The sequence below is a fragment of the Sciurus vulgaris genome (genome assembly GCF_902686455.1).
Source record: "Sciurus vulgaris genome assembly, chromosome: X".
NCBI classification, from domain to species: Eukaryota; Metazoa; Chordata; class Mammalia; order Rodentia; family Sciuridae; genus Sciurus; species Sciurus vulgaris.
The window spans coordinates 22,944,297-23,087,181 of record NC_136471.1 but is presented as its reverse complement, the minus strand read 5'-3'; the positions used below and the strand labels follow the sequence as shown (position 1 = coordinate 23,087,181).

The 142,885-nt window shown below is 45.6% G+C and overlaps 2 protein-coding genes and 1 pseudogene across 13 annotated transcripts in view; all 3 read left to right on the top strand.

Moving 5' to 3' along the window:
- Positions 1 to 85, top strand: part of LOC306651349 (ras-related protein Rab-2B-like) — a 522-nt pseudogene extending 437 nt beyond the window's left edge. The window contains exon 1 of the transcript in view: positions 1 to 85. This exon is cut by the window's left edge and continues 437 nt beyond it. The product of the transcript in view is annotated as a ras-related protein Rab-2B-like (transcript).
- A 14,727-nt stretch (positions 86 to 14,812) lies between these two features.
- Positions 14,813 to 35,290, top strand: UTP14A (UTP14A small subunit processome component). 2 transcript variants are annotated; one of them, XM_079124642.1, is made up of 15 exons: positions 14,813 to 14,914; positions 16,123 to 16,195; positions 16,978 to 17,048; positions 17,611 to 17,675; positions 19,964 to 20,106; positions 20,580 to 20,735; positions 25,876 to 25,995; positions 26,093 to 26,187; positions 26,786 to 26,909; positions 26,996 to 27,073; positions 27,530 to 27,917; positions 30,182 to 30,582; positions 31,301 to 31,494; positions 31,719 to 31,818; positions 34,851 to 35,290. In XM_079124642.1, the coding sequence occupies exons 1-15, from the start codon at positions 14,889 to 14,891 to the stop codon at positions 35,121 to 35,123; spliced, it is 2,307 nt and encodes a 768-aa protein (XP_078980768.1). In that variant the 5' UTR covers positions 14,813 to 14,888; the 3' UTR covers positions 35,124 to 35,290. The 2 variants fall into 2 exon arrangements, with proteins under 2 accessions (XP_078980768.1, XP_078980769.1); XM_079124643.1 differs by lacking the exons at positions 14,813 to 14,914; positions 19,964 to 20,106 and having other exon boundaries at positions 16,142 to 16,195.
- Positions 35,291 to 75,034: 39,744 nt separating this feature from the next.
- Positions 75,035 to 142,429, top strand: BCORL1 (BCL6 corepressor like 1). Of its 10 annotated transcripts, none has more exons than XM_079123329.1 (16): positions 75,036 to 75,645; positions 76,930 to 77,009; positions 93,465 to 93,672; positions 96,941 to 97,070; positions 102,580 to 102,670; positions 102,955 to 106,218; positions 110,832 to 110,997; positions 112,087 to 112,167; positions 114,097 to 114,486; positions 118,475 to 118,698; positions 123,225 to 123,467; positions 126,051 to 126,217; positions 127,355 to 127,500; positions 134,918 to 134,995; positions 136,063 to 136,216; positions 140,353 to 142,429. In XM_079123329.1, exons 4-16 carry the CDS (start codon positions 96,985 to 96,987, stop codon positions 140,633 to 140,635), a joined length of 5,373 nt encoding a protein of 1,790 aa, XP_078979455.1. In that variant the 5' UTR covers positions 75,036 to 75,645; positions 76,930 to 77,009; positions 93,465 to 93,672; positions 96,941 to 96,984; the 3' UTR covers positions 140,636 to 142,429. The 10 variants fall into 10 exon arrangements, with proteins under 10 accessions (XP_078979458.1, XP_078979455.1, XP_078979454.1 ...); XM_079123327.1 differs by lacking the exon at positions 75,036 to 75,645 and adding an exon at positions 76,216 to 76,374; XM_079123328.1 differs by lacking the exon at positions 93,465 to 93,672.
- The last annotated feature ends 456 nt before the right edge of the window (positions 142,430 to 142,885 follow it).

Sequence of the window (142,885 nt, the reverse complement as noted above, 5' to 3'; positions counted from 1 at the left end):
CCTGAACTCTTTGTTTGTTTGTTTTTTCCTTTTCTTCCTGGAACAGCTTCAGATCAATAGGCTTAAAGAAAGAGATCTTACTTGCTTTGGCTGAGAGCAAGATGTGATATTTTGCTTTTCCACTTAAAGAGCAGGGGAGAATTTGGGACGTGAATATTCCCTATAGATTGGGGTTCTTTTCATCCTTGTTTTAATGTGTAAAATGTTAGGATCAAAGTTGATTGTCATCATAGTTCAAAAATAAAACAATTTTATAAGCATATATAATATGCTTCCCACAAAGAATTAGTAGCAAGGGCTACTTGAGATGACCAGGATCTAGCTGGCCTTAGGATATTAGATCTGCTGCATAGGAATTTCATTGAGTTTTTTAACTTCTTTGCTTTGGGGGGTTCACTTGCCACTTTGGACAAGTCCTTGCAGAAGGCAGTTCCTTCTACTTCTCAAAGGAAGCTGGGTGCTTTTCTACTCTTCCATTGCTGGTTTCTGTCTCTTACTTACCAAACTTGAGAGAAGTGGATTTGGTCCTGGACCCGTGGCCACTTATCCTTACCTAAAGAAAACGTTCATTCCCTATTCATTTTGTTTACGGACCAGATCTAACATTGCAGGGTCTTTCACTGAATTGAACCTCTACTGTTTCATCACACTCACTTCTTAACTAGATGTATTTGGACTCCAATCAAGCTTATTTGCTTACTGAACATGGTATATTTATTCCTATTTCTGTACCTTTGCACATGCCCTACTTTCTACTAACACTATACTTTTAAAAAGTCCACCATTTTTTCCTTTAGGAAGTCTTCAATGACTCTCCTAGGGACTTCTAAGCAATCATTAACATAGTACCCCTTAGCCTTCCTATGTTGGATATTCATATGTATATTTATACGTATGTATGTTACTTTGTAAATATATTTTATAGTAGTTTTATGTGTAGAATTTGTCTCCTCATATAGGTTGTAAACTCTGTAGAGCAGGATCTATGTCACCCCTTTACTTTTATAAACCACTCCCCTCACCATTTCTTCACAGGTGCCCAGTGCTACTCACGATGTGATTGTAGAATTTGACTGACATAGTTAAAAACGTAAGACTTATTTTAGACTTTAGAGGAAACAAAAGGGCTTAGAGTCATCTCTCTGTAATTCCTACTCTCTTCCATCTATTTACCCTGGGTTATATATTCTTTTCCTTTCCTGACTTTCTCTGGCTCATAGTCTCCATTCTGTGCAGCATACAGTAAGGCTGCTTGCTACCAAGCAATAAGATAACTGGTTGCTTCTCCAGCCCTTCTCCTTTTCAGATCATATAATACTATCCTAGTCATATTTGCCTTTACTTCTGCTCATCATATTACCTTCTGGTTCAGTTGCTTTTTTTCCTTGATATCTCACCTTCTTCCACAGCACTGAGGTCTCATGAATTTTTATGATTTTTTGTTGTTAATGAATTGTTTCATTATTAAATATATGCATGTATCCAAAAAAAGTAGTTCCACAAACAAAAGTTAAATGGCTTCTCTAGTGAATTCTACTAAACATTTAATGAAGAAATAACTCATTTCCACTGGAATCAAAATAACAGACAATAAGAAGTTTTGACAAGGATGTGGGAAAATTGGAAGCTTTAGGCTGGGGATGTAGCTCAGTAGTAAAGTACTTGCCTGGCATGCACAAGGTTCAATCTCCAGCACCAAAGATGGACAGAGAAATTGGAAGCCTCATACATTACTGGTGAGAATGAAAAATGGTACAGCTATATTGGAAAACAGTTTGGCAGTTCATTATTATTTGACCATTAGAATATACCATAATAGTCAAAAAGTGGAAACAATACAAATGTCCATTGACTGATGAACAAATAAATAAAATGTGTGTATGTATACAATAGAACATTACTCTGAAATAAAAAGATACGAAGTACTGATACATACTACAACATAGGTAAACCTTGAAAACATTATAGTAACTGAAAGAAGTCATTCCTAAAGTACCACTTATTGTAGTTCCACTCATGAAATGTCCACAGTAGGCAGATCCATAAAGATATAAAGTAGACAAGTGGTTGTTTATGGCTGGGGGCAAGAGAATAGGGAATGACAACTAAGGAGAGCTTCTTTAAGAAGGGACAAAATGTTTGAAGATTGATTGTGGTGATTACTGTACAACCATGTGAACATGAATATACAAAAACCATTGCATTATGCACTTGCAATTGGATGATTTGAGATTATCTCAGCAAAGTCGTTAAAAATTCTAAACTGGGCTGGAGTTATAGCTCAGTGGTAGAATGTTTGCTTGGTATGTGTGAGGGCCTGGGTTCGATCCTCAGCACCACATATAAAAAAATAAATAAACCAAATAAAAGATCCATTGACAACTAAAAAATATCATTAAAAATTATGGCATTTACAGGCAAATGGATGAAACTGGAGAATATCATGCTAAGTGAGATAAGCCAATCTCAAAAAACCAAAGGAAGAATGATCTAGCTGATAAGCGGATGATGACACATAATGCGGGGGGAGGGGGCAAGAATGGAGGAAGGAGGGACTGTATAGAGGGAAAAGAGGGGTGGAAGGGTAGGGAAAAAATAACAGAATGAATCAAACAACATTACCCTATGTAAATGTATGATTACACAAATGGTATGCCTTTACTCCATGTACAAACAGAGAATCAACATGTATCCCATTTGTTTACAATAAAAATAAATTTTAAAAAACCACCATTAGTAAACTCAGAAAGAAAAACTCAGGAAATACAAACATTATTTATTATATATATATATATGTATATATGTATGTGTTTTATACTAGGTATATGTGTTAGCATATATAATGCATAATATATATTGTTACTATGTATATGCACATATATAATATGTATAATTCCTGTTATATTACTATAATATAATACATGTAAATGTATATATAATACACATATATGTATGTACATATTAAAGAAATATTATTTGTATTATATATACATGTATATACACTCATATACATGTATACATGTGTATATATTATAAATATATTACATATATACATATAAACATAATAAAATACGTATCTATCACCAATAGTGTTTATTTCTAATAATTGTATTTTCTTCTTTTTCTCTTTAATTTTTCAATGAGAAAATTGTATTCATTTGAAAAGAAAGCATGTAAAATCATGTTGGCCCATAAATTAAAAAAAAATTTCTAAATAACAGTGAAATGCCACATCATATACAATTGCAAGAATGGGATCCTAACTGGAATAAATTATATTCCATTTATGCATAATATGTCCAAATACACTCTATTGTCATGTATATCTAAAAAGAACAAATTTAAAAATTCTAAACAAAAGTTGATCAAATCAAATTCAACAATGTGTGTGTGTGTGTGTGTGTGTCCACATGTAATGAAGGAAGCCTGGCTTGGTGGCACATACCTGTAATCCCAGAGACTCAAGAAGTTGAGGCAGGAGGATACCAAGTTGGAAGTAGCCAGCCCCAGCAACTTAGAGAGAGTCTGTCTCAAAACAAAAAAATAAAAAGTACTGGAGATGTAGGTTAATGGTAAAATGCCTGGGTTCAATCTCCAGTACCATAAGCAAATAAATAAATATTTTAAAAGGAGAATACATGATGACCAAGTGTAGGCTTTTCCCAGGAATGGAAACTTAGTATAACATTAGAAACCCAATCAATGTAATTTATCATATTACACTAAAAAAGAAAAACCATGTAACAATATCCATAGCTACAAAAAAATCATTTGACAATCCAAATTCATTCCTAATAATAACTATTAGTAAACTATAAACAGAAGAGAATGTTCCTCAGCATGATAAAGGAGATCTTTAGAAAAAAAAACTAGATTAAATCACATTTAATAATGAAAGAATGAATGCTCTCCCTAAGATCAGCAGCAAGACAAGGATGTCCACTGCTACTCCTTTATTCACCATTTATACTATACATCCTAGACAATACAATAAGATAAAGAAAAATAAATGAATGACATGGAGATTGAAAAGGAAGAAGTAAACCTATTATTTTTGCAGATGATACAATTATGCAGAAATGTGGATGGAATCTATAAACAAAAGGTACTATGACTAATAAGTGGCCTGGAAAAGATTACAGGTTAAGAGATCAATATACAAATATCAATATCAGCTTCATTGCTTTTTTAAATTAACTATTGATGCCCACAGATCAGAATTGTATTTTAGCATTTCTATTAACTGTTGATGGACCTTTATTTTATTTTATTTATTTATTTATTTATTTATTTATTTATTTATTTATGGTACTGAGGATCAAACCCAGTGCCTAACACATGCTAGGCAAGCACTCTACCACTGAACCACAACCCTAGCACTCAATTTCATTTCTATATACTAACTGAGAACAATTGGAAATTGAAATTTAAAAAGTAATACCACTTTAAGTAGCACAAAAGTAATAAATTTTTTACAAATATACCTTGCAAAATACATCCAAAACTTACATCCTGAACACTATGAAACAGTAATGAGTGAAATTTAAAAAGATCTAAATAAATGAAAAGACATGCCTGTTCATGGTTCAGGTGGTAATCTTGCCCAAATTGATCTACAGATTCACAGAATTCTAATCAAAATCACAACAGGCTTTTAAAGAAAAAAACTAATGACCTGATTCTAAAATTCATGGAAATTCAAAAGACCTAAATAACAACAAAATAATTTCAAAAGAACAAAAAAAGCAAAACATCTAGCTTGGTTTCTAATATCCTTCTCTAATAAAGAGTCTGTCTGCCTTAGAAAAATGGTTAATTCCAAGACTGGGGCAAAAAATACACAGGAAGAGCCTATAGCATTTGGTAGTGCCAGAAAGTAAGGAAGTCCTGAAACAAAACAAAGCAAAATTTCTTTGATTATGGTATGTTAAAGGTACATAGGAACCAACAGAAAACTTACCAGTGATAAAAGTTGTAGTAATTTCAGTAACAAAATAAAGTAGTATTGGATTATAAATCAAAATATAAAATAAATATCCACAAGTTCATACTGGTATTAATAAGTGACTGAATATTAACAGATGGGATAGAAGAAGCAAATCTCAAGTGCAGAAGAATCCCACATAATTTATGTAGACACTCAGTTCTCAAGGAGGGGAAGCAGACTTTCCACTTGTTGTGTGAGCTATACATACCAACTCCCTTCCAAAAAATACAGTATGCAAGACAAGGGGAAAAAAGAGTCACTTTCCAACAGAAATACCTGACAAACACTATATCAGCCAATGATCAAGGACCCCATCCATAGTGAAAAGGCACACTGATAACATGTACTCTTCATATTTCTGTGGTCTTCCTCCCTTAACCAGTTTGTCCATGAAGAAAACAACAGATAAATCCCAACAGGGGGTATCTTACAAAATATCTGACCAGTACTCCTCAAAATCGTCAAGGTTATTGATAACAAGGAAAGTCTGAGAACTCTCACACAACCAAGGGGAGCCTAAGGAGTCTTGATGACTAAATGTAATGTGATATCCTGGATGGGATTCATTCTAGAAAAAAGGTCATTAGTAAAAACTAAAAAAATCTAAATAAAGTATGGATTTTAGTTAATAATACTATATCAATGCATTATTATAATTTTAGGAAATCAATTCCATAAATATATGAAAAGGATGACCATGTAAGGTTTATCTCAAAACTGCAAAGTTAGTCAACATTAAAAAATCAATGAGCCATATGTGGTGATGCACGCTTGTAATCCCAGTGACTCCAGAGGCTGAGACAGGAGGATTGAAGCCTCAGCAACTTAGCAAGGCCCTAAGCAACTCAGTGAGACCCTGTCTTAAATAGGGACTGGGGATGTGACTCAGTGCCCCTAGTTTCAATCCTGGATACAAATAAATAAATAAATAAATGGCCAGGAGTGATGGTGCACCTGTGATTCCAGCGACTCAGGTGGTTGAAGCAGGAGGATTATAAGGTTGAAGCCAGTCTCTGCAGTTTAGTGAGATCTGCCCCAAAACAAAAAATAAAAAGGGCTGGCGACATAGCTCTGTAGTAGAGAGCCCCTGAGTTCAATCCCCAATACTGCAAAAAGAAAAAAAAAAAAAAAAAAACAATCAATGGTGCCAGGGGCCAGGGTTGTAGCTCAGTGGTAGAGTGCTTGCCTAGTGTGCATGATGTCTTAGGTTCCATACCCAGCACTGTGTTGCGCGTGTGGGCGTGCGAGCACATGCGCGGGTGCACGTGCACACACACACACACACATATCAATATCAATGTAATTGACCACTTTAACAGTAAAGTAAAAAATTATATATTCATTTTATTAAATGCAGAAAAACAGTTTAAAAATCCATGCCCAGTGATATTTTTCAAATTTGAAGAAGCTAGGAGTTTTTTTTTTAATTTCCTTAATCTGATAATAAAAATCTATAAAAATCTAACATTTAATGATGAAATATGAAAAAGCTTACATATTTAATGGTGAAATATTGAGGCTGTCCTCATGAGAATGGAAACAAGGCAAGGATGTCTGCTTCTACTATTTCAGTTGAACATTCACCTGGAACTCCAAACTAGTGAATAAGGCAAGGAAAAGAAATGAAAACCATCCAGATTGGAAAGGAGGAAATAAAATTGTCTTTACTTATACATGGCATGATTGTTTACAAGGAAAATCTTCAGTAGAGTTGAAAAACCAAACACCAGAACTAATTAGTGAATATAGTGATACCACAGGATACAAAGTCAATATGCAAAAATTAAGTGTATCTCTATACACAAGCAAAAAAGTGGAAATAAAATCTTATAAAATTCCATTTGCAACAACATCAAAAAACATAAAATCCTTAAGGATAAATATTCTATGCTTGTATAATTATGTCAAAATGAACCCCAATATTATGGGTAACTATAATGCACTAATAAAAATTGTAAATCCTTAAGGTTAAGTTAAATGAAACGTGCATTACATTGAATTCTACAAAACATTTTAGAGAGAAACTAAAGAAGATTTAAATAAGTGAAGAACTATACTGTGTTTATGGGTTGGAAGATGGTAATTCTCTTCAAATTTATTTATAGAGTTAATTAATTCCAATCAAAATCCCAGCAGGTTTTTTATAGAAATTGACAACCTGGTTCTAAAATGTATATGGAATGGAAAAATATCCACAGTAGCCAGAAAATTTTTTGAAAAATAAGAACAAAGCTGACAGGCATGGTGGTGTATGCCTATAATCCCAGCTACTCAGGAAATTGAGGCAGGAGGATCCCAAGTTCAGGGCCAGCCTGGGCAACTTAGTGAGACCCTGTCTCAAAATAAATGAGGAAAAAATGACTGGGAACATAGCTCAGTGGTAGAGCATCCCAGTACTACACACAGAGAAATGTATATATAGTACATATAGCAACAGTACAGCATAAAGACTTGATGAAGGAAGATACTTCTAAATTTACTGATGCTATTAAATCTTAGAATATGAAGACTTTTTCCCCTGAGTTTAGGAACTAAAACAACAAACCCGAATAGAATGTGAGTACTTTGATTAGAAACAATTGTGTGCAATGTTTTAGTCAGTTTTTTCACTGCTGTGACCAAAAGACCTGGCAAGAACAATTTTAGAGGAGGAAAAGTTTAGTTGGTGTTCATGATTTCAGAGGTCTGGGTCCGTAAAATGGCTAGCTCAATTGCACTGGGCATGAGGTGAGGAAGAGCATCATGGTGAAAGGGCATGGCAGAGTAAAGTAACTCAGCATGGCCGCCAGGAAGAAGAGAGACTAAGCTCAGCTCACAAAATATATACCCCAAAGGCATGCCCCCAATGACTCATTTCCTACAGTCACACCCTACCTGACTACAGTTACCACCCATTTAATCTGTATTAGAGGATTAATGCACTGATTATGTTAAGGCTCTCATAATCCAATCATTTCACCTCTAAACTTTCTTGCATTGTCTCACACGTGAGCTTTTGGGGGACCCCTCATATTAAACCATAACATAATCTTTTGATGATCTTTTGTGCCTAGGTAAGAATTGATGATAGTCAAATGTTTCCTTTTTATACCATAATGTTTATCATTATTGTGAGCAGAAGTTTTAGTTTTATAACTTAGGTTAAACTTGTATGTATGGTTATAATCATTCATTTTTTCCTATCTTTGACATCTTAACAATTGAATTATGTAAAAGTCAGCAACTATGAAGTCACTGTGGGGACTATGTGTCTACCTCATTCCCAAAAGCCCTCATTGGAAGTTGTTGATCAACACATTGACCCCCTGTATTTCTAAATACTGTTGTATGCTAATCATTATTACCTTCCATCACTCTCAGTGAACATAGGATGTATCTGTTTAGCCACCATTTTACAGCTCAAACAACATTGCAAATCATTTCTTCCAAGCAGTGATGTACTGACAAATGTTTACAGGCTGAGGGTAGATGCTATAGTTTGAATCTAGACTATCGCCCAAAGGCCCATGTGTTAAATAAACATTTGGTCCCCAGCTTGGCACTATTAGGAAGGAAGTAGTGGAATATTTAAGAGATTGGGTCTAATGGAAAGTCATAGGATATTGGGGGAATCTCCAAAAGCAGATAATAGGAATCTGGCTCCTTTCAATCTCTCTTTCACTTGTGAACCACAATGAAGTGAGCTGCTTACTCCACCACACATACTCCTGCCATGATGTACTTCCTCACCACAGGCCCAAACCAAAAGGGTCACCCAACAGGGTTAACTAACCATGTGCTATACCCTCCAAAACTATGAGCCAAAAATAAAACTTTGCCTCTTTTTAAGTTGATTACCTCAGGTATTTCATTACAATAATGAAGAGCTGACTAACACAGAAGGTAATGTTGATTTGCAGCATACTGGTTTCCATAGTGCAAACACTCCCACCAGGGCCAATTTCAAATTACCATCATGCAGTCAACCAGCTCATGAAGTTCCTGAAATTTTCATAATAAGCTTTTTCAAACTGATGTGAGCCAGCTCCAGCACCGTGCTGACTCTAACCCCTTTGCTTAACATTTTCTTAAGGTTTTGGGTGACAGAGGTATAAAAAAATTAAAATCATACAGATTATTTAGCTTGAATCAGCTATCATGTAAAAGAAAACACACTCTAGTCAGAATCAGAAGTTAAGCATTCAAGCTCTGTTTGGACATGCCACTTACTAGCTATGCTGCTTTGGACGAATCATTCCCTTTTGATCTCAGTTTCCTCATTTATAAAATAAGAATAATTATTCTTGTCATGCTCACTTTACAGTAAAAATTAAACATGAAAAGATATGTCTACATAACAACTTGTACATGAATATTCATAGCAGTATTGTTTATAGCAGCTAAAATGTGGAAATAACCCAATATCTATCAACTAATGAAGGAATAAATAAAATGTGGTCTATTCATACATTTGAAGATCATTCAGTACTAAGTAATGAAGTGCTAAAGCATGTTATAGGGCTGGGGAGATAGCTCAGTCGGTAGAGTGCTTGCCTTGCATGCACAAGGCCCTGGGTTCGATCCCCAGCACCGCAAAAAAAAAAAAAAAAAAAAAAGCATGTTATAACATAGACTAACCTTGAAAATTATATGAAGTAGTCTCAAAATACTACAGTGTATGATTCCATTCATATGAAATGCCCAGAGTAGAAATCTACAAAGATAGAAAATAGATGAGTGGTTGCCAAAGAGCTAGCAGAGAGTGGGATGATGGCTAAAGGGTAAGGTTTCTTTCTTTATTGGTGCTTAGTAATTATCCAGGGTGGTAAGTTTTATTATGGCATATTCATACATGCACATAACATAATTTCATCAGTTTGACCCCATGACCTCCCCTTGACCTCCCTTCTTCCCTCCTATTTATCTTTCTCTACCCCAATAGTCTCCCTTCTGCTTTTATGACATCTCTATTTTTTTCCTTTCTCTCTAGCTTATACACGTTTTAGTCAGATTTCCATTGCTCTGACCAAAAGACCTTACAAGAACAACTTATAGTAAGAAAAGTTTATTTTGGCTTACAGTTTTAGAGGTTTAGTCTTTGGTCAGACAACTCCATAGCTCTGGGTCCCAGGTGAGGCAGCACATCATGGCAGAAGGGTGTGGCAGAGGGAGCTGGTTAGTTCAAGATAACCATGAAGAAGAGAGAGAGAGGGCACATGAAGTGTCAAGGACAAAATATAAACCCAATAGCACAACCCCAGTGACCCACTTCCTCCAGTCACAATTTGCTTGCTTGCAGAGTACAGTTCTCATAAATCTAGTCATTTCATCTCTGAGCATTTTTGCGTGGTCTCCCACATGGGTTTGGGGGGAATGCCTCCTATCCAAACACTAAGACCACATATGAGAGAAAACATGACACTTGTCTTTCTGACACTGGCTTATTTCACTTAACACAGTGCTGTCTTGATTCATCCATTTTCCTGCAAATGGCATAACTTCGTTACTCTTTACGATTCAATAAAACTTCATTGTGCATCTATATCACATTTTATCCATTAATTTGTTGATGGACATCTTGGCTGATTCCATAACTTGGCTATTATGAATTGTGCTGCAATAAACATGAGTATGCACATACCTCTAAAGTATGCTGACTTTAATTCTTTTGACTAAATACAGAGGAGTGGTATAGTTGGGTCATATGGTACCTTCAATTTTAGCCTTTTGTGGAGCCTTCACACTGATTTCCATAGTGGCTGTACTAATTTATATTCCCACCAACAGTGTATAAGGGTTCACAAGGTTTCTTTTTAGAATGGTGAAAATATTCTATAATTCGCCATACTGGTGTAGTACAACTCTGTGAATATACAAAAAATGAGTTTTAAGCTTAAAACAAAAAAAAAAAAACCCACAATGAACCATTGACATACAAAATAATCTGAATAAATTGCCAGGGGAAAAAAATTCAATCAATTTCAACATTCTTGAAATGACAAAATTGTAGAAATGGAGAACAGATTATTGGTTGCCAAGAATTAAGAAGGAAGCAGTGGTGGTAGGGATAAAGGTATGCTACAAAAGAGCAACATGAGTGATCTTTGTAGTGAGGAAAGTTTTCTGTATCTTGACTGTATTAGAATTAATATTCTTCTTGTAATATTGTATTAGAATTTTGCTATGATTAGCAGAAACTGGGTAAAGGATACATAATATCTCTTAATTATTGCTTATAGTTGTACATGAATCTACAAATATCTCAAAATTAAAATGTTAACAAAAAGGAATTAAATACTATAATGAGAGCCTGGCAGGGTGATACACCCCTGCAATACCAGTGCCTCAGAATGTTGAGGCAGAAGGATCATAAGTTCCAGGCAAGCCTGAGTAATTTAGCAAGACTCCATCTCAAAATAAAAATTTTAAAAAGGGCTTGGGGTATATCTCAGTGGTAGAGTGCCCCTGGGTTTAACCCTCAGTACCACAAAAATGGCATAATGAATGTAAAAACACTAAATTAGAAAATTGTGTACAAATAATTATTGTTATGAGAATGAATGACATGGAACTATTGTGAATTTATTAAGGACTAAGTTAGAGGTTGAGGGGCATACAAAGTTATGAATTTATGTTTTCATCACAGCTATTATGTTGCAAATTTTGGCTAATCATGGGTTCTTTATGTGAAACATAAATCAGGTGAAAGAGACATACTTGTAGGTGGGGATATATATGTCTTTATTTTCTGATAATCATAATAGTTCTAATCAAGATCAAGAGTTCTTAACTAATTATGTATCTTTCACAATTCCTATACTCAACTATATACTTGATCACTCCAACTGAGTATTTCACTCTCAAACCTCAAAAGTACAAAACCGAACTTGTGGGTCTTATTCCCAAAATCTGCCCTCCTCCACTAGAGTTTTCTCCATCTCAGTAAACAGTCTACCACTCACTCATTTGTTCAAGCCAGCAATTTAGGAATAATCGTTCTCTTTTCCCTATCTTCCACATTCCTCTGATGGGCATACCAATGACTCTCTCTATGAATGGCCACCATCTTATTCCAAGCCATCACCATCTCTTAATGAACGACAGAAAAGCTTCCTGACTGGGCTGGGGAGGTAGCTCAGCTGGTAGAGTGCTTGCCTCGCAAGCACAAGGCCCTGAGTTCAATCCCCAGTACCGTAAAACAAAACAAAACAAAACAAAAACTTCTTGACTGGTCTCCCCACTTCCATTCTTGCCCAACTTGAATCAATTATCCACATGACAGCCAAAGTTATGTTCATGTAACTTAGATTGTCATTCCCCTACATAACTCCTTACTTGTGGCCCATTTTACTTACAGTAAAATTCAAATTCTGCCACGGCCTTTTAGACCTTACATGATCTGAACCCTACTATCTCTTCATCCTTATCTGTTATTTTCCTTCTTATTCACCATAGGCCGCACTATCCTTTCCATTTCTAAAATAGCACAAGCTCTTCCCAACCAGGAGGGTCTATGCCCTGAACCCTCTTCCCCAGTTCTTTGCAAGACTGACTCCTTCTCATCCTTTACATCTCAGCTGAAATATTACATTGACTATCCCATAATTCTATGTAAGAGAGAAATGGGGTAGCAATCTGGTTAAAGCTGTGGAGTTCCTCGAAAATCTGTCTCAGAGCTGCATCTGTATAGCAAACACACTGCCTTTACTTAGATTAAATATAGATCAATAAAAATGTCAATGTTTTCTAAAATGCATTTATTCATATTTTATATAATAAAACATCATCTGTCTATAAAAATATAATTTGGAGTGTCTTGAAGGAAATAACCAAAGTGATTCAAAGAGGATGGAAGGTGGACTAAAGAGTTTTTCATTTTATCTTAGTGGTAAGAGTCTATTTAGATCTTTTAAGTAAGGGCATAATGTGGTCCAATTACATGATTGGATAAAGACATACTGAAGACCAAAGACCAGTTTTAAATTATTTTTTGCTAACATTTATTGAGCACTTGACATATTGTATTCTAAGGGTTTTCCACTTGAATGTGTGTATAAACATACATATATATATATATATTCATTTAGTCCTCACAACTCTGCATTGTATTATTATCATCCCCAACTTAAAGATGAGGAAACAAAGAAAGAAAGGGAAGTTAAGTAATTTACTCAAAAATTACAAATCCAGTAAGTGAGAGAGCTAAGATTCAAACCCAGAGATTCTAGCCTCAAAACCTATGCCATTCCTCAACATGTATAATGTTACCCTTTACATTAAGATTACTGTAATATCACAGGCTTGAAATTGCAAGGGTCTGAACTAATACAATGGCAACAATGATGGAAATATGAGAGATACTTGAGAGAAATCTAGGAAGAAAAAGTGATGCTGTGGGGGAACAACCAGAGAACACAAGGGAGAGGAGAACTAGATGTCTCTCAGACTTCTGACTTGACTGGATAGCTGATGAGCCAAACATTGAAATGGGAAATGTGGGAGAATTGTGTTGGAAAAGATAGAAATTACTGGTTACTTAATGTTTGATATGCCTGTGGGACAAAAAGAACAGTCTGGAGGCAATCAGAGATACCAGGGGCTCAAGTAATCTTGGCTAAAAGTGTAGATTTTGGAGTTCCCATACAGGCGTTAAAGGCAATTTCATTTAGGAAGAGAATGTGGAATAAACAGAGGACTGGGGACAGAATTCTAGGAAACATCATAATGTAGGTAGTAAGTATATTAAAGTATTCAGCAGAAAAGATTGAGGAAAATGGTTATAAAACTAAGAAACCAGGAGAGAGTGGTCATGGAACCTCAGCGTGGAGTTTTCACTGCCAAAATTGTCTTTAGTTCCACTAGAAAGTAGCTCTCCGAAAAGGCCGTGGGACCTATCTGCTTTGTTCACCTGTGCATCCCCAATGGTTAGAGGATTGGTCCATGGTAAACAGTCAAAAACATTTCCTGAACAAATAATAAAACGAACTATCAAATACCACACAAAAGACTGAGAAGTATCCATCTTATTCAACAACCTTGTATGTCACTGATGATCCTGTCCAGAGCAATTTCAGTGGAATGGTGGGGTGAAACGAAATGCGAATGACTTAAGGAATAAATGAGAAGAATGTTTTCATGCGTTATTTTCTGCCTTTTTTAATTAAAAAAAATCTTGGACTGGGGGTGTAGCTCAGGGGTATCTTTGCCCAGCAAGTGTCAGGCCCTGGGTTTGATCTCCAGCACTAAAAAAAAAAAAAAAAATCTTAAAAAGTTTATGGGAGGTGCAGAAGTATATCCATTGACACAGCCCGTTTTGGGATGAAACTGTTTCATAGGAAGAGGAACACGTAGCTTCAATCACAAGGGGCCCGGGATCAAAAGGAGTTTTCCCTCAAGATGGGAGGAAATTTGCTTTGTTCACCGTCCAGTCGCCTGGGCCCGTCCGGCACGATGCTGTTGATTTCGCCGGTATTCACTAAAGCCTCTGGCTGGCCAGTGATGGGCTTTGGGTTTGTGTGACGCTGTCGAACTAGGATGGGCACCGGAGTCTGCTTTTAGATTTGGCAGAGACAACGAAGGCTCAGGCTCCATCCCTGACAGAGGAGCAGTGTCGCCCTCAGAGGGCTCACCTTGCACCGCCTAGAAATTCTGGCGTGGGAAGGACCCATGCCTGAGCGCAGCAGATCTATGGGATGGGTGGGGAAAGCAAAGCCCCGTCCCCTGACAGGCCTTTCATCCCCGAGTCACCCCGTTTTCCGCAGGCCCCTCCCATAGCGACTCGTTTCTCACACGCCTAGCGGGGAGCGGAAGTGACGTATCTTGTCGCGCGATCGGCGGAAACAGAAATTGCTTTGCGGCCGGCACGGAAATTGCTGTCCTTTCGGCTTCCGCTCTTGGTCCATGTGAGAAGCAGGCTGCTGAGATGAAAGCGATCCGGGCTGCGGAGGGGTAAGGGGTGAAGAAGAGGAGGGTTTGGCGTCCCGTGGGGAGCCGAGTTCCCCGGCTTTTAGGAAGTGGACCGACCTTTTAACAAACAGCAGTTGTTCTCCTCCTAAGACCCCGCCACCAGTTGCAGTTCTGCGATCCATCCTTTAAAGTCCTTTAAATTCGATTTAGTTTGCTTCTTCCACCCTTCGGCTCTTTAACAGCCTCCCCGTTGGTCCTGATGCAGGCTCTTCCTTTGCAACTAAGTTAATGTGTTTTACTTTCCTCGTCACGTGACCCCCTTTTCTGCTGCTGCGGCCCGCTTTAGCCTTTGGAACTGGCGGTGTAGCACTTACATTGAAGTTACATGTGTTCTCCACACACACATATAGAAAGACCAAATGACAGTTTGGTAATGTTGGCCTTGCAAATACCGATGTATAGTTAGATATTGGTAGACTAATTTGTTTCTGGGTACCCATCTCCTTAGTTAAGAACTTACTTGACTGAGCAAGCCCCAAGGAAAAAGGCTTACTCTGCTGATTTCAGTCCCCTGTTTTTCCATTCCTGGGGACAAATGATCAAAATGACACTTCTGGCTAGGTTACACCTATCAAGATGTCTAATGTGTGGGCTGATGCATATAAATATTGTGAAACTGCCTTCTCTCCAGGGCTCGGACCAGTGTCTTGTACCAATTTACACAGGATCATTACAGCTTCCCAGAGGTCAGTGAGAAATGCAATCCTAAGCACAGAAGATCGTTAGACATTTTCATGCAGTTTTGTATGACTATCACCAAGCACTGCTTAAATGGAGATGATGCCTGACTTCCATCTACATTGACTTTCTTGAAAATTTCCAAAAGCATTCACACTGCTTTGTTTGTACCTCTTCCAAGGAAACAAATACAGGACCTCCTGCACACTGGGCAAATGTTCTACCACTGAGCTACATCCCCAGCCCAAGAGACTGTTTTAATAGAAATAAAAGTTATTTCAAGCCCGGTGCAGTGGTGTGGTCCTGTAATCTCAGAGACATAGAAGGCTGGAGCAGAAGGATCACAAGTTCAAGGCCAGCCTGGGCAAGTTAACTAGACCCTGACTCAAAATTTAAAAGACTGGGGATGGGACTATGGCTCAATGGTAGAGTATCCCTACGTTCAGTCCCCACTACTGCAAAAAAAATGTTATTTCAAATGTCAATATTTCTCTATTGCTTCTTTTTAACAGTCTACTGACTTTGAGCCAGCAGGATGAACTAGTGGATTTACCAAACTACCCCTTGAGTGCCAGTGAAGATGAGGTGAGTGACAGTTGCTGAACTGCCCTCAGAATCATGTTATGCAACACCACTTCTGGAAAGGAAAGCATTGGCAACATTATATACATTCTGGTTCTCTCAAAATATATTACAGTTACTTCGTATTTCATGTATAAAATACCATAGGGAGTGCCCTGGGAGTTGTAAGACTATGTAGGTTACAGTCACTGTCTTCAAGTTGCTTAATTGTAGTTTTATAAGACCAAAACACATGGTTCTCATTACACAATTTCTGTAGTGTTATTTAATTACTGGACTGAAGTGTGTGTGTGTATTTAAGCTGAATCTCCAGATGATACAGGAATTTTTTAATCTATTGCCCTGATAAAAGTACTTAATTTTTTCAGGGTGGTGTACTCAGAATACCTATTTTAATAAGAAGAGTTTTTGATGTTGGCTTGTTTTTTCTGATGGTTGTTTTCCTCTTGAGAAAAGCCACCTTGGTAATTTTCTCTGTGACTTGCACTATATGTTTCTGTGTCAGATTGCACTATTTATTCTATTGTTTAAAAAGTCATTCTAAGCCCCTTTTTTCCCAAAACAAGTTAGGATAGGGGCATAACATTACCTCCCAAGTTACTAAGGATCTGTGTTCCTTAGGAGAGAATTTGAATTTTGAGGCAATTCTTTCAGCTTGCGCTTAAAGAAACCTCATCTGTCCCCAGTTCTCCAGTGATCAGAAGAACCACAGATTTAAATGGGCCTTATTTCCACATCATCTTTTCCCTTCCTTTATCATTTACTGTGTCCTTTACTGTGTCTAGGGGGACAGTGATGGAGAGAGAAAACATGAAAAGCTTCTGGAAGCAATCAATTCTCTTGATGGAAAGAACAGGTAACATTTTTGTAGGGTTATAGCTAGCTGATTCCATGAGACTTCTCTGTAACTAACATTTATCAAGTGCCTAATGTAAAGATCTTAGCACCAGTGCCTAACATAGTAAGTATTATGTAAGTGTTGTTAGCTATTATTATCCTATTGCTATTATTGTGTTAGGCTTTCACACGTTGGAATCCTTAATTAGTCAACACTAATTATCTTTTGAAGTATTGAGTAGACATTCCTTATCCCCATTAGAGAAGTTAATTGAATTATCCCCAAGATCACCCAACTAATGAATGGAAGATCCAGGATTCAAATCCAGGTGTGTTTGAATCCAAATCCAATGTGTTTCCATTATGCATACTGTGCATTACTTTGTGTTTTTGAGGGGTTAAGTCAAAGAGGAGATATGAGGTTTAGACTATCAAGTCTAGGTTAGGAGCAGATTTACTGACTGTTTTGTGAATAAAGCTAACCCTAGAAGAAAAATAATGAAACCAAAGCTTGCTTTGAAGAAGAAAAAGTATTTATTCCCCCTAAAATGCATCCATTTCTGTTATATTATTTTGCATAGGTATAAGTTGGCTGAGAGATCTGAGGCTAGTCTGAAGGTGTCAGAGTTCAATGTCAGTTCTGAAGGTAAGATACCTATGCATGGAGCTTGTGGGGTTCTGAAAGCATGATGGTCACCTCACCCCTTAGGAACTCTCTTTGATGTGATTAATGTTAATACCTAAATGCTTACCTGTGAGTCAGCTAAGAATGGTGGTCATATACCCTTGAGTTTCTTTCATTTCTAGAAAAAGCCTGTAAGTCTAGGGTCAAGATCTTCTCTGAAGCTTGATGGGATAAAGGGTCATGAATGAAGACAGCTGCCACTTATTAATTTGATCATTCTTCCTGTTTGTGTAGCTCTTTAATGTTCACAATTTCATTTTTGTTTTAGATTTTCCTTAATAACTTGAGGAGGTCGGAGAAGTCAAGTTACATACCCAAGGGCCTAGGGATTGAGCGCAGGGGCACTTTACCTCTCAGTTACATAATCAACCTTTTTTTATTTTGAGACAGGGTCTCACTATGTTGCTGAGGCTGACCTCGAACTTGCAATCCTCCTGCCTCAGCCTCCCAAGTCACTGGGATTACAGGTGTCTGCCACCATGTCCACTTCAGCTTTTTTCTTTATTGCTCCCCTGAGGAGCCCTTTAGACTTTTTTTTAACCTTACTGCCTTCTACTCTGTGAAATCAAATACTAAGGAGTAAGATTTTGTGGATGAAATTGAAACTTGGAGAAACACAAATCTTTGTAATATCTTGAGACTTTTTTACACGCCCCCCCCAACCAATTTTCACCCCTGGGTGGGAATAAAGGAACAATAATACCCATTTTGAAAGTACATGAAGTGTTGGGCATGGTGGTGCACACTTGTAATCCTAGCAGGCTTAGGAGACTAAGGCAGGAGGTTCACAAGTTCAAAGCCAGCCTCAGCAAAGTGAGGCACTAAGCATCTCAGAGAAAACATCTCTAAATAAAATACAAAATAGGACTGGGTATGTGGCTCAGTGGTCAAGTGCCCCTGAGTTCAACCCCTGGTACCAAAAAAAAAAAAAAAAAAAGAAAGAAAACATAAAGTACTTGAATTAGTAAGTACCAGAGTTGGAATTTTGACCTTATGTTGATTATGGGTGCCCTTTTTTCCATAATATTCATAATTTAGGCAGTTTGAATGATGAGTTTTGCATTTGTAGTAACCTCACAGTGTAACCTCACAGATCAAGTAACAATGTATTCCAAGTTGATTCATTCAGCAGATATTTCTTGCATTATATATTGCTAGCAGGTGCAGTTGTAGATACTAGGGCTACAGTGAAGAATAAAACATGTTCACAGCATTGTGAATTACAACAGCATGATGGAATCAGTGATGAGGGCGTCCACGTTAGACTGGGTAGTCATGAAAGGTCCTTGAAGAAGCAAAATCGAAGCTGAGATCTGAATGACAAGAAAAGTCAACCATGCAAAATGGGAGAAAGTGGTTCCAGGCAAAGGAACAGCTGACGGAAAGACTTTAAGGAAGAAACACACACTGCGCATTGGAAGACTAGGGAGGATAGCATGGCTGGAGCATAATGGTGTGACATGAGGCTGAAGAAGCTGATGAGGACCAAATTCCAAGGACTGTATCTCTTAGATTGATAAGATTCTGAGTATAATGGGAAGCCATTGGAGGATTTTTGGCAAGATCATGATATGTAACTTTTTTTTTTTTTTTTTTTTTTTTTTTTTGGTGCTGAGGGTTTGACCTAGCAGTGGTCCAACATGGAGCCACATCCCCAGCCCTTTTTATTTTTTTTTAATTTTGAGACAGGGTCTTACTTAGGACCTCACAAAATTGCTGAGGCAGGTATGCGCCGTCATGCCCAAAGTAACATACATTTTCAAAAGATAACTGGCAACTATGCAAGGAAGCAGAAAGACCAGGAGAAAAGCAAATGAAGCTTCTTGTCGTTTGTTTGTTTGTTTTCTTGATATCGGGGAGTGCACCCAGAGGTGCTTAAGCACTGAGCCATATTTGCAGCCCTTTTTTATTTTTTATTTAGAGACAGCATCTTGGTAAGTTGCTGAGAACGGCCTCAAACTGGTAATCCTGCCTCAGCCTCCCAAGTTACTGGGATTATAGGCGTGCACTAGCATGCCTGGTAAAATGACTATTTTTTGATTAAATGTTTTTCTTCTCTTTCATCTCCCAACATGTTTGGAAATATAGGAGAGTGGTGGTGTCACTATACCTAGGTAAGGGGTTGATTTAAGAGAATTATCCCTGCTTCCCTGCAGTCTACCCATATTTTCTACTAAGGCCACGCCCTATGTTAGAGTAAGATTTTGGCTCACTTCTCAGTCTGACCAGAAAGTTTGGCCTTTCCACAGGATCAGGAGAAAAGCTGATCCTTGCAGATCTGCTTGAGCCTGTTAAAACTTCATCCTCATTGGCTACTGTGAAAAAGCAATTGAACAGAGTCAAATCAAAGAAGACTCTGGAATTACCCCTTAACAAAGAAGAGGTTGAACGGGTAAGTTGCAGAGAATGTGATCCATTAAGAGGAAGAAATTGACTTAACAAGGGAAAATGGGGCAACAGAAGGAGGGAAAGGGCTAAAAATGGAAGGAAAGGAATTGTGATTTCCTTACCATGGACAAGATTAAAAATAAGCTAGGGGCTGGGCACAGTGGCACACACCTGTAATCCCAGAGACTAAGGAGGCTGAGGCAGGAGGGTCACAAGTTCAAGGCCAGTCTCAGCAATTTAGTGAGGCCCTATCTCAGAAAATAAAAAGACGGGATATAACTCAGTGGTAAAGCACCCCTGGATTCAGTTCTTAGTACCTAAACAAATAAGCAAGTAAGTAGGGGCAGTTGAAATCCTGAGAAGTAACCTGATTTTTTCCTTGAGCTAAGAAACAGTGCCTCCTAATTTCTTATTAGTCCTATAGGTTTGATGTATAATCTTGTGGCTCTTTTCTTTTATGTACTTTGCCTGCTTCAGATCCACAGAGAAGTAGCATTCAATAAAACTTCACAAACCCTGTCCAAATGGGATCCTATCGTTCTGAAGAACCGGCAAGCAGAGCAGCTTGTTTTTCCCCTGGAGAAGGAGCAGTCAGCCTTTGTTCCCATTGAACATGTGTTCAGTGGCTGGAAGGTGAGTGAGACAAGATGAACCTTAACCTTGAAAGGTGAGATTGCACAGATTGGAGATTTCCATGCCTGCAACTATTTTGAATGAATATGTTAAGCCTAAATGCCAGTTGGAGCCATTTTAGTTTAGTGGTCAGAAAGGGAGAAAGGAGGTGGCATATCTTTATTGTCAGTTATGCAATAGCCAATCATACAATAGCTCTAGTCATTTTTCATTAGCTTATGGTATATAGCACTTGGTTATTTGTTTTTGTGTTGAAACATCTTACTGCCAAGGAAAAGGGAACATACTTTTTTCTTTCTTATCCCCTAGTTTCATTTTGTTTTATTGCAGTGCCAGGGATAAAACCCAGGGTCTCACACATGCTAGGCACATGCTGTACCACAGAGCTACACCCCAAGCCCTCTTATCCACTGGTTCTTAAAAAAGAATTTTAAAACCACATTCTCATCCTAGGGAAATCAGGAACTTAGTAGCATTAATGATGCCTTAGGATATATGAGCAGGTGAACCCAAAATTTGCTTATAAAGGAATATCACATTATAATATAACATATTGCTGGTGTTTGTCTAGAACTTGAGCAAGTTACTCATGGCTCTGAGCTATGTGGGGAAAAAGATATTTTAGAGCTGAGTTTCCCAAACACTGAACTCTTTTAACAGTTTTTATCCATCTGAAGCAAGAGGATAGTCATGAGCATGTGTGTTTGATTGGGTGTGATGTTGCCAGCTCTTCTTTATTATGAGGTTATTCTTTTCACATTAATCGTGTTGAAATATCTTTTAAATGAAATGATGGTTGTAGTAAATGATTGGGTGGAATGGTAGTTATGCTCTTGGCAAAATTAAAACTTAGTTATCCTATGTTGGTCCCTAAAATCTCCATTTTTAGTCTGTGAGCAACTGCTCTAAAACAGCTAGCCTACTTTTCTGCTACCATTGGTATGGAGTCTATAAAGGGATAATCTGTCTTAAAGAAAAATAGTCAAAAACAGAGTGCCTGAACCATGAATAGATACCTTTTTATGCTTCTCTTCTATGCTTTCTAAAAATCCAGGAATGATAGTATCTTATGTGTCAGGAAGATGAGCTAATTAAAGCTAATCAAAGTGCACATTACTTGCCACAATAGCTAAAAAGTGAGCAAATAGTTGCTTATTAAAAGGATAAGCTCTGTTTTCTGATGCTGTTTTTTAAGTCTGTACCATTCCCTTTCTAGGATGCTTCCTTTCCCACATGAAAAAGAGTTCAGGTATAACACGTGGCTGCAAAATGAAGGGAAACTTTAGGGAAAAAAATGTTCAGAGGTAATATAATTTGTAGGATTAAAAAATTAAAAAGTACAGAAGATATATAGTGATGAACCTGACTTCACTCCATCCTCCATCTACTCAGTTTTACTCTCATGCCCAGCCAGAAGTAACTACTTTCATAAGTTTTTTATTGTTGTTGTTGTTGACTTAGAGTTTTATTTATATATTCATGTTTACCTCCTTTTTTAATCAGAAAAGTAGTAGTATGCTACTATACATTCTTCTGTACTTTTTCCAAATGACAGTGTAATCTAATGATTATTAAAGACAAGATGGTGGTGAAGGAGATTACACTAAGAATGACACAACCTCTTTAAGACAGAGTGGGCCCAGAGGCTATGCATTGAGTATACTGTTCCATTCATTCACTCTAAAATTTATTTTTGAGAAATTATGCCAGTGTGGTACAGAGGGAAAAAGAAATGCTTAGTTCAGTGTGTGCATTTTAGCCAAAAACTCCCAGTTCTCTTACACCTTAGAGTGCAAAGTACCAAGGACTGGTATATACTGGGGTTTCCAGAGATTGAGTACCAAAAGTCTGCACTGTAACTTGGGTCCAGCTTCTGGCTGAGAAGAGTTAAATGTGATAATGTACGAGTAAGCATTTATAAACTGCAAAATGCTAGAAATGATGTAAGTTCTTCCACCTTCTCTTTCCTTCCCTGCATTCAGTTGACACTAGCACTTCCCAGAGTGTTCTGAAAATCTTAGAATCTCAGTATGCCCTCAAAGCAGGAGGTAGTGGGGAGGGAGGATCCATTATTAGAAATGGTGCATGTTCCCACTGGAGAATGCAGATTCCTGACATATGACATATACCCCCATCTTACACACTATAAACAGATATTGAAGACACCTGTTGGCCTTAATATAACCCAGGGTATACCGACTGAGACTCTGGGTAATAAAAGATTACATTTTCGGCTTTTTTTTTTTTTTTTTTTTTTTTTTCGGTACCAGCCAGGGGTACTTATCCACTGAGCCACATCCCTAGCCCTTTTTATTTTGAGATGGGGTCTTGCTAAGTTGCTGACACTGGCCTCAAACTTGCAGTCTTCCTGCCTCAGCTTCCTAAATCACTGAAATTACAGACATGTGCCACCATGCCCAGCTGAATTTTCAGCTTTTAAAAAAGTGAAGTAAATCTTACTATTTAATGAGGAATGTGCTTTGGGAAAAGCTGGTCTCCAGTGCTGGGCCTATTCTCTCACTTGCTTCCCCTTCTGAAAGCTTTCTCAAAGGACATTAGTGGGCTGGGGACGTGGTTCATAGATACCGTGCTTGCCTAGCATGAACGAGGCCCTGGGTTCAGTTCCCAATGCTACAAAAAAAGGCTTTAGTGACAGGCCTCCAAATTGCTACATGCCCTGTTAATCTTCAACATGCTTGTCAACAATTGGCACATCATGTTCTTAAAATCTCTCCTCCCTTGGCTTCTGTGTCACACCTGTGGTACTTTTATTTCTCTAACTTTTCTTAAGGCTTTTTGTCCTCCATACTAGGAATTGAACCCATGGCCCCCACACAGGCTTGGTAAGCACTCCACCATTGAGCTAAATCCCCAACCCTTGCCTTTTTGTTCTTGCTGTCTAAACTCCGTGACTTCTAGCTGTCACTCTTGATCATTTCTAAGCTCCAGTTTCATAGTCTATGTGACAAACTGGCATCACCTGGGTCTTCCACATGTACCTTAAACTTAGCATGGTCCAAAGTGAGCTTCACATTTTCTTTCCCCAGACATTTAGCACCACCTTCATTCTGTAACTCAGTTCAAAGCTTAACTCCCTACCATGGGCACTTGGGGTTTGATTTTTTTTTTTTTTTTTTTTTTTCGGTGCTGGGGATTGAACCCAGGGCCTTGTGCTTGCTAGGCAAGCACTCTACTGACTGAGCTATATCCCCAGCCCTGCACTTGGGGTTTGAAAATCTTGGTTATCTGATTCCTAATTGTCCCCCTTAGCTGTTCCCCCCACCCCACCCATACAGTGTGCTAGTCCTGTAAATTCTGTCTTTTGTGGCAACCAAATCCCTGCTTTCTTTTTTTTTTTCCATTTATATTTTCACTACCCTAATTGAGACCTCTTCTCCTTTCATTTGAAACTTTGCCATTTCCTCTACACGATCATCAGGATTTTCTTTCTGAAACACAAAACTGGTTGTCACTCTCCTACTTAAAATCCATCAGGGTCTCCACTTAGAGAACGAAATAAAAGCACCCAACATTTTAGTTACAACGGACAACACATGGTTCTCTTATGTACCACTAATTTTCAGATATCTGTGTTCTTGTTTATGCTCATCTGTGGATTTTCCCCTCCTTCTAAAAGAATTGTACTTAAGCCTCAAAGCCTAACTTAAAAAGTCACTTCCTTTCCCACCTGTCTCCTAACCAGAAGCAGTGGTTCCTTCTGTGGTGCTTACCCCTAGAGAGTAACAGTTAACTCATTGTGTTGTTTCTCTGCTCTGAAAGGCTGTGTGCTCTATGAGGACAAGAACTATCCTAATCAATCGTGTATTCCTAGCACTGCACACAAGTACCTGGAATGTTGTTGCTTCAATTGATAAATGTTGGTAAACTGAAGTGAGTTGAAGGGAGAGTATAACATTGAGATATAAATCACTTCATAGTCCCGATTAATCATTCCTGTAAATACTGAAAAATGGAAGAACATATACCTTTACTATTCAGCAGAATAGGTTTATGATTAAATCAATAGCACCGTGGAATGTGATGATGTGTTTATGCATTTGTCTAGATATTTGTGAATTTAATACTGAACCATGATGTATACAGCCATTGAAGAAAACCACACATAATATGTGTATGAGGTTTGCAACTGGCTCTGTTGCCTAGGGCTGTCTTTGTGCCTTGTCAGGGTAGACCATAGCATGACTAGCCTGATTATTTTAGCCAACCTCACAGTATCAGTCAAGCAGCAAATGGAGTCTTTTGTTGACATGCTTACAGTTTACTCATTTCCTACATATACATACTACTTAGCAAAATCAAGTGGAAACTGAGGAATTGGAGCCAAAGTTAGTTAAATTTGAACTGTCAGGAAGCAGGCTGATTACATGAAGGCCATATTTTTTAAGGCAGTGTCCTTTTTTGCTCAGGAAATTAAAACACACACCCTGCCATAAACTAAATTTGTAGAGTATGCCAAAGAATGCCATGTTTTTCTCCATTTCCTTTCATTGGTAATTAATGATACCAAGAACACATGCATATGGGATTCATAGTGGTTCACTGTGGTTTTAGAAATTTGGGGTTCCGCTCAGCCATTTTGTAGATGTATTTCCTGTTATACCATTGGTGGCAAATAATGTTTATGATCTGACCTCCCCTCCCCTCTAGAAATAGTCTTTAAAGAAGACTTATGATTTAAAAAAATCTTGAGATTCCTACCTGGTAATAGTTATATGTTTCTAATACATAACATTACAGAGGCTGTTTTGACTGTCAAAACTGATTTCTCTGTCCTGACTTAAGGGGATCCTGCATAGATTCTTAAGGAAATGGAATTCTGATTTACATATACTGATAACCTAACACAGAGTAATGCCCCTCAGTAATTTTAGAGAGCCCCAGATTCCCCTTGCTGAAGTTGTCCTCAAACAGAATTTTTTAAACTCAGAATAAAATAAGGCTTTACCTACAACACTGAACAGCCAGATTGGAACCTTCTTCTCTTGCTGTAGTACCCAATCCTGTCCATTTTGTGATTTCAGTTGTAGTGTTGTAAATTAGAAAGTCATAGGTATGTATAGGAAGAGAGGCATAAGAGCATGGCTTGAGACTTAGAATGTCTTTTTGTTATATCCTTAAGGCAAGAACTCCCCTGGAGCACGAAATTTTTAACCTCCTCCATAAGAACAAGCAGCCAGTGACAGACCCTTTACTGACTCCTATGGAAAAAGCCTCTCTGAAAGCCATGAGCCTGGAGGAGGTAAGCATCTTAGGCCCTTTGAACACCCAAGCATACTATGCTTCTCCCAACATTTGCCCTCAAGTCCAGGAGTCACTGTAAATGTCATTCATCTTAGGCTAAGATGCGCCGAGCAGAGCTTCAGAGAGCCCGGGCTCTGCAGTCCTACTATGAAGCCAGGGCTCGAAGAGAGAAGAAAATCAAAAGTAAAAAGTAAGGAGGCCTTGGGTTCCCATGGAAGAAAATGATATAGCCGATCATGAATTCTTTGTAGAGAACCTTTGATGTGACAAGTAGGGTCATATAAGAGAGTTCCCAAATAGTAATGACTAGCCTTTTTTTTCTTTCCCAAACCAACCTTGTATAATTTGCTGCTTTGGTAACAACCTTTTCTCTTGTTTTGGCTTTTATGTGTGACTTTGCCAAAGAGAACTGTTAAGTAACTTTCTCTTCCTTCAAAAGCATCACAGAGTGATTCTGCAGAATGAGTTCTGAATTCCATAGCTGGTGGCGCCAGTAGAGCTTCCTTCCTGCCTTTTTGCCTCTTGGGAATTTATTCTGTTCCTCCCTTGGGCTATAGAAGCAGAGGGGACTCCACTGTGCAGAAGCCAGCTCCTAGGGGCTAGCTGCGGGGACCAAGAGTCCTGCTAGTCCTCTCAGGTCCCAAACTGGCTCCCTATAGTCAGCTGACTCTGACATCCATTCTGGTCTCTGCATAGGGAAACCCCTTGGACATAAAGCATAGGCACTTATGTGTGTGACATCAACTAAATCTCTCAACTCTTCCTTCCTAACTCTCTTTACCCTATAGGTATCACAAAATTGTGAAGAAAGGAAAGGCCAAGAAAGCCCTAAAAGAGTTTGAGCAGTTACGGAACATCAATCCAACTGCTGCGTTGGAAGAACTGGAAAAAATTGAAAAGGCTAGAATGATGGTGAGGCTGCCTCTTAACTTCCCACCTCTTTGAACCCAACTTTCTCTGGAATGCACTAAAGATCTCCCTCTGCCCTTCCTTTCCAGGAGCGAATGAGCCTTAAGCACCAGAACAGTGGAAAATGGGCCAAGTCAAAGGCAATTATGGCCAAATATGACCTGGAGGTAAGAGACCATCAGGGTGACAGAAGAGATGGAATTGGAGGAAAGAAAGGAAACTCAGTCCATAAGGATGCTAGCAGAAGCAGATTTGGGCAAGAGCCATGAGGATGGATGAAAAACTAGGAATCTAAAAAGCCATCAGAAAAATCTCTAAGGCAGAGAGGAAAATGACCAGGAACAAAGTGGAAAAGAGAAACAGCATTGAAGGCAAGTCCAGTAAAGGGAGAGGAGCATTTTGTAAATTGTGTTTCATATGTTGATTCCTTAGGGACAAATAATTTGTCTTCCATTTTATCCCATAGGTACATAGTGATGTATGTGCAGTTTAAACAGTAGATATCAGTAAGAAATACTTACCAAGTTAAAAGGAGAATAGACAGCTTTGAGAAATGGACCAGGAAAGGTATAATTGTGGTCACTAATGACAAGTCTGTCTCCTGCTGTGACTCCTTCCTCTAGGCTCGACAAGCTATGCAAGAACAGTTGGCTAAGAATAAAGAACTGACACAGAAACTCCAAGTAGTCTCAGAGAGTGAGGAGGAGGGAAACACAGAAGAGGAAGAAACCCTTGTCCCTGATGTAGTGAATGAAGTACAGATGGATGCAAATGGACCCAATCCCTGGATGCTCAGAAGTTGCAACCCCGATGCAAAAGAGGAAGAAAAACCGATGGACTCAGAACACCTGCCTGAGCCTGTGGCCCACCAGTTTTCTGAAAGTGAGGAAGATGAGAGACCAGTGGCAGAGGAAGAAACTTTGTTGAAAGAATTTGAGGAAAGGAGAGCCCTTAGAAAAAGATCCGAGTTCAGTCAGGATGCTGAGCCCATGGGCAGCCGAGAAACACAAGGTGAGGTGTGATGAAATGGAAGGGCCAACTTCATGTTGCTAGGGATGAACTGAGGGAAAGAATAAGCGTCCACCCACACACGTGTACTGATTAGTCTCTGGGAACTTTCAAGAGTGAGTACACTGGGTCCCTGAAGTCAAATTAGATTCATAATAACCATTTTTCTTCAAAGGCATTTAATAAGCAGTCATCTGCATGGCTGTGCAATGTGCTTAGACACATTTTCTGCTCTTGGGGGCTTACAGTCTTCAGAAAGACATAATCAGACCATCCCTGAAATAAAGGGGTGGCTTAGCATTCCTGGTACCTATAAATACAAATCACAGAGGTGCATCTGATGGGATGGAAAATCTGAAAGGCCATTCACACTTACAGGTGTACATAAGTGGATGTTGAGACATAGGAAACATCTTCAAATTGCTAGAATTTGTATTGTCTATAAAGTAAGAGTGGCATCTTTAGCATTTCATACAGGCATGAATGGCTCCATGAGCTACATGTGCTTCAGAATTATGATTCAGTGCTCAGGTTTTATTGTTGATGTTGTTGTCACTAGGGATTGAACCCAGGAGCACTTTACCACTGAGCTAAATCCCCAGCCCTCCTTATTTTTTTATTTTGAGACAAGGTCCCTCTATGGCTGAGGCTGGCCTAGAACTTGTGATCCTCCTGCATCAGTCTCCTGAGTTACTAGGATTACAGGTGTGTACCACCATGCCTGACTTCAGTTTATGTGTATGCTTTCTACCTGTTATTTTGAAGAGATTTTATATGAACAATGCAGCACCCTTGTGGTTGGTCAGAGGCCTCATTCTGGACATAAATCAGACATCATAAAGCCTGCTTAGGAAACTGCCTACCTTGAGAAATTCCATGGCTGTCTGCACAGATTCTCAGGTCTGATTTGATTTCCTATAGGAACAGTACATTTAGATAAGAACAAAAATCTGTTTTTACATGGTAAAGTTTTTTATTTTAAAGTGCCTTCATTTAAAATGTGTTGTGAGAACCTTTTGCTTAAGGATTCTCAGCTGGAGATTTCTGGGATTAGTAGTTACAAGTAGTCACTTCTGAGAGGATTTTGGAAAGCAGCACTGCACACTGAAAATGTGGGGCAGTCTCTATATGAACACAGGACACTGGCAATATCTCCCTGAACCCCATTAAAAATTGGTTATTTAGCTGGGCATGGTAGCATGCACCTATAATCTCAGCTGTTTGAGAGGCTGGTGTCCAAAGGCCAGATCTGGGGAGCTACAGTGGCTTCAAGCTAAAGCAGGATCCATTTGGGAATAGGGACAACTTGAGTTGTTGCAAGGGGCAGTTTAGAACTACTTTGTGTTGCTACCCTGTTTCCCTTAGGACTCTTGAGACTAGAGAGATTTACTCAGATTTTTCGGGCAACTGGGAAGTGTGAGCTACATCAACTATAGAAAATAGCTACTTCCTCTCTTCTTGACTGGACCATAGCAGATTATGAAATACTGCTTTGAGATATGGAATGAGACTGAGCGCCATGGTGCATGCTTGTAATCCCAGCGGCTCAGGAGGCTGAGGCAGGAGGATCAAGAGTTCAAAGCCAGCCTTAGCAAAAGTGAGGCCCTAAGCAACTCAGTGAGACCCTGTCTCTAAATAAAAAATATAAACTAGGGCTAGGGATGTGACTCAGTGGTCAAGTGTCCCTGAGTTCAATCCCCAGTACCAAAAAAATAAAATAAAAAATAAACATATTAAGTGAGGGTTGTAGAGTCAAGACAAAACCATCCTGGAGGTTTTTACAAGCAGTAAAGCATAAATTAAAATGAATTACAAGTTGGCTTCAGGGGCCACCTGTTAAAATGGCTCCTTTTTTAAAAAAAATTGGGAACTGGGACAATAACCCAATAGTAGAGTACCTGCTTAGTATGTGCTAGGCCTTGGGTTCAATCACCAGCACCATTTAAAAAAGAAAAAAACAACTAAAGCTTTGGACAGTCTTCCCAAGCAAGGTTTACTATGCAGGTAAATTAAGCCCCTGTTCCAATTATATAGTAGTTGCATGGGAATAGAACCCAGGGTGTCTGCTCCCTAACATGCTGCTTTTAACTACTAAATTCCATTGCTTCCTGCTTGACATGTAGTGATTGGTGAACTCTCCAGGACATCCAGCATATATAATCTTCTCTTCCCTGTTTGTTCTTGTTAGAATGTCATACATGGTACAACAAATGCTCATTGACCAGGCAATGTCCAAACCTTTCCTGACAGCTTTCATTTCTCCCTAGATTCTAGCAGCCAGGAGGTACTATCTGAAGTAAGGGCATTGGCTCAGAGACTCAACAAAGGAAACCTTCAGTCCAGGAAGCAAAGAGTGACTTCCACGGGAACTGTTCTCCAAGTCCAGAGAGAGGAACCTGCCCCAGAAGAAGAAGAGCCCCTTTTGCTGCAGAGGCCAGAGCGAGTACAGACTCTGGAAAAACTAGAAAAGCTGGGCAAAGAAGAATGTTCTCAAAAGAAGGAGCTTCCCAGACCTATATTACAAAGGGAGTGGACAGAGAGGAACCCAAATAATCAGCCAGATGCCTCTAAGGGGAAGAAAAAGGAGCAAATGATTAATCTACAGAACCTCCTAACTACAAAAACTCCTTCTGTGAAGTCTTTGGAAGTTCCCACAATAGAGGAATTGGTGAGTAGAGCCAGGGTCACAGGCCATTGTGGAGGATCAGAGCTGGTACAGAAAGTGTCCTTGCACATTTCAGTAGATGAGAGGTCCAGAATATTATGGGACCAGGCTGGTTCCAGTGGCAGTTTAGTAGATGCAAATATGTGGGCACTGCAGAGACCTCCACATCCTTAATCCTCAGCCACCAAAACCTCCCTAGAGTACTCTAAAACTGCCCTCAGAGGAAAAAGGGAATTAATTCACTCGAAGTTCTGACCAAATCCCAGGCAATACAACTCCAAGTGAGTCACAGAATTGTTGTCAAAGTTTTAACTACACTCTATGTTATCTTGAATGGTTCAGGACTCCCTGATTAAATAAATGAAACTGCTAAAGTGAGGCACCCTGAAGCCTGCCTGCTCTTTAGGAATGTAAGCTGGAGGAAGCCCACTCTGACCAGGGTAGTTGGAGCTTCTGCTACCTACACAGGCCATTCCTTCTTCCACCCTGCAGCCTCCTTACAGAAAGTTTAAAATTATGTCATATGATAATGAGCTATGGCTATTTACCCTAGAGAGAAGGAAATTGGAGCATGATTGGCTACTGATTGGTTTGTACTGCAAGACAGTCTTTGTTCAGCACTTCCCCCTAGGGGGCGCTAAAATGTCACGACCCAAAATTCAAACCTTGCCGGGAACTACAGCTCTTAAGGCAAACTAGTTCTTGCTCTGTTTCTTCCCAGGAAGATGAAGAAGCAAAAGTACAAAAGCAAATGATAAAGGAAGCTTTTGCTGGGGATGATGTCATCAGAGATTTCTTGAAAGAGAAGAGAGAAGCTGTGGAGGCAAATAAGCCAAAGGATGTGGACCTGACACTGCCTGGCTGGGGCGAGTGGGGTGGTTTGGGTCTGAAGCCCAGTGCCAAGAAAAGACGCCGGTAAGACTAAAGAAGAAAGGAGCTGGGAATGTAACTCAGAGGTAGCACTGCTTGCCTAGCATGTATGAGACCCTGGGTTCTATCCCTGGTTCTGGGGGAATGGGGAGAGAGTGGGCAATAAGGAAGAAACCCTGTCAGAAGAGCACCAAATTCTCCCACCTCACCCCTAAGTGTCCTTCCTGCCTTTTGACTCATATGCTTAGTCCTACTGTTTTGCTTTCCAGGTTTCTCATTAAAGCCCCTGAAGGTCCTCCAAGAAAAGACAAGAATTTGCCAAATGTGATTATCAATGAGAAGCGCAACATCCATGCAGCAGCTCATCAGGTGAGACTAAAAGAGCTCTCTAGCTACCTGCTCTCTTGACTGCCTGGCTCTCTTGCTTCAGAGGAGCATTCTAGTGATCTGTGCTCAACAGATGTGTGAATCTGGACCACAGAATCGAATCTGTTGTTTTCAGTGACTGGCTGTGGGATTAGTAATTCCATATAGACTGTTGTTCTAATTACTGACCAGCAAGCTTTTTACCAAAAGGAGAATCTTTGCAAGCAATGGTGAAGCTCCCCAACATAAGAATTGTCATTCTATAAGCTTGTATTTATAGTCAAGGTAACGTTCAGAGACCTTAAGGATTGATCCACATGTCAAGAAAAATGAAGACAGCTGGGCATGGTGGCACACTCCTGTAATCCCAGTGACTTGGGAGACTGAGGCAGAAGGTTCGCAAGTTCAAAGCCAGCTTCGGCAGCTTAGCAAGGCCCTAAGCAACTTAGTGAGACGCTGTTTCTAAATAAAATATTGAAAATATTAAATATTAATTAAAAATATTAAAATATTAATGTTAAATATTAAAAGGGGATATGGCTCAGTGGTTAAGCACCCTTGGGTTATTTCCCCAGTACCAAAAAATAAAGATGGATAAAGACAAATGGGTACCGGTTAAGGATAGTGAAGGGATTCTAAATTGTGTCATATGATAATAACCAAGGGATATTTATAGGTTAGAAGAATATGAGTATGATCATAGTCTTCAAGAATATTGGAGACAAACTGGGAGTGGTAACACACACCTATACTCCCAGCTACTCAGGAGACTGAAGTGGGAAGATTGCTTGAATCCATGAGTTGAAGACCATAGTGGGCAAATAGAGAGACCCTGCCTTAAAAACAAAAAGAATATTAAAGGCTTTTGTGTAGAATCCATAAAGTAACAGTTAGATGAGAACCAGAATTCAAGGGAAAACATCCTGATCCAGATGTAAGATGGGCTACTGTGGTATATGAGCACGTGTAAAAGGGACGTGAATGAGATTGGGCTAGATGACATTTTTTCCCTTCGGTTCTGAGATCTGTTCCCAGACAGTACAATACTGAAATGAGTTACATTTGCCCTACTGAAAGAAAAAAAGGAACTATTTGATAGGTTCAGAGGTGAGAAAATATACATTTCAATAATACTCTATTCAATCTTATTTTGTGAACTCATCACTGCAGAAATTTTAGCCACTGTCATCCCAATTAGGATATATATCTAGGAAATAGGCACTTGAACAGACAGGGATAAAGGAAAGGATAAAGGGTGCTTCAATGGGACAGGATTCCAGGTGACAGAGCATTGACCTGAATAAAGATGATCTTCCCTTCCAGGGCTCTTACCTATTTTTTTTAATATGTTCACAACAGACTGCCAAATAGTTCTCAAAGAATTTCCCTCATCTTTTTATTTTTTATTTTTTTCTCAGTACTGGGGATTGAATACAAAGGTGCTACACTACTGAGGCACATCCCCAGTCCTTTTTAAATTTATTTTGGGTCATGGTCTCACCTAAGTTGCTAAGGCTGACCTCAAACTTACCATCCTCCTGCCTCAGCCTCCCAAGTCAGTGGGATTACAGGCTTGTGCCACCATGACCTTTTCAATAAGCTATACACTGCAGGTTTCAGTGTATAATTAGAATAAAGTGCTTCAGGGTTGGGAAGGGGAGACTCCTGAGGCTGAACTTTTCCCCCCCTTGCCCTTGGTGACATGCACAGATAAAGCATCAACCCAAATAAGACATGACCTTAATCTAAGGAGAATCTGCTCGGTTCATTACTGCCAGGACCACCAGGCAGTCCTCAGCTGCTAACTACTTCCCCAGTCCTACTTTCCCTTGTTTCTGCTTATTGTTTTTCCTGTTTGAGCCATTAGGGGAATATATACAAATTATTTACATGTCTAAAGATAGCAATATGATGGAGTAGAGAAGAGCACCAGGCAAGGAAATAGGAGCCCTGGGTTCTGTTCTCCCACACTGTTCCTCATTTACTTAGGTAAATCACTTCACCTGTCTAAGCCAAATCTTGAGGCCAAGGAATATTACCAATGCCATAATCTAGGACCTTCCAGCTCTGCATTCTATGATGCCAATAGGTGTGAAGCTGAGCATAGTAGCCTGGTAGAGTTCAGGACTCAAAAGTATATCTTTGGGTTCATTAAAACATCAGTCAAGAAAAGGAGCCAGGGGCAGTGAATGGTGCTTGCCTGCAATTCCAGCAACTCAGGAGGCCAAGACAGGAGAATCACAAGTTCAAGGCCAGACTCAACAATTTAGTGAAATCCTCAGTAACTTAGTGAGACCCTGTCTCAAGATAAAAAGTACTGGAGATGTAGCTTAGTGGTAAAACATCCTTAGGTTCAATCCTCAATCCCCAACTTTGCATTTCTCAGTCAATCAAAAGGAAAGGAGGGTTGGGGGTATAGCTCAGTAGTAGAATAAGTGCTTGCCTGGCATGTGTATAGCCTAGGGATCAGTCCCCAGCACTGCAAAAAAGGAAAGGAAAAGAGCTGGGTGTGATGGCAAGATGATCACAGGTTCGAGGTCAGCCTCACCCACTTAGTGGGGGCCCTGTCTCAAAATAAAAAATAAAAGGTGGGATGTTGCTCAGTGTTTATATAAAGTGCATCTATGTTCAGCCCCCAGTATCAAGAAAGAAAAGAAGGGAATAGCAAACTTGAGAAGGGTAGAAGGGTCCTAAAATCTATAGAGATACACAAATGCTCCAGTGTTTCTTGCAGTCACAGTGTAGTATAGGAATAACTTCCCTGGGACAGCAGCCTTGGAAGAACTATAGCTAGACAGGAGTGGTCTCCAGAATTTCTCAATCCTTAAACTGTTGGGTAAATCTTTGAGGGCCAGAGAGGTCCTGACCTACCTACCTTACTCCACAAGGTAACATCCCCCAAATATCCTCAAGCAGATTGTGACTCCTAAGGTTAGATAGGAACACTGGGATTCCCTGGCCTCTTGGTGGCTTCACTCCCTAATGAGCTGCCATTAGAGGCCTGACTCACCAAATCACTCTTCCTTCCTTACCAGGTGCGGGTGCTTCCATATCCATTCACCCACCATCAGCAATTTGAAAGGACCATCCAGACCCCTATAGGATCCACATGGAACACCCAGAGGGCCTTCCAAAAGCTGACCACTCCCAAGGTTGTCACCAAGCCAGGTCATATCATTAAGCCTATAAAAGCAGAGGATGTGGGTTATCGCTCTTCCTCAAGGTCAGACATCTCTGTCATACAGAGCAATCAAAAACGACTCTCTGGACATCACAAAAAGCAGCTGAAGAAAAGCTCTACAGATTGAGTCACCAGAGGAGTACCACCTTGGTGCCCAGGACCAGGGGCCCCGACAGTTCCTCCTTTGGTTGCTGTGCTGCAGGATGAATTCCAAAACCAGTTTCGCACACTATGGGTATAACATAGGCCACCTGTTATAAATAAAGGCATTTTTATCTATTTTACTGGACTATATTCTGTGTCATCTCTCCCAATGGAATCCTTTTCTTCTAGTCAGACACCTTTAGATGCCCCAGCTTCACATTTCTGCAGCTGAACTTGTCATGGGAACCTCATTTCCTTATGAAGACATAGAGTTGGTCCTATCTCAGAATGAAGAAAATTTTCCCTAGTCTGTAATCTGACATGTATCACATGCTATGTATGCTCCACCAAAAACACATTTGAAGAGTTGGGGATAATGATAAACTTAATCTTTCAATCTAGAAGCAAGATGCATAAACCGTACAGTTGGATTCTGCCCTGGAACCAGAATGATGCTGAAGTTACAATCTATCCCAAGTCTAGCTACTGTCATTTCTTTGTGAGCTTCTCAGCCCATGTGGATTACTCTAGTAATTTTGTATTCATTACTCATAAGAAGACTGAAGTTTTACCCTTTACAGATACTGTAGATGTCATTTCAGATGTAAACTTCTATTCCCTTTCCTTCCTGTCTCACCATTGATTCAAAGTACATTTTATTTGAGCAGTACTTGGCTACATGGTAGTTCCTGTGGGCTTCTCAGCTCAGAGGAACTTGCCTTCCTTTGCATGACAAGAAACAGAAAGAGCCTCTATAGCCAGATGTCTTAAGGGATTGGGGAAACTTTGATTCCAAAAGCACATACAATGCTTTACTTCCTTGGAGATAGACACACACACAGCCTTTTTAGACCCAAACGGGTTAATTTTTGTGTTTGGGACCCCTCAGTATTTGTTGAAAATTATGAGCCCTCCCCAGGAAAAATGTACAATCCATATACTGTATTACATATAGTTTCAGAAGCTTTAGAGACATTTTGAATCTCGACCTAACGTTACCATTCCAAGTTTGCTGCAATTCCTCTTCCCCATAAAGCCCTCTTTGCCAAGTACACCATTCTCCAAATCAGTTCCAAAACGTTCAGACCTCAAAGGTAGCTAGCCCCAGTGCCTTGATTTTATAGGCACTGATGTAGCCAGCATTACACAATGAATTAGTGAGCAAGTAGGGACTAGGACTCTAGGCTAACTCTGAAGCCAAAAGCCATATGAACTTCCCAGCTGTGTGAGTCCCTAACATGCTCATTCTCAGGAACTACCTAGGACTGACTGGCAAGGGAAATGAGTAGTATGTTGAGCAGTGTTCAGTGCCCAAAGGGCATTTTTAAGTTATCCACTGGCTTGAGATTATCCATGTTCTGCTTGCTAGTTGACACTTAAGACTGTGGCCAGTGTAGGGGAATGAGGGAACCCTGGCCACTCCAGACTCTGTTTTACATGTCTCAGTATTCCCTTCTCACTCTTCCCTGAGTACAAAGCTGTCACCTCCATCGCACAAACTGAAGTGCCTAATCAAGTGCCCCCCGTAAACAGCCAATCCCCTGTATACTTTCCGGGGACCCTCCTCAGTTCCATTTGCGCCCCACAGCCCAGAAGTGATGCAAGCGACCCCATCCTTCAAAAGGGAGGGCAGGCCCTGGAAAGTGCTATAAACGACGCCCACCGCTAGCCTTCCAAGCCCCCAAACGGATTCGATTGTTGTTTCGTGGGGCTTTTTTTTTTTTTTTTTTTTTTTTCTTCCTCCGAACCTCCGAAGTGTTCTCCTTTCCCATTGGCCGGAGCTGCCCCTTGACGCCACCCTGGCCTTGCTCACTGATTGGTCCATTCTGGATGTGCCCAAGCCTTTTTCCCAGGGTGTGGCGCCACCCCCCCCCGCCCCCAACAGGGTTCTGACCCCTGGCTCCTCCTCCCCCCCAGCCCCCCTCTCTGCTCCGAATGGTACCGCCCTGGCTCGGCTCCCCCACGGCCCAGGCCGCTGCCCTTAGGGCCCCCGGACGGGGCGGGGCACGCTGGGGACGGGCAGAGGGCGGTGGTGGCGCCTTCCTGCCGAGCCCGAGGCCGCCCCCACCACCCTTCTCTAGCCCTAGTAGGTCCCACTTTCCCCTGGGCCGTTTTCGTCCTGCCTTGGTAGCCCCGTCCCGTCTGTGCAGCCCCCACTGTGGTCTTTTGGTCATCCCGAACAGCAGTCTTAAATCCCTGTCCTCAGCGCTCCACACACGCCCATGTGCCTCCACCTTCAGGTTCTCCCGGCACTCCTTTTCCCTGGGTCTGCTCACCCTTCCCCTCCCGAGTCTGCCGAAGCCCTGGCCCTCATTTCTTGGGGACTGTCCATCCCTGGGACCCCACCTCCCCGTGTGTGGCTGGTACGCCCAGCGGCCTCCCCTTCGCAGCCTCCCCTCCCCTTCGTGGCCAGCGTGGTGGAGCACTCCTGCCCCCTCCTTTCTCCGTACCCCGCGCTCCCTTCTTATGTTGTCCCTTCACGTCCCTCTCTAAGCCCCTCCCACACCATGCCCCCCCTACACACACCCCTCCCTCCGAGGCGTCCCCCAGCGCCCCTCCCCTATCCCCGCTTGTCTATGCCCCTCCCACCCACCCCGTCCTTTTGTCTCCTCTTTGGTCTCTAAGTCCCCCGCCCCTCCCTCACTCCCGCCCTCGCTCCCTGCGAGCACGCTCTTATCTTCCCCAGGTCCCGGCGCCCCGCCCCCTGGCCGCGCCCCGCTGGCCCCCTCCCTCCCGCGGCCCCATCTCCGCCCTCGGCGCTCCGCCCTCCCCCCAGCGGCTCGGCCCGCCAGCCCGGCCGACCTCCCTCATTCCCCTCTCGCTCCTCCCGCCGCTGCTGCCGCCGCTCCCCGACCCACCCTTCCCGGGCCGGCAGCTCGCGCTCCCGCGCGCTCTCCCCACACACACACTCCCTCCGCCCCGCCTGGTTCGCTCGCTTGCCCAGGCTCTGCAGCGGCCCGGCCCAGCGCAGCGTACGGCCCGCCCTCGGGGAGCCTCGCTCCTCACGGCCCCGGGCACCGCACGGCGGGCGCACGGCGCGGCCCGAGAGCGCGAACCCGGGCCCAGCCGGGTCGCTCCCGCCCAGCCCGGCTCTCGGAAGCCGCCGGGGGCGCAGGCGCCCGTCGGAAGTGTTTGGGGGACGGGCCGGCCACGGCTCCTCCCGCAACCCCGGGCCTGGCTGGCGCGCCCTGGAGAAACGCCGCGACCGGACCGCCAGGGATGACTGCCGGGAGCCTCCTCCCGTCTCCGCCCCAAACCTGTGCCATCACCTCACAGCGCGCAGCTGGACTCCCGCCTAGCGGGGCGAGGTTGAGACACGGTCCCTAAAATGTTCGAGCCTTAAGGGACCTTAGCTTTGGACCATCAGGCCTAGGGTGGCAAGGGCCAGTCACACGCCCCGGCCACCCAGGGAGAGTGAGCCTATGCCCAGCGCCTCAGTCCCCCGCCTCCCTGCCCGGGATTCTTCCCACCACGCCACGCAGTGACTTTGCCTCTGGCCCTTTGTATTACAGCCGATGAAGGGCGGAAACTAAACCCTCGACTAGGGAGGTGGCCCTAGTAAGCAGAAAATCCAGCCACATGCCAATAGGCACTTTTTTAAAAAGTCCGTTCGGTGATGCCCACGCTGACGGTGTTTCTTCGCCTGCACCTCCTCCTTTCTCCAAGTCCTCGTTCAGTCTTACCTATTTACTCTCCAGATTGGAAGCTCTTTGAAGGGGGGTCCTGTTCGTCACCGTGGCTCACTCAATGGACCCCTTGTGATTGGCTGATAAGTGGATGTATTTGTTAACTACCCGCCTTTGAGATCTGTGTAGTTATTGTGTGACTTAAGGATGTAAACTCGCGAGGGCCAGGACTGGGTCGAGATTACTAGCTTGTGCCAGGCACAGCATGATGCCCAAGGGGATGGGCCATCAATGCTTTTTGAAACTGATGCAACTAATTATGCAGGAAGCAGATGCCTACCTCTTGGTCCCCAGAACTCCCAGTTCCAGGACTGCACGTCCTGCATGAAGAAGAAACTGAAGAGCTGCCTCAGCTCATCCCCAACTGGAGGCTGACATGCTGATGCCAGATATGGCTACAGTCACCATCAGAACATAGTGGGTGATGTGACTATCCAGTGCTGGGAATGGGTTTACAGGGAGCCATAAACTCTGAACTTTAACTCCGGTTTGCAACTGAAGCTTGGAGGAAGGAAGTAGCTAGGTTTTTTGTTTGTTTGTTTGTTTGTTTGTTTGTTTGTTTTTCAGTGTGAAACAGACTGCCCCATATAAGCAGCTCTTCATCTATTTACCCCCAGGTCTAGCTGAACCTCAATCTTCAGAAAAAGGAGGCTGCAAGAAAACTGGACCCCTCCATTAGTAGGAATTACCCCTGCAGAGGCGAGACAGTGGAAGGCCTCCTTCCTCACACGTATGGGTGCAAAATTCACCCTGTACTTTGCATGAGTTCCTTTGTAACCTGGTCTCTTTAAAGTTAGTCAAGCTTTCTGCCCACCTCATATCCCCACTCCCAGCCCAACAGGTCTTTTCTGTCCTTCAGCCCTAAACTGTCTTCACCCAAGCCAGCCTGTTCTAAATGGACATGGTCAGTTATCCAAGCAGAAACTGAAACAGTAACAATCAGACAGTGTCAAGAGACTCAAGCAGAGATGCCTCGGAGAGCCCGGCCTCCTCCTCTGCCTTGGCACAGATGTTCTCATTGTCCTGAAAAGAAATACCAAATTCCCTCCCCAAGCATAGAGGGGGGATACTGGAGGGCTCAGCCCCCAAGGTCAGAGTCGCCTGCCCAGCCCAGTTCTTCTGCCCCTGATTATTCAGATTGAGAGTGTCACCATCCATCTTCCCCCTGTTAGCCAAGACTTCTCCCCCTCACCAAGGAGATTAAGGGGAGTGGGGCTGAAGTTGCATGAGAAGATTACTAAACTGTTCTGCAGTTCTCTTTAGGGGCTGTTAGCACATCAAAATACATATTTGGAAAATGCTCACAATTAACACTGGGAGAAAAACAGTAAACACAGTGTCACTTTGCCAGGCTCAACAGTTTTGTTTTGTTTTGTTTAAATGCTAATGGCCTCAAATGGGGAGCAGCATCCATCAGTTAAATAAACAAGCCATTAGACTGAGAGTAGAAGTGTCAACACATGACTAATCTACTAATTGGGAGAAGACATCGTGTAGTGAGGAACAAGACAGCAAAGCATGCTGGAGGCTGTGTAGTGGGCAACTCAAGTGCATAGCATGTGGGACTTGGAGCTGACAAGAGGTGAGTTTGAGTCCTGCTGTACCAGTTAATTGTTATCTGTATGGCCTTCAGTGAGTTATTTCATTTCTCTGAGCCTCTACTTCTCAATCTACATCATAGGGTAGCTGTGGGGATGAGCTCACTAACACAAGTAAAGCTCTTGGTACTGGGCCTGCCATAATGTAAGCATTCCGTATCTTGTTGGCTATTAATGATAATATAAGGTGCCTTGTGCATAGTGGACAGTCCAAAAGAGATGAAAAATAATTGACTTATTGTTGCTAGCCATACAAGGTGGACACAGCCCACAGGCACAGATGTCTAGTGTCCCCAGATCCCCCAAATACAGTTGGCAAAGGGATGCTTTTGATTGGTTAATTCTAACTTCTTAAAGCTGTCCCTTTAGCCTGGAATTCTCTCCAACCCTTTGAGGCCCACTGTTCTCCTGGGGTTACTGAATTCTAGGATCCTCTCTCTTGACACCTGCCAAGAAGCTTGGGGTAAGCAGGATCCCCAGGTGGGGACCAGCTATCCTGGGCATCCTTCCCCAGCCAGGCTGGCCCCATCCTATAGAGAGTGTTGTGAATGTTGGGTTAGGGAGAGGACAGGATTAGGACCCCTGGAGGAAATACTGTGACCTAGATGAAGAAGTTGTTGATCTTTGCTGCCTTGCTCCACCCTCTCCCTTGGAGTCTACTGTTTGCCCAGTCACCTGCCAATAAGGCCTGTCCTCAGCCAAAGAGCCTCTTCCTCTTCATTTGCCAGCTGGGTGCTCCTTCATGGACATTCCTCCCTTCTCTCCTTTTTTCTTCCTGATCCAGGAGAGTCTTGTTCTCTCTCTTGAAAGTTGGTAAGTTTAGAGGATTCCTTCTGCATAACTAAGGAGTTAAGTTGATGGTGACAGCCTGCCACCCTGTCCCCATCCCCAGGTGGATTAGTTGCATACTAGCATGTGTCTGTGTGAGTGTGTGTGTGCGTTACTGGGGTTCGAACACAGGGGATTTTAACCACTAAGCCACATCCCCAGCCTTTTTTAGTTTTTTTTATTTTGAGACAGAATCTTGCTAAATTGGTTAGGGCCTCACTTAGTTGCTGAGGATTACTTCGAAGTATAGACCCTCCTGTCTCAGCCTCCCAAGCTTCTGGGATTACAGGCATGCACCACTGTGCCAGGCCATACTAGCCTTTTCAATTTAAAAACAATCCTTAGGGAGCAGGGTGTGGTGGCCTATAATCCCAGCTGCTTGGGAGGCTGAAGCAGTAGGATCCCAGTTTAAGGCCAGCATGGGCAACTTAGTTATTTATACCTTGTCTTAAATTTTTTAAAAGGACTGGGGTGTACATAAATCAGTGGTAATACATACCTAGAATGTGTAAGACCCTGGGTTCAATCCCCAGTACTGCAAAAACAAAGAAAAAAAAAAAAAAAAGAACAGAAAAGAAAAGGGTCATCACAGTTCCCAGAAAGGAATGAAAATAGATTTTGAGAGGATTTCTGGCCTGAACAAGTTGAGATGACATGAACCAGAGAAAGACTTTAGGATCCATCATGCTTAGTTTTGCCTCTTTGTAAAAATTTACCCTGAACTCTGAGTCCCTGAGCAGACCCACACCCCCGCAACCCCTTCAGCAACCAGATTAGTTTTCAAACTCCATTCTCCTTCAGCTGCACCTCTCAGCTGAACCCTGAAACAGGCCTCCTCCTGGCTCTGCACTTCACTGCCCAACAGTGGTTAGCTGATCTCCAAAGCCTTCTCCTCAGCTGAAGGGTTAATGTGCTCTCCCTCTGGCCACACCCTACCGCACTGCAGTTCTGCAAGTGCAGTTCTGTCCCAGATCCATACTTTTGGCAACTGTTTTCCCAGCCTGGACCACTGCAGCCACGCCACCTCCCCCACCATCTTGTCCTCTGCAAATCAAATTATCCTCAAAGGACCAACTGAACTGAACCTACCTCCAGGAAGCTGCCTACAGTCCCCCACCTAAAGTTAGCTCCCCATCCCTTATGGGTTTACAGGACTGTACCCCCTTTGAGGCCCCCTTTGCACATTCCACCTGGAGAATTTTTTTTTTCTTCTAGGAGCTAGATGTAACCTTCTTCAGGACAAGATGTGCTCCTGCTACTTTTTGTAGACTTGCTCAAATAAGTACACCACCAACCCCCATCACCTAGAGTCCACAACCCCTCCAGAGGTTTTGCCACATTTGTTTCTGCTTCATGTGTTTGTGCCACCCCCTCCCTCCTCCAACCCAAAAGTTGCCTAGCACTATCTGGAACAGCAATGAACAAAGAAGCCAGGATTTGGTGGGAAATGGAGGGCATTCAGTCTCACAGGGAAGGCTCCTGTGGGTGACATGGGATGAGGGAGTGGGGAACTGATATAAAAAGCTGAGCATGGTTCTGTACCTATTATGAGCCAGGTGTGGGCTGGGCTGTGGCTCAGTGTGGTAAAGTGCTTGCCTTATATGCGTGAGGCACTGGGTTCGATCCTTAGCACCACATGTAAATAAATGAGCCAAGCGCTTGACATGTTATCTCATTTCTTCCTCACCACAACTTTGGAACAGATACTGTTAGTATATCCATTTTACAGATGAGAAAATGAGGCTCAGAGAGGTGACTTATTCAGGCAGGCAATAGCAGAGCTGGGATTCCAATCCAAGACCTATGCCCTTCTCACTGTGCCCTGCAGCCTGCCTCAAAGGGAGCCAAAAAGCCTGCCACTTGCTCTACTTCCATTTCACAGCATACAAGACCCACATTGTATATGCCCTTGGCAGAGTAGTATGCACACATATATGCACATGCACGCCCTCACAGTGACCTGCATGTTCACAGTAAGATTGTAAAATAGTTACAACACTGAGTTTTGTCTCTGGGATCAATCTCCTCAGCATACAAATCACCTCTTGGCCCTGCAAGTGTGGGGGTGGGGGGCTTGGGGCTAGACCCAGGAGTTGAGGGAAAAAGGAAAGCTTCCCCCATGGTCTCCTGGGTCCCTGTTGTTCTAAAAAGGGATTCAAAGACTCTTTCCTAGCTCCCATAAGTACAGTACATTCTCTTCAGATCTTTACAATGACCTTGCAACCTCTACCCTCCATTTCAGCCTTGGTGGCTACTATCTCCTTGCTCTTTACAGCCCTTGATTTTTTTTATACCACCATCCCTCCTACCATCCCCCTATTCATTAATGATGTTATTCCCTACCACTCTCTACACCTAAATTCTCCAAGGCCTGGTTCAAGTCTCACCTCCTTCCAGAAGCATTCCCCAATTCTGAATAGTCTTCAACTTTTTAAAAAAATCTGATCTGATTTTTTTTTTGAAACCTGAATCTCGATGCTCTGCTCTTTCCTTGTTTTCCAGTTGTTTCTTATAAGCTGTTTCCTTGACCACACTCTAAGCCCCTTGTGCTCACAGTTTCAGCTAGAGAGAAATAAAGGAAAGTCTTTCAGGAAAGACATGTGGTCAGCTTCCTTTTTCTTCCCATGGTCCTCTTGTTTCCTCCATGTTGTCTCATGGGTTTCTATCTTTGCTGCTACTGCTATCTTTTCTACAAAGACCATGAGGTAAAAAGGAGATTCACATGTTTCCTTGATCTCTCCTTTTTATTCTTTCATTCTTGTCTTTCATTTGCCCAGGTGGGCAGAGGTCTAAGTAGGACTTGAAAAAACCTAAACCACAGAAAATTCACCCTGAAGCTACTCTGAGGCTTTTTGGGTCTTTTTTTCTAAGCATTTGTGGGAGGGGGGAATGAAATCTATTTGGCATGTTAATGCCTACAATACTACCTCCCTCCTCACTTCCCTTTATCTGCTTCACCTCCTCTGACCACCCAAACCTCCCCCCAAAATAAACATAAACATGCACAATTACAACTAGAAAGGGCCCATTTTCTAGATTTCAGAAACTTCAAACCAAGAAGTGTTGGATGGCAATATTCCATAGACTCAAAGACAATTTCTTTCCATCTGGCAAATTGCTGAGCACAGAGGAGTCATCTCAATCTTTGAGCAATGAAGCCAAGTCTGGTAACTGTGTAATCCCAATTACTTGGGAGGCTGAGGCAGGAGGATTCCAAATTCAAGGTCAGCCCTGGCAATTTAGTGAGAACCTGTCGCAAAAATAATTAATTAAGTAATTAATTAAAGGGCTCCCTGGAAGCGTGCCCCTGGGTTCAATCCATAATACTAGGGGGTTGGGAATCTAACCATTGCGGTGGTGCCCCATTTCTGTGGGGGCATATGCCTGTAATCCCAGCATCTCCAGAGGCTGAAGCAGAAGGATCATGAGTTCAAAGCCAGCTTCAGCAACTTAATGAAGCCCTAAGCAACTTAGCTAGACTCTCTCTCAAAGTAAAAAATAAAAAGGGCTATGAATGTGGCTCAGTGATTTAGCACCCCTGGTTCAACCTCTGGGACAAAAAAAAAAAAATCTTTGATCAATGACAATAGGGATAGGACTCCCCTATCAGGTCAGGGAGGATTGAGAGGCAGGGGTTTAACCCCTTCCCCAACCAGAGTCCCTGGAATTTTAAGCTGGGGATGGTGGGGACAGTGTCCAAGCCCTTAAAAAGGCCTAGGCCAAATGCCCAGTCTTCCAGTGCCTGTCAGTCAAGGATCCAAATTTTAACTCTCTCTTAATGCTACCTTACCTCCCAGCTGGGGCTAAACTACAGACGCTTTCAAGCACATTGTACCCAGATTCGTTTTATGCATTCTTATCCCTCACCCCGCCCCCCACTACAAGACGCAAAAGCAGAAAGACTACTGCAGCTCCATTGTACAGATGGGAGAAGTTACGCTCTGAGGGATGCATGAGTGGTCCAATTTCCTAGCTGGAAGGGAACTTCCTTTCCCGTTTTAGGACCGTCCTAACCCTGGAGAGTCCCGGCAAACTCCTCAGGAGTTCTTAGCACCGAAGAGTTTTGACAGAGCTTCTGGGGATGGAGATGAAGATGGGATTGTCCATTCCTTTCTGTCACTCCAGTTCCTTTAAGCAGGAATCACGGGGCGCATCTTCTTTTCCCGCGATCTCTTCAGCTGCTCTCTCAACACTCGCGGCCCCTGCGCCCGGCCCTTGCTTCCCAAAGGCCTTTCAAGAACCGCCCTGAGCTGGGCTGCTCCCTTCCTTCAGCAAACTCAGGGGATCTGGGGAAAGTCCTCTGGGCCTGGCCTTTCTGACCCAGCAGGCTGACCGCTCTTGATAACCACATGAACTGATAGGGGAAGTTTTCTCAAGAGAAGCCAGACTTCTCCAAGTTCAGACGCTGGCTCCGAGCATCGTCTGTCGGTTGGAGCTCCGGACTTGTCCTTGTCCTTCTAGTTAAAAGGTGCATGCCTGCCTATAAGCGCCACCCTTGACCCGTACAGATTTGTAAGATGCGGTAAGGGGACGGATAAAGGGCTCATTGTACAACACAGATCTGGAGTCAGATGCTGACGTGTTGGAAGACGGGTCTCTGTTTGGAGTTGAGGGAGCCACTGTGGCCTGGATTAAGGTGAGGGTTCAGTAGTGGCCAGGGTACAGCCAGGATTAGAAGTCAGGGCGGTTGTCCACCTTAGGGGCATTCAATTCAAGATGTCAGTCATAGGGCCGGAGGGTGTAGCTCAGAGGTGGAGTGCTTATCCAGAACGGATGAAACACCTCCCACCCACCCCCAGTTCTCAACCATTAGATCCCCAGCAGGAGGGCACAGGGTTGGGGGGGGTTCGGGGGCCGCCAGGCGGTTAGTCATGGTCCCTGTCAGAAACTGAGTTTAACTGGGATCCCTTGTTCTATGAGGCAGTGAAAGATCCCTGGAGTCAGCCTCAGGGGACTCTAGTCCTGGCTCCCACACTAATTTTTTCTTTGACGTTAAGCCAGTCACTTCCCCTCTCTGAACCTTGGTGCCCTCATGTAAATAACAGGAGAATCAGTCCTAACTTCTAAGGTCCCAGCTGGGGCTGAAAATACACTATTTGGGATCTATGGAAATATAGTAAAAGCTGTTCTACAGGTCTTGTAGGGTTAAAAATAAGACGGTATAAGCGAAAAGGATCTGGAAGCTGGATGCTGTGGCCCAAGCCTGTAATTCCAGTGGTTTGGGAGGCTGAGGCAAGTTCAAGGCCAGCCTCAGCAACTTAGCAAGGTCCTAAACAACTTAGTGAGACTCTGTCTCAAAATAAAAAAAATAAATAAAATAAAAAGGGCTGGGGATGTGGTTCAGTAGTTAAGCACCCCTGGGTTCAATCCCCAGTACCAAAAAAATATGAATATTATAAAAGTATCACATACTCATTGTAGAAATTTTGAAAAATAAGAAATTATAATGATCATAAAAATCACCTGATATCACTTGTAGTCTGGTGCAGTATTGCACCCCTTATAATCCCAGTGATCTGGGAGGCTGAGGCAAGAGGATGGCAAATTCAAAGCAAGCCTCAGCAACTTAGTGAGACCCCTGTCTCAAAAATTAAAAATGGCTGGGGATATAGTACACAGAGTGCCCCTGGATTTGATCCCCAGTGGGGTGGGGGGATAACTTTAATCCTACTAGAGAGATTACCACTGCCAGCATTCTAGTATTTTATTTTACTCATATTTAGTATATATTTTAAATAAAATGAAATCATGCTGAAAATAAGTTTTATAACCTGCATTTTCATATAAAATGTATATTTCATTTTTCAATGGATTTAATTTTCTTCAGAAACATGATTTTTAAAATACTCCATGTGTTCCATTAAATGAATATGCCAAAATTTATTTACCCATTACTTTGTTGGGTATTTAGATTGTTTACCCTTTCCTCTTATTATAAACATAATTTCTATTAATATCCTCTGTGCATATCTGAGTTTAGAAACCACTGGATCAAGAAGTATGAATATCAAAATTTTATAATAGAAATTTTCAAGCATATATTAACTTTATATAGTTAAACAACAATCTTGTTTCACATACATCCTCACCCATTTTCCCCTGCTGATGCATTCTTTTTTTATATGCTGAGGCTTGAACATGCTTTGCAGTTTGCATCCAGGGTCTTGAACATGCTTTGCAGTGCACTATACCCCTAGCCCCACAGTGAATTATTTTTGAAGCAAATTCCTTTAAAGCAAATTATTTTAAAAGCAAAATCATATAATTTTGGCATGTGTATTTTTAACATGTATAACCCCACTACATAAAATTCTAGAAAATGCAAACAAAACTACTGTGACAGAAAGCAGATCAATGGTCATCTGGGGATAGAAGTGTAGGAAGAGATAAACTATCAAGGGACATGAGTAAAGTTCTGAGGGCGATGGATATGTTCCATAACTTGAGTGTGCCAGTGGTTTCATGGCAGTAAATATATTTTGAGACTCAATGGATTTTATAATTTATCTGGACTCAGCTGGGCAGGGGTGATCTGGAGACATGGTTCAGTGATAGAGTGCTTGCCCAGCATGTTCAACGCCCTGGGTTCTATCTGTAGTGCCCATGAAAAATAGTAAAATAAATTAATTCAGTTGCTTATAACTCAATTATCCCTCAATAAAGTTGATTTTTAAATATACTTCTTAAACTCTGACACTGAGTATTACTAAAATAAATAAATACTAATAAAATAAAATGTATACATATATTTTTCCAACTTAATAGGTAAAAAATTGTATGATGATAACTCAATATTTAAATTTGCACTTCTTTAGTCATATTGAATGTTTTCTGTAGTTCATTGACCATTAGTGTTTCTTTTGCAGGAGGCACTGGGGATTGAACTCAGGGGCACTTGACCACTGAGTCACATCCCTAGCCTTATTTGTATTTTATTTAGAGTCAGGGTCTCACTGAGTTGCTTAGGGCCTCGCTTTTGCTGAGGCTGGCTTTGAACTCAGCCTCCTGAGCTGATGGGATTACAAGCGTGTGCCCCCGCCCAGCAGTGTTTCTTATTTTGTGAATTTAAATTCCTGTCCTTTGCTTAGTTGTTTTTTGTTTGTTTGTTTGTTTTGTTTTATTTTGTTTTGTTTTGTTTTGTACTAGAGTTTAAACCCAGGGGCGTTTAACACTGAGCCATATCCCCAGCCCTTTTTGTCTGTCTATCTATCTATTTATATATTTATTGAGACAGGATCTCACTAAGTTACTTAGGACCTCACTAAGTCACTGAGGCTGGCTTTGAACTTGGGATCCTCCTGCCTCAGCCTTTGGAGTTGTTGGGATTACAGGTGTGCACTACCATGCCTGGTTGGTGTCATTGTTTTTAAAATAAGAAGTTTCACATTTTTACATAGGCAACTCTATTTCACTCTTTGTTTTTTCTTTCACCTTTATGCCTAAAAAGACTTTCCCTACTCCTAGGACTGGAAGAATACTCACGTATTGTCTTCCAAATTGTTTATGGTTTTATTTTTAGCATATCTTGACCACTTTGGAACACAGTAGATAAAAGCAAGCAGCAGCTCTGGTCACATAAAGCTGTAACCCAGTCTCAGTGCCACCTATTACTAGCTGTGTGATCAAAGCCATCTTCAGCTTCTTTGTCTATAGAATGGTGGTACAAATAGTTTCCTATACTTAAAGCATTGTTTTAAGGCTTAAATGAAATAACACATGTAGCACAGTCAGCCAGGCACCTAGAATATAGCTAACACTCAAGAAATATCAGCAACTGCAATTGACACTTTTGGTTTTGATTGTTCAGTATCCAGACACCCTGATGATATGAAGCAAATCCTGAGAAACATGGAAGGCAGATATTTCCTTCCCTTTTCCACTGGCAGCTAGGGAGAGAGGATATGACCCAGGGTCTGCCAGTCAGATTCTCTCTCTCTCTCTCTCTCTCTCTCTCTCTCTCTCTCTGTCTCTCTCTCTGTCTCTCTCTCTCTCTCTCTCTCTGGACCTTGGGACTTGAGCATTATAGTATTGCAGGGTAGAGCAGCAATTATTCCTGGAGGTCTCTGCAGCTGGGTGTCCAGAAGTGCAGTGGCAAGTCTCTGGAGGGAGGGCTGTACCATCATGGCATCCTAAGCAAGCTGGGCCTGTGGCATGATCCTGACTGTGCCTGCTTCCCCTGGTTCTTTTCCCCTCTCCTGAGGCTGGTTTTTCATGTTTCTAGTCACAGTGAAATCACCAACAGCCTTTCAGCAAAATCTTTTATTTGCTCACACTAGGATTAAATTCTGTAGTTTGCAACTAAGAATCTGACTGAGTAGATCAGTGGCAGAGTGAGTGTTTAGTATACACGAGGCCCTGGGTTCAATTCCCAGCACCAATAAATAAGTTAAAAAATAAAACTAGATTGATTAAGCCTCTCCAGGATTTGCTTTGTTCCATGGCATGGGGTGCCTTCTATCCCCACATATTCACATATCCCCAAACCATTCACTAAATAATGCATTCTCTTCCCACTGATTTGAAATAGGTGACATTTTTCACTGAAATGAGTTTTTGCCCTTGGGATTGTCCCCGTGACTAGAATCCCATGCCTCGAATCCCAGTGGGTTTTTGTTCTATTCTCCATAAGGAAAGTCTTATGTTCTAGAACCCCGGACCTGCCTGATTGATCCTGAGCTCTCTGGATATTTAAGGATTTCCCTGTCTTGAAGCTGGAGGACTGCCATTTGGAAGCATGACTGCTGAGCTTTTCTTCTTTACTTTTTTTTTCCATACCCTAGGGGCACTTAATCATTCAACCACATGGATAGTACATTTTATTTTATTTTATGACATGTTCTCACTAAATTGCTTAGGGTCTCACTAAGTTGCTGAGACTGGTCTTGAACTTGAGATTCTCTTCCCTCAACCTCCGAAATTGCTGGGATTACAGGCCTGTACTACGACACCAGCTCTGCTGAGCTTTAGATCCCCCACAGCAAGCCAACTATTTGACCATTCTAGCCCCAGTCTGGAGATACTCAAAGGCATAAGTTTATCTAAGAAAAAAGAAATGGCCCAAGGAAAGGACGAAATTCCCACCCCAGCCCAGGCCTTCACTGGCTCCCCATTATGTCCTTGTCATTCTCATTCTCACCAGCACCCATGAGAGACCGTCCTGGGCACAGGAGCTTGACCCGGCCCTCCTAAAGCCTGCCAATGGCTATCATACTCACCTCCTGGTCTACTGTTTGGGTGGCATCAAAACTGAATTCATAGAGCAGTGGAGGTGCTATCTCTGGCTGGAAAGATGGAGACAGGAGTAGTTTCCAAGACTCCTTGAGGAACCTCCCAGCCCAGGCTCAGAGGGCAGGCTAGGGTCTCAGGAGTGGCAAGATGGCAAGGGGAAGGAAGAGAAGATCTTCTGAGGCCAGGGATGTGTTTTCACAACACATACCATGAAGCCCAAGAATGTCTTAACTGCCACTAACTGCAAGGACAGTCACTTGTAGAAATGCCTAAGTGAAAGTAAGGATCGCAATCAATGTCTTGGGAAACCATTGAATCTGAATGTGGGGGATGGAGAATAGGTGGTTCCATAATTGTCTTTGGCAAAAAGACCTGTCCTCAAGGGCATTGCTGGGATGGTCATGGGTAAAGGACAAAGGAGACAGTAGGCCTGGGAGCTTTTAAAAAGCAACAGGAATCCACACAATGGACTATTATGTGACCACTAAAACGATGTTTACAAAGAACTTTTTTAATAACATGAGGAAATTCTTGTTATAACTTTAAGTAAAAAAAAAAAAGTAAGTCACAAAATTGCGTGCTGAGTTGAATAACAAGCTATGTGGTTAAAATATGTATTTAAAAAAAGACTAGAAGGAAATGCAGCAAATATACCTGCAAAATAGTAAGGAGCCATTAAGAACTAGATTCTCTTCTTGGCAATTGTTTTTACATAAATTATAACCTTGTCTTTACATAAATGACCCTGTGAGATGATTTATTCCTACTTTACAGGTGAGAAAACTGAGGCTCTCAGAGGCTTCCTAACTAAATTCCACAAAGCTAAGAAGTGGCATAAGTAAAATTATTGATTAAAAATTATTTTTCTCCCCAGCACCTCAAAAGAAATTATTTTTCTGCTTATCTCCGTTTTCCAAATTTGGTTGTATGTTTTTTGGGTACCAGGGATTGAACTCAGGGGCACTCGACCAGAGCCACATCCCCAGCCCTTTTTTGTATTTTATTTAGAGACAGGGTCTCACTGAGTTGCCTAGGGCCTCACTTTGGCTGAGGCTGGCTTTGAACTAGTGATCCTCCTGCCTCAGTCACCGGAGTCATTGGGATAACAGGCATGTGCCATCGCGTCCAGCTATTTTCCAAATTTGTGACAATGAGCATGAGCTTTCTCCCTTTTCCCAGCTGTACCTTTCCTCATTTAATGAAGCCTTCTTGGATTAAGAAGAAAGGGAGGGGCTGGGGTTGTGGTTCAGTGGTAGAGTGCTTGCCTGGCACGTGTGAGACACTAGGTTCCATCCTCAGCACCACATAAAAATAAATAAATAAAATCAAGGTATTGGGTCCATCTACAACTAAAAAAAATATTTTAAAAAAGAAAAAAGGGAAGCATTCTCTCTTGTTCCTTAGAATTTGTGATCTCTTCTTCAGTAGAGCAGAAACCCTGGTCGAGAGGGACTCTGTCCCTAGTGCAGAGCATAGCTGGGCACACAGTGATGCTGAATAGATATTTGTGGAATAAAGTAATGAAGGAAGGAATAAATGAGTAATAATCACAAAAAGGTTGATTATGATGCTATTAATGCCTTGTATACTCAAGGTGTTTGGTGAGGACAGCGACTTTTCACTAGAATGTTGAGATGGCTACCATGAGATCTGCAGCCTTCCTTGGACTTTGGTCACCTTGTCCTGAGCAAACCATTTTTCAAGTGATGTCCCCATTTTTCAACTTCAGGGTCCCCATGTTCTGGGCCTGACACCCAAGGCTTGTAGTTGTCCTTCCCTCCACTGAAATACCAACTTGTCAGGCCCTACCTTCTAGTGCAGCCAGCCTCACCCAGAAAAGGAAGGAGTGAGTCTAAGGTCAGAAGGAAGAGTGGGGAGAAGCCCCCTGTGGATAATGGGGAATTGACTGTTTTTTGGTTTTTTTTTTTTTTTAAACTAAGGGGTAACAGATAAAGCAATTCACACAATTAAGATGCCAGTAAGAGGGCTGGGGTTGTGGCCAGTGGTAGAGTCCTTGCCTCACATGTGTGAGGTACTGGGTGCAGCCCTCAGCACCACATAAAAATAAATAAATAAAATAAAGGTATTTTGTCCATCTACGACTAAAAATATTTTTTAAAAAGATGTCAATAAGAAAGGACCAGGATGCCCAAGGAACATCTGACATACTTATAGGGACCTGGAATTTGGATTTAGAGACTCTGCCCTTGCTGTCCAACCACATTGACTCCAATGGTGAGGCCAAGTGTGGTACAAGCTGAGGGCAATGCTGAGGCAAACCTCTCAGTGTCCCTGGGTCATACTCACTGAGTGGGTGGCCACCTCCTATCCTCATGGGGCAGGGGGACAGGGGACAGGATGTTGACTTCATTTCCTCCTGGCCCATGCTTCCTCAATGGGAAAAGCAGGTCAAGCGAAGTTTTCACTGAATTGGTAGCACTTTGGAAAATTATAGCCAATTCCCAGTAATCAGCATCAAGAGGGGCCAGCAGTAGGGCCTACAATTAGATAAAGAAAAATAGCAATGCTTACAATTCAATTTGCTTTAAAACGACAGATTTACCTTTATAATTATGAACCAGTGCAGAATCTGGCTAGATGGAGCTAGCCTTTGCTCCAGCCCTTCTGGTCAGCATATCCCTCCACCTGCCCCTACATCCCCTGGACTCCAGAGCTCTCCTCAGCCTTCAAGGTCTTGCTCAAACCTTACTTCCTCCAAGAAGCCTTCCTGTTCCTGTCATTTCTCCTTTCTCCATACTCACTCCAGTCCTGAGTATAGCCCCATTCAAAGTTGGCCCTTTCTGAGTCTGTGACCTCTTTTCCCTCTGGAATTAAAGCTTCTAGAAAGCAGGCTCAGCTGTTTTGCCCATTTTAGCAGGCCTCTGGACCTAGCACAGTGCCTGGCACAGTGGACTCCTAACCAAAGCCTCATTTATTGTTGACCGATGGAACGGACTCAGTCTACCCAGGGTCCCAAGTCCCAGCGGACTTGAGAGGGACTCTAAGGTCCGGGAGATTTCAGATTGCAAGGGTGCTGGGAAAGTCCCCCGGCGGATAACAGGGAACTGCCTGTATCTGCAGGCTAAAAAATGAGTATTTATCAGGCCCAATTACAGCCCATTTTGTTGTTGCAGGAGTGGGGAAGCGTCAAAGCTAGTGCGATGAGATAGCAGGGAATGAGGGCTCACAGGCGGGAGGACAGGCCCTCCTGGTCCCGGCCCCCATTCGGTCATTGGGCTCCGTAAGCATAAGACCGGGGAGTTGAGGCTGGGGAGGAGAAGGAGACGGGAAGGCCCGGGGCCAAGCTCTCCTCCTCCCTCCCGCTACTCCTTTCTCTCGCGGTCCACGCCGGCCTCCCTCTTGGGCTCTTTGTCTGTGGGTCTGTCTGTGGGCTTTCTGTCGCGCTGGCTCTAGGCGCTCTTCTCGCTTTCTCTCTCTCCGCGGTTCACGTGACCGTCTGCTCTCAACGGCTCCGATCACCTCTTCCTGAGGCAGCACCTTTCGGTTGGTAACAGGAGACACTCGGGTGTTGGGGGCAGGATGGGTTTCCTTCCTCCGCGCCTTCTCGGGCGGCGCTGGCCGCTCCTCTGCGCTCGGCCGCGGTCCCCCACCCCTCCAGCCTCTCCCAGCCCCCACAGTGCTCGCGCCCTCTCCCCTCCCTCCCCTCCCCCGCGCTGGCCGTCCCTCCCCACCTCCGGCAGCCAGCCCTCTTTGGGGAGAGGGCTTCGGCGCGGGGGACAAACAAAAGGGCCTGGACAGACTCGGGGCACCCCTCTGCAGCTCCCCACCACGTGGCCCCTCCCTGCTCCGGCTGCGGGCAGCTCCGGGCTCCCCTCCTCAGCCTGAGGTCTGGGGAGTTCGGCTCCCCGAGGCATCCTTTCCGGCGCGGTTCGCGCCAATCGCTCCGCTGCGGTGCTGAGCCTCCAGGCACTTCTGATACCAAGGAAGGCACCGGGCACAGATCGGGGAGACGCTCCGAGAGCGGAGGTGGCTTACTCGGTCCCAGGCCGGAGAATGGCCAGCCTAAGGGCGGAGACCCTGGCCCCGCCGTCGGAAAGCTCCCAGCTCGGTGGGGTGACGGGATCTCCGACCTCGGGGAGCCCCGAGTCTGATGGGAGCCGCCCGTCTCTCTTCACTTTGCAGTCCAAATTCAATACATAAGGGCGAATCCAAAAGTGAGATGAAAAGTGCCCTGCAAAAGCAGAGCTGGACCTACGTATTCGTGAACGCCTGGCAGAACCGGATTGTTTCCCTGCCATCTTGGCCGGCACTTAGCCAGCTGCTGGTCCCCATCCTACCAACTCCCTGCCCCCCGCCAAAATGTGGAATTAAAAGTAGACTCCCCCTCATTCCGTACCAGAGTAAATGTTTTTAAACAAAGGCCATTGAAGAGAAAAGTTATCAAGCAAATCAGATAAAATATTTCCAAAGCTGCCTCTCTGTAAATTCACTTTAGCTAGTGGTGGCTAGAGCCAGGGTACTAACCTGGCTCTAGATACCATGATTCTGCATTTTAGAGCCTATAGAGTGACTATTTCCCTGAGATCCCCAGCTGACCGCTTAATACCATTTTGGTTAATAAAGCTAAGTCCCCTGGAGGGATATTGCCTCTGGCCACAGCCACACTTGCCGAACCTTAAGCTGGCCCAGTAACAAATGACCCAAATGCTGGGAGGGGACGGGGGCCAGAAGGAATTCCATCTCTCCACGATCTTGGGAGGGACTTGAGCTAAGACCTGACAGGTATGTGGCAGAACACTGCTTGTTTGCAACGAAAACTATCAAGAATAGCCACCATGGCTAGTATTTATTGAGCCCTTCCAAAGTGCCAAGCAGGGGCCGGGATATAGCTCAGTGGTAAAGCACTAACCTAACATGTGCAAGGCCCTCAGTTCAATCCCCAGTAGTGAAAGGAAAAACAACAAAAGGTCTTACTTGCCAAAGTGCCAAGTACAGAACACATGCCATATTGAATCCCAGTAACAGTTTCATATGATAGGGAGGTACTATATTATCCCCCTTTCAGAATAAGGAAGCTATGGCTCAGAGAAGGCAACTTCTTGAAGACGTCACACAGCTAGTTAGCGAGGTTTGGAATCCAGAGTGGGCCAATGCCCAAGTCCAGGACTTGTACCACAATACTATCCCACCACTTTCCCATATGGAGTGATTCTGAACCTCTCCCAGAAGGAACAATGATGGGCTAGGGCACAATCTTGCTGGAAACTGGCTATCTGCCAAAATATGGAGGAGTCAACAGGGGCCCAAAGTCATTCTGCTGGCTCTGTAAATGCAGCAGACTCCCTAATAAAAGCCCAGATTCCTAGATTCCTAACCTAGAAAGCAGGGGAAACATCCTATCTGCCTATCACCACATCCTACTTCCGGTTTCTGTCTCTTCTGGATAGCGGGAAGATTTGGAGAATGCCAGGCCTTGGGTGAGCTTCTTCGAGGCAGTGTTGTGGGGGTGGGCTTGATAATGGACCCCCACTGCCCTACCCCCAGTCTTCCCTGGAGGGAGGACAAATAGGCCCATTGATTCAAAACTCTCCCAGAGGGCATTAGAGTAATGACTCTGGACTGTGTGATGCCTACACCCCCTTTGACCTCCTGACTGACCCCTGCCCTGGGAGGTTCCAAAGGCCACAAATCTCTGTTGCTTGTGGGCCATGTGGTTTGTGGCTGTTTGTAGTTTTGTAGGGGAGGGGGAAACGAGGAGTGTAGGGGACACTGCTCCTCACTGTGCTGGGCTTCCCGGGAGAACTTGCAAGGGCGGGCAGGGCCCCTTCCAAACCCTGCCAAGACACACTGCAACTACTGATATGGGCTCCATCATTTATTTTTGAAAGAAGCAGGACTCTTGGCTCATTTGCATAAATGTTTGCAGTGCCTGCTATATTTTGGTTTGGGAGAAGGGCATCAGGGCACAGAACATACATAACAGATTTGTAACTGGGCAGCTTGATCCTGCCCCTGGCTGAGTGAGCTTACTAGTCAGCCAAATATGGCCCCTCACCCTCTGTGTGTGTTTTCGTAAACCCCTCTAAGTGCAAAGCCCAGCACCAGGGCTATGTGGCAACAGAAAGATCTTGCCCCTAAGGGAGTACTTCTAAGCCAGGTGTGTAGGTGGATGGGTAGATAAGGCAGCATTTTGACTTGAAAATGCCTGGGAGTCTGGACACTTAATTTCTGTCATTTAAGAAAAAGAAAACATGTATTGAATGTCTTCTAGGTGCCAGACACTTTATTAAGCACTGAGCTATCAAGGCCCTATCTCCACCATTGAGGTACTCGAAATCTAGCCCAGGTGACAGAAACGTAATCAAATAGCTATAGTGCCATTCACCATCCAAGAGAGGATTAGAGAGGATTGCTAAAGTAGTTGGGTGGGGATCCAGAGAGACTTGGTGGGGGATATGGTTGTTAATCGGAGTCGTATGCACCAACCCCACTCCCATTCCCAAGCTGTGTTTAACCTCTATGAGCAACTCCCTGCGTGAGCTCAGCAAACAATTAAAAGTTCTTCGGGCAACCTCAGTTTGTCATTTTGCAGGGACATTTTCAAAATGTTCCTTGTGTGTCTTGTGTCTCCTGTCTCCCACTTTGCCTGGTCCTATATTCAACATCGTACCCCAAATGAAGGTATTACTAACCATTTTCCTCAAGATACCAAGCAAACGTGTTGGAGAGGACGGATAATTGAAAGATGGTAGAAGTGGAAGTGAGATTTGGTCACTAGGATCAAGGGGGTGTGTCCCCAAAGGAAGGTGAGAGTAGAGGTGGGAGTTAAACTTCTATTCTGATCTCATCATCTTTATGCATTTAATCATCCTTCCAAAGCCCCACCTCTCCCCTGCAGTGGAAGCGAGAGCTGAGTAGTAGCAAGGGCCCCCTCACCTAATGCAGTGCGTATCGAGGACCGAGGTACTGAGCAATGGGCTGTCCTTTCCGACCTCCACCCCTCAACCATGGGGATCGCCCCCGTTTCTCTCTGAAGTCGAGTGGAGCATTTCCCTGCATTAAAAAAAAAAAAAAAAAAAAAAAAAAATTCCCAAACGTGGTCCACCACAGGGGAGGGGGTTACCAGTTGCATTAAGTTTTCTCCTCGCTGAGTGAAGAAGGACTTCCTTTTACTTGTTCTAAACTACCCATTTAGGGCTTCCGGGGGGCGCGAGAGCTCGGGTCCGGGCCAGGGCCCAGCAGGCTGCGCTGCCCCTCCAGGATTTCCTGCACTCAGCGCAGCGAGGTCGGCTGGAACTTCGGCCTCGGATGAAGGCAACTCCGCTTCCCTTTAAAATGCAGAAACTCCCAGCCTACACCCCCGCCCCTCGGGCCGCCTCCTCCCCTTCCCCCTCCGCCCCCGCCCAGGCTCAGGCTCCTCCCAGAGCCCTCAGCGTGGGGGCCTCCCTGCCACCTGCCCGCTGCCCAGCCCACATGCAAAGCGTGACCGCCGGGGAAGGAAGCCCAGCGCGCGCCCACACCGGCCCTGCGCCGGGCGACAGCGAGCAGCTCGCCTACTCGGTCCGTCTGCGCTTACCCAGCATGCACTTCCAGGCCCTGAGCTATCTCGGAGCCGCAGCCCTGGGGTCAGAGCGGCCGGAAGAAACAGGAAGTTTGGGACGGTCCTAGTCGTGGGGCCAGGAGTCCTAAAAGGCAGGCCCTTCGCTCTGCGCTGCTTCTCCCTTCCCCCGCTCCCTCCCTCTGGCGCACTTCCATGGGGTCCGTTTCGGGGGCTGGCCTGAACTCCAAAAATCCAGATGTGTTTGGGGGTCATTCAAGGCACACTCCCAGGGTTCCCTTCGCTGTAGCATCTCCTGGCTTTAGGGATCGAGGGGTGGGAGGAGGAGGGCGTGCTCCAGTCCTGGTGGGGTGATAGTCTGCGAGGCCAAGGGGGAAAAGACACTGGATTGCGGTGGGGGTGAGGAGATTCACCTCCGAAGGCCATCTCTTGGGCGGGTAGGGCAATGGTTAGAAACTCGTGCTGAGTCCAGACACTGTCCCTCCCTACCCTCTGCCAGTTGGCCTCCCTCTAATCTGCCCTCCACACAGACTTGGGATGCCCCATTATCCTCAGCAATCACCTAGCAAACAGTGCACTGCTGTTCACCAGGGGCACCAGGAGAGGAGATATCTCATGCACTCCCAACCCCAGTGCAGAGAACACAAAAGGCATGCCCTGTTGAAGGTGATCTTCATGCTCTCACCCGTTGGACAGGCAGGAAGGACTGGATTCTCAGTTCTTCCCTAGCCTTCCTCTCAGTCTCCACCCCCTACCTCAGCATTAGCCAAGCCAGTGACACAGGCAACTTCCACTGTCCCCACTTGGGCCTCTCCAGGCCTATAGCTGAGACGGGTATGGGCACAGTTGCTCTCAGTGAGCTGTTTTGATCCCAGTATGCCATTTGGCCACTTCTCTTCTGGTTGTGCAGAGGGCCCTTTGTGTGGACTCTCTTCCCATAACCTTACACTCCCAGCCAGGGACTTTTCCCTCCCTGCTCACTAGGGGTTTCCAAGTTCTTCTTGATGCCCTCCACCCTGCATCTCCCTTGATTTGCTGAGAGGAGGTGTGTGTGTGCGGGTGAAGAATAAGGTCGAATGTTTTGGAAGTAGGAAAAGTGAAGGTAAAAACTCATTGGCTGTAGAATGAATGTACAGTGACACTGTGTCATGGGCATAGTTTCTGTGCCAGACACCCCCAGGCAGAATTAATTGGTCTTTCCTCTGTGCTCCCATAGCACAGGATTTATTATTACTTTGTATTATAATTATTTGTTTCTCTCCCCCATAGAAGGTGAGCTCCTGGAGGGCAGAAACTATGCCTTATTTACCTTTGCAATTTCCTGCACAGATCCTAGCTCACAAAACGACTGTTGGACAAATGAAGTAGAAATGGAAGGAACCGCCAGGATCTAGTTCTGTTCCCATATTCTGTGATGCAACTTAAACATGCATCCATGGTTGCACTCATAATCATATAAATGCACAGAGCAAATACACAAATGCCATCAGACCACAGTCCCAATGTCAGTATAAGACCACCCCTTGGAAAGTAAGCAGATGTTACATGATGCCAAGTAACAGGCCTTTTGAAAGCTGAATCTCCAAACCTAAACATCTAAAGTGTCTACAGGCAACATCACAACTGGTTTGGCTGATTCCGGCCCCCCCGCCCACACTGCCCTGACTTTTTAAATAGCCAGAGCCCTATGTATAGAAACACTGAACATCTGAGCAGCAAGGGCCCTCTGAGATGCTGTTATAAATCTCTTCCTTTTACAGATGAGAAGGTCCCTGGTCCAAAGTCAGGCAAGATCACAAATGGCAATCCTGTGTTCTCCATACCTGAAGCATGCACATATGTGACACATTTGTGTGCAGACACCTGCCTGGACCTGCACACATGGCTTCTGACATGCACAGACAAGCATGCATCCTGAACATGTGCCACTGCTACATATGGCACACCTTCCCCCAATACCAACCAAAGCAAGTGAGGATGGTCCCATCTACAAGTGGGGGGAGGCGGGGCTCCTGCAGATCAGAGAAGGGACAGCAGGGGTCAGCCAGACCAGGCAGCCCCTTGCCAGAGTGCAAAGGGGATAAAAAACCCTACAGGTTTGCAGCTGTCATTTAACAAGCTCAGCTCCTCCAGCTCCCCTCGGCTCAGCTCTCCTCTGTCTGCAGAGGGCGAGGAGAGGAGACATTCCCTGCTCATTCTAGCGAGCGCATGCATGCTGCAAGCGTGGTATGCGAGCAAGCGGTGTGCTTCCAGCTGCTGCCTTACACTTGGAGGGCTGACAGGCCACCCCCTCCCCCTTACAGAACTCATTACCCATGGCCAGTCTCTTCACATGGGCACGTTTAAGGCAACCAGTACGGTGGAAAGCCTTTCCCCCAAAGGAAAGAGGTTATGGTTTTCTCTCCACCTTGCCTGTCAGCCCTTTTCTTGGGGATCTCTTTCAAACCAACCTCCAACTGGAAACCTACATGGACTTAACCCGACCCGCTGCCCGGCCATCTCTGATAGCCCTGTTGCAGCGCACTCGTGTGACACTTCAGTGCACCCCCATCATTAATGCCCACTCGCTGGTGTTTCCCCATTAGGGTTCTGTCCCACTTCTACCCCCATCTACTCCTTGCCTTCCCATAGCGCTTTACAGCTTTCAAATCACTTTCCAGCACATGTCTTATTTCACCTATACCACAACCTCGTAAGGCAAGTATTACTAGCTTCATTTAACCCACCAGAAGACTGAAGCTCAGACATGATAAGAAAACTGCCCAAGGTCACACAACTTATACATGGGGGTAGGGCAGGACCGTGGTCTCCGTCTTTGATTACAAAGTGCATGCTTTGACTGCTCTACCCTAATGCCCAGTTGATGTCCTGCTCCCCAAAAGGAGGGGGCTGTCTGTCTTTCTGCTTCTCTGGTATCTCCCAGGTGCCTGATGGAGGACTGGCTCTGTACACACTGGGTATTTTGAGGCCTGAGTAGCCAGCCAGCCAGAGAATACGACCTGCCAGAGAATCCTGGAAAATCCATGAAAGCAGAGGCACTGGTAGACTAATGGTGTTGCACATCAGAGTCTTTTTAGCATCCCCGCCCCTTAGCTCTCTGGTCTGCCCTAAGTTGCTCAGGGGGACAGCATCTGAGCGGAGAGCAGAGAGCACAGCATCCCTACCTGTAGACCTGAGCTCATCCCTCCTTCCCCTCTTCTGGGGTTTAGGGTATTCAGAGCTCATGAATAAAACTTATATTGGAACTTGTCACAGACTAATAGGAGAGGAACTGTGGTCTAGATCCTTCCCTGCGGGGAAGGGTTGTGTCAATAGAATGCCCCAGGCCTCTTCAGTGCTGGTGGGCTCAAAATTGAGGGCATCCCCCATCTCCCTTTTGTGAGTCTCAGCTGATTTCCCTTGAGGGCTCTACCAGGCAGCACCCCCCACCCCCGCCGGACTCTCTTACCGTACCTGGGCCCCGCCCCGACTGTCCTTAGGGGCGGGGCCAGCCCTAGGGCAAGCTGGGGCAGGAAGTGGTTGCAATTACACACTCCCGGCCCGCACTGGCTGCCACTACCGGAGCGACAATACTAACTCCGCCAGACCCAAACGCCAGGCAGGGGCTGGAAGAGGACCTGGTTGGAGGTTCCTGGGCTGAAATGAAGCTCCTTTCCTAAGGGAAGGGAATTTCTAGGGCTGCGGGAGGCTGGAAGTCTCAACTGACAAATCGTCACATCCGAGGATGAAGGAAGGGGGTCGTGGGTCTCTGTGCTACTCCAGCATAGCAGTCACTGGGCACTCGTCATCCCTTTTTAACCTGATCACTCGCTAAAAGGGGCTTCTCCCTGCTGTTTGGGTCCTCTGCTCTCAGAGACTACCAAGACAGACAGCTCTGATCCCTCCTACTAGGAGGGGACAGGCTTTGATTCTCTGCTACTGCAAACCATCACGGCACTGTGGGTTTATATATCCGTCTTCCTCCCTTGTTTCTTAGGCTTTCCCATCTGGGGCTGGCTGTGGGCCAGGTGGAGGGTGGGACTGGCCTGGCCACAGCCATGGGCTAGGAACCTTGGAGAGGGAGGGATGGCTGGTGGAGTTTGAGAATGTTTGGCTGAGATAGTTTGCAACTCTCTGGGGGTGGGCATTCACTGAAAGCATCTTTAGCTCAGAAAACGGGCTGTGTTAGAGGAATAGAGGTAGAAGGCAGCTCAATGAAGAAATTGGACAATGAAAGAAGGTGTGAGTCTGTGAGGAAATGGGGATAAATGAAGTATTTAGGTTTAAAAGAAAAGTCTAGAAGCCCAGTGGATACAATGGGGACTCCTCTGCCTTTCAGAAGCACCTTCTGTAAGCCTAGGTTCCTTGAGTGTGTCTGCACTCTGCAAAGCCTGAACTTTACCTCTGCCTCCCCAGCTTCAGATACTCATTTCTTTCTTCCTTTTCTTTTTTCAGTATTGGGGATTGAACTTGAACCTAAGGCCTTGAGCATTGTAGGCAAGCACTCTGGCACTGAGCCACATTCCCCAACCCCTTTTTATTTTATTTTGAGACAGGGTCTCACTAATTTGCTGAGGCTGGCCTCCAACTTGTGATCCTTCTGCCTCAGCCTCCCAAGTAACTGGGATTACAGGTGTGTGGCCAGATCCTCATTTCATGTGCTCCTAAAAATTTCAGGGCACCCTCTCTTCCTTGTTATATTGGAACTGCTTCCTTCTCCCAAACTTGGCCTACCCAATTTGCTGAGGTGAGCTAGGGCTTGCTTCGGAGCTGCCAGAAGGAAAGGATCTTCCCTTTGCTATCGCCACATCCCAACAGGAGACAAGGGCTTTTTACTCAAGCTTGGGGGGCTAGCTAGCCAGCAAACTTTTTCCACAATGTTGTTCCAAGGCCCCCAAAGGCTGGGAAGCTGAGTCACAAGTAACTACAAACAGCACAGCACAGCAAGAGAAAGAGGCACAAAAAAGAAATTTAAAAAGAAAGAAAAGGGTAACAAAGGGGGAAAAAACCCCCTAAGGTCTGTTACCAGAGGGCAGGAGGGCCTCTTGGTCCCACCTTAGTCTTGCTTCACTCACAGATGCAGATCACAATCAGAAGGTTGCCTTTGAATGTGAAGGACAATGAGAGGACACAAGATCAAACAAGGGAATAGGGATGGAAGTGTGTTGTAAACTACTAAGTTCTGTACAGAACTGAGGGGTTATATTATTACTATGAATTGCAAACTTTCATTTTCTCCCATAGATCTGGTTTATTCAGTACTCTTCTTAATAGAGGAGAATGACAGAGGCAGGTGAGCCCTGGGACTTGGGGACCCTGAGTGAAGCAATGTGTATGTGTGTGCATGCAGAAGAGAAAGAGAAAGTGAGAAAGAGAAATTGTAGGAGGTGATTGGGTGGAACCCCTTCCCTCAACATTTGTCCCCTGGCAAAATAGGGTGGTAATGAACAAGGAGAGACTCGAGGGGGAGAAAACCAGAGGGACCTAGGAAACCTGTGTTGTTTGACCTGCAACACCCAGAACAAGCTGGGGCAAGGAGCTCAAGCACTCAATGTTTGTCGACTGAATAACTGATGGAAAGAAATTGGGAAGGGCACAGCAACCCTTGGCCTCCTCTGCTGCTACCGCACTGACTTCGTGCAGATGCGCTTTTTCTTTCAGCCTTTTCAGCTTCAAGAGCTGGGTCCTACAGCCCAGTTCCCCAAGTGCTGGTGCATCCCTGAGAGTCACCATACTTCTGGAAGTCTCTGCCACAACACGAGGCCTGGTGTTCAGAGGCCCAGCACACAGTCAAGGTCACTCATACTACACGTCACTGCTCTTTGATTCTTCAGAGGGCCTTTCAGGAGCCTCGGGACCATTCTGATCAATCAACAAATATGGGAGTCATGGATGGGGAAGCATTTTGTGATCCAAAGTCACATATAAATAAATGTAAGAGATTATTGCATTATATTGCAAAAATAAAGAGATGGCTGGGGAGATAGCTCAGTCGGTAGAGTGCTTGCCTTGCAAGCACAAGGCCCTGGGTTCGATCCCCAGCACCGCAAAAAAAAAAAAAAAAGGAGAGAGAATTCTGATTCTTTGGGGTTTGTGTATGAGTATCTGCTGCACATGTGTGTTTATTATTAAGGCCAATAGATAGAACACAACCTGGCCAAATGGCATGTATGAGGAATCATTTAGAACATGCAAAGCCAATACTGGTTGAGTTAACCAGAACTCTCTGTCCCACCCCTCCTCTCTCATTTTGGTACCAGGAATTGAAGGGGGCACTTAACCACTGAGCCACATCTCCAGCCCTATTTTGTATTTTATTTAGAGACAGGGTCTCACTGAGTTGCTTATGGCCTTGCTAAGTTGCTGAGGTTGGCTTTGAACTTGTGATCCTCCTGCCTCAGCCTCCCGAGCCACTGGGATTATAGGTGTGCGCCAGCACACCCAGCCTGTCTATCTCTTTCAACATGCTTTTATATATGGTGCTCTCATTGGACTCTCCCCACAACACTATGCCACTGTTAAGTCTCTCTGAGTTGAGTTCAGTAGAATAAAGTACATAGTGAACTTGGAAGAATCTACTTTTGAACTTTCAGGCTTTGAGAACTTTGCCTGGGAGAAATTTTCAGGCAGAGAAAAACATGATCTGTGTAGGTCCTGGCAGGGCCCTCCAGGCCCATGCCAACCCCTCTCCATTCTCTGTCTCCACAGAGCAGCTCCACAGTGCCTCCATAATGACTCCAGACCAAGAAGAAGGCTCACTTTCCATCAGTCATTCAATCAACAAACATGTACTGAGCACTTTGCCATCAATGCCAGTCCTACTAGGCCTTGGGGCTACAGAGATGAAGAAACCTTTGCCTCGCATTCACCTCTCACATCTTGGGGGACATGTTTTGAGGTATCTTTTCCCCTTCAGTGCTCTCCTTGATCTTCTTCTCCTTCTCCTTCTTCTTCATACTGGGGTTTGAACTCAGGGACACTTTATCCTCAGTCCTCTTTATTTTTAATTTTTGAGATCTCAAAAATTAAAAATTAAGCCTCATTAAGTTACTTAGGGCCTAAATTGCTCACGTTGGCCTTGAAATTGTAATCCTCCTGCCTCAGTCTCCAGAGTAGCGGGGATTAAAAGGAATGTACCACCACTCCTGGCTTGATGTTCAGTTTATTCTGCTGAACAAAGTTGGGGCTAATGGTTTTAATAGAGCTCAATTGTTCGGTCTCTGATGGGTTAACAAGGGATCCCTCAGGAGAGGGCAATACTCAGAACATCAAATAGGGCTCTCAGACACGGGCCATGGGTACCACAAATGTCTAGAAAAGATGCACGCCTCTTGTTTTTGTTGTTATTATTATTATTTTGTCCACAACCTTGAGAATTCAGGAGAAAAATCATGCGATCTGTGTTGTATTGGAATAGCGTTCCCACCTCAACTCCATCAGAGTAACACTTCAGGTCCGGAAGGCCTCTCTGGTAAGTCTAGCATAGGCTGTCGCCTACCTTTCAAGGGGTGTCAAAGGTCAGACATGGTTGCACATGCCTGTAATCCCAGCTACTTGGGAAACTGAGGCAGGAAGATTGAGAGTTCAAAGCCAGCCTTGGCAAATTAGCAAGGCCCTAGGCAACTTAGCAAGACCCTGTCTCAAAAGAAAACATAAAAAGGGCTGGAGTGTGGCTCAGTGGTTAAGTGCCTCTGGGTTCAATCCCCAGTACCAAAAAAAAAAAAAAAGGGGGGGGGGCAGTCAGCGAGTTGTCTTATTGACACCCAGGACATGGCCACGCAAATCCTTAATGGTCAAGTTCTAGTTAAACTAAAACACTCAAACCAACTTACTGGATTTAAAAATTTTCTAATTACTAAAGGTTAACTTCTGACTCCCTCCCCCTTTTTTGGGGGGTTGAGGATTGAACCCAAGGGCACTTAACCACTGAGCTACATCCCCATCCCCAGTGCTTTTTATTTTTTCTTTTGAGACAGGCAGGGTCTTGCTAAATTGCTTAGGGCCTCGCTAAATTGTTGAGGCTGGCCTTGAACTTGTGATCCTCCTGCTTCAGCCTTCTGAGTCTCTGGGATTACAGGAGTGTGTCACAGCACTCAGATCAACTCTTTTGTTTAGCTACTGGGTATGGAAAATCTTTCTAACATACATGAGCCCACTTTCTAGATTGTTAGTACAGTCTACTGAGCAATTTGATGAAATCTCTCTCTCTTTTTTTTTTTTTTGGTGGTGCTGGGGATTGAACCCAGGGCCTTGTGCTTACAAGGCGAGCACTCTACCAACTGAGCTATCTCCCCAACCCCTGAAATCTCTCTTTGTTGACTGGCTACCTTGCAGACATTTGCAGTCAATGGATCCCAAACTGGGATCTCCAAATCTATAAATATTTCTGGAAGAGTCTATGAAATCTCTCTTATAATTCACTAAATTAAGTGAAAGATAATTACATAAAATTAATCTGCAGCAACACCAAGTGTGTGTGTGTGTGTGTGTGTGTGTGTGTGTGTGTGTTCTTTTTGTTTTGGCTGGAATTAAATAACCTCGACTCGATGTGGTAATCTTGGACTGTTCTGAAGTTATGATGCAGTTTTATATCTATCTGATGAAATTTTAAAAGGATAATTGATTATTATTTGAAAAATATTATACTTAAGTAGCTAAGTATTTCAAACACAGGAGGTTAAGGCCACAGACTCTGAAGTCAGACTCCCTGGATTCTAATTCTGATTTTGAAACTTACTGTCTAGGAATAGATAGAACTGTGGTCCATCCATACAATGGAATATTATTCAGCCATGAAAAAGAATGGAGTACGGATACATGCTACAACATCAATGAACCTCAAAGACATTATGTTAAGTGAAAGAAGACTGATACAAAAGGGCACATAGTATATGATTCTATTTAAATGAAATATCCAGAAGAGGTAAACCCATAAAAACAGAAAGCAGGTAGGTGATTGCCAGAGGTTGGGAAGAGGGCAATGGGGAACCATTGTTTAGCAGGTATGGGATTTCTTCTTTTTTCTTTTGTTGCTGGGGATAAACCCACGGGTACTCCACTATTGAAATACATCCCCAGACATTTATTTTTATTTTCTTTTTAAATTTTGAGATAGTATCTCATTAAGTTGCTGAGGCTGGCCTCAAACTTGTAATCCTCTTTCCTCAACCTCCTGAGGAACTGGGATTACAGGTGTGCACCACTGTGCCTAGCTAGGTATGGCACTTCATCACTTCATTTTAGGGGTGAGTAAAACATTTTGTAACTAGATGTAGTGTTTGCACAATGTAGTTAATGTACTAAATGCCACTGAATTGTACACTTTAAAGTAGCTAATTTTATATTATATGAATTTGACTTTAATTAAAAAAATCTTGTTAGCTGAATGACCTTGGACAAGTCACTGAATTTTTCTTTATTTCAGTTTCTTCATCTGTAAATGAGAAAAATACAGCCAGGTATGGTGGCATGAGCCTGTAATCCCAGCACTTCTGAGGTTGAGGTGGGAGGGTCACTTGAGCTCAGGAGTTTGTGACCAGCCTGGACAACATAGTAAGACCCCATCTCAAGAAAAAAGGTGGGGAAGGATAACAGTATCTACATAGTTGTTGGTTATGATTACTAAATGAGTTAATATTTGTAAAATCCTACTGGGAATGATGATGGTGTATGCCTATAAACCCAGTGACTTGGGAGGCTCAGGTAGGAGGATTGCAAGTTTAAGGCTAGCCTCAGCAACTTAGTGAGGCCCTCAGCAATGTAGTGAAGAACCTGCCTCAAAAAAAAAAAAAAAATAGCACTAGGACTTTAGGCTGGTTGAAGCACACCTGGGTTAAATCCCAGTACCAAAAATGAATGAATGAGTGGATAAATAAGTAAATAAAAATTTGTAAAATTTGTAAAATCCTCAGAATAGTGTCTGGCACATAGTGTCATATAACTGTGTTTTTTTATTTAATTTTTTTTTTTTTGCATCAGGGATTGAACCTAGAGGTGCTTAACCACTGAGTCACATCCTTAGCTCTTTTTTATTTTTTTATTTTGAGGCAGGGTCTTGCTAAATTGCTTAGGGTCTTGCTAAGTTGCTGAGGCTGGCTTTGAACTCACAATCCTCCTACTTCACTCTCCCAAACTGCTGGGATTACAGGCCTGTGCCACAGCACCCAGCATGGGTGTGTTTTAAAAGAAATAATAAATCCTCTGGTAGTGCAAATTTAGAGGGTCTCTGATGAAGATGAAAATGGAAAACATGTTCAATATCTTTCAAAGTGTAGTCCAAGAACCTGCTGACTCAGAATTTACTGTAGCGATTGTTACAAAAACTGAGCAAGAGACACGAGCCCAGACCTATTCAATAACACCCTGGTGCAGGGAGGGTGCCTTGGAATCTGATGTTTTTTGGGGGGTGCAGGGGATCAAACCCAGGGCTTTGAAAGTGCTAAGTTCATGTTCTATCACTGAGCTACTACCAACCCTGAATCTGAATTTAAACAATAATCCCCACACCCTGGTGATTCTAAAGTATATTAAGGCTTGAGAAAACTGGTGTATGAACATAGACTAAATGTGTTTTGAAGGCATAAATTCAATTCATGGATTTTTTTTTCTTTTTTTTTTTTTGGTATTGGGGATTGAACTCAGGGGCACTTAACCACTGAGCCACATCCCCAGTCCCTTTTCTATTTTATTAGAGATATGGTCTCCCTGAGGTGCTTAGGGCATCTAGGGCCTCGCTAAGTTGCTGAGGCTGGCTTTGAACTTGATATCCTCCTTTTCCAGACTCCCGAGTTGCTGGGATTACAGGCATGTGCCACCATGTCCGGCTTATTCCATGGATTTTGAAAAAAACCAAATCCCAGATTTTAAGATGTGTGTGTGTTTGTGTGTGTGTGTGTGTGTTGTTTATTGCAGTGCTGGTGGTCGAACCCAGGGGTTTGCACATGCTAGACAAGTGTTCTACCGTTGAGCTACATCCCCACCCCTTTTTATTTTGTTTTTCTTTGTTTGTCTTTAGTTTTGTTTTTGCAGTACTGTATCCCCAGTCCCTTTGTATTTTTTATTCTGAGAGAGGGTCTTCCTAAATTGCTGATGCTGGCCTTGAACTTGTGATCCTTCTGCCTCAGCCTCCACAGTTACTGGGATTACAGGTGTGTGCCATTACACCTGGCTTAACTTGTTTTTGAATCATCTTGGAACTTTCTTTACAAGATGGACAATTCCTCCTCTAGAATTCCTTACAGTTTAGTGCACAAGAACTGACACATGTGACTACATATAAACACACATACAGACACACACACCCAAAATAAGAACGATATCTTTACTGAGTTATCTATAGCAGCAAAACTATGTGCTTACACAATGCTGTTAATGTTGGAAGCTCCAGGCTGGGCCATGGGAAGGAAAAGGTAAAACATGACCCTTGTTGTCCAGATACTTAGACTATCTAAGAGACAGTTTAGATGTGGTGTAGGCCTGTTATTCCAGCAACTCAGGAGGTTGAAGCAGAAGGAGCTCAAGTTCAAGGCCAGCCTGGGCAATTTAGTAAGATCTGTCTCAAAATAAAAAATAAAAAGGGCTAGGAATGCAACCCAGTAATAGAGTACCCCAGGTTCAAAAAAAAAAAAATCTAAGAATTGGGTGAGGTGACACACATCTGTAATGCTAGTGACTCAGGAGGCTGAGGCAGGAGGATCACAAAGTTTGAGTTCAGCCTCAGCATCTTAGTGAGGCCCTAAGCAACTTAGTGAGACTTTAGTCCCAGAATAAGAATTAAAATGGTCTGGGTATGGTGGTGCATGCCTGCAATCCCAGAGGCTTGGGAGACTGAGGCAGGAAGATAATGAGTTGAAAACCAGTCTCAGCAATTTAGTGAGGTCCTAGGCAATTTAGCGAGACCCTGTCTCTAAATAAGATATAAAAAATTGCTGAGGGTATGGTTGAGCAGTTAAATGCCCCTGGGTTCAAACCCTGGTACAAAAATAAAAATTAAAAAAATTATAAAAATAAAAAGGGCAGGGGATGTGGCTCTGTGCTCTTGGGTTAAATCTCCAGTACAAAATTTTTTTTTTCTAAGAATCAAATGGCTACTGAAAAGCTGGAACATCATGCCAGTGTGGTTGCTTTAAGTGCAATGTTTGTGGGGAACAGAGGATTGGTAGGGGGCATAGTAGGTGGGACTTGAGGGGACTCATGCTCACATTGCTCCCAAGAACACAGACTTGCTGGTCCAGCCCAAAGTAGTCATGCAATGCCCTCTTCTCAAATGCTGCCAGGCATTGTGGGGAACACTGTCTTCTATGACAAGGTGCCCAGAGGAGTGTTGAACTAAGGCATAGAGCACAGAAAAGCATTAAGTGCCAAACTGCACTATTTAGCTATGGGACCAAGAATTCAGAGAAAGGGAGGGATTCTCAGAGGCCAAAGCAGTGGGAGAAACTAAATAGCTGTAGGGCTCAAAGAATTTGGCCAGGTGTAGGGGCTCACGTGTAGGCTTATGGATAGGATCAAGAATGGTGTATGTGGTGGGGGAAAAAAGAATGGTATATGTGGGAATATTGGGTGCTGTAGGCTTTTTTTTTTTTTTTTTGAAGAATGGCATATTGTGGGTTCACTAGGGCACTTCAGTTGTAAGCCTATAAAGAATCCTAAATGCATACAGAACAACCACCAGAGCCAGAGGAATGCAGCTGCTTCAAATTCAGTGGAATTTGTTGAGCACCGGCTAACATGGACTCCTGATCTGGGTGCTATTATCAGTATTTTTATCCTCTTTGGGGGAAGAGGTAATCATTTTTACTGAAAGGTCTTGTTCAACTTTATTCCATGTCCTTTGCAAAAATACAGCTCTCTTTCTCTTTACATTCAGGTTTATTCAGTTTCATGCTTGAAAGAAGCAGATGCTTTCAAATTCTGAACTCTTCAAAGACTCCACCCAAAAAAAAAAAAAAAAAAAAAAAAAAAACTTCCATGGAGTGTCTATTACCGTGCCAGGCACTGTTCTAAGTGCTTAACACACAAGAAGATCCTTGTAACAGTTTCGGGAGATACTTATTAGCTTTCATTTTATAAATAAGGAAACTGAGGCTTAGAGAAAAGTTAAGCATCCAGGGTGCTATTACCAGGAAGTGGCAGAGCCAGGATTTAAATCATGCCTGTTTAACTTCAGAGATAGTGAGTCTCACCACTAAATGGGAAGAAAAAGACTAAAAGAGGCCAAGACTTTAAAATGAAACTTTGGGCCAGTGCAGTGGCACATGCCTGTAATCCCAGCAACTTGGGAGGCTGAGGTTGGAGGTTCGCAAGTTCAAAACCAGTCTCAGCAACTTAGTGAGGCCCTAAGCAACTCAGCAAGACCGGGTCTCTAAATAAAACACAAAAAAAGGCTGGGGATATGACTCAGTGCCCCTGGGTTCAATTCCTGGTACAAAAAAAAAAAAAAATGCCAAAAAGGGAAGCCAGATCTGGACCTCAGCTTTGCCACTGTAATATCAGGGGAAGAGACTGGTACATAGGTTCATTCACTTAAGTATTTGTAGAGGTCCTACTGTGGGGGACCAATGTGGGGGTATGTGGGAGGCAGGAAGGGGGCAGATACACAGATGAGAAATACTGGGTCCCTTCAGCCAAAGAACTTCAGATCAATTTGGAGAAACAGGCAATGTGTAGAAGTACTAACTAAAGGTCCAGGAAGGCAGCATGAAAAAGGACTTGATTACTTGTTGTGTGAGATTTCAATAAACTGGAAAAGTGCATGTCTTATCTAAGGAATGGCAGGAGGGCTGTTCTGGGCAGAAAAGAGGACTTGTGAGTGACATGGAAGGAAAGGAGACTGGAACCAGATCAGAGAGGGCCTGAAAGCAAGATGAAGGTTCATGGACTTGATTTTGTCGGCAGTGAGCAGCCATGGCCAGATTTTTGAGAGCAGATCATTTCTTAGAGTCCCTTCCACCATTAACACTGTATGTTTGACTAAAACACTTGTGAAGAGCCTAGGAGTCTAAGGAAGAGGGGCGTGGCCAGACAGCTGAGGAGCTTGACCTGGTGAGGCCTCTGGGCAATTTTAGCCCCCTTCCTCATTTTGCCCCCTTTGGCTATAAAATCCAGAAAGATTGTTGGTTGTTTACAGTTAAGTTTAACCAGACATGCTGTCTCCCCATTTAGACCCAGGGTTCTGAGAGGGCACAGCCTGCTTCAGCCGTTTGTTCTTAGGAAGTCAGGTCTTAGTTCTTCACATGCAGTGGGCTGCCAGAATGCATCTGCAGCAGCAGCAGTAACAGGGTTTGTGTGGTCGAGATTTAGGACTAGCAAATAGGGGCAAATCCACCCCATCTCCATCTCTCCCCTGGAACATAATGTGAAATACTAGAGAGCACAGAATGTCTCATGTAATCACTTTTTGAGGGCTCGCAAGGTTCTTTTTGTCCCCCTCCCTCCTCTGGTTCCCCTTTAGCTGAGGTGACTTAAAATGAACCCTTAACCTCTCCTGAGACCCTAAGTTCCACACCTGCCTTTACCTGCAATTGACTGAGGTGCTGGGAATGAAGGGACAACCAGAAGTTCCAAATTTGCTTCATTCTGGTAACTTTAAAGATTGAACAGTGGGGATTTTTTTTTTTTTTTTGATCAGAGGGCTATGCTGTTTTACTAGTTAAGAAAAAGCTTCTGATTGCAGAACAAAGCAGAGAATTAAAGTAATTATCCTGTGGATTTAGTCAGAGGTTGGTTAGGAACCAAAATTACCCTGGGACCCCCAAATTCCCTGCTTCGTCTGGTAAACTTCAGGAGAGCAGGGGCCAGGCCGATGTTGTTCAAGGTTTCTGTGCTACACTTAAGAAGGCTCTGGTGTAGATGCTGATTATAACTCTTGTATGAGTCCATGCTTTATGGTATACAATACTCTTTCCCATTCATACCTCATTTGATGCTCATGGGGTGTCCCTGTGAGGAAAGAAGGGCAGGTACATTGATTTCCATATTTTAGACGGAGGTAGGGAAGACACAAAGCACAGTCCCTGGCATCAGACTGGCACCACTGCTCAATCCAAAGTTAAGGCATCCTTGAAGTCCCAGTGCTAGCTATTAACAAAACAGCACAAGGATCTGGTCCTTAGAACTCCCCAAACAATTCTTTTTTAATTGTACCAAGTCATTTTTCTGAGTGTCCCAGCCTGGGTCAGTAGATATTATTGATGGGAGAAATAATGAGGAAAAGCAATCTGCTTGAAAGAGGCTATTTTGGCATAAAATGGAGGCGTTGCAGCATATTGAAGAACTCTGAATGTAGAGGCAGGACTACTGGGTTGATTCCTGGCTCAGGAACTCACTAGCCATGTGACCTTGAGCGAGTCACTCAGAGATGCTCAGAGACTCCTTTTCCTCAAGTCCAAAGTTGAGGGTTGTAGTGAGAAACAAATGAAATAACACAAGTGAAAGGGCTTTGTAAACACTCAGATGTTGTATAAAGGCAAGGTATTATTATTATGGTTATGTTGTGGTTCTACCCTCAAATAAAATAATCATTAATATCTACATTCTTTATAAGGTTTCCCACAGCTCTTCCCACCCTGATCCTTGATTTCCCATCATCTCCTGTAGGGCAGGAAGCCTGGCCCCCAACAGGAAAGGGCTCAGAGAAGCTAGAGCTTCAGCCAGGAAACAACCATCTTGCCCCAACCTTCATTTCGCCAGATAAATGATGCAGCCAAAAGGTGAGACTGTGCAATCTGAGGTGTCCAGAAACCATTTCAGTCTGAAACCTAGGAGCAAAGTAGCCCTAAGGTCCTAAGGCCTTAAGAGAACTGTAGATTTAGTAACTACTAGCTTAATTAAAATCAGTGAAGACAGTCAACTTCAATCAAAGCAGAATTGGTGGGGTCTGCATTCTCAGGCCCCATAGAGGGAATTTACCCCTTAGAAATGCATTTCGAGTTTATGTTGATTAGCTTAAACATATCTTTTCCCAATCTTCACTTTGCCTTGGTGCTATTTAGGCCAAACACTTTCTAACCAGTGTTATGGCTGTATAGGGGCGGAGTGCATGGGAGGGTAGGCGTGGCCAGCTAGTGAAGCCGTTGCCAAAGCAAAATACAATGACCAGGGCTATGACCACCTCGCTGGCAACAGATTTTGAGGTTGGTGAGGACAAGTAAGAGGGGTTATAGAATACCAGGCCTTAGGCAACAGCAAAGGCACTGCAATCTTAGTTAGCTTGCTCCCATACTCATGCACATCCCTCAGACCAGGTGAGGGAAACATACCAGGCAAGTCTCAACTGTCATCTGTAAAGTCCTCCCAAAGGAGAAGACACCCCTAGCTTAGACATGGAAACTCTGGCCTAAGAGAACGTGTGGGGTGGGGCAGGGAGGAGGAAGACATTAATCCCGCAGGGCTTCCTTCTAGTGCAAATGACCCTCTGACTTCCTTAGTATAGATAAATATATAACAAATAATATCAATATATCTGCACGTAAAGATTTTTTTTTAAATTCCTGCTATTCATTTCACATTCCGTTTACAAAGCAATGAATCCTTCAGGAACTCCTGGGCACCTCCCCTAATACCCTCTAGGCTGAGGCGATGGCTTTGAAGTCCCCATCACCGACTCAGGGTCGAAACTGCTAAGAAACACCCAAAGTCTGAAAGCAAGCCGGCAGGCAGCTTCAGTTCCTTCGCAAGCTGCTCTCCTCAGAGTTAATGTAAAGTCATCAGAGTTCGAATGTGGACCGCAAGCTTCTCAGCCCTTCATTCCCGGGGATGGCCTGGGATGTAAACACACGCGAGGATTTATTCCTTTGGCCAGGCGGGGAATCATTAGGGTAAAGGATAAGGGTCAAGGGGCTCCGTTTGGTGGCCAAAGAGCCCCAGAAAAGTGGACATAAGCTGAGTCTTCTTTGAGCTTGGGCTTTCGCCTTCTAGTCGTGCAGGCTTCCCGGTTTACAGACCTTTCGTCCCCCTCCTCCCCCTTCCTCCCTCGGGTCTCTTACCCACCCCCCAAGCCTCCACGCCCAGACAGGGGCTGCCCACGGAGAGTGGCCAACGGGTTTGCAGCCCGGGAGATTGCCACGAAGGGTGGGCCGCTCCGGAGTTGCGAGGCAAGGCGGCGAGCCCCAGCATTTTCCGTCCCCAGCACCTGTCCCACTTCGGCGCCGGGGCTGGGGTTGCGCCCGCGGGCGGCCTCAGTGCTGGAGCGCCAGAACCACGCACCGAGGTCGCACGGGGTGGGGAGGTGGGGGCCGGGGAAGGGGCGGGGCATCCAGCGGGGGCGTCCACCCCTCAGGCAAGACCCCCCGCCCTCCCACATAGACTGAGGCAAAACCCGGAGAGAGTCACACGTAAACCACGAGCGAAAACGCTCGCACCCCCCCCTTTCCGGAGCCAGGGGCTGGCCGGGGAAGGTGGCTCCGTTCTTCCCCGGTGGCCAGTGCGGGGTCTGCGGCTGCCCGGCGAGGTTCCGGCTTCCCCGGGGCTGGCAGGGGGAGCCCCGAGAACTGCAGGCCCGCCCCCCCTTCCTCCTCCTTCTTCCCCTCCTCCCCCACGTGTCCTCCCGGAGCCCAGCGGCCTGATCCCAGCACCCCCTGCCACCTCCCTCCTCCTCTCGCTTTGCCCGCTTCCCCGGCGGCGTGGAGAAGAGCAAAGTTGCGACAGCAGCCAGGGGGCTCTGCCCAGGTGAAGGGGGCGCTGTGAGGCGGGGGGGGGGGGCGGTGTGGCCCTGCGGCGGGGGCGGGGGGAGGATAAAGAAACTTGCTTTCCGCGGCCCCCACCTCCCGCGGGTTCGGATCTTGCGTGAACCGAGCCCTCGTGGCGAGACGCGTCAACGCCGTCAGGACCGAGGCCGGCACCCGGACCCGGACCGGTACCGCGCGCTCGGGTCGGCTCGGCGAGCGCAGGCAGCGGGCCAGGCCGGCACCCAGGCAAGGGCGGGGTGGGTGGCCATACACCGGACCGAACCAGGCTCTCCGATGGCGTGGGCGCGGGCCGAACCCAGACCGGGCCGAGTTGGGTGGTGAAGTAGGACGTGGATTCGGGGGCGGGGCGCGGCGGGAGGGGAAACCAGGCCCGGCCGGACTGGCCTGGGCGTGGGGGCGGGGGGCGAGTTCGGGGCACTTGCTGGGCTCTGGACCGAGCAGTAGGGCGGGGCGGCGCTAGGGGCTGGGCCGGACCCGCGGGGAGAGGGCGAGGGGAGGGGGAACCGGGGGTGGAGTAGGGGCGTGGAGTTGCGAGCGGGGTCTGGCCTCGGCCGGGGGCGAAGGTAGATCGGCCGGGCCGCGAGCTGAGGGAGGGAGGCCCGCGGCAGCGCGGCGGCGGCGAAGGCCAGCTTCTGCGGAGTTTGTGCCCGGGCTTCCCGGCCGGGCTCTGGCCGCCCCACGCGCACAAATGGGGCTAGGGGACTGGCTGGTAAGCAACTCAGGGTGTGTTAGACGGTGTTCGGTGGCGATTCCGGGAAAAGCGAGGAAAGACACTGTCTGCAATTATGCCGCACCCCCCACCCACCCTTTAGCATCTGGATACTGCTCTCTGGGGGCCGCGGACCCTCCCCGCCACAACCCTTTCACTCTCCAGCACTCCCACCGCCTCCCCCGCTTCCTTGGCCATCTGAGTCTCCTAGGGGTATGTGTGTGTGGGGTGGACGGCGACGAGGGGCTATACTTTCCCTCCCGTGGGGACAGCCCATTTCGTATCTTATTCCTACAAGGTAGCGTCGTTTCAAGTGGCGTGGACATTGGGGTTTAGATAATCCCCCCAAGCTGTTTGATGGCTTTTAAGGAAAAGGACGGATCACTGGATTTTCATGTCTAGGATGGGGGTTGAGGATTGGCTTGAGGATTGGGATTCACCCCCAGTTCACTTCCACTACCAACCTCTCTTTACTGTGAGCCGCTTCCATGGGGATCCGAACCTGAAGGGGGAGGGGGGACGGGAGTAATAATGTGCTTTTCTATCTCTACACAGGATCGGCGTGGCGAAGGACAGCTAGTGTCGGAGGGAAAGTAGCCACCAGTCCAACTCGGGTCGCCCCCACTATTACTTCGGTGAGGGGCAACATTGAGGGGTCGCTGGTGGGTAGGGACCCAGTTTAGGGGAGGGGGTGGGTAGTCGCCCCCAGACTCTTCCTTCGCGGGTGGAGAGGCTAGCCCCGGCTTCGGAGGAGGGGTTCCGGGGAGGGAGATGGGGGTTGGCGACGACGGGGGGGGGGGCGGGAAGAATGGGAGAGTCACGCCCTGCGTGCAAGGGGAGCCTCCCTCAGGCCCCTGGGAGAAGGGGACTGAATGCGTTTGCTCTGTGCTGCCCGGCAGGGGATATCGGGGGTCTCGCGATTTGCACAGTAGATCGGGCACCAGTGGCCTAAGAAAGTCAGGTCGGGGCATGAGGTGGAGAGCCTTAGAAGAAAGGGAGAGAAATCCCTGGTCGCAGCGTACTGATGATCTCCCTTCCTCAACCTCCTCCTTGAGGGGCGTCGAGGTGGGGGGGGGGGGCGTGGGGCTCTTGCAGCCCGGCGGATTTGAGTGCCTCCGCCTCTCCCAGGAGTCTAGCTTTTTGCCCGGCTTGCTGCAGCTACCGCTGCCTCCCTCTCCGGAATCCACTCGGTTCTCGCAGCGATCCCCTCCTCCTCCCCTCCCCTCCCAGTGTCACCGGGGCTGCTTGGCTCTGCCCCCTTCGCCGCCGCTTGCTCCCTGCTTTCGTCCCTCCCCTCTCTTGCTCGCTCCCTCCCTTCGCCTCCTCCTCCCCATTCCCCCACCCGCGTAGGCGGCATTCTGGGAGTTGTAGTCCTGTGGCGAGCTGGCTGGCGCCGCCCGCGAACCCCGCCGGACTCCACTTCCCGTCGAGCCCTGCGACCGGCACCCACTCCACCAGGCTTCGCTCGCACACACAGACACACACACACACCGCTCTCCCCCTCACTCTTTCGCTCGCCGCGGCTGCTGCCAGTGTGTGGCTCTGTCTCTCCTCCGCTTTGCTGAGCCCTCCCTTCTTCCTCTCAGTTCCTAGAGTCCGACCGCCGCCGCCGCCGAGAGAGAGGAGAAGGAGGTCGGTGGCGCTTAGGGGCGGAGGGGGGCATCTGATCGGGGCAGTATTAAGCGGGCGGCGGTTCTGAGGGGGTTAGAGAGAGCCCGGGTGGCGGCCTGAGCTTCCCCGCGGAGCCGACCCGGGAACAGGTGCGTCTTTTTTTCCTCTCCCCCAACCCCTCCACCCCTTTTGACTCCCCGGCTTTTTCGTATTCCCCCACCCGCTTCTTTCTATCTTAAGGCTTTCCCCAACCCTGTCCCTTCTTCGCCCCGCAGCCGCTCTGCTTGCCCCCCGGGGGCGCCGTCCTCTTCGTGTCCCCGGACGTAGCGCTCCCTGGAGCTCGCTCTGTCCTCGCCCCTCCCTTCGGGACAGCTCCCCACCACTTCCCACCTTCGTACCCCATCCCTGCCCTGCCCTACCCCCTCCTCGACCCCCTTCTCTCTTAGCCAGGTGAGACTTGTTCGCCACGATCTGAGAGTCTTCTTCCTGGCTGGGCGGGGGTCTCCATGGAAACGGGGGTCGGTTGATCTTGGGGGGGATCCATAGGAATTACCCCACTCCTCGGAAAGGGAGGCGGAGGCTACGGTCTTAACTACCTGGCCCCAACCCCCGATCCAAGGATCCGACGATCAGAAGGGAGGCTGGCCAGCAGGGCAGGGCGAGAAAAGGCTGGTTTTTTTTTTTTTTTTTTTTTTTTTGAGGGGGGGGATGTCCGTGATGAAGTCTTGAAGAGACCAGGAGAAAAAACCCTCCAACCTCAGAGGGGAGGTGCGACGGGTGCTCTTTCAGGGCTGCTTTCTCCTCTGTGCTGGGGTGCGGGAACCATAGGGTAAGGGGTACCCCTAGGTGGCGGCGGGGCCTGGGTTCGGGAGTGGGAGTGCTGTGATGGGGGCAGGGGCAATTATCCGAGTCCCTAGAAAAAAGGCGGGGGATGACTTCGGAGCGCCCTGGCTCCGTTGCCCTCGCTCCAGGGGCGGGGGCCGCCGGGCCAGGCGCGGCGGGGAGGGGGGCTTAAATTGAAGGAGGATGAGATGGGGGCAATTCATACTAGCCCCGGAAAGCCAGGGGGGAGATCCGGCGTGCAAGCCCTCCACCGGCTTCGCGCCAGGCCTGAAGGCAAGGGGTCTGAGAGCGAAGCCCAGGGCTGGAAGGAGGGAGGCTCCGGTTACGGGGCCGGGTTTCGGGATCAGGGGCAATCCCCCGGCCCTAGGAGAAGGAGGGAGAGGGATGGCCGCGAACCCTAGGGCTCCCCCACCCCAGGTCCTAAGGGGCGTGAGGAACGGACAGCAGGCCCAGCGGAGCTGGATTCGAGCGGATCGCGGGCAGGGAGTGGGGGGGCTTCGTGGTGGGCTTGTGGGGGAGCAGTCCGGCGGCGGGGCGGGCGGGCGGGGCGTGGGGCTCCGGCGGGCGGCGGGGCGGGGCCGGGGCGGCGCTGCTGCCGCGGCCGCCGCCGCTGCCGCCGCCGCTGCTGCTCCTGCTGGGGCCGCCGCAGCCGTTGCCGCCGCCGCCGCCGCTTCTGGGCGGGGAACGGAGGCCAAAGAGAGTCCCGTGCCGGGGCAGAGGGCGCAGGCGGCGCGCAGTGGGGAGGGGGCCGTCCTGGGGGCGGGGGCAGGCGGGGGGTGGAGCCCCCGACGGGGGGCGGTACGAGCCGGGACGACGACGACAAGGCGCCCCGGGGGCCGGGTGCATGGAGGACGAGGTGCTGTGAGAAGGAGGGGCGCTGGGTCCCGCGACGGGCCTCATGGGCTTCGATCCTCGAGGTTCGGCTTCGGGACAGAGCCCTGCAGGGGTGCCCAGAGGCCCAAGAAGAGATAGGGAGGTGAACTGGACGGTAAAGGGGGCCCTCTTCGCATGGGTCCCGCTGAGAGGAAGGCTGGGCCAGAGGGATGTCCGGGGCCAGGCTGGGAGGAGCCGGCCACACCACAGCTGGGAATTTGGCGTTATGGAGGTGTAGGAAAAGATGTGATCGAGGTTGTGATCGAGAGGAAAGGAGGGAGGGAAACACTGCAAACCCGGGAGGCCAACTGCACAGGCCGGTGGGGGTGCCTTTCTGTTCCGCTTGCAACTACCCCCCTCCCTCCGAAGCACTGTTTTTCTTTTATTGTTTTGAAATTTTCAATGTTGGCTCATCAAAACTGTCGACGTGGAGATACTTACTCCTTGGTGTTTCCTAGAGTAGACAGTAAGGGCAGGCATCCCTTGGTGAGCACACGTCTAGCTCAGGGTTTAGGGGCTCTTTGCATGAGTGTGGCAAGGGGGCCTGTAACTTCGTGTCACAGCTGAATACTCTCAAGGCGATTTGGAGGTCGTCCCTGTGGCACAGAGATGGAACACAGTTGCAAAAAGCTTTGGTGAGACTTCTGGGGGTGCACTTGTAGGTTACAATGGTTAGCTCCATGGTTCTTTGAACTCAGAAGGTTGTTTCTCAAAATCACACTGCTGAAATGTTTTATGGTGCATGCATTGGAGCTGGGAGTGGATTAGGTTGATAATAAAAATCCAAGGATGGAAGGAAACTTTAAAGGTCATCTAGTTCTCTGTTTATCTTTCTTGTCCTTGAATGTTGGGATTGAGGGAGCTTTATTGTGGGGGAAATGGTATGTGGCACAATGGAGGATGTTTGGGGCAGAGTTTAGGGTACTCAAATTGGATGGTGATGTCACCATGTGGTACTGAAGATGACTATATGTAGGAAAGAAATTTGGAAGATTCCACTTGGGATTAAATGGGATAATTCAATTTTGAGAAGCACTTACAGGCTCCAAATAGAAGTGGAAGGTTGAGGAGGAACATGTAAACTTCTGATGGAGAAGCAAAGTTAGTAGGAAAGGTGGGGGAGCTGTGAGGAGCAGGGGGCTTGGTGAGTCAGAGGGGCATGGCTGTCTTGAGTAAGTCATGAGAATATTGGTAGTCAGACATCTTTTGATAGGACATTTGAGGTAATGGCCCTTGAGGTGGCTATGGGGGACAAAAGGCCTGATCAAGGCACAGAGCCTTACTAAAATTGACTTTAGAAGGACTGACCCCGCTACCAGTTTTGCAGCAAGCAGTAGGCAGTTTTCTTTTCATTCTGGCTCTGAAAAGATGAGGACTGGATTTATCATTGATGGAGGAAGGGGCAGGGACACTGATATTTGGGTTAAGGAGGACTAGTTCTTTGGAACAATAGGGAAGGGGTGGCTAATTGTTGGGATAGGGTAGAGGAAAACTAAGGCCCTGGCAAGCGTGGCTGTTGGCTTCTGGGTTGGGCAGAGTGGAAAGGAATTCCAGAAGAAGTGGTAGCTGTACTAAGGGCACTCATATGGATATTGGTGTTTTGATTTGCCGGGAAAGGGTAGGGAGAGAGGGAGGATCCCTTTTTTAGTGGCCTAGATGTTCTTGGAATGCAAAGGTGAAAAGGACCAGGTTGGGCAGGGGGAAGGAAGGTGAACATCATTACTCCTGTGTAAGTGCCAACTAAAGAAAAAGTAACACCTTGAAATCTTTAGGATAGTGTTTTCCAAAGAAAAGTTTGAAGAAGCTGGGCACAGTGGTGCACACCTGTAATCCCAGTGACTCAGGAGGCTGAGGCAGGAGGATTGCAAGTTAGAGGCCAGTCTTAGCAATTTAGTGAAACCCTGTCTCAAAATGAAAAATAAAAATGAAAGGCACTGGGGATGTGTGTTCAATCCCCAGTACCTAAATAAATAAATGAAAGTAAATAAAAAAGGGCTGGGGATGTTCAGTTGAAGAGCACCTCTGGGTTCCATTCCCAGTACCAAAAAAAAAAAAGTTAAAAGGACCCTTAGGCTCTTTGTACTTTCATACTGGAGTTCCAAAAATTGGGGCAAGAGAGGAGGAAGATCTTGAACAGGAGAAAGGTTGGGGAGAAACTTGCATACAGGGGGAAATATAAATGAATTTACCCATAAGGAAATAGAAAACTTAGAGATAGTTTACAAGTAAATATGAGAGAGAGAGAGAGAAAATACAAGTGAAAAAATGTACAGTGTAAGGAAAAAAGAGGAATAAAGAGCCAAAGAAAGAAGATATTTACTCAGATGTCATTTGGAGCTGGTGTTGGGGAATGTGAAAACTCACCTTTGAGAGCCACTTCTCTGGGAAGACCTAGGAAGGAGAAGAGCTGGGATCCAGAGCTTGTAAGTCTAAGCATTCATTAGGAAATCTGGACTAAAGTAAGGCTACTGAATGGGGGAAGGGATCCACTGTCCTAAATAGAATGGCCCTGAAAGGAGGAGAAAAAGTGGGAATATACCAGTTTTTCCAGCCTGCAAGTGGGAGGGATCCTAGATATAAGGAGGTAAGTGATGGAAATTCCAGAGTGAAACAGGATAAAGAACAGGGGCATGAAAACTTTGGGCCAAAATAGAAGAGTGAAATAGGGGCACCCAGGAAAGACTTAATCAGATTGGACTAAACATTGCTAGAAAACATTTGCCAGTGGTTCGTTGATTCTAGACGGCTAAGTTTAGAATGGAGTAGAATAGCCATAGGGAGTAGAGAGCTGCTTTTCCAGGGGTAGGCATCCTGAGATTCTGAGAAAGGAATTCATGGTTGAGTTCAGGTGGGAAAGTGAATACTAGAGGGGAATACAGAGAATGCTAGGGAAAGTGAAAATTTTGGGATAAAATAGACAAGAAAGGGGAAAAGTCAATGATGATTACATTACAGGGGAGGGAAGAACCTAGACCTTCAAGTTTTTAAAAAGAAAGCTTTCTCCCCCACTCTCCACCCCTGTACTGGGGATTGAACCCAGTAGACTGAGCTACATTCCTGGCCTTTATTATTTTGAGACAGGGTCTTGCTAAGTTGCCAGGCTGGTCTTGAATTTGCAATCGTCCCTCATCAGCCTTCCTGAGTCACTGAGACTGGGATTACTAAGGGTGTGCACCACTGGCACCAGGCAAGAAAGAAGTTTATTTTTTTGTTTTTGGTACTAGCATTTGAACACAGGGGTACTTAACCACATCTCCAGCCTTTTAAATTTTTTTTTTTTAATTTTGAGACAGGGTCTCACTAAGTTGCTAAGGGCCTTGCAAAGTTGCTGAGACTGACTTTGAAATTGCAGTCCTCCTGCCTCAGCCTCCTCAGTCACTGGGATTACAGGTGTGCACCGCCATGCCCAGCAAGAAAGGAAGTTTTTTAATGCTAGAGTTCAAAACTGGTGTGAGTCCATGCTTGCCAGAATGTTTAGTGTCAGGATAGCTAAAAAGGAAGGAAATAAGTAATCTACCTTTCTGCCATTAGGATTCTAGGACAGTATTTTATGTGATCTCACATACAAACTAGGCTTTATTAATGTCAGTTTTTGAATGGTTGTCCTTAAAATGATAATGAAACTGTTCTCTTTCTAAATCATAGCCTTTTTACCCTTCATAACCTTAAAACAGTCTTTTCTTATGAAAAATTTTAGGTGAACTTAAGTTACATTCTGGTCAAGAGAAAAATTTAACTGTTTCTTTCCCCATAATTCAGATAAGCTGTTCTAGTTCCCTTGTTTGTTTTTTAACCAGAATCCACTTTTTTTCTCATAAAAATGTAAAACATTTAAAAATGATTTTTTTTGCAGTACTGGATATTGAACCCAGGGTTGCTTTACCACTGAATTACATCCCCAGCCCTTTTTATATTTTATTTTGAGGTGGAGTCTTGCTAAGTTGCTGAGGCTGGCTGCAAACTTGCTGTTCTTCCTCAGCCTTCTGAGTTGCTGGGATTACAAGCCTTTGCCATTGCATGCAACTAAAATTGGATCTTTTTTTAAAAAAGTAACTGCAAGGCTGCATGTCAAGGTCATATTTTCCCTGGTCAATGAATTGTGATGAATTTGAAGAGAGATGACTTACTATTTGTAAAATGTGGTAATTTTCAGATTTACCTATCAGAGTATGTGAGGCAGGATGCATCTTTGGATTTTAAGAAGGCCTTAAGCTAAGGGTCCATGAAGAATTGAGAGTACTGAGTAGGCAGAGCTTTGTGTTTGGGGCTTCCTTATGGACAGTCTGTTAAGCAATGAATTTTGGTTACCTCATTACCAAGGTATGCCTAGAAATCATAATGTTAGTGCCATTTAAGGGTACAGTCAAGTTTTGTTATAATGCTGGAGTCCAGAGACAATGAGATTAAACACATTTTCATTTTTCTAAGTTCTGTGAAGTGTGCAGTATCTGACCATGATTTTGTGGCAGTTGATGTACTCTATACCTGAATCCATGAAATGATTAGATAATGTTATAGTAGGCGAGTCTACACAGTTTAACTTGGTTCTACTGTGCCCAGGTTAGTGTAGTGTAGTAGTTTTTGCTCTTTTTCTTTTTTTCGTTATTTGTTTTTGGTACTGGGGATTGAACCCAGGGGTACTTTACCACTAAGCTACATCCCATCCATAGTCCTTTTATTTTTTGAGGCAAGTTCTTCCTAAGTTGCTGAACCTACCCTTGAACTTGCGATCCTCCTGCCTTAGCCTCCTGAGTTGCTGGAATTACAGGCATGCACTATTGTATACAAAAGTGGTGGTTCTTGAACTTTAGCCTGCATCTGAATTAACCTAAGGCTTTGGAGACATAACAGCCATAATTTAGAGCCCTTGCTTTTCAAGTTCCTAGCTATGTGGCAGGAAGCAAGTCACTTAATTTTCTTGAGCCTCAGTGTTCTCATCTACACAATGGAGATAATAATACCAATTCACAGGGTGGTAAGGGTTATATGAGTTGAGTGTATATGGTGCCAGGCCCATAGTATGTGCCAAATAAATGGGATCTATTATTGCGGTATAATCTAATTTTTCTTTTCTTTTTTTTTTTTTTAAGTACCAGGGATTGAACCCAGGGGTGCTTAACCACTAAGTCACATCTCCAGTCCTTTTAATGTTTTATTTTGAGACAGGGTCTTGCTGAGGTACAGGTACACCTTGAAGCTGGCTTTGAACTTGAAATCCTCCTGCCTCACCCTCTGGAACCACTGGAATTACAGGTGTGCACCACCATGCCCAGCTATAATCTAATTTTTTCTTATTCAGTTGCATTCAATGATATTACTATTTATTTATCTATCTATCTATTTATTTATTTATTTATTTATTTATTTATTTATTTATTTATTTATTTATTTATAGCAGGGATTGAATCCAGGGGTGCTTAACCACTGAGCTGCATCTCCAGCCATTTTTTTTTTTTATTTTGATACAGGGCCTTGTTAAGTTTGCTTAGGATTTCCCATAGTTTGCTGAGGCTGGCTTTGAACTTATGACCCACCATGCCCGGGGGACATTAGTTTTTGTTACATTGTAATAAACATGGTGGTGGAATGAATGCTATCAATAGCTCCTGAATACCCGCCTTATATCTTCATTCTCTGTCCTTTTTCTCCATATTCCTGTTGAATTAGTACACATGTAGCATTTACAACTTAGCTTGACTCATTGTGTCTATCTCTAAGGTGAAAGTGGCAGCTTCTTTAATAGCTGTGCTGTGACACTGCTCAATATTTCAGGGCAGGAACTGAAGAATGTATATCCAGTTGAAACTTCAGGGGACATTTTGGGTCATGGGTGACATTTTTAAAAACTTTTGCTTTCTGAAAAGGGCTGCTGTGTCTAATTATGACTGGTTGGGCTTTCCAGCTGTCCCTGACATCTGGAATGGTACAAAAGCTGGTAGATAGAGCCTGGGTCTGGTATGGCTCTATGACAAGGATCTTCATTAATGATTGAGTGGGAGAAAATAATACCCCAAATAGCTCTGGATTTCCCAAACTAAACCTCTGATCAGAAAAATGGTTGCCTGTAAAGTAGATCACCTTTCTGTAGCGGGAGTGGACTTTGGTACCAACAGTCAACTGTTAGTTACACCAGTATAGGGAGAGACCGATGACAGGTCAACTGAAAGTAGTAGGTTGCTTGACAAATTAATAATTTCTTTTGGACTTTAGAAATGCATTATTATTCTCTATCTGCTACCCCCCAGCAGATTTACCTGTCTATTAATATTCTGTTTAGGCAAATATTTAAATGAGTTGTTCCCTGAGCACACATCTACTGATGGTGGCAGAAGGCAGTCCATAAGTCGGCTGAGTTTAAAAATTATCTGTGGCTAAAGCATACTCAGATAGTTGGAAATCGATTTTATTATTTTGCCTGGTCCAATTTTATCTTATTTCTCTACCTGTCTTTATCTTGGAAATAAAGAAAAGGTGAGAAAGTTATATGAGAGCAAAGGAAGTGAAAGGAATTCATAGATCCAGTGCTTTTTACATGGGATGTTTGGTCTCTGTATGCCGTAAGAGAGGGATTTGGATTTTCCCAGTAGTTTAGCAAGTTATTTGTTGAATGCATGTTGTGTGCCTTGTATCATTCTAGACACTATTGGGGGCGGGCTAATAAACCTTTGGACTGGTAGCAGGTTGAATCAATACTGAGAGTTTGAAATCTTTTCAGTGAATACTGTATAATGAAAGGGATATAGATATACCTTCAAATGAATGATTGCTATGTGTATGTGTGGTGTGTGTGTGTGTGTGTGTGTGTGTGTGTGTGTGTGTAAAAATATTAGTTGAACCCGTAGCTGAGTCTGGTCTGGGTTGAGAGAACAGAAAAAAATAACCTGATAATGGTCTCTTCAAATATTAGGGTACAAGGTTCAGAAAACCTAAAAAAAAAAAAAAAAGAATGAATCGGGCATTACTATCCTATATGCATATATGATTACATGACCAATGTAATTCTACATCATGTACAACCAGAAGAATGAGAAGTTATACTCCATATATGTATAATATGTCAAAATATATTCTACTATCATGTATGACTAATTAGAGCAAATAAAAATTTTTTAAAAAGAAAGAAAAGCCATGTGTGGTGGTGCTTGCCTGCAATCCCAGCAACTTGGGAAACAGAGGCAGACAAAGTTCAAGGCCAGCCTCAGCAAGTTAACAAGGCACTAAGCAACTTAGTGAGACCCTGTCTGGGATGTAGTAGTAAAGTACCTCTGAGTACACTTGGGTTCAATCCCCAGTACCAAAATGTAAAATAAAATAAGAGTTGAGTGAGGAGAAATCCCATATTGTGAATGTAGTATACAGATATGGAGACACTAGAAGGCCGGTGTCACAGTCCATGGTGGGCAGGACACAGAAGCATCACAAAAGGGATTCAACTCTGGAGTGTGAAAGACACACTAAATATTCAGAGTCCTGCTGAAGACCAAGAATAAAGAAAGCCAACTCGTAATTTTGGTCTAGCAGGAATTAGAAGTGCTCAAAAATGACCCTACTTATTTAGGGTGACATCTTGAGATGTCTTTGCATTTTGAAAAGGACTGATTAATTTCACAATGTGTGCTACAGTTTTCTAGATGTCTGAAATCCAGAAGTTGAACAAAATCTTGTGGCTAGAGCCCTGGTGTGGTATAAAGCTATGATGAGGTATTTTCCTTAAATGGAGTAGAACAGTTTTCTTACAGCAGGAAATGGAAGTGAGTACTATTTGAATAATAGGAAAAAGTATCATGGCAGTAGGTAGACAAGCTAAAACAATCTGGGGGTATGAAAATGTAAGTAAAAGATGAAAACTTTTGCTTTGGCTTACTTCATCATTGGAATAGATTACTTCTGATCCTTTTAAGTGCTTTTATGTCGTGCTCAGTTTTAGGAAGGGGCTAGTTTAACCCTATTTGGCAGATACCCTGGTAAAGGGACATAGAGAGATGATCTGAGGTGGCTGAGAAGTGGGGACTGGAAGCACTCTCCAAGGTTTCTACCAGTTAAGGCTGATGGTCCTGAAGTGTACTTTTCAAAGTGCTGTTTGGTTAGATGGTTCTGAGTGGATTTTGGATGTTACTAAATGTTAAATCACCCCTGAAAGAATGGGACTCAGCATCTAAGTAGTGAGGAGATTGAAATGATGTGGTTGGGTTTAGCTGGCAGTGTTCTCAGGAGCTCTCGGGGAGAGTTTGAGACTTGGCCACCTAGTTACTGAGATGAATGTCTAGCCTCTTGAGGTGACTATGATGGAGGTTAACTAAATTAATTTAAATGAGTAAGCTCTCATGTGTTTAACAGACAGTTAACATTCCTTTGTATCCAGTCTCATAAATGTTTATAGGCAGGGTTTTTAAACATGGAGGTACCCAAGGAATCTATGAAGGTGTCCATGCTGGAATGGTGTGCAGGCAATTACTTAATCTTCTTGGTAAATACAAGAATTAATATATTTGGGAACAGGATGCAATGTCCCTTATAAGTCTGATTCTTTGGGGTAGATACCAGTGGAAACATTCAAGTAGGAAAAAAAAAAAAAAAAACCCAAGGGAACTAGAAAGTGCTAGAATGGATTTAGTCAGACAGGTTGGATATACAGCATAAAGGGTCCTATTCCTCCTTTAAATTATCTAGCAGAAGCCAGGTGTGCTGGTGCATGCCTATAATCCCAGCTGCTCAGGAAGCTAAGGCAGAAGGATCACAAGTTCAGGGACAGCCTTGTCAACATAGTGAGACCTTGTTTCAAAAGGTCTCAGGATGTAGCTCAGTGATGAAGTGCCCCTGAGTTTAATGCCCAGTACCCAAAATAAATAAATTAATTAATTTAAAAGATTAATTACCTTGCACATTATTTGCAGTTGATTTTGTGTGTGTGCAGTTGTGTACAGTGGTAGAGGAACCTGCTTCTCATGAAGGGAAGGGAAGGGAAGGGAAGTGATTGGGGCATGTGTATGGGACTTGAGTTTCAGGGAATGATAGTTGGTTACTGGTAGGGAATGATGAGGGGCTATAGATGTGGGAGGAGCCCAAGGATAATATAAGATTACCAAGTACTCTTCTATGGGAAGTCATAAAACTAGAACAATTTAAGTTGGACAACTTTCTCATTGAGGAGCAGGGGTTGGGGCATGTAATGAAGTAGGGAAAATGGAAATGTTAATCTCCTTTTGAATATATATGGAAGGAGGCAGAGCAATGAGGAGGGGAACGTCTGTGTTAACAGTTCCATATCTAAAGCCTGGTAAATTCTCCTTGTTGACTTTGTGTAAACTTTCCCATGGAAAACTAGGATTTTGAAAAGTTTTGACTTCTCTTAAAAGCCTGCTAGTGACTGGGTGAAAGTCATGACCCTTTTGTTTTAGCCCTGGAATCTCAATGTCTCTTGGATCTGGTGTTGGATCTGGTGGTCATTTTTTTTTTTTTTTCTGGCACTGAGGAGGTAACTAGGACACTTTACCACTGAGCTACTTTCCCAATCCTTTTAAAATTAATTCTTTCTTTTCTTCTCTCTCTCTCTCTCTCTCTCTCTCTCTCTCTCTCTCTCTCTCTCTCTCTCTCTCTCTCTCTTTCCCCTCCCTCCTTCCCTCCCTCCCTCCCTCCCTTCCTTCCTTCCTTCCTTCCTTTATTCCTTCCTTCCTTTCACCAGGAATCGAACCCAGATCCCAGATGCGCTTAACCACCAAGATACACCCCAGCCCATTTTATTTTTTTATTTTGAGACAGGGTCTTGCTAAGTTGCTTAGGGTCTCACTAAATTCCTGAAGTTGGCTTTGAACTTGTGATCCTCCTGCCTCAGCCTCCTGAGCTGCTGGGGTTACAGGCATACATCATCCCTCCCCAATTTTTTTTTTTTTTAATTTGGAGGAAGGGTCGCTAAATTACTGAAACTGGCCTTGAATTTGTAATCTCCTGTCTCAGCCTCTTGAATCTCTGGGATTACAAGCTTGTACCATTGTGCCTGCCCCTCTGGTGGTCTTGAGGCTATCTTAGATGCTACTTTTCCCAAAGTGGCATAATGAGTTGGCCTCTCCTTGGCCTCCATAAAGTTTGCCTCTGTCTTATGGCAGCTTTACAAGGAGCTCTGCATTTCTATTGGAGCATAGGTCCCAAAGTTGGTTTTCTTTACTCATTAGTCATCGCTGACCCAACCCTCCTTCTTAAACTGTCTACTGGCCACGCCTATCCTCTTGAGGACAGATTCAGGGCCAGGCTTCAAGATGAATATTTTCCGGCTCTTTCTTTTTTTTAAAGTCATAATTGCTTCCAGGTCACCAGGCAGTATGAACCAAAAGGAGCCTGGGAGAGTACTACCAGATTTAGTTAGAATGAACCCTTCTTAATCTTGGGTTTCTAATTTGCCATCTTGGTGGTAGAGTCCAACAGTGAAGAAAAAGGAGGTTTGAGCTATATGAAGAGGGGCCTGGTTGTGACCAATATGTTGCCAGCTTTGTTCAGCATTAAGGTTGGCCACAAAGGAACCTACATTATTCTGGAGCACCTGTTAACTGGATAAACACCTTGTCTGGTCATTTTCAAAGTTAAAAACTTTAATTTTTTTCATTTTTTAATTATTTTGGTACTGGGGATTGAACCCAGGGATGTATAACCACTGAGATACATCCCTAGCCCTTTTTATATTGAGACAGGGTCTTGTTAAATTGCCTAGGGCCTCACTGCTGACCTTGAACTTGGTGATTCTCCGTCCTCAGCCTCCTAAGTCGCTGGGATTACAGGCATGCAGCACTGTGTGGCAAGGTTAAAAACTTTTAAAGCAAAGTCGACCTTGGTATAAAACACTGGTCAGATAGATGCTGTTACCTCCTTAAACATCCTTCTCTTCCTCATACACAGTGATGACCATGGTTCTGCTCGTAGTTGTGAAATATGCTTATTTTGGCATCTTCATTCAAAACAAAACAAATAATTCTACCCTATAGGTAAAATCTGACTTTTAGTGCTGTCCATCTCCTATTAATAAGTCCCCCCAACCCAGACTTGGGCTGTAATTTGATGTTGTGCTTCCCCTTTTGAGAACATGTTCTCTCTAAACTTTTCTAAAATGTCTGTCTTTAGTGCTTCCCCACAGTGTTTCAGTTTGGCCCATGATGGTGAAATATTTCAGGTTCCCCTATTTCATTTTTTCCCTTTTGGTTGTTGTATGCCATGGGGTTCTCTTTTATGCCTTTCATACCTGATCTTTCCTTCTAGCTTTTTTTTTTCTTTTGGATTTCTTTTTAAAGATCTCTCCATCATTATGGTTTCTCTTCTACTACCTGCTCACCCTCAGCTTAGCTGCTATTTTCACCATTTTAACGTTATTGCTCTCCCATTAGTCTCTTCTCTTCTTGGTTTCCCCTGTTCTGTAGCGTGGTGATTTTGTCTGGCTACATGCTTTCTGCTGCCAGCTTGTTGGATTAATTTCCTTCTATCTCGGTCAGTCCTTTTGCTTCCATATGCATGTGCCTCCTAAATTGAAAGTTTCATTTACATTTTTTCAGTCAAGCTTATTGGCTTTTTTTTTTTTTTTTTTTGGTACCAGGACTGAACCCAGGCCAGGGTTGCTTAACCACTGAGCCACATCCCCAGCCCTTTTGTTATTTTGTTTAGAGGGTCTTGCTAAGTTGCTTAGGGCCTTGCTAAGTTGCTGGGGATGACTTTGAACTCGCAATCCTCCTGCCTCAGTCTCCCGAGCCACTGGGATTACAGGCGTGCATCACTGCGCCTGACCAAACTTATTGCTTTGTGTTGGTGTAATCATGTGCTCTCCTTTGTCCTCACCACGTGTTGGATTTGACTTTTTTTGAGTTACTCCCTGAAAAGTGGGGATAGCTCACGATGGTCCCACTGCCTTCCAGGCAGTGACCATCATTTGATTCTTGGGCCATGCAGCTGTTCATTTCTTAGCAATTACATGATTGTGACATCTGGGAAAATCCTTTGAGATATTTCATATCTTTGTGCCTTTGCTTCCTGGGTCATTTGGGATTACCAGGTTTCTTCCAAGTTCCTTTTAAGAACTTTGTCTTTGATGTTATGGTTCCCATAAGAGAGAACAAGTAAGCATGTGAGCTTGTGTGCACACATGCATGCGCGCACACGTGCTCACACGCACGATTGTGGGTGCTTCAAGTGAAAGCAAGCTGGCATGAAAGTGCACCAGCAGAACCTACCAAATGTGGCATGTAGTGTGTCTGTAAGGTTTTCCCATTTTGCTCACCTCCCTGAATAGTTTATGGTTAAGTAGTTATTAACTTGATAGGACATGATGCTGCAAAGCCAAACCCTATGTCTACTGAATCAGAATGTCTGGGACCAAGACCTATGAATTGGTATTTGGAACAAGCCCTTCAGTGATTCTGGCTTGGGAAACATTGGTTTACATTGACCTGTTCCTTAGTGCTACATTAGACATTCACTTGGCTTTCTCTCTGACTAGACCACAAGGATATTGCCTTCTTATGCACTTAGGTCAGTGTTCTTCTGTCTGTTTCTACCCCTCCCTTCATCTGCAAAAGCTACTGTATTTTTTACTTTTTTCAGTGCTGGGAATGGAACCCAGGGTCTTACATGCTAGGGAAGTGCTCTACTACTGAGCTGCATGCCCAAACCAAGGCTACTGTTAATTAGTAACAGTGAGCTTTAGATGGGCAGGAGTGTTGTTCTGACAAAATAATGACAAATTTGGGAGGTACAGATTTAAGAGAATGCTCCATCTTCAGGATCTTGTGAAAATGGGAGTATCCAATATCAGTTTTGCTCTCTAGGTAGTCATAAAATGTGTATTTTGGACACGCTTCATTTTAACTTGGTTTTCCTTTTTTGTTTGGCCTAAAAACTCTATCTAGGGTACAGTTTGTATATTGATCTGTTTTCAAATGCTGGGATTCCTCCTCTTATTTCTGTCCCAGACCCTATATACTGCTAATCCTCTTTAAACAGAACAAAAACATACCTGAGAATGAAAACTCCATGGTTACTGACACATATACTGCCCACAGATATTTAGGTAGCAGCTAAAACTTGGACTTCTTGTTGAAATTCATCTTATGCTGACAATGGCCCCATCCATTGCCTGAGATTTCTAATGCTTCAAAAAGAAAAAAAAAATGAAAAAGTACCTGGTGTATCAGCCAACAAGCTGAGCTGTTGTTTCTTAATCTGGGGATATTCCAAGATAGTCTAAGAAATAATAAAAACTTCATTAACCGGGATGTTCAGGGAATGGGGTCCTTGCTAAAATGTTTTCTAAAATTTGCTAACTCACATAACTGTCTTAGTAACATTAAACAATAATTTTTAGAAAAAGGTAAAAAATCATGACTCTTGTACACATATAAAAATGAACGTGTGTTAAAGATTTTATTTTACTCATTAATCAACAAGGGAACCACCAGACAGATGTTATAGCCAGTTCAAAGAAAAAGTCAAAGAGCACAAATTTATCTGGAGCAAAGGAATGGAATTGCAATGGAGGCAAAACTGTTTTTTCCACAGTGGGGAAGGAAGTCAATCCAAACTCTGTGGGACAAGGCAGAGTTTGCATATCCATCAGTTACCTGCAATTTATAGAGGCGCAAAATAGCTCAAAGATGATGAACAGAGGCAGAAATCAGGCTGCTCCAAGAAGGTGTGCTATAGATAACTAAAAGCTTTTTAAAAAAATAGTAAGCAAGCATGGTGGATGCTTTTTTTGCCCTGGTTGATTTTTATGTCTTCTTATTTCTCAGTGTTATCACCTCAAATCTCATCCAGAATTCACTTCCACATAACATGCATTTCCTGAATGCTTACTATGTGTAAGGTGTTACAGAGGAACCAAAGACAAAGGAAGATGACATTTCTTACCTTGAGTAGCTGATTGTCTGGTGGGAGAGACAGACGTGCCAATACCCCCAACTGATCACTCTACAGAGGAGAATCGGTGCTGGACTAGAGGTAGGAATTAAATGTTGGGAAGAACCAGAGAGGAACGAGTTAACTGATCAAGGGCCTGGGCTGGGGGAACTGCATGATGACACTTAAGCTAGGCCTTGAGGGATGACAGAGGAAGAGGGGACCCAGGGAAAGGCCATTTTAGAGTGAGGAAGCAGCAGAGTCCTGAAGTTAGATGGTCTTCTTAGGGAAGAGGGTGGCAAGGGTGGCAGGGAGATAGCAGGACGTTATAGAAGAGAGACTAGAGAGGAGCTTTGAGACCAGATCCTGAGGGCCCTGAAGGCTGTGCAAAGAATACGGGCTTGATTCTGATGGCTTTTGATGAGGGAGGGGAAAGCCTGATCAAACTGGTGCTTTAGAAGATGAATTGATTGTAGAATCAAGAGATGGGAGGCTGAGGGAGCAGTTAAGAGGCTACTGTAGTATTCCTGGGGAGAGATGATGAGGGCCTTCACCAGGGTAGTGGCAAGAGGGGTAGAAGGAGAGGAGAGGGGTGGCATTATCCAGGCTTGACTCCTGATTGGATCTGGGCAGTAGGAGAGAGAAGGAGTTGAAGAAATTTCCAGGCTTGGGAACAGTAGTGCTATTAACTAAGATAGGAAATGTGATGCACACTGGGCATGGGGGATGGGGAGCAAGTTTATGGGAACAGATAATGAGTCTGGTTTGAGACCCATTGGGCTTGAGGGGCTCAGTGGACATGCAATTAACAGTGAGCTGCTGGCAGCTAAGAATTCTGCTTTGGACCTATGGAGAGAGGTCAGGACTAGAGATACAGACGTGGGAGTCATCAGCACACCCGGGAGTGACTGGAAACAGATCTTATAGCTGAGAGCGAAGGGGCAAGGTTGATGTACACATGCAGGGAGAGAGAGGTGGTGGGGGAGAACCAGAAAAAGATGGCTGGGAAGAAGTGGGTGGAGAAAGATGAGACAGGGAGACTTAAGGTAGAGGTATGGGGACAGAGTGGATGGGGGCAGCAAGAGAGGGAGAAAAGGAAGGAGGAGGAGAGAATAAAGGAGAGAGCCTGAGGGAACTGGGGAAGGGGAGATAAAGCAAGGGAAAGGCTGGGAAGGGAGAGAAATTTGGAGGAGAGGGGACTGTGCCCAGAGAGATGAGATGAGGGGGAGAGAGATTAAGAGCAGGAAGAGAAAGGTGAGGAAGAGGAGGAATTAGAGTGAAATAGGGAAGAGAGATTGAGAGGGAAGGGAGAAGGAAGACAGGAGGAGATAGGAAGAGAGAGGAGAGGAGCCTTGGAAAACAGGTAGGTAAAGAAATGGTGGTAGTGGTGAGGAGAGACGGAGAGCAAGGTGAGGACTAGACCTCAGTGAATGCCCAAGTTTGGCAGGGGAGTAGCAGGAAAGAAGGACCCTAGAGAAGCCAGCTGGAACAGGACCAGAAAATCCCGGGGAGGGCGAAGTATAAAGAAAAGGGGCAAGGGCAACTGTGTCTCATGGCTGGTGCAGACATGGGGATAGGAGGAGGCCCAGGAAGGGAATGGGTGGATACATCTCTCTCATCCTCTCTCCCCACCTCCCTCCCTCCGGTCCAGCCACACCAGTGTCCCAGCTCTTCCTTGACTTAGCAGGCAGCCTGCTGCCATAGGACACTCATTCCCCTCCGTGGAATGCTCTTCTCCCAAATATATACATTATTTGTTCCTCTACCTCCTTCAGGTTGTTGAAATGTTTCTTAGCAAGGCCTACCCTGATCACCCTATTTCAAATCTCCATTTACTCACACACACCCTACACTGTCCCCATGCCCATAAGTCCGTGTTGTAGACCTAACAACATGCTGTGACTAGAATGATTAAACATGCTTTTTGTCCATCTAGTCCTAGAATGTAAACACCCCAAGCCAGGCCCAGTGGCACATGACTGCAATCGTAGTAACTTGGGAGGCTGAGGCAGGAAGATTGTAAGTTCTAGGCCATACAGGCAACTTAGCAAGATCCTATCTCAAAATAAAAAAATAAAATGGACTGGGGATATAGCTCAGTGATAAAGGCCCCTGGGTTCAATCCCTAGTACCAACAAAACATAAAAGAATATAAGCACCCTGCAGGCAGGGATTTTGATCTGTCTGTTATTTGTTGAGTCCCCAGTACCTAGGTCAGTGCTGGCACATGGAGCTCAGTAGATATTTGTTTGAGTGAATAAGTGAATTATGAAAAAAAGGATAAATGGAGCAAATCCCTGGTGTAACTGCCCTTTACTAAAATTTACTTCTTTGGAAAGTGGGAAACAACAGAAAATTCTAATCACTGTAAGGTTCTGTTCAGCTGAACTTTGTTGGGTAAGGGTTTTAGCTAATAAGTTGAAGGGTTTTGAGACAAGCTTATTGGATAAAGCTCTGTTTCTTGATACCTTGTTTTTTCTAGAAGGTGAATTGACTGTGTGCCATGATTGTCAACAGCAAGAACTGAGCCCTGGATGGTGAAAGGAGTGGTAGGACATGGGAATGGCAGACTAATAGGAAGGGCCAAGGAGAGAAATGTGTGGGGTTTTTTTTCCCTCTGAGGCACAGGGGATTCGAACCCCGGTCCTTGTGCATGCTAGGCGAGTGCTCTCCAAGAGGAGTCATTCCTTCAGCTCCAAATGTGTGGTTTTTGATGGAACTTTGTTGGTGTGTGTGTTTGCCTGTTTGTTGTCACAGCACAAGGAGTATTACACCTGGTTTGGAGGGAGGGGAGCCTCTTGCCACGTTCAATAGATGCATTATGCTCAACTGGGAGGCAGAAGAGAGTACTTTTGAAGGACTTAGAAAGCATATGTATTCTTTGGAGATCTTAAAGCTTAAATTGGCTGCATCACTCAAATCCTTCAGTACCCATGGTTTAGAGAGAAGATAAGAAAAAGACCCCCAGTCATCTTTCTGTGTGCTCGCTGCTCATGTGTAGGTATGCCCTTCTAATTGTAGTTGCTTAAGCTAAGTACATGCAGAAAAATATACTGTCATCTCATTTGTCTACAGTAGATTGAATTTTCCTCGAACACTCAAGCATGTATGTCTTTGAAGATAATTTAAAAATCACTCTAGGTGATTAACAGTGTCCTCATCTCCAACCTAAAACGTATGGATTCCTGGAAAGCTGGTTTGTTCTTGTCTCTATTTGGACTTTTGTTTTCCATAGCAGGCTGACTCGCGAGAGACTGCTTTAACATTTTGATACTATAATTACCTTTATTTAAACATTTCTGTTTAAGAGGTAGGTAAAGCAGCTGCTCTTGTTCTGAGTTTTGACTTTTGGGGATTCTTTTTTCACCAGGGGGAGTGGCCACAGCAGGTCCTAGCTGGTGGTGAGTGGCTGTCATGATCTCTACAGCACCGCTCTACAGCGGCGTGCACAACTGGACCAGTTCTGACCGGATTCGCATGTGTGGCATCAACGAGGAGAGGTGAGGAGACTACCACGGTGGCTGCTGCCAGCCTTCAGTGAGCAGTACCTGGTCACAGGGAGGTAGCCGCATGTAATATGTCCTGGGGAGGAGACTCTTGCTTATTTCTAATTTTCCTGAGATGGGCTGGGGTTGGGACTGTGGGAGTGACCTGCCCTGTCATTCTGTCCCTCTTCGGATAAAGGTAAGGAGGTCAGCAGATGAACTTTGTTAGCTACTCCTTGTCTACTCATTAAGAACTGTCAGATTGTAGAAGAAAGGGGAAGCCCAGGTGATTGCAGTTTTTATTTCCTATGTCAAAGTTTGGTGCTCAAGGATAAGTGTAAGGTATTTTCAATCCTTGACCTAGGACTGGATGAAAGGTGGTTTCATTGAGTGGTTTTTTTTACTAGGAATTGATAGTGGGTGTTCTTGTGACCAGTGCTTTCCTGCCTTATGAAGCTAACAAAGATTTACAGTGAGTTCCCTATGAAGTATCAAAGGGAGATTAGACTACCAAATAGTCGTTTTGTTTTGTTTTGTTTTGTTTTGCTTTGGTACCAGGGATTGAACCCAGGGGTGTTTAACTACTGAGCCACATCCCCAGCCCTTTTTATTTTTTATTTTGAGGCAGAGTCTCACTAGGTTGCTTAGGGGCCTTTCTAAGTTGCTGAGGCTGGCCTTGAACTTGCGATCCTCTTCCCTCAACCTCCAGAGTCACTGGTGTTACAGGCATGTGCCACCACGTCCCGTGAGACTGCTGAATGTTTTTAACACAAAATTGAGTGTTACTGGGCTGGGGCTGTAGCTCAGTGGCAGAATGCTTGCCTAGCATGTGTGAGGTACTGGGTTTGATCTTCAGCACCACATAAAAATAAACAAATAAAATAAAGGCACTCTGTCCATCTACAAATACAAAAATAAATTTTTAAAAATCGAGTGTTAATGATCTTGTGTATTTTCAGTTTTCTGTTCATCAGAATATTTGGTTGACCAAGATTGGCGTAGCCTGATCATGCCCCATACCGAGGGCACCCAAAATGACCTTTAGATTTTATATTTGACTTTTTTAACCCTTGGCCAAAGAGCTATCTGTGATAGCTGTAAGACCTCTTCCATTTTATGAGAAGGCTTGGCTCCTCCATAGTTGGTGGTGTTTTGCTGCCATTTCAATCCACTGATGCTTTAAATTCAGATATATCAGATAAATCACCTAGAACACAGACTTGTCCAGGGATTCAAGATCTGGCATTTCTTGGGTGAATCTAAGAAGTATTTGTGTTCAGGGCCATTCTGGGAGTATTGGTAATTTTGAGGGGAAAAAGAATGTCTCTGAGCCTAGTGGTGCACGCCTGTAATCCCAGCAGCTCAGGAGGCTGAGGCAGGAGGATTGCAAGTTGAAAGCCAGCCTCAGCAACTTAGCGAGGACCTAAGCAATTTAGTGAAACCCTGTCTCTAAATAAAATATAAAAAGGCTAGGCATGTGGCTCAGTGGTTAATAAGCACCCCAAGGTTCAATCCATGGTACTAAAAAAAAAAAAAAAGAATTAATGTCTTTGTTTTTATCTGCTTCTTTGTGGTGCTGGGGATGGAACCCAGGGCCTTGGAATGCTAAGCATGCACTCTACCACTGAGCCACACCACCTGCACTGTGTTTTTAATCTGCTTTTTTCTTCTGCTACTAACTGGAAAAGTGTGCACTTGTCTGAGGTTAAAGTTAGGAGAATAGCCCTTTTTATTTTCTTAAGCCATTAGTGCCTGTAAGCTTAATGTTCTCCATACCAAGGAATAAGTTAGAGATGGACTTAAAAGGAATTTAATTTAGAATCCAAAAGTCAAGACCAAGGAAAATAAGACAGAATTCTTCTGAGAGGCAGCAGAAGAAAGGTATTTTCCTTGCATATGAGGTATGCTATTAGATAATCTGTAAGAGATGATCTATGGCAAGGCAGGGTGGTGGCGTTCGTTGATTTCTGTGAGTATTTACTGGCAGGTTATGTTGATCTTTTTAAAGTAGTTGTTACTTTGATGCAGAGATGTGGACCAGAGCCTTCAAAAAACCAGTAGAGCCAGACGTGGTGGTGCATGCCTCTAATCTTAGTGATTCTGGCAGCTGAGGCAGGAGGAACCCAAGTTGAAGGTCAGCCTGAGACACTTAATTTTTCTTAATAAAATTTAAAAAAGGGGTCTGGGGAATATAGTTCAGTGACAGAGTACTCCTGGGTTCTATCCCCAGTACCACAAAAGAATACTAAACAGTGAAACTTGATTCACTGTCCACTGTACATCCCCACCATGAAAGGAGCAGAAAGTGGACTGAAAATCTGATTTTCCCTTCTTACGGACCTTTCTTGGGATGTTGAATTACCAAATATGCCATGTGGTTAAGATGGCCTTTTAAGCGTTGTCCCTTCTGATCTCATCCACCCTTTATTGTCACCTTCTCACCACAGTCTAGACTGTGCTACACCTGATTTCCAAAATGTGATCTCACCTTATTAAAAAGCCATCTTCCTCCACCCTTTTCGATAAGCAGAACTTAGAAATTTGGGATATAAAACTGCACCTCAGGGTTAACTGTCAAAGTTATGCTGTAGAAACCTGTATGGCTTCACCAGTTGCAGTTGAAGACCTGAGAACGGGACGTGGGCTTTCTGCTGGCCCCATGTGGCCAGCTATAGTCAAACCCCCAGCTAAATCTGCTTGCTTGCTTGCTTCCTTTCTAACATTACTTCATTCCTTCGTTCAATAAACATCTATTAACACAACGAGAGCAAACCAGTAGTCATGGTGTGTTGATGGTGAGTGCTATAGAGTGGCTTGTACTGGTCCTATGGGAGTCTAGATGCAAGAGTGACAAACTTCCTGGGGAATAAGGGAAGGCAGTGCCATCTGAACCCAGGCTAGAGGGATGAGTAGGAGTTGGAGGTGAGGACTGATATTTCCCTGGAACAATAAGAAAGGGTAGTGTGTTTGGAGAAGGCTCTGGCTGGAGTGAAGGTGGTGTTTGATGGGTGGTGAAACTGGAGGCTGGGAAAGTTTGCAGGGTCTGGGTAGTAATGAGCCTCGGGCTTGCTGGGTCGTACATTTCTCTTATGAGAAGTCCAGGTCCAACAGGAATGGATAAAGATCTGGTTCAACAGTGGTGCTACCCCCTAAGAATTAGGAAAATGGCCCTGAGAGGTCATGGCCATTTCTGAAGTTCAGTAAAGCCTTGAGCATACCAGCCCAGTGTCCTCTGGTGGGAAGAAACAGGAGGATTGATTGTCAGTTCTGACTAAAGGCTTCTTTGACTCCTGCTTCCCACTCACCTGCATCCTCTTAACCTGGCTCAGTTAACCTAGCTCATCCCAGGACCCCATCCCCTATAAACCAGGTTCATCTCTCAATGGAAAAGTTCAAACGTTCACTCAGCTTTGCACTCCCCTCTCCTCAAGAGGACTAGAGCTGTGGCCATGCAACATTTTCCCAGAGCCTTGGGGGCCAGCACTCGGGTGGGTATGGCTGCTTCTGCTGCCACTGCTACTTTCTCAGCTTCTAGTCCTGGCTTTTCAGTTCTCTGCTGGCTGCTTGCTAGTGAGAGTGGGGTTTCTGCTTTCAAGTGTGATTTCAGGCGGGGTGGGAGCCCAGCAAGGGGGGTGAACATGTAGATTGCTCCCCTTTGTATGGTCAGGAGGGGAAAGAATGTAAATAAATGGTGCCTTCCCTTGTGGGGTTGGCGAAGGGGGGCTGCTGCTAGTTTCCCCTCGCCACCACCAACATCCTCCCCCCAAGTCATCCCTGGCAAGTCTAGTTGGAACATGCTTCCCCTGGCCCAAGGCTGGGTATAGGTCTTGCTTTTCTGGTCTCTCAGGAGTTGCTGTGAAAATATGTTTTCCCTTTCCCTCAGGCCCTCCCTTCCTCCCCTTCCTCAAGACTCCCCGGACTGCCTCAAAAGCCCTTGCCTTAAAATCATTTCTGTTTGTTACCAACAGTCATTTCCAGCAGTGGAACCCTCCCACTTCTGCCAGCCTAGCGGCCTTTTAAAGGGGACAAGCCTTTCCCCCTCGATTAGCCCTTTCTGGAGCCCTGAAAAGATGGGGAGAGGCCTGCGGTGATCCCCCTTGCCTTTTTTGCTTCTCTTGCCCCAGGTACAATTTGGGAGCCCCTGTTGCAGTGGGTGGGAGGGATTTATTAGCAGGACAGTCCCCCTTCTTGTTGGGGTTGGCTGCAGGCGCCCTGACTGCCCTTTGGCTAGGGTGTCTGATGAAGTGGGGGCTGGCTTCTACAAGGCCTGTCTTGGAGCTCAAGTGAAGCTCCAAAGAAGAGGTATGAACCCAAATGTGGTCATTTCCCCAGGGGCATGCAGAGCAGTCCTATGCTTTGTCCACCCAGCTGCGACATTTATGTTGGGGCTTTATTCTTTGACCAGCCCTCCTCCTTGGCCACACCCACCCAGGCTTCTGCCCCAGTTGTCCTCCGTAGGGCAGGGGTAGTATGTTCTCAGTGTTATACCAAACTTTGGGCATTTGTCTTCTCTTCAACTTCACCTTTCCAGTCTGATCCTCCCCCGCAACCCTGTCAGGATGTACCATTTTCTTAGATTCTTACCTGAAAATTGGAAAAAACATAATGAGCTGGTGGGGGTACAGTTGAGTTTTCCTCCTTCAGGACCCAGCTCTCTGGCCTTGAGCCCTTCCCCTGGAGTATACCAAGCTGAACTTGGGATCTGTGGTCTTGAGAGCCTCCTGTTGGGATGGGAGAGAATGTGTTGGTGCTGAGAGGTTGAAGGGAGAGTAGGGGGTTGCCAGGGGATGGGGGGTAGGCTGTGAGTAGAAGAAGGAGAGAAGGGAGGGCACTGGCTAGAGCTGGGCAGAACCCTAGAGGAAAAGAAGTAGTGTCCTTAAAGTGCCTCTCAGCACCCAGTGATCTGGTGGCCTTGAATCAGTATCATTGCACTTGCTGGTAAATGAGTATTGGCTCTAGGCAGGTTCATCAGGTGAGCAGGTGATGATTCAGATTTAGACTGGACCTGCAAACATGATGGGGGTGGGGATTTGTTTTAGAAAAGGATTATCTATTTGGTATCTTCAGCCAGCTTCCCTTATAGTCTTGAAATAAGATCATATGTGAAAGAAAAACATGCCTTTTGAGGCCTGCAGTGACTCACATCTCTCTCCCCTTTGGGCAGTGTCCGTATATCCCGGATGGTCACCTTGACTGGTAAGCTCTAGGGAAAAGGTGAAAGTTGGAGATACTCCACATTCCTGGCAAGAGCCCTAGAAAATAGGATAAGCAGCCCAAAGTGGGGAGTCTAGTCAGACTGGACTCCTTTGTAGGAACTTGCAAAGTTGAGTGTGGAGATTCTACTTTGCATCCTGGACGCGCACCCCCTCCCCTCCGCATTACTTGCAGTGGCCCTTAAGCCACCACGGGAAGTGAGACAGGAAGGTTTTATGGGAACTCAGGCAGGCATAGAACCTTCTGGGTAAGAAGTGGTGGCTCCAAGACTGAGCCTCTTGTCCCTCTCTGGTTTTGTCTCCCATGCCAGAAGAGCACCTCTTTCTGATGAGGAGTCCACGACAGGTGACTGCCAGCACTTTGGGTCTCAGGAGTTTTGTGTCAGCAGCAGTTTTTCCAAGGTAAGGGGCTATGTGGTGCCATACACCATCCGGCAAAAGGTTGGAACTGAGCTGCCTGGCAGTATGCCCAGCTTGCTATCCCAAGAAGGGGAGCAGGAAGGAACAGGGTATATCCTGGGAGTTGCTATAGGTGGGACAGAGATTGGCCAGCTGCCCCTGGCTTCTGCCAAGACCTACTTGGTTGAGTAGCAGAGAGGAGCAGAAGTTGCCTCTCAGGGGCCTCAGGACACTTGCACCAACCATAGGGAGCTTGCTAAGATGGACATGCTGTTCTATCATTGCAGGTGGAGCTCACAGCAGTTGGAAGTGGCAGCAATGCCCGGGGGGCAGACCCAGATGGTAGTGCGACAGAAAAACTTGGACACAAGCCAGAAGACCAGCCTGATGATCCCCAGCCAAAAATGGACTATGCTGGGAATGCAACAGAGGCTGAGGGCCTCCTGGTGCCACTGAGCAGCCCCGGAGACGGGCTTAAGCTGCCCACTCCTGACAGCGCAGAGGCTGGCAATAACAGGGCTGACTGCTCCTGGACTCCCCTCTGCACCCAAATGAGCAAACAGGTTGACTGCTCACCAGCTGGCGTAAAGGCCTTGGACTCTCGGCACGGTGTTGGAGACAAGAACACTTTCATTTTGGCAACTCTGGGAACTGGAGTCCCCGTGGAGGGGACCCTGCCTCTGGTTACCACTAACTTCAGTCCACTGCCGGCCCCTATCTGTCCTGCACCTGGTTCGGCCTCTGTCCCCCCATCTGTTCCAGATCCATTCCAGGTTCCCCTCTCCGTTCCAGCCCCGGTACCCCATTCTGGACTAGTACCGGTTCAAGTTGCCACCTCCGTTCCGGCTCCTTCCCCTCCCCTAGCGCCAGTCCCAGCTCTGGCTCCAGCGCCACCCTCAGTGCCCACTCTCATTTCTGATTCGAACCCTCTTTCTGTCTCGGCCTCAGTCTTGGTGCCTGTACCAGCATCTGCTCCCCCCTCAGGCCCGGTTCCCCTGTCGGCTCCTGCTCCTACTCCTCTCTCGGTCCCAGTTTCAGCACCACCCTTGGCTCTGATTCAGGCTCCTGTGCCTCCTTCAGCTCCCACCTTGGTCCTTGCTCCTGTCCCCACTCCAGTTCTGGCTCCCATGCCAGCATCCACGCCTCCAGCAGCCCCTGCCCCTCCATCTGTGCCGATGCCCACCCCAGCCCCATCCTCCGGCCCGCCTTCTACCCCTACCCTTATTCCTGCCTTTGCTCCTACACCAGTGCCTGCACCCACTCCGGCCCCAATCTTCACTCCAGCCCCCACGCCCATGCCGGCTGCCACACCAACTGCCATCCCCACCTCGGCACCCATCCCGGCCTCCTTCAGTTTGAGTCGAGTGTGTTTTCCTGCAGCTCAGGCACCAGCTATGCAAAAAGTCCCCCTGTCCTTTCAGCCAGGGACAGTGCTGACCCCGAGCCAGCCGCTAGTATACATCCCACCTCCAAGCTGTGGGCAACCGCTTAGTGTGGCCACACTGCCAACTACCCTGGGGGTCTCGTCCACTCTTACGCTCCCTGTCCTGCCGTCCTACCTGCAGGACAGGTGTCTCCCAGGCGTGCTGGCCTCCCCAGAGCTCCGGTCCTACCCATATGCATTCTCTGTGGCCCGGCCTCTGACTTCGGATTCTAAGCTGGTCTCTCTGGAGGTGAATAGGCTCCCCTGCACTTCCCCATCTGGCAGTACCACCACCCAGCCTGCATCTGATGGGGCCCCTGGGCCTTTGGCAGATACCTCCCTTGCCACTGCTTCTGCCAAGGTGCTTCCAACTCCACAGCCTTTGCTGCCAGCCCCCAGCGGGAGCTCAGCCCCACCACACCCTGCCAAGATGTCAGGTGGCACTGAGCAACAAACAGAAGGGACTTCCGTTACCTTCTCTCCCCTCAAGTCGCCTCCACAGCTGGAGCGAGAGATGGCCTCTCCGCCCGAGTGCAGTGAGATGCCCCTTGACCTCTCCTCCAAGTCCAACCGTCAGAAACTTCCATTGCCGAACCAGCGCAAAACACCTCCCATGCCCGTGTTGACCCCTGTGCACACCAGCAGCAAGGCCCTCCTCTCCACAGTCCTGTCTAGGTCTCAGCGCACAACCCAGGCTGCTGGCAGCAATGTCACCTCCTGCTTGGGCTCCACTTCCTCACCCTTCGTCATCTTTCCTGAGATCGTGAGGAATGGTGACCCAAGCACCTGGGTAAAAAACTCAACTGCGCTGATCAGCACCATTCCTGGCACCTATGTGGGAGTGGCCAACCCAGTGCCTGCATCCCTGCTGCTGAACAAAGACCCGAACTTGGGTCTCAATCGAGACCCCCGCCATCTCCCCAAGCAAGAGCCCATCTCCATTATTGATCAAGGAGAGCCCAAGAGCACTGGTGCCACATGTGGTAAGAAGGGCAGCCAGTCTGGTGCTGAGGGACAGCCAAGCACAGTCAAAACACGTTATACCCCAGCCCGCATTGCCCCTGGGCTGCCAGGGTGCCAAACCAAGGAGCTCTCTTTGTGGAAACCTACAGGGCCGGCAAATATTTATCCACGGTGTTCAGTCAATGGGAAACCCACCAGCACTCAGGTCCTGCCTGTTGGCTGGTCACCATACCACCAGGCATCTCTGCTTTCCATTGGCATTTCCAGTGCCGGGCAGCTGACCCCCAGTCAGGGAGTGCCAATCAGGCCCACCAGCGTTGTTTCTGAGTTTTCTGGTGTGCCATCTCTTGGCTCCAGTGAAACTGTGCATGGACTTCCCGAGGGGCAGCCACGGCCTGGGGGTCCTTTTGCTCCAGAGCAGGACACTGTCACAAAAAACAAAACTTGCCGGATTGCTGCCAAGCCTTATGAAGAACAAGTTAACCCTGTCCTTCTGACTCTCAGTCCTCAGACAGGGACCCTGGCACTGTCTGTTCAGTCTAGTAGTGGGGACATTAGAGTAAATCAGGGGACTGAGGAATCAGAGAGCCACCTCTGCTCTGATAGCACTCCTAAGATGGAAGGCCCCCAGGCGGCTTGTGGCTTGAAGCTGGCAGGAGACACGAAGCCTAAGAACCAAGTGCTGGCCACCTACATGTCCCACGAGCTGGTCCTGGCCGCCCCCCAGAACCTGCGCAACATGCCCGAGCTGCCTTTGCTACCTCATGACGGCCACCCCCAGGAGCTCATCTTGGATGTGGTACCGGGCAGCAAGAGGGGCTCCAGCACAGAGCTTTCGCAGCTTGGAAGCCAGGTGGATCTAGGGCGGGTGAAAATGGAGGAGGTGGATGGTGATGTGGTCTTCAATCTAGCCACCTGCTTCCGGGCCGATAGCCTTCCAGCACCTCCCCAGCGGGGCCAGGCTGAAGCACGGCCTAAGGCCGGGCAGGCTCGAGTGAAACGGGAAAGTGTTGGGGTCTTTGCTTGCAAGAACAAGTGGCAGCCAGATGAAGTGCCAGAATCTCTGCCACCAAAGAAGATGAAGTGTGGCAAAGAGAAGGAAGGCGAGGAGCAGCAGCAGCAGCCACAAGCCAAGCCCACAGTTCGGAGTTCTCTGGGATCCAAGGTAAGTGCCAGTGGCCAGGCTCAAGTCAAGGGTGGGCCAGGACCCTGCCAGTCTGCTTCGCTCTGCAGATCTCAACTGCATTTGATTCCTACCCCATGGCACCGTGTTCCTGAGTGGCTGTGTGAACTGTGGTGATTGGAGCACTTTGGTAAAGGGGATAATTTCCCGCTGTCCCCTTTCTAAGTCATGTTGTCTTTACATGGTGTTTTTGTCTGGGGCAGGGCAGGCTTGTATTTTGTGGGAGGTAGGAATGATTCCATCCCAGGGGCTAGGGAAGCTGTTGTCCCAAACGAGGTTGGCAAGCAGAAGAAGGTATTGATGAGGGAGCCCAATTACTGACAAGGCTTTTCCCTGAATGACCATTCTTCCTTGTCCTTTGACAAGAAGACTGACTACTGGCCTCGAGAACTGGGGGCCCAGGGAGGGAAAGGGCCTTTTACAGGGCTGTTCTTTGTGCCCTCAGGGAGCCTGCTTAGGATTTGCTTGGAGTCATGTGGGGTCAGAGCCCATTTGGCTTCCATGCTAATCCACTGGTTTGCTATCCCTTTTAAGCTTGAGGTGGCAGCTTTGGGTTTTGGCATGTTGAGAAGTTAGTTGGTGAGCAAGGCAGATGCTGTGGGAAGAAGCAGACTTCTAGGCAAAAAGGTGGACCAGGATCTCTTGACTTGAGTCCTTGGGTTCTCTGGAGGAGATCCAGAGGCCACTGGTGATCCAAGGAGATTCTTAAAACAGTTGAGGACAGATTTCATTCTACATGTGGAGCAATTTGAAGTTGTATTAATAAGCCTTCAGATTGGATGTTGATATACACTAAGGGACAGATTTCTAGTCAGGGCACCATGAATTTATTGATGGCACCAGTTCTTAGTCAATTTTAGACCATAGACTGCTTTGAGAAGTTGATAAGAGCAGTGGACCTTGTCCCCAGAAATAGGACCTCAGGACTTTGCCAATGATTTCAGGGGGTTCATAGACCCACCCCCTCCCCAAAGCCTACACATAGACTCCTAGGGACCCCTGGAATGGAGATTGGGTGGGTTTTCCTCAGTGATCTCACATCCACCCCCTCTATGTCAGAGACAAAGTAGAAACATAGATCCTAATGTAGTAAGGTGTATAACATTTGATTAGGCTAACTGCAGTCTTCCCTTGTTGGAGGTACTAACAATAATGATAATAATAATTTTTGTCATTCGAGTCGTTCCTCTTGAACTCTCATTATATACCAAGTGTTTTCTAATTTAATCCTTCCAACAACCCTCTGAGGTGAATGCTACACTAAATTTACAAGTAAATTACTGCAGCTACTACTTTATGGCAGAACTAGAACTCAAACTCTGGTATTTTTGGCCCCAGAGTCCATGTTCTTCTTCAGCTATGCCACACTGTCTTCTGCTCTCTTTATTTGGAATCAGTTTACTGAATGTTTAATGAGTGTTTGAATGTTTATGAGTGTTGAATGACTATCATAGGTCAGTTCTTCACAGACAGTGGGAATACATCTTTAGGGGATACTCTAATAGATTGGTGAAGAATGTGCCCTCTGAGGCCAGATACAGAGCCTGAGTTTGAATTTTGGCCTCACCTCTTCCCAGCTATGTGATATTGGTTAAGACTGACCTTCAGTTTCCTCATCTGTGCAATGAGTCAATAGTATTATTAGGGTTGTTGTGAAGATTAAATGAGATAATGATATGGAATATTCAGAATAGGCAAAATCCATAGAGATAGAAAATAGATTAGTGGTTGCCCAGTGCTGGGGAAGAATGGGGAATTGGGGGTGTAACTGATTAATGGATTGGGGTTTCCATTCAGGGTGATGAGAAAGTTCCAGAACTAGGTGTAAGTGGTGATGGTTATAAAATTCTGTAACTAAGCTGAAAAAAATTCAATTATACACATAAATAAGTGAGTTATATGATATATCTCAAAGCTGTTAAGAAAAGATTAAATGAGGTGATAACACAAGTGCTTAAAACAGTACCCATGCTGGGTATGTAGCTAAGTGGTAGACCACTTGCCTAGCACGTATGAGACCCTGAGTTTGATCCTCAGTCCTGCAATAAAAAAACAGTACCTGTAACATAGTAAGCACTCAGGTAATATTGGTGGCTACTGTTGTTAGTATTAACAAACAAAATAGACATATTCTCTGCTCTCATAGAGCTTACATGTTGCCCATGACTCAATGACAGGCAGGTACACCCCTTCTTATATGAGATGAACTGTTCAGTGGCCCACTGACAAATGCTGAGGGCAGAGAATAAAGTTACAGGATTGCAGGGTGAACAGAAAGCACCCCTTTCCAACTGTCTGTGACCATTTACAAAATGTCTATTTTTCAGGAGAGCAAATAGCTTAAATCTTTCTTTTGTTTCATTTTTGCTGAGAAAGAAGCCATTGGTAAGCAAACTAAGATCTGGCATTAATTTGAAACAGCTCCTTTCAGGGGATGGCCAAGAGGATGGTCTGCTATGCCTGTATCACCTGCCCAGCATCTCTCAAATCCTCAAGGGCCTTCTGGATCATCAGCAAAGAGAGTTGTGCCTCATTTGATACTGGTTTATTTTACTGTCTTCTCATTCTTTGGAAAATTCTTTGGAAAATATTTCAAAACTCTGTTAACCGGAACATTCATCTTATGTGATCTTACTGTCCTCCTGACTTTTCCCCTAAGTTGGAGTGCACAATGTATTTTTACTTTCACTGCTTCCCTTGCACAAGGTACAGGCAGAAATCCTTTCTAGATGTTCTGTTTTACTTGTTTTTGTCTATCTTAGGAAGTAAAAGTTAATGATCTGTACTGAAAGAGCCAGCTAAAAATGATATTCAGAAATAAATAGGACATGTTCAAATTTATGTGCATTTAACTTTATTCCCCCTGACTTTAAATAGTTTTTCCCCAACCATACCTGAAGGTCAGATTTTAAGCAGCTGTTCCCCATCTTTGTCTTTCCTTCCCAATTCTTCTCCTAACACTTGGGTTTGTAGGAACTAGCAGCAAGCAAAGGGAAAAACTGAACTTGAATTTCAAGCTCAGCCCTCTGCTGAATTTTAAGAAGCAGGACAAGTTCGTGGGATGGGGGCGTTCTTGGAATCTGATGGATATTGGGGATTCCCTGTGCCTGGAGAATTGAGACACACCCCAAATACTTTCTCAGTAAGATATATGCTGTCCCCTTAGCTAGAGCTAGATGATGATAAACTTCTAGAAGGTGAGACAGATCTGCTCAGGGTGAAAACTCTTCTTTTCCTCCTAAAACTTCTTTCATTTTTCAAATGACGTGCTTATTCTGTATTCCCTACATGCCCTATTTTCTCTCTCTCTCTCTCTCCCTTCCTTCCTTTCCTCCCCCCTCTTTCTTTTTCCTTTCTTCTTTTTTTTGGGAGCGGGTACTGGAGATTGAACCACTGAACTATGTCCCCAATCCTTTTATTTTTTTATGTTGAGACAGGGTCTTGCTAAGTTCCTGAGGCTGGCCTTGAACTTGTGATCCTTCTACTCTAGTCTCTTGAGTCACTAAGATTACAGGTGTGTGCCACTGTGCCTCATGCCCTATTTCTTGGTTAGTGGCACACAGAAATGTCAGTTTATAAGAATCTGACTATTAGACTAAGAGTGTCACTGTAGCATGTAAGGACAGCCATGGTGCATGTGCAATGTCCCAGAAATAGGTGGGAGTTGGGGCTGAACAAAAGCAACTGAGGAAGTGAGCAGTGAGAGCTGATGTGAGGAGCCCAGGTGGGGGCCAGAAGCCCTGGGTCTCAATCCCAGCAGGTCTTAGTCCCAGCTCCTCATCTTTTTCACTGCAAGCACAACTGAGCCAACTCACAAGGTGGCCTGCTACATGGCAGTGAGTCCACACTGGGCTGTGTGTCGCCCTAGAAAAGTCATTTAACCTCTAATCTTGAAGCCTCAGTTTCCTCATCTGCTCACTGGGGATAGCTTCTTCTGTCAGTGTCCTTGGGAAGATAAAATTAGATCATAGACATGAGAGCCTTTTGCAAGGTTGAAAGTGCTGCTGAGTATAAAGTGGCATTATTAAACAGGCCTGGATCTTAAAATTGTTTCAGAAATTATGGGAAAATGGGAATTTCTCCTGTGCCATGTTCTTGCTTTAGTTGAATCTGTTTTCTGGTATTAATTCTCACATGAAAATAGACAGTTTCTCTTGACTTGGCCCTTATTGAGAATTATTTTCAGTCATTGGTGTCAATACCATACACAATGTTGTCTGAACAATGTAGTCACCCAGCTTGCAGAAGAGGAATTTTTGTTTAATGCCCATCATTCCATTGGTGTTTGGGTATAGAGAATATGGGACCTGACTTTGCACCTTTTAAAATGACGTTGGGTGTGTGTTCAGTGGCTTGTCAGCACCGATTCTGTAGAACTCTTTAAAGTGATGGGGTGTGGATGCCTATGGGGACCAGCAAGAGCACTAGATTCAGTCAAGGAGAGCCTCTGTAGCCCACTGGGGTCCCTGTCCCCTGCCCACCCCCACCCTGGGCAGCTCATGTTCGTGTGTCAGAAATGGGTGCTTGGCTCAACCCTGGGAGAACTTTCTTAAGCAAAACTGACCTCAGACCTGACTCTCTCTACCTCTTTACAGTGCCGGAAGCCTCCCAGTGACCCCCAGGAACCCACCAAGAAAAGCCCCAGGGGGGCTTCAGATTCAGGAAAAGAGCACAATGGAGTCAGGGGAAAGCACAAGCACCGGAAGCCAACAAAGCCAGAGTCCCAGTCTCCAGGAAAACGAGCTGATGGCCATGAGGAAGGTAGGCCCCAGAGGCCCCAGCTTTCTGGGCTGGTCTGCAGAGGGAGCCCTGTGGCATGTTGGTAGGGGAGAAGGAACTCAGAGACTGGAAGAGTGAACCTTTACTATGGGATAGAGATATAATTGATATCTCTGACATCAAAGATGAGAGGGGAGGGAGAAGGGGTGTTTTCTGCCCCTCACATTAAAAATCAGCACATTCCAAAGGCCCAAGGAAGTGATTTGCAGACAAACAGATGGCAGTCCTATAGCAGAGTAGCCAGCCCATTTCTCTGCAGTGTGTCTAGGCTTGAGGAAGAAACAGGCTTAGGAAGATTTGGACAAAATTATTAGAACCCCCATTAGACAGCAGAATTGGGGTTCATCATACTGTTCTCTCTACCTTTGGGTATATTGGAAAACTTCCATTTTACAAAGATAGAAACCAATTGCTAGCTCACTAGCTGGAAGGGTTTAGAGACATCCTAAGCCTTCATTATCATTTATGGACACACAGGATGTTTGGGGGTGGGGGAAGTGTGTACGAGATCTGTGTGCTCTGTCATAGATGGTCAGGGAGAGTCGCCCAGGCATTCGTGACCACAGCAGTCCCTTTTCATGGCCTTGTCCATCTGACATGACCTGCCTCTTCTAGGCTGCTCTTATACAGCAGCTTTCTTCGGTTGACCGCCCCCTGCTCCTGTCTTCCCACCTCACTCAGTGCTTTATGGTTCATCAAGGTTGCCCTTCTCTGGGGAGTGGTCCAGCTCAGTTATAACTTACTGGAGGTGCAGAGTCTTCAAGTCATAGGGACAGCTGCGTCTTCTTTCTGGCATGCTGTTGAATTGATTGTGTGCACTGCCTTTTTTGGTATCAGCAAAAATGACATAACTCCACTTTCAAAAACTACTGGGAAAAACTCCTTCCTTAAAAGAGATAGGTATGTGATAGCAGTGTAAGGGGAGCTAATAGGGATAGCCCTGGGTAACCGTAAGGTCAATATGAACCTCCACCTTGATTTTCCCACCTGAGCTTCTTAGGTGGGTTTTTCAAGTTTTAGATTCTGACTATGATGTTTCTGCCTCTGCCCCGAAACCACACTTAACTCCAGGTTCCTTGGAGAAGAAAGCAAAGAGCAGTTTTCGTGATTTCATCCCAGTGGTTCTGAGCACCCGAACACGCAGTCAGTCTGGTGAGTGAGACCAAGGTTGTGGTCCATCTTGGCATCTTCTGTGAACAGAGAGGTAGACATCTGGTTGAGTGATTTTTGCCATTGACCCAGGTGGAAAGTTGGGAATTTGCTTCACTGGGCTAAAATGCCAGGTTCCTTGGAGACACAAGAGAGCCCTGGATAGAGTCAGGAAGCACTGCCCATGGTTTTAGGACTATTCGCTTAGCTTTTCAGAGCAGGGATGACATCTGTTTTGGGGAGCCAAGGGCGGAAAGAGGAGAAAGGCCTGTGCCACGCAGAAAAGCTGATTCTACTCAGCTTTGGCATCTCATGATTATTGGGCCTCATCTTCGGTACAGACATATAACCTTTGGACCTGGGTCTTATTACCTGATGTGACAGGCATCATCAAAATTGGAAAGGCCATTGAGTTGTCAGGGTCTTCATAATCACTTTTGGTACCCTGAATTTGTGTTGGTCAATCCCCAGGGTCTAATAAAGAATCCTTCCCAGCCTGTACTCTCTTCTGCTGGCTCCATGTTGGTACACAGGGCCGGAGATGGTTGCCCTGCTTCCCCGCTTCACCCAGATTTCCATGCAAATTGGATGGAATGGGGAAGCAGGGCACACTGTAAACTCAATGGTCTGACATTCTGTTAAAGAACACCTCAGCACATGGTGAGCACGGAGGTAATTGGGGCTTATAATGATGGTCTGGAGGTCTCACGCAATCCCAGAATACCCTCTGATTCATCAGAGAGCGATTACATTACTGCTAGTCCCATTTTCATGTTAAACACATTGTAGCGTATTTGATTCTTTGAAAATTGGGGATCCCTGTATGATTTCTGTGGTGATGCTGTATTAACCAGAATATTAGATTAACCAGAACACTTTGGTTCCCTGCCTGGTCCATATAATGGAAAGTTTACTGGAGAGCTGTTGTCTTAAGCACTGTGAACCACTTGAAACTTGGGTCAAGGTCAACTCTGTTCCTCTTGAACCATTTCTTTCTTCTACTGCCCTTGCTGGGGTCCTGGGACTGTCAAGTTAACAGCTGGGCCTTGAGAGAAAGATGGTAGAGTCTCACAGTTGCTTCCCAAGAAGGTGTCAGATCTCCTGTAGTGCGAAACCAGGCCAATTTAAGACTGCACTTTTGTTGTTAGCAGAGTTGAAGGAAAGAGTGAGTAGAGAAAATGGCCTCTTGGCAATGTGGCCCAGAAGGACCAGAAGGTACCATCCATCCTGGGGTGGCTGTAAGCAAAGGGAGGAGTGTTGTGTGGGGGGAGAGGCCTGGGAGAAAGCCCCACCCCTGAACTCTTGGCAGCTTGCTGGGAGGTGGGGTCAGCTTAAGGGAAGAGAGCCTTGCTACATTACATTTGTCACAGGAAAGGGACTCCTTGCTTTGCTTTTCCTGAGACTTCTTTTATGGTGGTCTGCTTGTCCAGGGTGGCTCTGTCAGTGAGATTGGTGGGGCCACAGACTGAGCAGGGGGTGCTTCCAGTTGTCCTCCTTCACCCTCTACTCAGCCCCCATTTCCCAATCAGTGGGGACCTGTAGCTCTCTCTTGCCCTTCACACAATGCTTGGCACCTTATAAGCAGGAAGCAAGAGTTTGTGAAGTCAATTCAAGTGACACAGCACTGTGGATGAGTAAAGGTGTGTGTGCTTAATACTTGATAGTTGTATGATATGCTGGACTCTGTAAAACACCAGCAAGAGATCTCATTCAAACCCCAGAACAGCCCTGTGGGGTCAGCAAAGAGAGAATAGTGTTCCCTTTTTATAGTTGAGGAAACAGAAGGAACTTTCCCAAAGTGTTCAACTAATAAATGGCAGAGCCAGAACTTGAACCAGAACTTCAAACTCCCAAGTCTAGGGCACTCATGTCAACATCATACTTAGTCGTTTGAAGAGGTACCTGACTGTCCTCTGTATGTCCCATCCACAGGAAGCATCTGTAGCTCCTTTACTGGTATGGCAGAAAATGACATGGGAAGCCAGGAAGTCTTTCCCACAGAAGAAGAGGAGGAGGTGGCCCCCACCCCAGCTAAGCGTCGAAAGGTGAGAAAGACCCAGCGGGACACTCAGTATCGCAGTCATCATGCCCAGGACAAGACTCTGCTGAGCCAGGGCCGTAGGCACCTGTGGCGAGCCCGAGAGATGCCCTGGAGGACAGAGGCTGCCCGGCAAATGTGGGACACCAATGAGGAGGAGGAGGAAGATGAGGAGGAGGGCCTGGTGAAGAGGAAGAAACGGAGACGGCAGAAGAGCCGAAAATATCAGACTGGGGAGTACCTGACTGAGCAAGAAGAAGAGCAGCAGCGGAAAGGGAGAGCAGGTAAGGCTGACTGGGGGGCTGCTGTCCCCACAGTGGGGTTGGCTTCTGGGAACCCTGGGGCATCCTCGTGTTTCCACCTCTGCCTGCTCTACACCAGCCCAAGGCCTCGGGACCTATAGAAACCTAGTGCTATGATCTCTAACTACCAAAGGAGGTCACTCAAATCTAGCCCCAAGCTGTCGACTTTGGGTTGAGATTGAATAAGTTCTGACTGGCCCACAGGTGCGTTGAGGACATGAAGGCCTAAGCCCTCCAGTTTCCCATAGTCATCTGAACCTGTGGGCCAGGCCACTGTGACATCCTTGGCATGGGCCAACACCATACCAAAGAGTTCTCTGGTTGACTTGGGGGAGTGGTGTTTGAGGAAGACAGGTTCTTTCCTAGAATCTTGGAATCAAGAAGAAAGAGGGCACTGACCATCTTTCCTGAGATGCCTCCATTCCCTAAACTAAAGTACAGTGGTTCCCTCAGATGAACAGAAGAACTTCAAGTAGAAGTGGATATAACTTTGCTTTCTCAGTTAAAACCACAAAGGTTATTCAGAGGTGGAGTGAAACTTTGAGGTGGCCCAAGGCGGTATCTTTTTTTGTAGGATGTGAGTTGGGAAAGTAGGCAGTCCAAAGAGAAAACCAAGTGTTCTTTGGCCATGCCAGATGCTAAAAAATATGCTCATGGAGGTACAGACTGTCACACAAGCTAATATTGGAGTGCTCCACTAAATACTATTCAGACTCATTCCTGTGGTGGATTTCGTTTCTTTCTTTTTTGCACTGGGGATAGAACCCAGGGGTGCTTTACTTCTGAGCCACATCCCCAGTCCTTTTTTTTTTTTTTTTTTTTTTGAGACATGGCCTTGCTAAGTTTCTCAGGCTGGCCTTGAACTTCCGATCCTCCTGCCTCAACATCCTGAGTAGCTGGGATTACAAGTGTGCACCTCATGCCTTGCCGTATAGTGGATTTCTAATTGAGCAAAAGGCACATCTCTGCGTTCCATTAAACACTTCTGTCTCCCCCTTACATACTCTGACCTCTACCCTTGAAACAACAATTGATTGTCTCCTATCGTGTATTCATTCTGAGCCGCTGGTAAACACCTGCAGCTCCCTTATTAGCTAAAAATGGAATAACCTCACATCAAGTGGGTAGTAGATTCTGGGTTTGCTATAATGCAAAGAAGGCTTAACCTCGTTTCCCACTCTGTTTAAGTGGACATATATATGATACCTATCCCTGTGCTCAAGAGAGTAATTGAGCTAATTTTCAACTGTATGAGTGAGTGGGAGCAATTTTCCCTTTCTTTTTCCAGAACCATAATGGATTGTTCATGAATAAGTTGTCAAACCATTGGCCTGAGCCACTTGTGTTGGGATAAAGAGGAGCTTTGTTGCACCTGATCTTCTCTAATGAGGGCTGGTTTCCTAGTTTGGAAGCTTCCTATGGAGCTATCAGCTCTTGGAACCAGAAGAACCTTCGAGGTTGCCTGGTCTGGTTTGCCACCCAATGCAGAGAGAGCTCTCTGTAGTATCCAACAGGGAGTAACATGGGGGAATACCGGTGATCATGGCATCCTGCTCGATTTGAGGGCAGCACCAGTTGTGGAAAGTAGGTCATTATCCCTCTGTGGATGTATCTAAGTGTTTTGTGTTGAGGCAGCTCGCTTTGACATACGGTCTGGTCAACAGCCTCCAGATTTGATGATGGCATTTTCATGCAGGAATTTTCTGACAAACACATCTCTCCCCAGGACCTTCCAGTCCCTCCTGCTACTACCTGTCTTTCAGATCAATGTCAGAGAAGCAGGCAGCAGCCAAACTATGCAGGTCACCCTTGTCCTGTCTGAGCCTTACAACCTTTCCTTTCATCCTGGGCTTGGCTGTCTCCCTTCTTCACCTGTGGGGAGGGTGGGAAGAGCCATTCCCCTTATATACCTGTTATCTTCACTCTGTTCCTTTGCATACTCTTATAAAGCCCTTGTTCCTCTGCAATTGAATAAACTCCAGAGCCTTCCCTGCCCTAGGTAAATGTGGAGGGGGCTGTTTCTTTTCTTGTGGTATTGAATGCTATGATATGGCTCCCCATGCTTCCTGAGGTCCTCACAAGGCACCATTGTGTTCCTTCCTCTTCTCCCTCAGTCCAGATGTGTTGCATCAAAACCCCTAGTTTAGATATTCTGGCCAGAAGTGCCATTAGAGACCATCCAGCATAGCAATTCCTGGACAGGTTATGAGGACCCAGTAGTGGGCTAGGGCTACTTGGGAAAAAGAGGTGGCATATAAGGGTTGTTCATAAGCTACAGACAGTTCCCCATACTGGAACAATGATTCCCATGCCTGGGTCTGCCCTTGGCAATGTCACACATGAGAGTCCATGTCGGGTGAGGTGAGTTGAGAACTCTTGGATCTCAGTTCCTTCATTTCACAATGTAGAGAAACTGAGCTTACAGTTACTTCCCTTCATAGACATACTGATCGTTTGCCATGTGCTAGGCAAAAGACTAGTACTTGTGTTCAGTCCCATGGCAGAGATAAAGATCACACAGTCATGGCCCTACCTAAAGAGTTTGCACTTAAATAATGTAATAATTGTGCCTTACTCTATAATGCTTTGTAAAGGATTTTGCATGTATGACCTCACTTAGTTCTCCTACCACTCCCGGGATTGGATCATATTCTCCCCATTTATAGGTATGAAGGAAGGCTCAGAGAGCTTCTGGCTTGCTTCTATCCAATCACACAGTGACCAAGCCACACAGCATTGATGTTAAGAGATAAGGGCAGACACAATCTGTTGCCCCTACGCATGGGGTTTAGGGTAGACCTTAAGGCTGAGGCTCTTGCTAATGGAGATCCCAGCAGACCTTTTTGAAATTAGAATGCACTTTGTTCAGTGAGCTGTGGTTAGAAATAAAGATGTTGCCCCATGTGTTTCAGTGACACCAGTGACTTGATTTCCAACCAAGGAAGATGGCAGGTTTCTTCAATTGCCTGCCAGCTAAGTAGGCCCATGACACCTTCTGGTCCTGGGGAGTTTCTGTTGCTTTGATCTTTGTGTCCTCAGAGAGTGACAAACAAGGCAGTTGGATAGAGAGACTATAAAGATAGCCTTCTACCTTGTACCCCGCCACCCGACCTCACTGTACTTGATACTTAACTTCAGTGGAGTTGCTAAGTTTGTATTTTTCTTTTTCTGTAGTACTGGGGACTGAGTTACATCCCCAGCTCCCCACCTTTTATTTGGGGGGGGGGGTACGAGGGATTGAACCCAGGGGCACTTAACCACTGAGCCACATCTATAGCCTTTTTTTAATATTTTATTTTGGGACAGGGTCTCACTAAATTGCTTAGGGCCTTGCTAAGTTGCTGAGGCTGGTTTTGAACTTGCAATCCTCCTGGCTCAACCTTCCCAGCTGCTGAGATTACAGGTGTGCACCACTGCACCCAGCTTTCCCAGCCCTTCTTATTCTTTGAGACAGGATTTTGTTAAGTTGTCAAAGCTGGCCTCAAACTTGTGATCCTCCTGCCTCAACCTTCCAAGTAGCTTGGATCACAGGGGTGCGCCAACACACCTGAATAGGTTTGTTTTTATATTGGAGATTGAGACAAAGAGGATGGAGAGAAAGCTGAAAAGAAAAGAAATTGTGGAAAAAAAAAAAAAAAAGAAATTGTGATTTGTTCTGGGCTAGGGGAAAATCTTTTATCTTGGGGCTATTACCCTCATCTTGGGGATAGCCAGATGGGCTGCCACCCTGCTGGCTGGGCTAGGAGCTGTCTCCTGCTTGTGGAGGAGGGACTTTGATATTGAAGTACGCGGTCCATTCAAGAAGGATTGAGTGGAATAGTCAGCACTGCATTACATACCAAGAGCTGATAGTTATACAACTTTGCGTTGTGCTTTGAACCCCCGAAGTCCTCTGATTCATCTTAGAGGATGGCGTTGCTTTTCAGTGTTCCATTTCTCTGACTTCTATTCTTTCCTGTTTTTTGCTCAGATTCAAAGAATCGTAAGCAGAAGACTCCCTCCCAAAGTTCGGAGCATCGCCTCAGGAACAGGAACCTTCTCTTGCCCAGCAAAGCCCAGGGGATCTCAGATTCACCAAATGGTTTCCTCCCAAATAACCTGGAGGAGCCAGCCTGCCTTGATAATTCAGAAAAGCCATCAGGAAAACGAAAGTGCAAGACCAAGCACATGGCGAACGTCTCAGAAGAGGCAAAGGTGTGTGGCCACCAGGGGAACAGGGCAGTGGACAGGTGTGGGTGTGTGTGGCAAGGAAGCTTTCCACCAAATTCCTTCAGCAGGGATCTTCTCAGGGAGGAGGGCAGGAAAGGAGTGGATGGGGATGATCAAATTAACCCATGTTTATTAAAGACTTCTAAACTAGTTCTAGAATGGTTGGGGGTGTATTTGAAGAATGGGAACTAAAGTTATAGCCAACTATAGAGTTTGACCCATTATGACTTTTCCTCTATAATCCTTGGATCTCCTTTGAATTTAGGAAGAGTTAAAGAATATGGCAGGATGTTAGCTTGAATCGCTTGTTAACATCCAATCAAGAAGCTTTTGTCTGAGCTTAACTCACTGGAAACCAATCATGGAATTTTCTGAGTCAATCAAGGTAGAAAACAACTTGTAGAAGCAAGGGTTTTGATGTTCAGATAAAGGTTGCTTGAGGGTGGAGCTGAAGGAATTCTATTTGGGTCCAAGTTATAGCTGCCATCCCTGCCTTCCTTTGAGTGAGTGGGCACTCACTAATCAGCTAGGCATTTCCAGGGCCCCCATTCAAAATTGACATCTCTTTTGGATCTGATAGCCACTGCATTGGTTTTGGGTCTTACACAGTACCCACAGTTTACATTAGAAAAAAATACTAGACAGTCCTCATCCTGTGAATTTTGCTTTTGAAAAAAGTGAAGGTCTAAGGTAAAATGTGTACCCATAATAGGTATTTGCCATTGACAATCAAAAAACCCAAACAGGCTATAATGGGCTTGCTTTGTTGGTTGTGATTCTTACTACTCTCTCTAGATCCTGAGCAGGAATCCCTGAATAGCACTGGCAAAGAGTGGGTGCTTGTCTCCCCCTCCTTTCTGCTTTCCCCCTCCTGGAACCCTGTTCCAGCTCAGACAAGGTACTCAAGTCTATTTGCTCATCTTTAAAAATGGAGTTGATACTTCATGCCCTTTCTGTCTCACAAGGGTGCTTGGGGGAACAAAGGAGGCAATGTCTGTGACAGGCTTTGATAACATAGAGTACTCTCCGAGGCTTGGTGTGTATCCTTGTGCTTCAGGCAGAGACAGGAATGAGGGGACAGAGGCATGGTGTGACATCCGTTTCCTCTCACCCCCCAGAGTGATAGAAAGACAGGGGCCCAGGGGGCAAGGAACCCCCAGTCTGTGCTAAGAACATAATTCATATTATTGCTCTTAATTCTGCTTCATTCATGTTATTGATCTTAATTCCTACAGTGAATCTTGGAGATAGGTATTTATATCATCTTCATTTTATAGTGAAAAAACTGAGGGAAGTTGAGGGATTCATTTCAAGGTCACTCAGTGGTCCAGAGTGCCAGAGTTGAGACTTGGAGCAGGCCTGTCTGCCTCTGCAGCCCCAGTGGTTCCATGTGCCTCACAGACTCTGAATGGGTGGCTTCTATCTGTATCCTGGAGACACTAGGGGAGGGGGCTAGCAGGCAGGAAGCACTGCAGCCCTTTGCAACTCTGGCAAAAGGTGGGCGTCCCAGTCTCTTGCCTCCCCCTCCCCTTCCCCTGCTCTGCCCAGACACTCAGATGGCCCAGTCCCACACAAAGGTAACCAGCCGAACACTCTGATGCTTCTGTCTGGTTGTTCTGCCTGGCAGTGTGTCTGTTGAAGTGTTCTCCCAGAGAGGGTTTTGTCCCTCCCCAGGGCCTCCCTTTCTCCCTCCCGCCTTTCTTTCCCTCCCAGTCCCCACCACCTGCTCTGGTTGCCCCCATGGCATGGGCTTTGTAGTGGAAAGCAAGGCGGGGGGAGGGAGGGGGACGCTCCTGCAGCACTAAAGCGGGGCATTGGCCAAGGGCTTCTTCCCACAAGGGCTCAAAGCCAGGGGGGAAGGGAGAGGGGGAGGGGTCCCCCTACTTGTTCTTGCTCCTCCCTCTCTCAGGCAGCCTCCCTCCTGCTCTCTGGCAGCTCTGGTCCCCAGAAGGAACATCACCCTTTGGCTCCTGGCTTGGCTTAGTGAAAACCTGGTACTTTACCCAGCATCCTCTAGTCCTGCCATTAAATGACCCATTCTCTTGGTAATAAAGCAAAATTATACCCTCATAGTTGGTGTCTTCATGCTGGGGATTATACCTCTGCCCTTTTGGGATGAGGACTGATTATGGCTTCTTGTGATCTTGGGATTTTCCAGAGGAAATAAATGTCCTGACTCCTCATCTTTTCTCCGCTACTTCTCCTTTTCTGACTTTGACTTTCTAGGTCTGGCTACCTGGGGCTCTACACATGGCTCGCACAATACCTATTTGTTGGACTCAGGGATGGCCCTGAGTTCTGAATTTAGTGCTTTAAGAAACTAAATAGAAGGTGGCAATATAAACCCTGCCCCTCAAGGAGCTTGGACCTAGCCTGGGAGCTTATTGCAGAGGCTGAGGCAGGAGGATCTCTTGAGCCTAGAAGTTAGAGGTTAGTCTTGGCAACATAGCAAAACCCTGTCTCAAATATTTTCAAGTCTTAGCAAAGGAAATCAAGACTTACCCATAAAATGCTAAAAACAATGACACCAACTGGGCATAGTGGTGCATACCTGTCATTCTCCTGTGACTCAGGAGGCTGAGGCAGGAGGATTGCAGGTTTGAGGCCAGCCTCAGCAATTTAGTGAGACCCTGTCTGAAAAATAAATAAATATATATATATTGGACTGGGGATGGAGCTCAGTGGTAAAGTACCCCAGGGTTCAATCCCTGGTACCCCCCCCCCAAAAAAAAAAAAGTCCCATAAAACACTGGAAGGAAATACAAAAGTGAAACATCAGGCATCAGAGTCTGTGATTCAGAGTAGGTGTTCCAGATATTCAGAGACAGAAGGGAGTGGGATCGGGGGGTTTGTAGAATAGTGTAGAGTATATAGGATTTAAGCAAAAGCATAATGCTCTGAGGGATTTGGATGAGTATCTATATAAACTTTATTGTGGTGTAACTAATCACTCTAAAATGTAGTGGCTTAACACAACAATAACCATATATTGTCTCACACAGTCTCTGGGGCTTAGGAGTTTAGGGGCAGCTTAACTGGGTCTGTATCAGGGTCTCATGAGATTGCAGTCAAGGTGTTAGCCAGGGCTACATTCATTTGAAGGCTTGACTGGGACTGGAAGATCTGCTTTCAAGGTAGCTAGCTCACATGGTTGGCTAGTTGATGGTTGTTAGCAAGAACCCTCCCTTCCTTGCTCCATGGGTGTCCCCAAAGAGCTCTTTGAGTGTTCTCATGACATGGGGCAGCTGGCTTTCCCCACACAGTGAGTGATCCAGAAGAAAACAAGTCAGAAGCCACAGTGCCTTTTAGGACCTGCCCTTGGAAGTGACATGTGGTCCTATCTGTGGTCTCCTACTGGTTACACAGACCGGTCCTATCCATTGGAGAGGAGGCTACACAAAATCATGAATGTCAGTGGGTAGGGTGGGATCCTTGGGAGCCATCTTGAAGGGTAGCTGCCACAGTCTGCCCTCTGGCTTCCAATGATTCATATCCCAAGTCTCATCCAGCTATGGCATCAACTCCCAAGTTGAGAATCTCACCATCTAACCCAGGTGCAGAAGAGGCTCCTTTCATCTCATTCCTTAAATATATAATTCCTCCAGCACAGTTTCTCCTGCACGAAAGACCCCTGAATTAAAGAGACAAGTTACCTGCCCCTATAAACCCAATATACCATGGTAGGAACATGCATGTGAGCCTGCATAGACATTTCAGTTCAAAATGGGGGGAGGGGAAAGGGAGGCATCCAGGTGCCTCTCATGAGGATAGGACTTTACTAACATTTTGTGAGTGCCTGCCCTGTTCATTGCTATGCAGCCTTGGTAGCAGTTCATTATCTCACAGACCCTGTAAGGGTGAAAGACTCGGAGGGGTTGGGCCAGGCCCCAGATCTTACAGGTAGTGGATGACAGAGGCAAACTTCAAACTCAGCACTGTCTTGTTCCTGAGCCTCAGCTTGGTCCAGCACCCTGGGTGGGCCTGAGTATGATCTGGGGACAGGGCGTGATGAAAGATGGGAAAGCCTGTAAAGTGGGAAGTTGGGGGGAGATTTTTACAATAAGAGTGAAGGCATTAGGAAGTGTGACTCGTCAAAAGACAACTGTCTCTGCTTTGCTTTGCCCTTGTTACTTGTAGGCATGGCTCATGCAGACCACACGAGGGGCACTGAGGTAGGTAACAAAGGCCTACAGAGTGCTTGAGAGAAGCTGGGATGCCCTGTACCCCCCACTTTCCAATCCCTTCATCATTCCATGGTTTATGGGGCTGAAGATTGGATTCTCTTCACCCCACAGCCCACTGTGGGGGCACACAGGAAGCCGTGCTGATCTAACAAATATTCCACATGGCTAGCGTGACCTGCTCAACCTCTAGCCTCAAAGCTGGCAGTGGTCTGGGCCACTTGGGGTACTGTCAGCAAAGCACCACATGGACACTGATGAGGTGAGATGGCCTTGGCAGCCAAGTGGCATGGCCATGATGGATGAGATATGTTGCCTGGCCTGACCCAGGGCCACATCTCTGCTTTCCAGGGTAAAGGTCGCTGGAGCCAGCAGAAGACACGATCTCCCAAATCTCCCACCCCAGTGAAGCCCACTGAACCATGTACACCCTCCAAGTCCCGAAGTGCCGGCCCAGAGGAGGCCTCAGAGTCGCCTACAACCCGGCAGATCCCCCCAGAGGCACGGCGGCTCATTGTGAACAAAAATGCTGGTGAGACACTCCTGCAGCGGGCAGCACGTCTCGGCTATAAGGTAAGCCAACACGTGACACGGACCTGGGCCTCTGTTGAGGGAGTGTCTCATCATTGGCTCCTCTGCAGCTGGAGTCCCAGCTGACCTCCCTCTACTGCACACATTGCCTATGGGGCTGCTTTGCCCCTTGTCTGATCTCAGTGTGTGGGAATGCATGCTTATCTGAATGTCTGTTTGGGATAAATGCAATTGAAATGGTAACACAATATCACCCACTGCATTCCTAGGCCAGGACGGGGAGTTTTGGATTTTCACTTTGTCTTAAATTTCCCTGTGTGGTGGCTCCCACCCTCAGAGAGGACCACGGGTGATTATTGCTCACTCTTCATCTCCTCTTCAGCTTCCTCTAATTTTGGCTTCTGGTAGAGGGGTCAGGAGTGTGCTTGAGGGGCAGAGCTGAGCTAACCTCACCTTGTACTACTTCCCCATACATTGGAAAGAAGGCAAAAAAGGCGACTGGCATCTGTTGAGCACACTTTTGGTCATGTTAATAAGAGCTTTGGTTATAGTAAGCCTATGGAGATAGACTTTATCATCTTCATTTTACAGATGAGGAGATCGAGGCTTAGCAGTGTTAAATGATGTGTTCAAGATCGCTGAATACTGTGAATATATATGTTGAAAGTCAAACCAAGGTCTTTCAATTTCCAAGTGTCAGGGTAGGGTTAGAAGACTGTTTGATTTACCATGATTAAATTATGTTGTCACACATTTCTGTAATTTTCCACTTTTTCTTGATACAAACTCCCTTCATCATGTGTCTTTGCCCTGATGATTTCTTCAGGATTTGCTCCTAGTAGTAGAGTTGCTGGGTTACACAGCATGCCTTTTATTTTGTACCAGGGATTGAACCCAGGGGCACTACACTGAGCCACATCCCCAGCCCTTTTTATATTTTATTTAGAGACAGGGTCTTGCTGAGTTGCTCAGGGCCTTGCAAAGTTGCTGAGACTTGTTTTGAACTCACAATCCTCCTGCCTCAGCCTCCTGAATCACTGGGATTACAGGCGTGCACCAACATGCCCAAATAGCATGCCTTGTTTTTAAGGTTCTACTCATTCCAGGACTGCCACTCCAAACCAGACTAGTCAGCACAGGAGAGCTGACTTGATATGTTAACTTGACAGTGTTTCCTTGTCAAGGCCATCTTTTTTGTTTTTTGTACTGGGAATTGAATCCAGAGACACTTTTAACACTGAGTACATAACCAGTTCTTTTTATCTTTTATTTGAAGACAAGGTCTTGCTAAGTTGCTGAGGCTGGCTTTGAACTTGGAATCCTTCTGCCTCAGCCTCCTGAGTCACTAGGATTCTAGGCATGTACCACCATGCCTGGCTTCAAGTCCATCTTTCTTGAGCACCTAGTATCAGTGCCTGCATGACTGCCAAGGGAGACTTGAAGAGAGAATGATGACTAACCCCTGCCCTCAAGGTTAATTTGGGGGAGGATACAGGGGATCAAACCCAGGGGCATTTTACCACTGAGCTACATCTCTGGTCATTTTTTTTAAGACAAGGTCTCAGTAAGTTGACAAGGTTAGCCGGGAACTTGGGTTCTTCCTGCCTCAGCCCCCCAAATTGCTGGGATTACAGGCATGGTAGCCCACATCTGGCTCTCAGTTATTTTCTTGTGTGGTGGTTGGGGGGCAAAACCAGCAAACAGACCATCACTGCAGAAGCAGAGTACAACCTGTCAGGGGTTGGAGGGGAGGAGTGACCTGGAGGTGAAAGGTACCTTTTGGTGAAAGCCAGTCAGCCAGTAACCACTGAGCCATCTGCCCAAGCTTACTCATAGCCATATACATCCCAGCTAGGATACTTCAAGTCACTGGAGTTCCCCTCTGGTCCCATCTGCTCAGCCCAAGGAAGTTAAACACTAAAGTATAGATGAATGACTGATTCATGCTTGAAACAATCCTGATTTGAGGGGAGGGTTGAACTGGTAGGAACATTGTTCCTGCTGAGCTCAGCATCCAGGGGTGGTACTTAAAACAATTCTTCTTTCCCTGTTCTTAAATTACCACCAGAAGCTGTGCTTACCAACACATGTCTCATTTCTCTGGACTGGGGCTGGCTCACGAAGCTCAGGGAATCCAGGTCTGGGAGTATGAGCTCTGAGTTAGCAGGGTAGCCCCCCTCTGAGGACCATACCCCAGTGACCACTACCTGGATGAGCGACATTTCTCATAAGAAATGTCTCCCCACTGCCAAGGAAATGGCCCAGAGCTGGGATCTTGGTGATCAGTGACTCAGGACTGACTTCTTTTTTTGGCACTAGGGATTGAATCCAGGGGCATCTTACCACCAAGCTACATCCCCAGCCTTTTTTTATTTATAATTTTGAGACAGGGTCTCACTATGTTGCTAAGGGCCTTTGCTCAATTGCTGAGGCTAGCCTCAAATTTGTAATCCTTCTGTCTTTGCTTCCTGAGTCACTGGGATTATAGGCATGAACCACCATGCCTGGGTAGAACTGACTTCTTTGATGAAAGATTTTGAGACATTTGGGGGGCTTCAAGTCTAACTGGGATGATTTCAAGAATTTGACCTCTCTTCGTTCATGGAGCTATCCCTATCCCCACAGGACGTTGTTCTGTATTGCCTCCAGAAGGACAGCGAGGATGTCAATCACCGAGATAATGCTGGCTACACAGCCCTGCACGAGGCCTGTTCCCGGGGCTGGACAGACATCCTGAACATCCTGTTGGAGCACGGTGCCAATGTGAATTGTAGCGCACAGGATGGCACAAGGCAAGAAAGTTGTTCCTCCTCTGAGGCCCACTCTCATCTCCAGCTTAGCCTCTCAGTCAGAAGAACTTGCCCCAACCTGGACATTTATAGCACACCAAGCTTCAAGTTATAGAAAGACCTTTCCAGGAAGCCTTTTGGACAATTTTCCATAGATTGAAGAGGGAACTAGTTTAGAGCAGGATGAGTTCCTGGATGGCCAGTCCACTGTGATTACTAAGGCCAGGGTTCATCCCATCCCATGCAGCTGTCACTAGGAAGATCACTAAGCCTTTCCTCCTTTCATTCTGGTGGGAACCTGTCTTAGGCAGAATCTGAGGCCTTAGGAACTTATGGGGAGGCTGACCCTAGGTTAACATTCTAGATTGGATTTTTCTAATTTGATTTTTTCTCTGGTCCTGGGAGTTAAACTGGAGGGTCTCTACCACTGAGCCATATCCCCAGCCCTCCCTTTTTTAAATTTTATTTTGAGACAGGGCCTTGCTAAGTTGCCTAGACTGGTCTCAAATTTGCAATCCTCCTACCTGGGCCTCCTGAGTTGCTGGAGTTACAAGTGTACACCACCAAGCCCAACTCTAATTTGATTCCTACCCACTTTAAAAAATATATACTTGCTGCATCTTAGAGAAACTTACATCCTCTTCTGTCCTATCAGAGGACCTACTTCCTAGGCAAAATAGACCTGAGGTGCATAACGAGCAGGAGACCCAGACCAAAAGGCGCAGTCTCCATTTGGCCACTGCCTGGTGTGTGGAGCTGCTCTGCCCGTCCCTGCTCTTGGACAGTCATCTGGGCCCTTCAGGTCTTACCCCTGCTTTAATTTTAACCTTCATCAGGGACCCATTCTCTTTTGAACTACCAGTGGCATCGCATTGTGCCCTAGGAACTATCCCAAGGTGTGAGGGTTGGAGGGATGATGTAAAGAGAGTAATGGGAAGGAGATGAAAGAAGTCCAGAGAGAGAAGGAGGTATGTGGGGGTGGCAAGGTCAGAGGTGGTCCCCCTCCCAGGAGCTTAGGTCATGTTACAGTGGAGTTATCCTGGGGTCATCTCATTTTTGTCTCTGATAAAGTAGCCTGAAGCCTAAACCTCATAGTTCCCACTTGGACCCTCTTTTCCTCACCCTGTATCACCTCCACAGGCCAGTTCATGATGCAGTGGTCAATGACAACTTGGAGACCATGTGGCTCTTGCTGTCCTATGGGGCTGATCCCACATTGGCCACTTACTCAGGTCAGACGGCTATGAAGCTGGCCAGCAGCGACACCATGAAACGCTTCCTGAGTGGTAAGTGTGGCCAAGATTTGCAGCCAGGAGTCCTCTGACCTCTTACTCCTAAACCTCTTGGGATCATTTTCGTCCCCCTCCATCCCAGACAACTACTATGAGGAGCACCTTCCTTCTTTGCATGTTTTTTCAGCTTCTTAGAAATCCCTAGCTACTTTAAAATAAAAAGCCACTTGCTGTAAATGTCTACCTTTCAGTCTCTTCAGGATCCTGGTAACCCAGGGAGACCCATTTCATTAGGTATGTGGTGTAGGTCTCTTTGAGGGACAGCATCCCCATGAGTAGATCTGGTTGGGGGCAAAAATGTGTTGATCTGTGCTATGAATGGGATGGGATGTTAGTGGCAAAGAAGTGATGCTTAGCATTTTGCTATGGTTTTTTCAAATTCTCTTTGTGATCAAAGTGAAACCCCTGGGACCCTCCCAGAAGCTTTATTCCTCACTGCTCTTACCAGTGGTTACTGTAATATTCACTCTGTTTCCTAGCATCCCTCTTCTCTCCATTTCGTGTCTTCCTCCCTCACCTGCCCCTTCTGGAAAAGTGTCTGGTGTCCAAGCCCATGGCAAAGACCACAAGCCAGAATGCACTTATTTTCTCCATAGTGGGTAGCAGCTGTTAGTCTGCAAGTAGATAACTACTAAGTTGGGCAAGGAGAAGGTGGGAAAGGGGGCACCTAGCCTGTGCTCAGTGGGAATCTCATCAATTTGACCTTGTAATGCAGAACCCCACCTCTTAGTGACATCATAGCTTGACGCTTGGCCGTTACTTTAGATTGCCTGAGTAACAGAGCAGCTGGGAATTTTATCTCTGAACCGTTTTAAAGACTTAGGTGTTTGCAGTAGCAACTCTTGGAACAGGAACCAACTAACCTAAGACCTCTCACACCTCTCTCACCTGGGCTTTGGCTCTACTTATTCACAAACCCCGGTCCCAACCCCTAGCTGCCAGAGATAGGATTCTGGGCTCCCAACCGGGGGCCTATTTGTCTGTTGAACAGAGGTTAACTAAGTAGCTGATGATGGAGGAAGAAAGACAGGAACCTGATGAAAGGAGAAATAGGTGGAGAGCACTGCCTTTAGGCTGTGGAAGCTGGGGACTGAAGAGGCTGATGGAAGGTTGCTGAGGGAGATCCTGCCTTCTGCCTACCCTACCTCCACTCAGGTGCAGTTAAACTGAGTGAACCTTGCAGTGTAGTCCTCAGTCCTCCCAGCCTGACTGAACCGCAGCCTGGGAAGCAAGAGGGCTGCCTTTTCCATTTTTCTCCCCCACTGCTCCTCAGGCTCTGGCTCCTCAGGCCCCTATTCTTAAGGGATAGAGCAGCTTCTGGATGTTCATTCAGCCTTTTGTCCTGGACCAGTGATAACCATCATGCCCTTTAGTTGCTAAGGATGCGCCCTTTGTGGCCTCCTCTCACATACCAGGCACACGTGCGTTCTCTCTCAGATATACATGTGTTATCTGTACTCCACTAGATTCCCAGGAAAATAGGGCACAGATGAACATCCAGAGCATCTCCTTATGATAAAGATGCTATGTGAAACTCTTGTCTTTCATAAACTGACCAGTCCAGGCTAGAAATCTCCCTGAGGGTCTCAGGACTCTCTGGGTTTAAGTAAAGCTATCTCTGACCACCTTAGTAAGCAGAGGAACTCTTTTCTTCCAAAACCCCAGAGGAGTTTGGATATTGAGACCATTTTAAATACTTTTTAGGTACATAAAAAAAATTAGAAATAAGCACCTTTGCCATTCATTTTTCACAGTACTGGAGCTTGAACCCAGGGCCTTATTCATACCAGGCAAGTGTTCTAACCACTTAGCTACATGCCCAGTCTTCTTTCCCCCTCTTCCTCTTACTGTCAACTCATAGCCAGCCTTTTGACACCTCCTTAAACTAACTCAAATGCTGGTCCATGATGCCGAATCCAGAGAAGAATTTTCTTTTTTGGTGGGGTGGGATGGTACCAGGGATTTAACCCTGGGGTGCTTTCACTGAGCTACATCCCTAACCCTTATTATTTTGAGACAAGGTCTCTGTAAGTTGCTGAGGCTGACCTTGAACTTGTGATCCTCCTGCCTCAACCTCCCAGGCCTGGGATTACAAGCATGTGTCACCATGCCTGACTCAGAAGACTTTTCTTAAAACTCTGGTACTTCTAGCCTATTCAGACTGAGCACCTTCTTTCAAATCTTAACACCATTTCTCGATTCATAGGCACAGAGCTGGCTTAATAATGGAGGTCAGGAGCTGATGGAAGCTTAGAGATTAGGTCATCACTTCTCCTATTGGCCTGTTAGGAAAAATTCTAGCAAGTCAGGTTAGGACCTCGACCCCAGGGAGGCAGGCATTGGCAGGAGTCAGCAGGCTTCCTCCAGGAAGGATGGGGGAACTTGGCCCTAAAGGCTGTTTGGTAGAGGGAGGGTGAGAGGATAGTACTCAGGCTTTTTTTAAAACATCAGGTGAAATTCACCTAATGTGACCTTTTTAAAGTGAATAATTCAGTAGCATTTAGGACATTCATGATATTGTGCAACCAACATCAGTGGCTCTTTCAGTTCTTTGAGCTGAGTATTTTCCTCTTCTCTTCTTTCATCCCTGGACACCTCCCCGCCAGTTCTCCAGGAACTACTGGAGTAGCTGGGATAGTGACTGCAGGAAGCAGTAGGTTGGAAGTCAGGGAAGCATTCCCTCTCTGCCCCCCACCTGGATACACTTACATGGACTTTGTTGTTGTTGTTTTCACCTTGCCTATCTGCCTATCTGACTGAGGTATTTTAAAAACTATTTTGTTTTTTGTTTTTTGGTTTTTTTTTTTTTTTTCTTTTCATCCCCAACCATTCACCTGACCAGGCTTTATAGAATATCTTCCTCCTCCCCCAATGGAGGTCTCACTGGGTAGAAAATGAAGGTGAATTCCTGTATGGTGCAGAGGGCTCTATTTTCTGCCAGTGGACAAAGCCCGCCACCCCCCGAGCACAGGGTCATGTCTCCTGTACAGCTTCCCTTGCTTTGTACAAGGCCCCTGTTCTGGAAGAGTTGTCTGTGACTCAGGTCTTCTATGTGTGCAAAGGAATGTCACTACTTACAGGCATCCTGTAATGAATCCTTTTGTAAAGCAGAGGACACTGGTAATTCATCTGCATTGTAAATGTGGATTTTCTTATATTGGTTTGATTTGAGGTAAGGCTCATTTCCTCTGAGATCATGAAGGACCAAATGGCACTCCCTCATTTGTTCTTCTGTCCCATTCATTCATATACTGAGCACCTATTAGATTTTGAGTGATGTGCTGGGTACTAGAGGCCAGACGTAAACCCTGTCTACCTCATTTTTGGACTTGGAGTACCAAGCTGCCCAAATCCTCAAGAGTTCTTCAGAAGACTTCCCCCATGAACCAAATTACAGGCAGGCCTGTGACTGATTTACCTTTGACCCTTAGAAGAAAAAAGTAATATCCAAGTGAGCCGAAGGAAAACAGACACGTTTTTTTCCTCCGCTGTGGGAAGGAACGTGGGGGTCAGGGAGAGTTGCCACAGCTTGTTTGGGGCATCTGAGGCAGTACCAGGACTGCTTTTCCTTCCACTGATGGGAGGGTTAGCAGTTTACCACTTGAGGTCACTGAATCGCAGGGTTTTGTTTTTCCTGGTAGAGACCTCTGCCATATGACCCCATGTCGAAGACTGCTTGCTTTTTGTTTTTTCAATCCTTTCATGTCCCTCAGCTGGTGACTTAACTGGAGGAGAAGGGGAGGGGTTTGATGGGACCCTAGGAAATAGAAAAACTCTGCTGGCTGCTGCTCACATGGGGGTGAGTCTTGCTATGAGGCCTTGAGTGTATTTAAAAAAAAAAAAAAAACAAGTATATCAAGGTAAAATTCATTGTAACAGAAAATTACAAGATCATAAAAATTAATGATTGAAGTGAACAATCCAGTGGCATTTAGTGCATTCAAGTACATTTTGCTACCACTACTTCTGTCTAGTTCCAAAACATTTTTATTACCCCCCAGATGAAGCCCTGTACCCATGAAGCACTTGCTCCCCATTCCCCCTCCGCCCACTCCATAGCAACCATCAGTCTGTACTCTCTCTATAGACTTACCTTTCCTAGACATTTTGTGTCAATGGAACCATACAGTCTAGGGCCTTCATGTCTGGGTTCTTTCTTGAGTATACTGATTTCAAGGCCCATCCGTGTGTAAGCATGTCTCAGTACTTTACTCCTTTTCATGCTAGTTAACGTTTCCTTGCTTGTATATACTCCATTGTTCTTATCCCTTTATGTACTGATGGACTTCTGGGAAGTGTGCACCTTTTTTGGGGGTACTAGGGATTGAACTCAGGGGTGTTTAACCACTGAGCCACATCCCCAGCCCTTTTTTGTATTTTATTTAGAGACTGGGTCTCACTGAATTTCTTAGGGCCTCACTTTTTGCTGAGGCTGGCTTTGAACTTGCGATCCTCCTGCTTCAGCCTCCCAAGCCGCTGGGATTACAGGTGTGCACCTTTTTTGACTGTTGTCAGTAGTGCTGCTGTGATCATGCATGTACAAGTATGTGTTTGACTATCCAGCTTCCATATTTTTGAAGTGTATACCTAGGAGTGGGGGATTGCTGGGCCCAGGGTACTTTTTCAAGGAAAGGACTGAGTGTTGTGCCTTGGAATGTAGGGGTAGGAAGAATCAAGGCAAAGGAAGGTCACTTCATCCCTTATGATATGTGAACATCTATGAGGAAGGCGCATTGGACCTGCACCTTTGAGCAGGTCCTAGAGCTCCTCTTGTGTGCCACTCATGGGCCTGTTCCCTCTTTGCTCAGGCCACTTAACTTTTGTCTGTCTCAGAAGGGCAGGTTCACCTGAACATGACAAAGATTTGCAGGCAGTACAGAGAATTAGAGGAATGTGCCGGGGGCTCTGAAGGTAGTCCCTAGAGAGGAGCCCCAGGAATGTGGTGAGCTTGGGCTGCTCTGATGGAATCCTTGTGTGACCTCTTGTGGGGGGTGGGGGCAACCAGCAGGAGTGCATCTGTTTTGACATGCTGGTTGAGCAAGCACTTTGTAGTCTCACCTTGTAGTAATCCTCTCCTTCCCTCTTCCCTCCCTCTCCCCCTACTACCACCATATTAAGCTCTTATGTGCCAGGAACTGGGCTTAGGTACAGGGGAGATAATAGTGAACAAGACCGCCTTGGTCCCTGCCTTTTTGAGACTTACCTTCTCATTCCTTTATCTCACATGACACCAACCACAGGGCTAGGCCCAGAGTAGACTCCTGCCTACTTGACAGATACTTCTGGAAGAAGCTGCTTCCAACTCTCAGGTGGCACAGGGTAAAGAGCACAGAAGCTGATGTGCAACCTCAGTTTTTTCCTGCAACACACCAAAGATCTAATGTCCATGACTGAAGGTTTCCCACTCTGGTTGCTCTGCCAACTGCTTCGAAAGCTTCTGCCTGGATGCCTTCGTCCTGGAGGAACCCTTTATCTCTTAGAAGATGGCTAAAAAGGGGTAGCAGTTAATAGAATGCTAGGATGACCCAGAGGGAAGGTGCGACTGGTGGTGGAGGTGCTTTCCATGGGACTGGGGGCGAGCGCCATTCCTTTAAGAATCGTTGCCAACTTCCTCCTGGGATTTGGCTTGCAGGTGATGCCCTCAGTTCACCTGTGCCCTTTGGACTCTCTCCCGTCCTGTTGCCCAGGTGTTGCTTGAGGGCTGGTGGCAACCACATATAGCTAAATCAGCCTGCCAGTTGTACTAGGTGGTATATTGATAATGGCTGGGCCATGCACCCACAGATGGCACAGTCGGATTGGTCATAAAAGCCAGTGGGCCAGCTTTTTGTCCAGGTGGAACTAAGAGGTGAAACAATTCCACTAGATGGTACCTCGCTAGGAAACAAGGAGGCTAAGGGTGACCTGAGTCTGTCTTTAGAGCCAAAAAACAAAAGGTGGTTTTAAGTTTTTATTGTGGTTGAAGTATAAAATCAAGTGACAGTAAGCAGTGGACAATGTTGTACAACCATCACCGCTATCTAGATTCAGAAAATTTTCATCATTTCAAAGGGACACCCCATCCCATGAGCAGTCAGCGCCCATCTCCCCCTTCCCCCAGCCCCTGGCAACCACCGATTTGCTTTCTATCTCTATGCATTCGTGTGTCCTGGACACGTCATATAAGCAGAGTCTTATAATATGTGCCCTTTGTGACTGACTTCTTTCACTTAGTATCATGTTTTCAAGGTTTATTCAGGTTGTAGTATGTATGGGGTTTTTTGTTTATTTTTTTAAATATCATGGAGCACCTATCAATACTTATTCCTTTTATGACTAAATACTATTGCACTGTATGAATATATTTCATTTTCTTTATCCATCCAGTGGATGGCCATTTGGGGTGCTTCCACCTTTTTTTTGGTATTGGGGATTGAACCAAGAGACACTTAACTACTGAGCCACATTCTATATTCTCAACCTTTTTATTTTCTATTTTGAGACAGGGTCTCTCTATGTTGCTTAGCATCTCACTAAGTTGCTGAGGCTGGCCTCAAACTTGGAATCCTCCTGTCTCAGCCTCCTATCCACCTTTTCCTATTTTGAGGCGAGCTCCTATGCACATTCATGAATAAGTTTTCATTTGAACACCTGTTTTTAATTCTTTTAGGTATATATACTTATGAGTGGAAGCAAAAGGTCATTTCTCTCATGTTTTTCAAAGATAAAACAGAAAAAATTTTGCTTTTCTTACTTTCCTTTTTAATTATTTTTGGAGCTGGGTTTGATACCCAGGGCCCCTCACGTGTTAAGCACACACTTTGCCACCGAGCTCTACCCCCAGCCACTTATTTATATGAGACATCATGAGTGTCTCATATGATATATTAATATTGGAATCAGCAGGGAGTGAAAATCCTGGGATTGCTGTAGGATTCTGCCTGCAGAGGAATTCCCTATGCCATTTGAAGCAGGGGTCCCAAAACTACATGCCTTCAGGCTGATGTGTAAATGAGGGAAGAGGCTGGGTGGGGACTGGAGCCCGCACATGTCGCAGCTCCCTCCAGCCAAATGTTGACATGCAGGAATGTGGACTCAGTGTTGCCAGATCCTCTCAATTTTTTTTTCACAAAGTTGGAAATCCAGATTTTTAAGGGAAATCTCCCAGTTTTAAGTTGGTAGAGGTTGAATTTTTGTCTTTTATTAAATACTAGGCCAAATCCCAGGTGGTCCGTGGGCTCCATTGGGGTCCTGGCTGCTGGTTTGCAATCTCAGACTAGGAAAAGGAAGCAGATTGCTGTCTGGTCACTCCTGCCCCTCTTGTGGTCCTTTCTTCCCTCCTCTCATTCCCCCAGCCCCATATACATGGACATTCCTTGAGTTTCCTCTCCAGCCTGTCTTCCTTGTCTCACTGCCTTCTCTTCTTTCATAGATCACCTCTCGGATCTTCAGGGCCGGGCAGAGGGTGATCCTGGTGTATCCTGGGATTTTTACAGCAGTTCCGTACTGGGTAAGCTTTAGGTGGGAAGAATTCCACCCTCATCTGTGGATCACAGACGTGGGACTTGGTCTGGGTTTCAGTGATTCTTCTTGAAGGTGGGAATTGCCCTGTGGAGGTCCCCCTTCCTCACCTGTTAGTAGCCTACAGTTCATTTCAGCCCAGACCATAATCCCGCCTTCCACCAGACCTTGAACTCATTTGCCTGACTTGGAGGATGTAAAACTCATCTGGACAAAGCCATCCCTCCTCAGCCCTGCCACTTCTCACCCTGACTACTTTAAAAATTCTCTCTCCTAAGGTCCTTTTCTCCTCCCTTGCTTTGTCTTAACTCTGCCAGAAGCCCCCTCGTGAGCATTGCCACCTCTTCTGGTATTGCTTACTCAACAGGGACCCAACTCCTCCTCTGGCAGCCATCATTCCCTCCTTCCCCTCCCTCAGTGATGCACACTAATTTTTGAGATAGCTTCTCTCTCCTGAGCCTTAGTCTTCTGGCTCAAGCGTTCCTCTCTTGGAAGATCAGCACATCTTTGTGGTGGTCATCTAGCATTTGCCCATTGGGCCAGGGGCTGAAGATTAAGGGAACTGTCCACCCCTAAGCTTGGGAGAAGCTGGGCAGGAGAAGGTTGTGATGGAATGCAGTCGGCCACACCCAAACACGTGGCTGGGAAGGGACCCATCTGTGCTCCCTGGGCTTCAGGATCAGGCAAGAAAGCAGCTTGGGAAAACTGCAGCCAGAGAAGAGCAGGTGTTTTTAGCCTGCCCTTGACTGCTGATAGCATCTTCAGGTTTCCATCTCCAACAGCTGGGCAGCTCATCCTTCATATCACCTTGCTTTTTCCAATCAGAAGATGGAGGAACATAATGAATCTCTGCCACAAAATACTTCTGGAAGATTAGAACTTTCATGTGCCCTCCCAAGAATTTGAGCCACGGGTTCAACAAACCTTGATCCCAGCCAAGGACCTGTGGCCTTGTCATTCGTCTCCTAAGCACCCCTTTGTGCCTCTTTATATGGCATTTCTTCTTTGATATTGTGCATGTAGCCAAGTCCTAATTCCCATGTACTCTCCATACAGAGGAAAAAGATGGATTTGCCTGTGACCTCCTGCATAATCCTCCTGGGAGCGCTGATCAAGAAGGAGATGATGTGGAAGAGGATGATTTCATGTTTGAGCTCTCAGACAAGCCTCTTCTCCCTTGCTACAACCTCCAAGTGTCAGTGTCCCGCGGGTAAGTGTCTGAAAGATCTGCAGGGACCAAGTGCCAGGATCCTGGCAACCTCTGGCCTGCCTCTCAGGGAAGGTGGAGCTCTCCAGGAGGAGGTGAAGACCTGGCAAATGGGCATTGGAGTGTAGGCAAGATAACATGTGACAAGCACCAGCCTGATCCTCCGGCCCATGTTGAACGTAACTTATGTTCCAGCCAGGGTATGTGGACCTCTAGATCTGTACTAGTCCATCAACTGTAAGCATCTCCCGAGCCCCAAATCTGGATTTACTTCCTGAAGGCTTTGGGTACAGTTCTGGGTATAAGTGATAATCTGAGAGATATTTGGACTGATGAACTATTAGAATCTCTGGAACATTCTTGTGGTTTCTAGGGACAGCCAGACCGAATATTTGCAATTGAGATTCTTAGAAAAGCCGGGACATATGGTTGCCATAGCTGTGGAGCCACTAGGGTCCTTAAGCAATCCACGGCTTGGTTTCTCATAGCCTTAATGTTGGCAAGGTGATGGCATTCATGCTGCCAGCTCAGATGACTGTGCATTGATAATGGGGAGCACCCATGTTCCGAGACTGGAGTATACCTGACACTTAGTGTTGGACTCAACCAAATTAACTCTTTATTTGATGATTCAGAAGGGAGCTCAACCTGCAGGGCTGTGATTCTCATTGGGCTTCCCAGCACATCAGTGTGTGGAAGTGCTGGTTGGGAGAACAAGAATGTGGGATCAGTTGCCCTTGTGTTCCTAGCCCCCATCATGAAGTACTTTCTGATTACCTTGGCAAACATTTTAAGGATAATTTTCCTTGATATCTGTTTTTAAAATGTCAGACCCATTTTTTTTTTCTTTTTTTGAGACAGGATCTCACAAAGTTGCCAAGGATAGTCTCAAACCTGTGATGATCTTGCCTGAACCTCCCAAGTAGCTGGGATTACAGGCGTGCACCACGTTACCCAGGCCAATCAGACCCTATTTTAGAAAACAGCGAACTAGCATGGCATGAACGGGTTAGGGAGCCGGGTGGACGATGGATTAGAAATGTGTGAAGTGAGCTCCTCCGTTTATGAGGCTCGCTAGACCCTTTGCATCCCTTCCCCCATGGCCTGATAAGAATTAAAAATAGCCTATATGATGGCACTAGTAGGGATCAAGTTTCAGGGGCTTTTGGTCCTTATTCTTCTGGGCAGAAGCTGATCCCGGAGGGCGGGGCAGGGCCTCTGGGATATAGTATTGCACAGTGAATTAATTCCTCCGGAGTGTTCAGCACCTCCTTCTCTGAAACAGGATCTTGGACTGCAGATAGTAGAAGAACCAGGGTAGTCTGCTTTAGGTGTGGACGGAACATGGGCAGCCGAGGGCTGCATGCCACTGTGTTGTGAGCTGCTGCAAGAGCTAGGCAGCCGGCATGTTGTCAGCTGAGAGCTGGGTATGGGCAGGACTGTCTTCCTGATGTGACATCCTCCTGTGTTTGTCCTAAAACTGCCCTCCCCCACAGCTGTAGCCCAATATGGACAGTTCTTTTAAGTCTTTAAAAAGTATCGGAAGGGGCTAGGGGCCGTGGCTCACACCTGGAATCCCAGCTGCTCATGAGGCTGAGGTAGGAAGATCACAAGTTTGAGACCAGCCTCAATAACTTGGTGAGATCCTGTCTCAAATAAAAATGTAAAAAGCTTGGGAATGTAGCTGAGTGGGGGAGCACTTGCCTAGCATGCATGAGGCCCTGGGTTCAATTGCAGCACTGTGAAAATAAATAAGTAAAGAAGTTGTTGTGGGGAGGGACTCAGAGGCTCTGTGGGGTTCAGAAGTGCCTTCTGAATTATCAAAGCAGGACTGGATTCTGATCACCAGCAAGAAAGTTCTGAAGGGTTTTCCCCCATTCTTTGAGAGTGATGGACCAAGGATATGGTGTCAATGGTTCCTTCCTCTTAACCTACAATCCTCCATTCCCTAATCACATGAGATGACTGAGTTTGCTGTCATCTGGAAGAAATGTTGTATTTCAGGGATAAGGATTGTGGATTTGGCTAGACATTTTAAGCTATACAGAACATTCAATTTCATAAACATGTCTTAAGCAGCTGCACCAGGTCAAACCTTGAGGACCAGAACACAGCTCTGGGCTTCAAAGAATCCAGTCTAGTGTAGTAGACAGACAAGTATATAATTAACTCTAATAAAAGACCAAATGTTCTAGCAGTTTTATTATTGTATAAAGCTCAAACAGTTCAGAAGGGTGTCAAGTGAAAACAAAAGTTCCAGTCCACCATGAGCTCCTATTCCTAGACCTCAGAGGGTACCAAAGTAACGTTGCTTTTGCAATCTTTCTGGGGTAGGCTCTATTGGAAGCTTTTTTTATTTTTTATTTTTTCCTGTACTGGAGATAGAATCCAGGGGTCCTGTACCCCTGAGCTACATCCCCAGCCCTTTTTATTTTTAAATATTGAGACAGGGTCTCACTAAGTTGCTTAGGGTCACGTTGAGGTGCTGAGGCTGGCTTTGAACTTGCGATCCTCCTGCCTCAGCCTCCCGAGCTGCTGGGATTACAGGTGTGCCACCATGCTCGGCTTAGAAGTACTGTAATAGAAATATAAACCAAATACCTTGAGAACCATGGAAGATGGGATGAGTGTTCAGTTAGATTGGGGAAAGATTTCTCAGGTGATGGGGCATCAGAACTGGTCCAGGAAAGAGAGAAGGGCACAGGGCATGGCATGAGCAAAAGCACTGAGATATACAAATTCAGGAAGTTCAGAAAGCAGGGATAGTCCTATATCAGGTGGGTGGCACTTGGTGGGGTGAGGGATACAGTATGGGGAGGGTGTGAGGGTGGATATTAGGCCGAAGAGGTTGAATGGGATCATCTTCAGAAGGTCTTATTCACTATTATGCTAGAGAACTGGGAGTGTTCTTCTGGAGGTCCTGGGGATCCACTGAAAGCTGTTCTGGGGAGAAGCTGGGTGCAGCGGCACATGCCGATAATCACAGTGACTTCAGAGGCTGAGGCAGGAGGATTGCAAGTTCAATCAGCTTCAGCAACGTCGTGAGAGCCTGTCTTAAAAATTTTTTTAAATTTTCAAAAGGGCTGGGAATGTAGCTCATCGGGAAAGCAACCCTTGTTTCAGTCCCCAGTACTAGGGGGAAAAAAAAGAAAGGAAGGAAGGAATCTAGGAATCTAGGAAGCTGTTCAGGGAGGGGTGAAGGGTCAAGACTTTTTTTTTTTTTTTAGAAAAAAACTAATTGTAACAAGAGGATCCAGTGAGGACAGGAAGGGTGCAGAAGAATGACTTTTGGCAAAGTGAAGCCAATTAGGAGCTGGTGCAATATAGCCCAGGCCAGAGGTGGCAAATGCTGGAACTGGGACAGTGGAATGGCTAGGAGGGAAAGCCAGGTAAACTGGGACCACAACATGAGGATGTAGTGTTTCTTCCTGGTTTGGCCAGTGTGAGCGTTTGGCCTGTGACTGGCCTCTTCGCACCCCTCCCAGCTGTCCCCAGGCTGCCGCCCAGTCGGGTGTGCTCAGCAAAGGCAGACTGGCTGTAACGTGAGCCCCAGGCCTGCAGAAACGACAGCGGTGCTGCCGCTGGAGAAAAAACTTGTCTAATGCATTCCAGAGCCAAAGAGAAATGCCTTTTGGATTACCCGCAGTTTAGGCCTTTCTCCACGGCTCCCCCTGTGCTAGGGAAGATCTTGGAGAACAAGAAGGCAGAGGAAGCAGGAGTGAGAACAGGAAAGGAAAAACCAGCGGGGGTTAGCAGGGGTTGGGGGGTCAGGGAAGGAGTGGTCCCAGCACATGGTAAACCCCAGGTCACAGGGGTGGAGGCTAAGCCCTGGGGAAGCCTGCTGAGGTTTTAGTTCTCTGAAGCCCATGACCCTCCTGCTCCTTCTTTTTGGAAGAGCTCAGTCATGGGGGGAGTGTTCACCGACGTTCAGGTGAAAGCTGGGCCAGGCAGTGTCAGGGACAAGAGAAAACATTTGTCTCAGCCTCACCCAAAGAGCCCGTGATTTAGTGGGAAGTAGCCAGACTGGCAGTGAGACTTGGGGGCATGAGGAGCTATGTTTGCCCCCCAGGGGGCTCACTGGGCCTCTCCCACAGTGTCTGGAGTCTGTCCTTCCCTGACTCCTGTCCTTGCCTCTTCAGGCCCTGCAACTGGTTCCTCTTCACGGATGTCCTGAAGCGGCTGAAGCTCTCCTCCAGAATCTTTCAGGCACGGTTCCCGCACTTTGAAATCACCACCCTGCCCAAGGCCGAGTTCTACCGGCAGGTGGCCTCCAGTCAGCTGCTGACCCCTGCGGAGAGGCCTGGTGGCTTGGACGACAGATCTCCCCCAGGCTCCTCTGAGACTGTGGAGCTAGTGCCGTATGAGCCGGAGCTGCTTCGGCTCCTAGGGTCTGAGGTGGAATTCCAGTCTTGGAACAGTTGACCGGGAAAACAGTCCCTCCCTGTTCTTTCTCCTTCGAGTTCACCCTTCCCTCACCTCCCATTTCTTCCCCCCACCGAGCACCAGACTGCAGAATGAGGCAATAATACGGACCAACAAGAAGCCGCCTTATCAATGCCAGCATTAGTGACTGGATCTTTTTGTTTTTCGGTTACATTAGCTCTCATCTCCCTGTCATCGTCATTGTCGTTGTGGTTGGTGATGGGGGTGGAAAGTTGAACTCCATGTCTGAAGATGGGAGGTCCCTGGGGGTGGTGGGAAGTGGTGCCAGGGTCCCTTGGACTGGCCTCCGTGTGCATGACCAAGACCAAATGTGGGCCTGGGTGGCTGTGGCCTGTCCAGAGGAGAAATCAGAAAAGCCCAAATCTGAGCGCCCCCCTCCGTCCCCCTGTGTTCTTCTGTCTTCCATAGTATTTATTTTATTAGTATTTAATTTGTATTGTTTCATTGGTTTCTGATAAGTCTGTATCACTGTGACGATTTGAGACAACTTGTTGTATTGAGGGACTTTCTTTACCTCCTTTCTCTTTCTTTATCTCCTTTTTCTTTCTTGATAAGCTTTGGGGCTGCTCCCTCCTTCTAATAGTTACTCCCAGGTTGCTTTTTCCCCACTGGGGAGGGGGCTGGGTTGGGGGACACCAACTTGTGACTAAGGAAGCTGGCCCAGAGCTGGAGGGCTGGGGGTAAATCCCGAGGCTTTGGTGCTCCCCCTCCCCCCGCCAGTTTTTCTCCTCCCATCTTGACATTAGTGTTTACTGGGGAGAGAATTGTGGGGTAAGGGGTTCATCTGAATTACTCTAATAAAGGGGAGTTAAGGGGTCTGAGGGGTGGGGGTCCCCCCTCCCACTTCCTTCGCAGCTCCCCTCAGAGTGCACAATATGGGTTCGTTCTTGCATCTTTCCCCCTGCACCCCCACCCACACCACCCCATCCTGGCCTCCCCTTCTCAAGATACTGAGCCTCTCATCTCCCAGCCCTCACCCCCTCAACTCTACCCCTTCCCAGACTCGCAGCACCTCTTTCTGCTCCCTCCTTCTCTGCCATTCTTTGGATTCTAAAGAGGACTCTGAGACTGACTGCCAGATGTGAAATCAGGCATCAGCTGTTCCCTAGGCAAGGGCAGGAGACCAATCTCCAGCCCAGGCTCCACTCCCACTTGGGGCCCGGGGCTGAACATGTGGCCCCACCAGGCGTCCTGTCTGGCCTCGGGGCCTCCAGGCCTCCTGGCCTCCAGTGCTGGATCTGTTCAGGGAGAAAGAGGGAAGAGTTTGGGTTGCTTCCCTGTCCCCACCCCCTCTGTGGCATTGTCTTTCCCACTCTTGTTCTTATTTTTCTACCAATTGCTATTTTTCCGAACAATCCTTGTAGAGAGTATGTACCATCCAAAGGCAAGAGGGCTTAGCTGTGGCTGGCCCTGGTTGGAGATGGTACAGTTTTATTGTACAGGAGCTAAAAAAAAAAACCAAAAGAAGAAACTGGAAAAAAAAAAAAAGAAAAAAAAAGAAAAAGAAAAAAAAAAAAAGCCAGTTTGAGGATGGGACAATCTGTTCTCTGGAGGCTCCTGACCCATTCGGGAGCATTGGTGGTTATTTTCTTTGTATTGTGTTTGTTCTTTGTTCCTGGGGGAATTTCTGGGCCCCCTTTCTGTAGGACTGCTCCCCAGCCCCACCATTCTGCCCAGTTGGTTTTGAACAGTTGTTCTCCCTTTTTAAAAAAAAAAACAAAAATATATATATATAAATATATATATATAAAGTTGAGGGGTTTTGGATTTTAATTTTTTGTTTTGGGTTTCATGGTATTGTGTGATTTATTTTGTTTTATGTTTGCCTTTTTTGCATTTGGGTGTGTATTCTGGCTGCTCTTTATGTTTCGTTTTAAACCACTGGCTATGGAGTCAAAAACACTTGCATACTGAAAAATCTGTGTCAGGGCCTCAGTCTGCTGTCTCTTTTCACTCTTTTCCCTTTGTGGCATTTCTGGGGTTAAGATGGGCATCCAGATTCAGTCAATGGGGAAACCCTGAATCCTTTTTATTGTGGTCCCCAGGGGTGCACAGGGTGAAGGCAAGGTGCACTGGCTCATGAACATTTGGGTCACTGGGTTGTGATCTGGAAAGAAAAGGCAGGAGCAAATCCCAAGAGCTGGGCTGGTGGGAAAAGACAATATCTGGCTTACCTTGCATTGGTCTGGGAGGCTGTGTGTGAGCATTCCATGTTTGCCACAGGAGTAT

What these genes read in the sequence shown, in the direction of transcription:
- UTP14A (XM_079124642.1), top strand. Translation starts at nt 14,889, where the DNA reads ATGAAAGCGATCCGGGCTGCGGAGGG. An exon ending in GTTCAATGTCAGTTCTGAAG is followed by an intron (nt 17,676 to 19,963) that starts GTAAGATACCTA and finishes GCCTTTCCACAG; the next exon opens with GATCAGGAGAAAAGCTGATC. An exon ending in AAGCCATGAGCCTGGAGGAG is followed by an intron (nt 25,996 to 26,092) that starts GTAAGCATCTTA and finishes CATTCATCTTAG; the next exon opens with GCTAAGATGCGCCGAGCAGA.
- BCORL1 (XM_079123332.1), top strand. Translation starts at nt 96,985, where the DNA reads ATGATCTCTACAGCACCGCTCTACAGCGGCGTGCACAACTGGACCAGT. An exon ending in AGCTGATGGCCATGAGGAAG is followed by an intron (nt 110,998 to 112,086) that starts GTAGGCCCCAGA and finishes ACTTAACTCCAG; the next exon opens with GTTCCTTGGAGAAGAAAGCA. An exon ending in CAGCACGTCTCGGCTATAAG is followed by an intron (nt 123,468 to 126,050) that starts GTAAGCCAACAC and finishes CTATCCCCACAG; the next exon opens with GACGTTGTTCTGTATTGCCT.